At 57.9% G+C, this 139,366-nt stretch overlaps 3 protein-coding genes and 1 long non-coding RNA gene across 5 annotated transcripts; 1 reads left to right on the top strand and 3 right to left on the bottom strand.

Annotated features, from left to right (window-relative positions):
- Positions 1-22,025: 22,025 nt before the first annotated feature.
- Positions 22,026-47,393, bottom strand: LIMK1 (LIM domain kinase 1). 2 transcript variants are annotated; one of them, XM_067537733.1, is made up of 16 exons: positions 47,177-47,393; positions 43,949-44,045; positions 34,481-34,619; positions 31,553-31,662; positions 30,651-30,857; positions 29,811-29,916; positions 29,541-29,725; positions 29,226-29,409; positions 28,672-28,758; positions 26,145-26,276; positions 25,808-25,867; positions 25,165-25,230; positions 24,771-24,927; positions 24,513-24,568; positions 24,203-24,360; positions 22,026-23,822 (listed from the first exon to the last, which is right to left on the bottom strand). In XM_067537733.1, exons 1-16 carry the CDS (start codon positions 47,232-47,234, stop codon positions 23,660-23,662), a joined length of 1,965 nt encoding a protein of 654 aa, XP_067393834.1. In that variant the 5' UTR covers positions 47,235-47,393; the 3' UTR covers positions 22,026-23,659. The 2 variants fall into 2 exon arrangements, with proteins under 2 accessions (XP_067393834.1, XP_067393835.1); XM_067537734.1 differs by lacking the exons at positions 43,949-44,045; positions 47,177-47,393 and adding an exon at positions 41,880-41,951.
- On the top strand, positions 40,651-42,456 carry LOC137146470 (uncharacterized). The gene is made up of 2 exons (XR_010917955.1): positions 40,651-40,977; positions 42,099-42,456. It is a non-coding gene; the product is annotated as an uncharacterized lncRNA (long non-coding RNA).
- Positions 47,394-57,340: 9,947 nt separating the features above from the next.
- Positions 57,341-68,132, bottom strand: LOC137146654 (elastin-like). Its single transcript, XM_067538151.1, has 11 exons — positions 68,045-68,132; positions 67,558-67,650; positions 67,241-67,291; positions 64,292-64,387; positions 62,633-62,680; positions 62,088-62,237; positions 61,713-61,760; positions 60,479-60,520; positions 60,060-60,089; positions 58,891-58,941; positions 57,341-58,455 (listed from the first exon to the last, which is right to left on the bottom strand). Exons 1-11 carry the CDS (start codon positions 68,130-68,132, stop codon positions 58,406-58,408), a joined length of 747 nt encoding a protein of 248 aa, XP_067394252.1. The 3' UTR covers positions 57,341-58,405.
- Positions 68,133-71,501: 3,369 nt separating this feature from the next.
- LOC137146653 (elastin-like) lies at positions 71,502-123,724 on the bottom strand. The gene is made up of 27 exons (XM_067538149.1): positions 123,604-123,724; positions 110,015-110,062; positions 107,928-107,993; positions 107,458-107,490; positions 103,949-103,984; positions 102,537-102,638; positions 101,594-101,653; positions 101,453-101,500; positions 99,091-99,162; positions 98,728-98,757; positions 98,371-98,442; positions 88,890-88,931; positions 86,973-87,017; positions 85,868-85,972; positions 85,718-85,777; positions 82,883-83,008; positions 82,744-82,794; positions 81,143-81,268; positions 81,004-81,051; positions 77,633-77,758; positions 77,494-77,541; positions 74,881-75,006; positions 74,742-74,792; positions 73,401-73,526; positions 73,259-73,309; positions 71,721-71,846; positions 71,502-71,629 (listed from the first exon to the last, which is right to left on the bottom strand). Exons 1-27 carry the CDS (start codon positions 123,680-123,682, stop codon positions 71,502-71,504), a joined length of 2,031 nt encoding a protein of 676 aa, XP_067394250.1. The 5' UTR covers positions 123,683-123,724.
- Between the last annotated feature and the right edge of the window lie 15,642 nt (positions 123,725-139,366).

Raw genomic sequence — 139,366 nt, 5'->3', positions numbered from 1 at the left:
TCATAGAATATTAGAGTTGGAAGGGACCTCAGAAGGTATCTAGTCCAACCCCCTGCTCAAAGCAGGACTAACCTCAGCTAAATCATCCCAGCCAGGGCTTTGTCAAGCCACAGCTTAAAAACCCCTAAGGATGGAGATTCCACCACTTCCCTAGATAACCTATCCCAGTGCTTCAACACCCTCCTAATGAAAAACCTTTTCCTAATATCCAACCTAGACTTCCCCCCCTGCAACTTGAGACCATTTCTCCTTGTTCTGTCATCTACTACCATTGAGAACAGCCTAGCTCCATCCTCCCTGGAGCCCCCTTTCCGGTAGTTAAAGGCTGCTATCAAATCCGCCCTCATTCTCCTCTTTTGCAGACTAAACAAGCCCAGTTCCCTCAGCCTCTCCTCATAAGTCATGTGCTCCAGCCCCCTAATCATTTTTGTTGCCCTCCGCTGGACTCTCTACAACTTGTCCACATCCTTTTTGTAGTGCGGGGCCCAGGACTGGACACAATATTCTAAATGCGGCCTCACCAATGCCGAATAGAGGGGAATAATCACTTCCCGTGATCTGCTGGCAGTGCTCCTACTAATGCAGCCCAATATGCTATTAGTCTTCTTGGCAACCAGGGCACACTGCTGACTCATATCCAGCTTCTTATCCATTGTAACCTTCAGGTCCTTTTCTGCAGAACTGCTGCCTAGCCTGTCGGTCCCCAGTCTAGGGTCGTGGCAATCCCTAGTGTGCAGAGGATGCCATTTTGTTCTGCTCACTGACCCTGCATGTACGGTGTGTGTGAGGTCACAGATGCATGGAGGACACCATTTTGCTTTACAAAATGGCATCCATCATGTGGCCTGAGCCCACATGCACCATACGTACGAGGTCATGTAGTGTGGAGGAGGTCGTTTTCATCTTCAAAATGGCATCCTCCAGGTTGTCTGGGGTCCGGGGAGGAAACAATTAATTCAAATAAGGTCGTGGTGCTGGCAAAATGTTTGGACACCACTGCCCTAGATTTTGCAGAATGCAGCAAAATGGATTGTCTCTGTGCTTCCAACTCCTATTGCCCTTACACGTGCTCTGGTGCAGGTGCTGCTCCCGGGATTGTCTGCTTGACATGGAACAGGAAGTTCCAAACCTGTCTCCTTTGCTTTCCTGAACACTCAATGTCCCCTTTCACTTGACTTTCCCTCCAATACTGGTGGGTCCCTCTCTAAAAGCCTCTGTGCACCAAAGTGACCTTTACTGATAAGCTTCTTCCATGGGAGCGCTCCTCTCCGATGTCTGGATGTGTAGGTCTCCCCCACATGCACTAGCGAGTCTGCAAAAGCCCTGGAGAACTTTTCAGGGACTCTGTATGCCCTCTCCTTCATCCTGGGGAAGCCTCTTTCAGGATCACATTCTGGGGGATGATGGAGACCCTGCCCCCAGTATGAGGCCCATCCTAAGGCTGTTTCTTACACTGACGTAACCATCTCAGATGGGGACAGCAAGTCAAGAGCTTGCCACTCAATCCCATCGTGACTCAGCGGGAAGCAGACACCGTGACAGCTTCTAGTATAGAAGCAGGACTGGGTACAGCCCTGGGATGGAGGGGTGGGCACAATGGAGTGACAGGACACTAGTCCCAGCCTGCAATGTATACTCTGAGAGGCCTCAGTAAATTCCTGGTCTAAGACTGTCTATACATACCCACAAAAAAAGCACTAAACCTGGGAACTGTTCTTTCCCTGGCTGGCTTGATCATGTCTGCTGCTTCATAGCTGGGCCCAGCACACTCCGGCTTATCCTTATGCGATGGGACATCACTGAGCTGCTTGTCTGGTAACACTGGCATGGCCAGATCTTTGCTTGAGATACCTATGTCTTCACACACACGATCTGAGACCACGTCTGTCTCCATAGGCAAAGTTCCAGCAGGAGGAGGCTCACCCACTGGCATTGACAACGCTGGGCATGTGGGGGCCTGGCTGTCTGGCTGTCTGGTGTCTGGCTGGAGTAAAGGCCACCACGTTGATTCAGGGCCAAACTTGGCTAAGGCCCTGGGAGGGAAATCCCTGGGGGTTAATGCAGGCTGTGGCCGGGGTGCGCTCCTGTGGGTGGCTGCACTCTCAGGATGAGGTGAGCCCCTGCGCGTTGATTCAGTCCCTGAGTGCAGTGACACCCTCAGGAAAGGTTTAGTTTGGGTTGATGCATCCTTTGGGACAGATAAAGCGCTGCTAGTGTATCTGGTCTCCGGGTGCAATGAGGCCCTGGGACTCACTTTGGACTCTGGATGGAGTGAGCCCCTGCAGATTGATTCAGTCTCTTGATGGAGTGTGCACCTGTAGCTTGACTCACTCTCTGGATGGAGAGAGCCCCTGCGGGTCCCGTCGGTCTCTGGGTGGAGGGAGCCCGTGGGTCCCGTCGGTCTCTGGGTGGAGGGAGCCCTTGCGGGTTCTGTCGGTCTCTGGGTGGAGAGAGCCCTTGTGGGTCCCGTCGGTCTCTGGGTGGAGGGAGCCCTTGCGGGTTCTGTCGGTCTCTGGGTGGAGAGAGCCCTTGTGGGTCCCGTTGGTCTCTGGGTGGAGGGAGTCCCTGAGGGTCCCGTCGGTCTCTGGGTGGAGGGAGCTCCTGCAGATTGATTCAGTCTCTTGATGGAGTGTGCACCTGTAGCTTGACTCACTCTCTGGGTGGAGAGCGCCCTTGCGGGTCCCGTCGGTCTCTGGGTGGAGGGAGCCCTTGTGGGTCCCGGTCTCTGGGTGGAGGGAGCCCTTGTGGGTCCCGGTCTCTGGGTGGAGGGAGTCCCTGAGGGTCCTGTCGGTCCTTGGGGGAAATGAGACCACAAAGATGGGTTCAGTCTGGGTTGATTCATCCTTTGGGTTGAGTACCGTTCTGCGAGCACGTTTGGTCTTCGGCTGAGGTGAGTCACAGCTGGCTGAATCAGCCACTGGCCGAGGTGAGCTCCCAGAGCTTGATCCTGTCTGCAAGGATTCGCTCTTTGGGAGGGCGGAAGGCCTGTGAACACGTCTGCCATCTGGTGTTTTCAGTTCGGTCTCTGGCACGTGGCTAGCTCTGCTGGGTGGCTCCATCCTCTGGGCATTCAGGCCCTGTACGGTTACCAGCAAGTGGCTAGCTGTCATTGACAACTTCCCTGGCTGGACTGAACATTTCCCACTTCTCACTTCCATCACTGTCTGGGGAATGGCGCTTTGGGGGAGCTCGCTCCCTCGCAGGGGGGCGGTGGTTCGGGGGGGAGCACTCTCTCGTCGCAGCAGGATGCCTTGGGGAAGTTCGTTCCCTCGTTGAGGTGAAGCACTTTGGGGAGGCTCACTCCCTCGTCGGAGCAGGATGCCTTGGGAGAGCTCTCCCCATTGTCGGGGTGAGGCACTTCGGGGGATCTCTCCCCCTCGCTGGGGTGAGGCACTTCGGGGGATCTCGCTCCCTCGCAGGGGTGAGGCGCTTCGGGGGATCTCGCTCCCTCGCATGGGTGAGGCGCTTCGGGGGATCTCGCTCCCTCGCATGGGTGAGGCGCTTTGGGGGATCTCGCTCCCTTGTTGGGGTGATGTGTTTCGGGGGGGCACACTTGCTTGTTGGAGCAAGATGCCTTGGGAGAATTCTCCCCTTCGCTGGGGTGAGACACTTCGGGGGATCTCGCTCCCTCGCTGGGGTGATGCGCCTTGAATGATCTCTCCCACACGCTGGGGTGAGGCGCCTCGGAGGATCTCTCCCCCTCGCTGGGATGAGGTGTTTCGGGGGACCTCTCCCACACGCTGGGGTGAGGCGCTTTGGGGGATCTCTCCCCTTCGCTGGGGTGAGGCACTTCGGGGGAGCTCACCCACATGCTGGGGTGAGGCGCTCTGGGGGAACTTTGCTGCTGGCTGACCTAAATTATAACCTTTCTGAGCTGAACCCATAATCCGTTGCCTTGAAGGCTGGCTGTCCTGCAAGCTGAATAAGCACCATAAATTAAGAAATTAGGATTTTTGTCTTCCATAAAAAACTTGTTTTGCTGGAAGCTTCTCAGTCATCAGTTCCCTTAACTATGAGCCAGCCTAGTAACGTCATAAAGAAATGATGTCATCAATTTCTCTATGAGATCACTCCAGTTGAATATCCCATTGGCAGCCACCTTTTTTCCCTAATAACTTTTTATTAATTTTTTAAACATATATATAGAAAAGACTAACATAAAATATACATAGATTTCTCATAATGCATCAACTTCTTATAATATATTAACCATCTGCTACCTATTCTTAGCTATACTTTAAACATTTAATTATATAGAATAGGAAAGGTTAAAATATAAATCCATTTTTTTAATTTTAAATTAAAACGTTGTTTGTAAAACTCCAACTAGTTAAAGAAAAAGTATTTAAAAAGATAAATAATAGAAGCAAAATTCAGAAAAGGGGGATGCAGATGGAAAGGGAAGGAAGAAGATAGAGAAGAGGGTGAGGTGGGGCGGGGGCACATATTTAATAGGTTCATTCACGTATTTCTAGGAAAGCATCACAGATCTTTGAGAATTTTTCTTAGGTATTTCTGTTACAGTATACAATTCTTTCCATGGTGGCCAAGCTTACGATGTCTGACCCAATATGGCCATTCCTATGGTCTGGCTCTCAGCAGTCTTGGTTATATTTCAGGGTGACGCCAACACACTCCCAGTCTCAGATTTTCCCCCAGAAATGTATGTCCTGCAATGCCCAACCCTCTCCTGAACAATACAAGTTATATAAAGTCCGTTATTTCTTTAATAGAAATAGCATGCACACAACTTGCCACCCCACATGGAATTTCCCAGATATTTCAATTTAAACACACTGGATTAGATTAAAAACAAAAAAAACAAGTTTACTGACTACAAAGAGAGAGATTTTAAGTGATGAGGCATAAAAGTCAGAAATGGTTACAAGAAAAATAAAGATAAAACACAACTGGTGCCTAACTTAACAAACTATGTTAAATTCAAAGCAAAGTTTTCTCACCACATTTTTTCAGCAGTCTTACTGACCAAACTTCTTAGATCAGGACCCCTACTCCCAACTTGCTTTGTGCAGAGAATGTGACAGGCAGAGAGAGAGAGAGTGGAGGTCCTGTGGGGTGTTTGTCCCTTCTTTTAATAGTTTCAGTTGCTCTCCTGAAAAAGATTTCCAGCTGGGTACTAGGAGACAAGACATCTATGGGGAAGGATGTTCCCTGCTGCTTTCTCCTCATCTGTTTGAGTTTCCTTTGTTTCCCTTCCCACTTGGTGACTCTGTTGACTGTTTAAATGCAAATTAAGCAGAGCACACATTCCTTTGTTCGCGACAGACCTGTTTGCCAACCTCAGTTTGGAACGTGCGTTAATAACACCATACAGTGGAATCTTATAACTTCACTTTAACAACGTTGCCACACATATTTTATCTGGATGATACTGATCAGCAAATTATGAGTTTTCAAATGATGCCTCACAAGGCTTCCCTTGTACAAAGATTATTACAATAGCAGGCAGGGTATGAACACAAGATGTATTCTGTCACAGAGGCAAATACCATTTTCTTTTCTTTTTTTTCAGATGTGATCGCTGGGGCGCAGGGATTCTAATGGTCTCACCGGAAATTGATGTAAGAGAAAAGCACAAAGCTTTGTGTTTTAAGGTAGGGGAGTTCTCCCAAAGAGCCTCTTAGAAATAAAATGCACCAGATCTATGTGCTTGTCTGTGCCCAACTTGAGATCCTGTGGGCCTGGTTTCCAGAGGTGCCGAACCCCTGTGGCTCCCATCATCTGCGGCTCACACCGACTGCCGCTACAACTGTGCACATCTGAAAATCAGACCCAGTGTGCAAAGCTCCAGTTTTGTACAGCTCTGTGTGCGACATGTGCAAAGGAAGACATAGATATGTCACGTTGTCTGGAGTGACTCTCAACCGTGAGTGCCCACCTCAGGGCAAGCTGTCAAAAAGCAGGGCAAGAATCCCAAACAAGTTGTATGCTCTATAACTAGATTTCACAAACCCAGTAAAAAGCGTGAACTCCTAAAGCACGGTAACAGTCTTACTAAGGAGACACAGACAGTCCCCTTGGGCACGCCAGTCTATCTTGCCACCTAGACAAGCTTGACTTTGTGATAGATGGTTGCTTTACACCAAAAATCACAATATTCAGGATGCTCCCAGTCCCAAAGAAGCAGTCATTTATCCATGGTCAATTGTACTCAGATCTCAAACCAAATACAACACTTGTAGCCAATACTGTAACAAACTAATAAAAGATTTATTAACTGGGAAAAAGGAATGAGAGTTATTTACAAGGTTAAAACAGGTAAGCATACGCACACACGCAAATGAGTTACAGTCAAGTTTCAAAAGATAAAAGAAATTTCCACAGTAAGCAGACTCTGTATAGCCTTTAGGGCTAACCCAGTCAAAACAGATGGGGACTCCTTGTTTATGTTTAGAAATTACTGTCCCTCGGAGTTCAAGAAGCATAGGAATAATAAATTCTCCTTAACAGGCATTTGTATTCCCTTCCCCCAGCGTTCAAGCTGTGATGGGACAAGAACTTTTCAGGGCTCTGGGTGAAGCAATTAGCAAAGTCTTTTGTCCACAAAAGCTTGTCTGATGTTTGCAGACCTTTTGCTGGGGGTGGGGGGGAGAGACGACACCTCCTTTGGTGACTAGCATTTCACACTTGGTAATGCTTTTTTTCACATCCCTGAGCGACAAAAGTTTTGCTGGCCTAAATGCTAGTGTAGACAAGGCCCTAGCAAACATGTTATAGTTACAGAGCAAACATTTAAACCTGGCCTTACAACAAGGGACACAGACATTATATGCAGAACTAATACATGCAGCATCCCACAAACATTCCAACACTTGGTTACAAGTCTTATTCCTGTTTTAGCAATACTAATCCACTGGAAGTCAGACTACTTTCCAGCTCTGCAGTTGAGTGTTCACTTGCGGCCTAGGGCCCTTGGCATGAGCTAGCACCTGGTCTATCAGCATCACAAGAGTCACCATTTGTCCCTCCACAACCCCACCCCACCATCCTGAGGAGTGGCAGGGTTGGGTCAAGGATGCACGTCCCCCCCAGAACAGGGAGCAAGTGGAAATGGGAGGCAGAAGTCTATTCACTCCTCCCTTGTAGTGGTAGGAAAACGTGCAAATGCACACCGGTACAAACAGAGTTTCCATAGCTAGAAACCAGTCTTGCTTACCTGTGTGTTAGCAATGTCAAAATAAATATTAGATGTTAAGTTGATAAGACTGTTTACTTTTGTAAAATGCGTGTAGGATGCGGCCTGTATTGTTCTCACTCAATTATATACCATGTTATAAAGTGATAGCAAGCATTTGTATTGTAAACCTCTGTGACTGTGTAATTCACCAAACAGGGACAAGGCCTTGTGTAATGCAAATGATGGTATCCTGCAAGGAGATGTTAAATCCTGTTCATTAGATGCAAATAAGCCACTGTTCGAGAACAAGAATCACAGACTTTGTTAACTGCATTCCTCTCCCCTCACTCATGAAGAAGGGACATGCTTGGGAACCGTTGCTGTCAGCTTGGTTTCTGCGAGAAGAAGCTATAAATATGGACAAAGGAAAAATTCTTCATCTCTGGACTGTTTGGATTCTAACAGGTATGAATAACTGAATGAGAAGATGGTGATCCCCAGTTTCTCTGGGTAGCCCTAGAAGACTTTTGAGAAACTGGCAGATTACTACAGCTTTGATATATTTTGAAATTATAGACTGTGACTCACCTATACATATATTTTACCTGCTTTAACCTCTCAATAACTTTCATTTCTTTTTCTTAGCTAACAAACCATTAGTTAGTTTACTATAGAATTGGCTACCAGCGTTGTCTTTGGTGTGAGATCCAGGATGCAAAGTGACCTGGGTAAGTGACTGGTCTCTAGGGAGAAGTAACACCAAAAATCACAAGACATTCAGGTAAGTGACTATTTATCACATAGTCCAGTTTACCTGGGTGCAAACAGACTGGAGTGTCTAAGGTGACTGTCTGTGACTCCATTATAAGACTACTGTCACGCGGGCTGGCTTGACTGGGGCGGGGGGAGGGGGACATTTAGTATATTGTGTGACATCAGTATGGCAGAATCATAATAATTTGTGAGAGATATATCATGTCAGGTACTGTTAGAAGGGATATATCGTGCTGAGTAAGATAAATATACTCGTGCATGTATTATATGTGAAATGGAAGTTATGAATGTATTTGATATTTCTGTATGTCAATTTGGGCTGGCTGGGACACACCCAGACAGAGAGGCGGCAGACCAATAGCCTGCTTGATGGCCCATTAAGACACTCACGGATGCAAGGGGCCCAGGAAGAAACTAAAGGCGTACCTGAAGAGTTACCAGGATTGGCCAATGTGACTCCGGACTCCATTTTAGTTCTTGTAACTTTCCACAGGCCGCATGGCCAGGGACAGAGGGTATACAAGATCAAACCCCAGAAACCATTTTGCCTTCTATCCTGAGCTTCAGCCACCTACCTACCTCTGGATCAAGTCATCTGCAACTGAAGCTGTGTAACAAAGGACTGAAGCCCATCCAGGTACTGGATGTATACCAGAGGAGACTATACAAGCCTGCAACTCCACATTTCTTCTAGAAACCTTATGTATATGGACTTTCAGTCATTTGTATCTATCTGATTTGCTTTGACCCTTTAACATTTCTCTTATGGTTTATTTCTCTTTACAATGAACCTTTAGTTTTAGTTACTAAAGGATTGGCTGGCAGCGTGGTATTTTAGGTAAGATCCAAACTTATATTGAACTGGCACTTGGGATCCCCTTGGGGTCAGAGGGAACCTTTGTAGTAAAGAGCAGAGAGTTTAAATAACTGGTCTCTTTACTGGACCTAGTGCTGATTTGGGAGCCAGGAACTGGGATGCAATAAAGGGGGCTGTGGGCATTTGTGGACTGGCTTCTTGATAACCAGTGTGGGGGAATCAGAAGCAGCTTGTGGCTGGTTGGGAAGATGGGCTTCAGTGTCACCCACCAGTGCGGGGAGAATCTGCTTTCCTTTTGCAGCCTGCCCTGATCTTGGCATTCTCAGGTGGCTACCCTGGGCATGGATGGGTCACAACTACTGTAGTACTTTGAGAGTTCACATTGGGTACTGGGTTGGTGAAATCTAATTACAGAACATATCACCGGTTGGGGTGTCTGCCCTGAGGTTGACACTCATGGTCGTGAGCCACTTCAGCCAGAGTGACACTCACCTGTTCGATTCCCCATTTACAATTATATTTTTAATCTATTTAATGTTATGCTCATTTTAATCTATTTAATGTTAAATGCCATGCACATTTTATATTTTTCTAGTTTTTTAATCAAAATGTCATGGAGTACCAAGTCAAACACCTCAAAAGGCTAAGTATATTACATCAACATTATTAGTTAGCTTAACGGGATCTATTTTGCACAAACCCATATTAATTGGCATCAATATCAGCCTTCTTTTATTCTTTATTATTCAAGTCCGATATCAGCCGTTCCACTATTGTGCCTAGAATTGATGTCCGACTGACAGGCCTATAATTACCCAGATCATCCTCTTAAACATTTGTATATATTGGCTCAGCATTAGCTTTCTGCCAGTCTTCTGGAACTTCCCCAGTGTTCCAAGACCGATTGGAAAATCAACATTAATGGTCCAGTGAGCTCCCCAGGCAGCTATTTTAAAATTCTTGGATGCAAGTTATCCAGACCTGGTTATTTTAAAATGTCTAAATTTAGTAGCTGCTGTTTAACATCCTCCTGCAATACTGGTGGAATGGAAAGAGTTATGTTATATAACTACATCACCTGATCTTGACCCAATTACTTAATAGAAAAATTTATTGAGCACTTCTGCCTTTTCTGCATTATTGATAATTCTACCATTTCCACCAATACTATTGTTAAGTATACATTTTATTCCTATTATACTTAAACTTCTTCTTATTGCCCTTAACTTTACTGGCCATAAATTTCTCATTGTGTCCTTTCGCTTCATTTATCAATTTTCTACATTTCCTAACTTCTGATTTATATGTATTAAATGTTTTTTTTACAGCTTCCTTCACTTCCCCTCTAAACCAAGTGGATTTTTAAACCAGTTCAGCTTTCTTCCTCAACTGTGGGATTGTGGCTATTTGGTTATCTAATAGTGTTCTTAAACAATTACCAATTATCATTAATATTTTTCTGATTAAATTCTTCCTACCTGCTATTTGGTTTCCTGCTCTCTGGTTTTCAGCTTTGTGAAATTGGCCCTTTTAAAGTATGAATTGTATATGTATCACTGGTATGGACTTTATTCAGCTTGCACGTTATAAATGTGATCAAGTCATGATCACTTGTATCTAAGTTACCATTAATTTTTAGTTCTAAGATTAGTTCCTCTTTATCTGTCAAGATGAGGTCTAATATAGATTTCCCTCATGTTGGATGCAACACCTTTTGTGTTAGGAAGTTATCATCTATAATATTTAGAAATTACAAGGATGTTTTAGTACTGGCAGCAGGAGTCCTCCAACATACACCACGCAAATAGAAGTCCCCTATGATCATGCAGTTTTTCCCCTACACATTATAGTTAGGTGTATAAGGAGCTGATCCTATCATTGCCTAGTGTGATTTGGTGGTCTGTGGTAGACACTCCATCTTGTGCTTTATCTGTGCGGACATTGATCCATAAGCATTCCACATCCTTTTCTGCTGAGATATCAGTGACTCAAAAACAGATAATGCCATTTTTGACAAAGTGCCCTTCCCCTTCTTCCCCACGTGATCCTTCCTAGATAGGTTATAACCACTGATTTTTACCATTCGAATTTTGCAAATCATTGCATCAGGTTTCAGTAATCCCAAATTTTTCTCCTAAATGAGCAATTCCAACTCGTCTTCTTTGTTATCCAGGCTCCTAACATTAGTGTAGAAGCAAGTAAAGAATTTCTTGTCTTCATGTCCTTTGTTTCCTTGGTTAAATTTTGTTCCCAACAGCTTGATAGTGTGCTGTGTGTTCTTATCTTGCCGGTTTTTACCCTCCCCTTTTACTATCAGTTCAATGCCCTCCTGCCAGCCTGTCCCTGGGATTGGTCCCCTTCGGCTGAGGTGGAGGCCGTCCAAACTATACATCCCCCTCTCCAGGCAGAAGGTAGATGAATGGTCAACAAAACCCAAACCGTCCACTTCATGCCACTCGCTAGGTCAGTGGCTCGTTTCCGGATTCTGCTGTCTTCCTGGGCTCAGGGGACAGGAAAGATCTCGGAGGATCGCACGACCTTCTTCTTCTTCAACCCACTTCTAACCTCCTGCAGTCCTGTACTCTGTGTGTGAGATCCCGCTCCACAGCCTCCTTGGTGCCGGTTTGCACCGTCCCCGGGGGTCCCTGCCCACCAACCTCCATAGCCCGCGGTGAGCTCGCTGGGCCCAGCCCCGCTCTCAGTGACCGGCTGCCTCAGCCGGCTGAGGGGGGCCGGGGTGGGCGTCCCGCACCCGGCTCGGAGGGGGCCCCTGCGCCGTGCTGCCCTGCTGCTTGCGGCGGCCGGGCCTCAGCTCCCGGCGGCTCCGGCCAGGTTGTAGCAGAGAGGGGCGGAGCGCCGCCCGCGGCAGCTCTGACTGGCGGCTCAGCCCCACGAGGCGGGCTCGCGGAGCGGGCAGCCAATCAGAGGGCTCAACTGCAGGAGTGGGCGGCAGTGGCTCCTTCCCTGGCCAATCCCCGCAGCAGGGCTCGCGGCCCGGGGGGGAGGAGTCACGCGGGCCGGGCCCCGCCAAAATGCATTGCGAGGGGCCCGCCCCGCCAGCCACGCGCCGGCCCCGGGACCTGAGGGGCACAGCCGTGGGGTAGCGGGCCACTTCTGATTGGCTGCCTTCCCCACTGCCCCGCCCACAAGGGAGGAGCAGCCACTCAGGGCTGCGCGGGAATAGGGCACCGCCCTCGCGGGGGAAGGGGGAGGAGCGCCCCGTCCAGAGCGGCTCCGCCCCCTCCTGAGCAACAGGGCCGGGCGGAGGGTGCCTATGCCCCGCCCCAGGGCATGGAGGAGGGGGTGAGGAGCTGCAGTGCAGGGGGGAGGATGTGGGGGGCGGGGAGTGAGTCGTGTTGGTTGTGGGGGGCGGGACAGAAGCGATGGGGGGTGTTGGTTGTGGGGGCGGGATCGAAGGGGTGAGGATGGGGGGTGTTGGTTGTGGGGGGGGTGAGTGGTGTTCAAGGGCAGGCAGCTGTGATGTATTTTCCTCTCAGTAGAAATGAGTGTCGTCCCCCCCCCCCCACACACACACACACACACTGCACTTACCCTGTGGGTGAAGGAGGCTGGGTTCTGCAGTGTTGCTGGCAGGTCTGAGAGAGGCAGGGCCAGTGAGACAATTGTTTCCCTTTTCTTTCCCCACCAGCTGCACCCCAAGGAGTCCCCACCGCCCACGAACAGAGGCTGGGCCCCCCTGTATTCCTCGCGCCTTCGCTCACCTGGTGCAGGAACAGTGCCCCTCTCCAGGGCCCTCAGCCCGTGAGCTGTGCTGAGTTAACCCAGCAATGCTCCGAACACTGGATGTTCCAGGCGTCGTGTGTGTGCAGGGTCCCTTTGCCCTCAGCCTCTCCCCAAGCATGTAGGAAGTGGGCAGCTGTCAGGCGCTGCTTCTTCTCAGGTCTGAGGCACACAGTACAGTCCCTGCCCGGGGCAACTCTCACCTGACTCCTTGCTGGCTGGTCACGGGCCCTATGCACTGTCCCAGCCCTGTGCAGGTCACTGGAGTAGGGGGTACAATACCCTCCACCCGCATTTACAGAGGATCTGCATCTTGGCAGGGGGTTAGACTAGATGACCCTTGTGGTCCCTTCTAACACTGTGGTTCTGTGATTTCCTAGCACTTCACAAACCTCCCCACACAGCTAGGCCACAGCGAGTGTACCGGTGTGCCCATTTTTGGGGGTGCAGGGGGAACTGAGGTGCAGGGATTTGATTTACCCAAGGACATATGGGGAATCAGGAAGTGAATCTCATTGCCTGCTCTGGGATTGTGTGTGCCCCTACAATGCTCCATCCCTTACAGGTCCAGATGGTTTTCAGTTAAGTTCACTGGTGGGAATGGGACCAGGGAGGAGGCTCTGCAGGTGACATCCTGAGCAGTGGTTGATGATGGCAGGATGGGGAGGGGGATTCAGCTGCTCGTTCTCACTTACCCCGTTTTCCCTTCCATGAGTTTGAGCTATCAGGCTTAGAGGGCTCCTGTCATAGGGAGGTAGGTGGTCTCCCCTCCCCCAGCATTACACCACGGAGCCGCTTCCAGAGCAGCCATATCCCCAAACTGTACAGAAAGTGAATGAAGAGAACTTGCTGGAAAGCGCCAGTCCTGGTGTTAGGGCCAGTCTCTGTTACGCAGCCAGAGGGCACTGGAATGGTTCCTTCTCACCCACACCTCCTGTTCAGCTGCATGGGGATGAGATTTAACGTATAAAGCAGTTGCCAGGTAAACATTGCATGGGAGAACAGGGGAGTTTTGGAAGGAATCTGAAGGAGTGTAGTTCCATGCAGAGGACATGGCCAACAAGGGAGCAACTGCTGTGATTTCCCCTTCAACCCAGCTAGAAGTGTCGAGTCATTATCAGACACTCAGCAAGTGAATTACAGAGGAACCTGTCTTGGGAGCAATGCAACAGAAAGCTCAGGGGTCATAGCTGATGAGTATCCTTGCAATATGAAGCAAGCAGCCATCAAGAAAGCATCTTCAGTCTTCCTCAGATGGCAAGCAATCAGTGAATCCATATTAAGTAGAGTGGACAAAGAATTCAGCACAGGATACAAGGATAGCAGGAGGGTGTGCTGACTTGCTGAAGGAAAGCTGCAAGATGTAACTGCACGATTGGGTGGGATTCTGAAATTGGCTGGCAAGTGTCCACTAGTGAGGACACACATTGGAATCAGTGACTCCGCATTGCATGAAACTACACAGATTATAGAAGACTTTGGGGATCTTGAAAGAGCAACAGAAGAAGAAAGTCCAAGTGACTGTCTCAGATCCTTCTGGTCCCACAGGCAAGAGAAGACAGAAACTGCTGGAAGTGAACCATTGGCTCTGTGATGAGTGAATTTGAAGGTCTCCATTTTGTGGAACATTGGGCAATGTTCCAGCAGGAGAGCAGGCTGTACAAGTGAGTTGCAAGCAGACCCATAGGTTGGGGGGGCTAATCTCTGTTGGAGACAAACTGGAGTAGCCAGGAAGCCATTAAACTAGCAATGCAAGAGGAAGGTGGTGAGGGGGCAAATATGGTTCAAACTCGGCATGTCATGAGCAAATTGAACCAATGTGGCCAAGAATGTGAAGAGAAGAAATTTTCAGTTGCTTCTGTACCAATGTGAGGAGTCTGGGTAAAAAACCAGAGGAACTGGAAATTCTCTGGTGAAAATAAAATTGTCATTATTACTGAAACCTGGTAGGCTGATTGGCATGACTGGTTCCAACCTGTTAGGAAGGACTGAGGGGGTGAAAGATGTGTTTGGTGGTGGGATAGACCCTCTACGTTAAAGGCACCATTAGCTGTTTTAGAGTTATTGATAACTCAGAACTGCAGGCTCTTGAATGCATATGGATGAATGTGCTAGCTAACAATACCCAAGAGGTGGGGATCTGTTACAGATCACCGAATCAAACCAGAGAACATGTCTGTGATATGTGGAAAGAAAAAGTGTGTTGTTGTGATGGACTTGGGAGACACATGGTGAAGATCTCATGCATCATTGGAGTTTCTAAACCCAGCAGATGATAATTTTCTAAAATAAAAGGTATTGCATCCAACACAAAGTAACTCTATATTGGATCTTATTATGGTGCACAAAGATGAACTAATCATTGGCTTGGAAGTTGTGGCTGTCTAGGAACCACTGATCATGATCTGATTAGATTCATTATGGACAAAGAGAGGACAGCTCCAACCAGCAATATATATACGTGGTGCTTCAAAATGCCTAAATTCTGAAATTGAGTGAAAATTGAGTAAAAATCACTGGGAGAAAAAATTTAGACAGAAAAAGGGGAATGAAAATTGGGAGTTTTAAAGAAGAGTTTATTAGATGGCCAAACAGTCACGATTCCCCAATTAAGCATCAGGACAACTTTGACTAAAAGCCCATTCTGGTTCTGTGATGATGTGAAGGCAGCAATTAGTAATAAAAAGGCAACATTAATAAACAGACAAAAGGAGAAATGGATATCAATCAATGTAAATTAGAAGTTGTGAAGTGTAGAAAATTGATAACAGATGCTAAAGATACCAGGGGAAAAATTCATGGCTGACAGGGCTATCGACAATAAGGTCTTTTTATGATATTTATTACTTATTATATAAGTGTATTAGGAACAAAGGAAATCCTAGCAATGGTACAGGCCCATTAGTAGATAGAGATGATATATCTGTTAATAATTATGCAGAAAAGGCAGATTCAATAAAGACAGGTCCAATAAATATTTGTTCTGTATTTTGAAAGAAGCAGGATGATATGCTTGTATCATATGAGGATGATGAAGTACTTTTCAGTCCATTAGTAACCAAGGAGGATGTCAAACAACATCTACTAGGGATAAATATTTTTAAATCAGCACCTAAGAATTCTAAAAGAGCTGGCTGAGGAGATCTCTGGCTCACTGATAATTTTTTTATAAATCTTGGAATGACAGGGAAATTCCAGAATACTGAGAGTGCTAATGTTGTGCAAATAATCAGAAAGGTCTTGCCAAATAAATCTGATTTTATACTTTGAAGAAATTACAAATTTGGTAGATAACGGTAACTGCGCAGCTGTAATATACTTAGACTTTTGTAAGGTATTTGACTTAGTACCGTATGACATTCCAATTTAAAAATCAGCACTGTTTATCAATAAAGCACACATGAAATGGATTACAAATTGGCTCACTGCCTGATCTCAAAAAACAATCTTCAATTGGGAGTCATCAAGAGGGGGTGTGTCTCTAGTGCGGTCTGCAGGGTTTGGTAGCAGGCCTCATGTGATTCAGCATTTTACTCAGTGATCTGGAAGTAAACATAAAATCACTGCTGGTAAAATTTGCAGATGACACAAAGGTTGGCAGAGTGGTAAAAAATGATGATTAGCCAGTCATCCAGAGCAATCTGGATTGCTTGGTAAACAGGGCCTGTGCAAACAAAATGTGCTTTAATATGCCAAATGCAAACAAGGAATGCAGGCCGTATCTGCAGCCTGGGAGCCTGTACCCTGTAAAGCAGCATCTCTGAAATGGATTTAGGGGTCATAATGGAGAAGCAATTCAACGTGAGCTCCCAATGTGATGCTTTGGGGAAAAGGACTAATGGGACCCTTGGGTGTATAAACGGATGCAGCAAGTAAGAGTAGGGAGGTGATTTTACCTTTGATTACGGTATTGTATGAGACTGATATTGGAATTCATAGATTCCAAAGCCAGAAGGGACCATTGTGCTCATCTGATCTTACCACCTGTATTACACAGGCCAGAGAACCTTCCCCCAAATAATTCCTAGAGCAAACTAGAGAATCCTAGAGAAGGCTATATCCAGTTCGGTCCACATTTGAAGAAGGATATTGAAAAATTGCAAAGAGCCACTAATTGATTCACAAGCTAGAGAAAATGCCTTACGGTGAGAGATGTATAGACCTCCATCTGTTTAGTTTATCAAAAAGGAGACAGTGGTGAGTTGATTATAATGCGTAAGTACCTTTATGGGGAGAAAATTGCAAGTATGGAAGAGTTCTTTATTGGAGAAAGGCAGAACAAGAATCAATAGCTGGAAGCTGAAACCAGACAAACTAAAATTAGAAATGAGGCACAAATTTTTAACTCTGAGCGTGATTAGCTATTAGAACAAACTGCCAAGGGAAATGGTGGATTCTCCATTTCTTGATGTCTTCAACTCCAAGCCGGACGCCTTTCTGGAAGATGTACATCAGCCACACACGTTTAGAGCTCAATATAGGGCAACTGGCTGAAGTGTAATGGCTGTGAGATACAGGAGGCCAGACTGGATGGCCCCTTCTAGCCTGGCACTCGATGGATCTCTGAATCAATCTCTCACTGGAATGGTGAGGGGAAAGGCTGGCTCAGTGCCATCATCAGTTGACCGGATTAGAAGTCGATTCAGTGACACTGTTCAGTCCCACTAGAGTGGCACAGAGGCTCCATTTATTGCTGGTGGTGGAGGTAGTGTTTGCAGGGCTGGGAGTTAGAAAGCAGCACCATGCCACACTCAGCCACTTTAATGTGGCATCAGAGGTGATAAACATGGGCCACGTGGTGCCATTGAGCAGAGCTGAGCTGTGTAGACGGCTGGATTCAGCCACCTATGGCTTGCTCCCCTTCTTGGGGCTATCCACTAGACAGAGTCTTTTCCCGGTCAGTTCTGAAGCTCTTCTGTCCTGTCTCGTGTCTTGTGCAGGAAGAGCCACTCTCCCCAGATGCCCCCTCTGACCTCACCTGACTCACAAGGCGCAGACTTGCCCTGCTCCCTGTGGCATCAGTCATCCAGCAGCATCAGTGGAAAAGCCCATCAGGCCAACCCTGACTGGGCTGGTCGGAGCTCCCTTCCCAGGGCTCTGCGCAGCAAGGATTAAGGCCGACATTTCCAAGGGGGCATGAGGGCTAAATCAGGCCTCTCAGTCCATCGTCGGGCCCTGATATGGAGCAGGGGCACCGCCTGCTCGCCGGTGAATGCCAGCTCAGTTTGCCCTTGCCTGGGGAACATTAGAAAGTGGCTGCTGGCATGACAGAAACAGCCTGTGCAGGATGTCGGGAAACCTCTGGCTGTGTCTGGCTTGTTTCTGCTGAAGCGCTGCACCCGCTGCCAGCACCTCCCTATGCAGCCTGCTGTTGCAAAGGTGCTGAGTGCTGACAGCTCCTGTTGGGGCAAGGAGTTGTGGATGCTCGGCAGCGCCCAGAGACAGTTGGGTGCCCACGTTGCATGACAAGAGCCGTTTGCTGTGTTTGCGTCGCTTGTGCTCACAAGCCGAGTGAGAATCACCGCCTGCCCTTTCCCCCCACCCACTCTGAGTGGGGCACCAGGGGCTGGCACCCCATTTCCCCTGCAGTGGGGAAGGCTGCTGGACTCTGCCCTTAGCACATTGTGGGGCTGCCTGCTAACTGCAGGCCTGGCCTCTCATTGGCTATCAGCTCCCTCTGATCTCTGCTGGCTCTAGATACACCTAAACGTCCCAGTACTGGCTGACTCTGAAGCGGCAGTGTCCTGTGGCTTGGGCTCTGGCCTAGGCATCAGCAGGCATCAGTTTTATTCCTGGATCTGTCTTGTGCAAGTCACTTTCCCTCTGGAGCTGTTTCCCCTTCTGCCTTTTGTCGGGCCCCTCTGTTTTGGCAACGTCTACACTGTGATGCGGTGTGTGAGTGCAGTCAGGCAGACCTACCTGCGCTAGCAACTACACATGGCAGGGACACCGTCACAGCCTGGGCGTGAGTGGGGGCTAGCAAAGCGAGGACATGCCTAGGGTCCCCGGTGGGCTTGTACAACCTGCACTGACACCTCTATGCTCTTTTTAGCCATGCCAGTGCTGAAATGTCTACCTGAGCTAAAATCACACCTTGGACTGCAGTGTAGACAGACCCTTTGGGGTAGGGATTGTTTCTCGTTACGTATGTGTACAGCACCTGGCAGAGCGGAGCCCTGATCTTGGTGAGTTCTGTAGGTCCTATTGTAAATATAAATATTAATTTCATCCCAAAAGGCTGTAAACAAAGAATGTTAAGGTTGCAAAATCAAGCATTCAGAGGTTTGGAAATGATCGTATTAAGACTGCCCATGCAACCTTCATTTGGCCCCCATGTGTGCGTGTGCATTATGATACCATCTTTAATTATGTGATCACATGCTATTTTATCTGCAGGTCCCTGCCTCATTCAGTGACAGGGTGCTTATTCAGTATTGCTTTTTATGCCTGTGGAAAAGTGCACAGTCTGCTGGAGCGCCCCCTCAGAGCTGGGTGTGGCAAAGCCACTCTTCCCTGTCTAGCACCCCTGGTGATGGACCCTCCAGCCCTGTGATGGTCTGCCACTGCTCATCACTCAGCCCTCCAGCCAGATCACAGCTAGTCCCACCCCTTCCAGAGTAACAGAGTTCAACTAAAACAGCTGTCCAATCCCTCCACCAGGTCTGCCGCCCTCACCTCTGGGCCCAGTGGGCCCTACACTTTTCCCTCAGGGCAGCTTCCAGTCATCCATATCCCCTTCTTGGGGGCTTCATGACATCTTGCTGATGGCTGGTAGGGGACTCAGGCCCATCCTCTATGTTGGGTTCCAGCCCAGGGACAGGTAGTCCGGGGTCATTCTACCAGACTCCTTCCTGCCACCTTCCTGGCCTTTCTCAGGCCTTCTGCCCAAAACCTCTCAATGTTCCCCCTCCTTTCAGGGCTGGGCTCCCCTCCAACCCCCAACAAATCCCAAACCAAAAATGCAAACGTCAACTTACTTCTGTCTCCGCAGCTTCCCCTTTCATCCCTGCTCTGCTCCTCCTCTGAACCACACTCTCCTTGGGAGGCAAGAGTCTCCCCTTTCATGAGGGCTCCAGCCGGTGGCTGCTCTGTCTCTGCTGGCCGCTGCCAGACTTCCCTACTTGGAAGGGGATCCCAGGGCTAACTCTGCCCGGCTTCCTCATGGTTAAGGATAAGATGATTAAGGATAAAAATAACCTCATGGTTAAGGATAAGATTTTGTCATGGAGGTCACGGATTCTGTGACTCACAGAGACCTTCATGAAATTATCCTCTTCAGCTTCAGCTGGCTCTGCGGCACGGGGTGGAAGCTGTCAGCTTCGGGGGACTGCAGGGACCCTGGAGCTCTCAGCCACCACAGGCAGCGAGGGTCCCAGAGCTCTGGGGTGGGGGGGGCAGCTCTCAGCCGCTGTAGGGGGCCTGCAGCTGTGAGCTGGGGTGGTGGTGAGGGGACCCTAGAGCCTCACAACCGTGAGCTGTGGCGGTGGTGGTGGGATCTCGGGGCCCTGAACCGTGGTGGGTGGCAGGGACCCCGCGGCTCTGAGTCGCTGTCAGCAGCAGAGTCCATGCTGCTGTCTGCCGGCATGGGCAGGCGGCAGGGAACCCCCCAGCTCTGAACCATGGCAGGCAGCGGGAAGCCACAGCCATGAGCTGGGGCAGTGGTGAAGGGACCACGGCACACCAAGCTGCTGCAGGCGGTGGGGGGACCCCAGAGCCACAACTCCCAGCTGTCATGGGGCCACCCTCAGCTTCCAGCCTCCACTAGGGACCCTGCAGCCCAGACCCACCTGAGGGGTGGACCCCAGAGATGCTTGCCATGATTGCTGCACCCTCCCCTTCCCCCCGTGGAGCTAGGGCTTTCAGCCCCCATCCTTCCCCCAATTATTTTTAGTGGAAGTGACATCAGGTCATGGCTTCTGTGAGTTTTTGTGTATTGCCTGTGATCTGTCCCTGACTTTTACTAAAAATAACCATGACAAAATCTTAACCTTACTCTGGTCCCAGGGAGTGACAGCAGAGTTCCTCCCTCAGCCCCCTTCTAATCTGGGGTTACATTAACGCTTTCAATGCCTGTGTGTGGGTACACACCCCAGTCCCCATCTCCCCCATTATCGTGGGCTTTTGGCCTTATAGTGTTCCAGAGTTTAAGGCTAGAAGGAATCATCAGATCGTCTAGTCTGACCTCCCGTATCACTCAGGCCGTTACTTTCACCGAGGTACCCTGTATTGAGCAATGATCTGCCAGATCAAAGCATGTCAGTCCTCAGGAGACTAACCAGGTGTGTGCCACAGGCAGAGAACGGGAGAGGCTGAGATGCCACAGGTGCCGGAGGCCCCTGTAGGGGGAGGGAATTTACCAGGCTATCCAAACCCTGCGCTGTAGTTCATTCCCTCCTGGGTGTTTCTATAGGGCTGTCAGCACAATGTGTGAGTGCTTCCCAAATACGAGTGACTTTACCTTCCCCCCCATGTGCTAGTGGGTATTGTTACAATGAAGGATTGAGGCACTGAGAGTTTAAAGCAAAAATTGTCCAAGTGGCCACTAAGTTTCAGTGCCCAACTGGAGACGCTGCAGGCCTGATTTCCCAGAGTACTTGGCATTTTTATGGCACTTCATAGGCTCAAAGCGCTGCTCCAGTTGTCTTCAGTTGCAGTAGCGAGTGCTACTTCTACAAATCTTCTAGACTTCTACAAATCTGGCCCCGTGTGTCTCATGGCACCCACACACGAAGAATGCACAATTAATGATCTCCTGTGAACGTTTTGGTTTAAGTGACTTGCCCAGAATCACACAGCAATCTGGCAGAGACAGGAGTAGAATCCAATTCTCCAGGGCAGCATTCAACACCAGCTGATGTGAAGGAGACTCCCACACCTGAACCGTTCTTTTTAAGTGACAGATCTAAGGAGCTGTCCCAGACAGATGTGTCATTAGAGGAGGTTGTGGATCAAATCGATAAATTAAACAGGTATAAGTCAGCAGGACCAGCATGGCCCAAGAGAGCCAGCCCTCCTGCCTTCCCTGGGCTGCCTGCTGCTCTCACAGCTCAGGCAAAGAGCGGCAGGTCTATAGGAGCAGGTAGTCAGGCCTCTACCTCCACCATCCCCTGCCCGGCTCCTCTGAGAGAGAGGGAGAGAAACCTGGCAGAACCGAGCACAGGCAGCCGCGGTGGAGAGCGGGTTTAAGGCTTTGCTATTCAGCCCGGTCTCTCCCCCAGCCCTCCCCCACACTAAGGCTGTGGGGTCACCATGTACAAACAGTGACTCCTGGCCAATATCAGGCATAGGGGCTCTGCTGGGTACCGCCCCCCACCGCCTGGGACTGTCCAGTGAGCCCGGACTCCCTGCTGCTGACCCGTGTACTCAAACCGACACAGCCCAGAAGCTGATGCTGCTTGAGAGAGAGGAGCAGCCCCGACAGCCCTGGGACACATGCCCCATGGAGGGGGCTGTTGTGTCGTGGCCTGAACCACGCCCCCGAGGGGTGGCGGCAAAGCAGGGCAGGGCCCCGCTGTGCTGAGCAAGCGTTTCCCGAGCAGGCCACGGCAAACCGAGCAGGGAAGGACAGGATTTATTGAGTCATGACTTGTTACATCACAGTTTGAGACGTCTCCTTCCCGCCTCCGAGGACGTGGGTTTTCCTTCCAGGTAAAAGTGCGCAGAGACGCTTCACAGTTTGAATACTTCCCGTAAGCAGAACTGAGGCAGAGCGACAATGGCAAACTCCAAATCGCCATGGCGGCCATATGAAAAAATAATACAAACTCTTCTCTTTAAATATATTACAGAAAATGAACCTGAATAAACGTAGCATGAACAGCACCGCACTGCAAAAACCAGCGGGGGGGCATCCTCCGGACCAGAACCCCTCTGCCAGCGCTTTCCCACAGAGAGCCCGCACGGGGCTGGGTGGCTCCCGCAGCACACAAGGGGTCAGCGGTCCCCTCGCGGAGCCTTTGTAGTGGGTGGGAAAGGAAATGAAACCAGCCCCTCCCGGTTCAGAAAATGGAGACCCGAGCTTGTGACAGGTGCAGGGGGGCCGAGGCGCACACCCCCCGCAGAGGGACACACGTTAGCAGGCATGTGCAGGGAGCAGGAGTCACATGCACTGCAAGAGAGACATGCACATCGCTGCGCAGATACGCTGAGGGAGAGAGACACTCCAGCCGTGTGCAGGGAGAGGGGCACACATCCTGCGCTCACTCTCTCACACCCACCCCGGCATCCACACACCAGGCAAGACACCGCTACGCACACACAGAGGGTACACGCACGCCACAGGCACTGCGTCAGTCCGGTCCACTCCCTGCAGAGAACGCTCCCACTCGCCACAGTGCGACGTGGAATTATCCTACAGCCTGTTAGCCAGGAGGGCTCCCTGGTCCCTCCGGCTCGGACTCTGCATCGGTGACCTCAGGCAGACGCCTAGTGAGCACCGAAGCAGGGACTGCGCCGGCCCGGGCGATGCCCAACACATCCCAGAGAGGGGAGCACGCCAAAGGGAGGGGCTCTGTCTTCTGCACAGCCCAGCACACCAGGGGAGCAGAGCGGCGATGCCACTGAGCAGAGCTGGGAAAGACGTTTAACAAGAGATGTGCCAGGGGAGACCAGAGGTGGTGGCGTGCCCCAGCAGCCTGCCACAGGGCAGGAACGGGCCCAGGATCAGACCCCTCTGGGGCATGCTCCCCAGTACTGGAGGGCCCAGGTCCCCGTCTTGGACCCAGCTAGCGTCCACTGGGATGCAGAGGCAGCCCGCCGCGCCCCCAGTGTGCTGAGGGGACCCCTCCCCGGCTGCAGGCTCTGCAGGGCGAGGCGCTGTGTGCAGTCAGGGTGGCGCTCGCTGCAGACCAGAGAGCGGCAGGCGGCTCCCCGCCCGCGGGGACGTGGGCAGGGTGCTGGGGAAAGTGCAGTGGGCAGGGAGGGCTGGCTCCCCGGCGGGACTGAACGGCAGACACAGCAAGGGAAGCAACACAACTGGCCTGGCCTGCGGCTGATGCTGAGGCGCCCCAGAGATCCAGCCCTGGGGCAGGCGGGGGGCAGGCGGGGGGCAGTGTGTGCCCCGGGCTGTGCTCACCATGCGCTGTGAGTGTGAGGCCCCAGGAGACAAGGGAGGGGCACGTGGAGGGCTCTCACCCCCCCGCCGGGGGCTCGGTGCTGCCTATGTACATGGCGCGCTGGCCGGCCGGCGCTCAGTCGGGGACCTCGGGGTGCAGGGGCAGCCCGCCCTCGCCCCGCCGGTGCGACTCCCAGAAGGCCTGCTCCAGCCGCTCCAGCTGCGAGCTCAGCGGCAGGTGGATCTCCAGGTGCATGCGCAGCGCCTCCAGCCACTGCTCCAGCCTGGGGAAGGAGGGCCTGGGGGGGGGGAGAAGCCAGCTTAGACCCTGAGTGTGAGGGCAACCCCGCAGCCCCCTCAGCGCGGGGCTCAGACCCCCCCCAACTCACCCCCCGCAGCACCCTGGGTGCAAGAGTCAGACCCTGAGGTCAGCCCCCCTCCACTATCACCTGAGCGCAGGGGTCAGACCTCTCCTCACCCGGTCTGAGCTCAGCACAAGGGTCAGAGACCCCCCACAGCTGGCCCGGCCCAGCCCCAGGGGAGAGCCCGCTCTGCAGGGGGTAGGGGCATTGTTCCCTCAGCCCAGCGTCTCTGGTGCTGTCAGCCGGGAGCTCGCCCCTGCTGGGACCAGCCACCCCTTTACATTCCCCACACTCGCTCCCAGGGCCCCCCCGCTCACCTCTTCTCAGGGTCCAGGTCACAGCAGCACACGGCGACGGGGAAGAAGCTCGGGGGGCAGGCGGGGGGGCAGTACCGTTCCAGGAAGCCTCGCACGTTGAGGCCGAAGTCCATGGTCCTGGGCAGGTAGTCAGGGTCAGCGCTGACCCGACCGATGATCTGGGGTTGGGGGGAGCACAGGGGTTAGGAGCGGGGCCCAGCACGGCTACGTCCAGGCAGCCAGGGCCACAGGGACCCAGGAGCGGGTGGGGCTGGGCAGGGGGCGGAAGAGGGGCCGGGCACCAACTCCGAGTTCCTGGGAAGACACTTGCCTCGCACAGGACGATGCCAAATGAGAAGACGTCGACTTTCTCGTCGTAGCTCCTGCCTGCGGGGAGAGAGGAGCCGGGTCAGCCCCCACCTGGCCTTGCTTCCCCCTCCCTCTTACACGCCCTCTCGCAGCGTGAGGACAGGCAGACCCAGAACTGCCCCAGGCCACGGAAGTGCCCCCCGGCTGCATACCCCCGTGACACCCTGGCTGGGCCGGGCCTGGCGCTTCCCCCCACACCCCGCTGCCAGCCTCTGCTCACCGTTGATCATCTCCGGGGCCATCCAGTAGGGGTTCCCCACCACCGTGTAGCGCTTCTTGCGGTCTGGCTTCTTCAGGGTCTTCAGCTGATCCGGCTGGTTCTTTTCATCCACCATGAGCCGGGCCAGCCCGAAGTCGGCCACCACCACGCTCTTGTTCTGAGCGGGGCAGAGATGGGTACAGGTCACGCGGCGGTCGGGCAAAGGGGAAGGCGGCTGCTTGCAGCCATCTGTGCTAGAAGAGCCGGCAATGCCGAGGCTGGAATCAGCCCCCTCCGGTCACCAGCCTGGTCCGTCAGCCACGGCTGCCAGCCGGCTGTCCTGCTACCAGCCCAGGCCCAGGGCTCAGAGCAGAGACCGCGATGGGGTCCAGGCTCGACAGACGGCAGCACTTACCTCCCGCACCAGGCAGTTGTGAGAGTTGAGGTCGCGATGGATGATGTTCATGGAGTGCAGGTAGGCCTGGGGGAAACAAGGACTGGAGTCAGAACGGCACCAACTCACTGCACCCGCCTGCACATGGCACCACGCCTGTAGGCAGTGCAGGTAGGCCTGGGGGAAACAAGGACTGGGGTCAGAACGGCACCAACGCACTGCACCCGCCTGCATGGGGGCAGCACCCCGGCCCGCAATCCATGCGTATGGCACCAAGCCCGTACATGCACAGCAACACCCCACAAACACCCGCACAGCACCCCGCCTGTACATGCACAGCAACACCCCCACAAACACCCGCACAGCACCCCGCCTGTACATGCACAACACCCCACAAACACCCGCACAGCGCCCCGCCTGTACATGCAGAGCAACGCCCCACAAACACCCGCACAGCACCCCGCCCGTACATGCACAGCATCTATAGACTCGCACAGCACTAATACTGACAGCACCCTCGCATGCATCCACTCTTGTACCTTTGTATGGAGTGTCCCATCACCCGCCACCAGTAACCCAGGTGTGTACGTGCACAGCAAACCCTCCCACAGGAGTAGACTGCCCCGGCCCCCGGCCCCACCTCTGTTGAGACCCCTCCACTCACCATGCCCGATGCAATGTCCTTGGCAAAGCTCACGCGTTGGCTCCATGGGCACTGGCTGTCCTGTGCATGGAAGGTGAGAGGTGAGGAAAGGGCTGCTTGGCTGATGCCCTGTCCTGGAGAAGCTACAGGGCCACGGTTCGTGGCCTACCCAGGAGCACTCAGTGACAGCTCGCCCGGGCACGGCTCAGCCACCTCTGCCCTGGGAGTGACCCGTGGGCACGCCCCAGTCACCCAGTGACCCGTGTTCTACCAACAGCGTCATAACGTCCAAGTCTGCCCCCGTCCCACCCCCCCGTCACGCCCGAGCCCCTGAGGGAAGAACAGCTCCCCTGCTCACCATGCTCTTTATGATGCTTCGGAGGGTCCCCCCCTTGATGTATTCGGTGATGAAATTCAACCTCTTGTCTTTGTACAGCACCCCGATAAACTTCAGCACGTTGGGGTGCTCGAGGCACCTCATCACTTTCACCTGCGGGAACCAAAGCACCATGTGCATCGTTGCATGGATCCCAGGGCCAGAAGGGGCCATTGTGACCATCTAGTCTGACTCCCTGGATAATACAGGCCGGAGAACTGCCCCCAAATCATTCCCAGGGCAGAGCTTTCAGAAAAACATCCCATTTGATTTAAAACAGAACCCAGCACAATCCTTGGAAGTTGTTCCTATGGTTAATTATTCTCACTGTTAAAAAAACCACACCTTATTTCTAATCTAACCTGTCCAGCGGCAGCTTCCAGCCACTGGCTCGTTAGACCTTTGTCTGCTAGATTGAGGAACCTCTGTTATCAAATTTCTGTTCCCCATGTAGGTACTTGTAGACTGTGATCAAGTCACCCCTTCACCTTCTCTTTCTTAGGCTAAACAGATCAAGCTGCTGGAGTCAATCACGATAAAGCAGGTTTTCCCATCCTTTAATCATTCTCGTGGTTTCTCTCTGACCCCTCTCCAGTTTACCAACATCCTTCATGAATTATGGACACCAAAAGCGGACACAGGATTCCAGCAGCAGTCGCACCAGTGCCAAATACAGAGGTAAAGTAACCTCTCTGCTCCTACTTGAGATTCCCATTTATGCATCCCAGGATCGCATTAGCTCTTTTGGCCACAGGGTTGCACTGGGAGCTCAGGTTCAGCTGATTATCCACCACAACCCCCACATCATTTCAGAGTCCCTGCTTCCCAAGGCAGCGTGGCTAACATGCTTTGTTCCTAGACATATACGTTTACACTGAGCTGTATTAAAGCACACATTTGTTTGCTTTGCTGTGCCCAGTTTACCAAGCGATCCACATCTCGGTATCAGTGACTGGTCCTCTTCATTAATTACCACTCCCCCAATTTTTGTGTCCTCTGCAAACTTTATCAGTGATGGTTTCATGTTTTCTTCCAGGTCGCTAATAAATATGTCAAATAGCCGATGGCCAAGAACCGATCCCCGCACTGGAGAAACTCCCGCTCGATGACAATTCCCCGTTTACAGTTACATTTTGAGATGGGGTCACAAAGTGAGTAGCCGAAAACAGCCAAGGGAGGCCATAGGGGCAGGGTGGGAGTAGAGCAGCAGCATCTTTCTGAGAAAGAGCCCTTCCCTTGCTGCGTTCCCTGAGAACCATAGAAATGTCGGGCTGGAAGGAACCTCGAGAGGTCATCCAGTCCAGCCCCCTGCGCCCGGACAGCTGTTTGTCTAACCTGTTTGTCTGTTTGTCTAACCTGTTCTCAAAAGCTCCAACAACAGGGGTTCCACAACTGCCCCAGGTAGTTTCTGCTTGTCTACCCTGCAGTTAGGAAGCTTTTCCTGACGTCTTACCTAAGTCTCCCTTGCAGCAATTTAAGCCCATTGCTTCTTGTCTTATCCTCGGCGGTTAAAAAGAACAATTTATCTCCCTCCTCCTTATAACAACCTTTTAGGTACTTGGAGACTGTTCTCATGTCCCCCCGCAGACTTCTCTTCTCCAGACTAAACAAACCCCAATTTTTCAATCTTTCCTCAGAGGTCATGTTTTCTAGACCTTTAATCATTTTCGTTGCTCTCCTTTGGACTTTCTCCAAATTGTCCACATCTTTCCCGAAATGCAGTGCCCACAGCTGGACACAATTCTCCAGCTGAGGCCTAGTCAGTGCGGAACAGAGCAGAAGAATTACTTCTCATGTCTTGCTTCCAACACTCCTGCTAATGCAGCCCAGAATGATTTTTTGCAACAGTGTTACACTGTTGACTCATATTTCATTCCTGAGCCAAGGTAATCCCCAGATCCCTTTCTGCAGTTCTCCTTCCTAGGCAGTTTTCATTTTGTACCTGTGCAATTGATTATTCCTTCCTGAGCAGAGGACTTTGAATTTGTCCTTATTGAATTTAATCCTATTTATTTCAAACCAGTTCTCCAGTTTGTCAGGATCGTTTTCAATTCTAATCCTGTCCTCCAAAGTGTTGTCTGCAAACTTTGTACGTGTGCTCTCTCTGCCGTTATCCAAATCACGGATGAAGATATTAAACAGAACTGCACCCAGAACTGCCCCTGTGGGACCCCACTCGACATGCCCTTCCAGCATGACTGTGAGCCACAGATAACTACTCTCTGAGTACCGTTTTCCAGCCACCTGGGCACCCACCTCACAGCAGCTTTGTCTAGGCTATATATCCCTAGTTTGCTCATGAGAAGGTCTGTTGAGACATTATCAAAAGCCTTCCTGAAGCCTTGAGAAGTAGGAGAGGGCAGAGGCTGGGGTAGGTCAGGACAGATGAGGTTCAGGGTGTAGGGTGAGCTGGGATGGCTCAGGGTGTGGGGATGGGTCTGGGCAAGGCTGGAGTGAGATCAGGGCCCCATGTCCCTCCCCCCAGGGGCAGAAAGCAGGGTGGGCTTACCTCTTTGAGGAATGCCCTCTGGGTATCTTCATCAAAGCGGATCAGTTCCTTCATGACCATCACCTCACCTGTCTCCCGGTGCGTCACCTGGCAGAGAGGGGCAGGGCGTTGGGGGAGCAGCCACACCCGGCAGCTCGCTGCGGCAAGGAGCTCTTCTCAGGTGGGGGGCAAGGCCCAGGCCAGGGTCAAGCTGCAGTGGAAGGTGGAGTTGGGCAGAGCCCTCCCCTCTCTATGGCAGCGACTGGGAGACCCACCTCCCATGGGGAGAGGGGTGCAGGATAATGGGGCAACGAGGGAGCTGAGTCCATGGATGACACAGGGGTTTAACCAGTCCTGGGCTGGGGATGGGTTTGCCTGACCGTGGCCTGGGGGGCGTGGCCCTGCTCTCCTGGTTTCTCAGCTGAGTGGGTCCCCAGGGAGCAGAGCTCCTGGCCAATGTGGTAGGGGAGGGGGCTGGAATACCCATGGCTCCTGGGTGGATGAGACCCACCTAGCGCCAGAGGGCAGGCCTGGATGTGGGGGGCCAGCAGAGGCCCGAGCTGGGCGGGCGGTACCTTGATGGCCTGTCCAAAGCAGCCCTTTCCCAGCACCTCGCCGTGGATCAAGTCCGAGGGACGGAAGATGCGGTGCATGCGGGAGACGACGCGGAGCGACTCGGAGCGGCTGATGTCCTTGCGCTGGGAGGCCGGGGAGCCCATGGAGCTGGAGCCCGGGGACTTGTCGATGCTGCAGCTTCTCCTACAGAGCAGGGCAAAGCATGCAACCAGTCAGCTGGGCCCCGCTTCTATCCCACCAGGGGCTCTCATCCCCCGACCCGCCCTCCTCCCGCCCAGCAGCGTGATGGGGACGCTTGTGGGCGCCGTCCTTACGTGACTGTCCGCTGGCGCATGGCGCCGGCCTCGCCACAGGGCGTGCAGGCCGGGGAGCGCTGGGGGCTGTGCAGGTTGGACAGGGGGCTGCTCTCCAGCGCCGACTCCCGGGCCCCCACCTCGTGGGGGTCGTGTTCGATGGTCAGCTGGAGGAGGCGGCTGGTCTCCTGGATCAGCAGGTCAATCTGCAAGGCACAGAGGTGACACACTCAGGCTCCTGCGTAGCTGCTGCCCCGGGCCCCGGGCGGGAGAGGGTGAGGGGGTGCGTACCTCGTCCAGCGGAACGTGCCTGATGGGGGTGCCGTTGATCTCCAGGATACGGTCCCCAACGTGGATGGAGTTCTTCATGTCGGGGCTGATGCACTCAGGGTCCACTCTGGGGGCAGAGCACACACGGCACAGTGAACTCCCGCCACCCCTGTGCCGTGACAGGCTCATGGGGGCCCCACCCACAGCCCCCTGGCTCCAAGGCGTCCCCACCCACGCACAGCGAGGAGGCATCCGGGCCTCATCTGCAGGGAGAGAGCAGGCACCGGTGCCCCTCCCCGCACACAAAATGACACCGGGTCACCCCCCACCCAAGAGAGCCCCACGGGCTCATGGGCTCCCTTGCCTGCCCCTGCCGCCTGTGCACAGCACCACAGGCTCACGTCCCAGCCTCAGCCACCCCTTCAGGAGACGGGCCCATGCATCCCCAGCCCCAGCAGCTCCTGTGTCCTCCACCCCACCTGGGGGCAGGGGATTCTCCCGTTCTCAGTGGGGAGGGCAGGATTCTCCCCTGTTCTCAGCTGCTCGGTGGCCTTCAGGCACAGGGTTGGCGAGGGTTCAGTGCCCCACACGCAGCTCCCATTACAGGGGGCTCTGCTTGGGCCCCTGCTTGCCGGCTCTCGAGGGGACATGAACTCCCACCAGGTCCCGGCTGCAGGGTGGGGAGGGGGGTATTCAGTCTGCAGGGCTCTTGGGCCTCCTCCCCGTGCAGAGCCATGAGAATTGGCTCCCATTGCAACAGGGCAGAGCCGTGCCGACTAGCCCCAAGCCTACTACCTGTGCAGTACCCCGCCGCCCCCCGGCGCTAGAGCATGGCCCCCTCCTCCCGGGGCCGGTACGTACTCTCGGACCCGGACCGTGTGCGAATGCTCTGAGCCACAGCCCTGGGAGCTGCAGTGCTGGTCGATGGACACGGAGAAGCCTCGCTTCCCGTCGCTGCAGGCCGGGATGGACACCAGCGTGACGGTGTGCGGGATGCGGGAGCCCGGAGAGTCCGGCAGGATCTGCTCTATCACCGGGGTCACCACCATCTGGTAATAACAGTGCCCGCTGCGAGGGAAGCGCACAGGGGTGCAGCGTGGCAGAGACACAGCAGGGCGGGCGGGAGAGAAGCCATGAGGGTTTGTTCGCAGTTTTCCTGTGCGGCTGGGCTCACGGCAAGGGGGCCCCAGGCGCTGGCCCATGGAGGGGAACGGCCCGTCCAGGACAGGCAGTGAGCAGCGGGCTGGGGCCCATCTCCCATGTCCCGAGAGCGACGCCCAGCCTGGGGCTCTGGCACCCGCAGACCAGGGGGCCTGTCCCAGGCCGTGCTGGGGGCTGGCTGAGCCCCCATCCTGCAAAGGGCCAGGGCTGGGCTGTAGTGAGCACCGCTCTCCGCACTGCGGCCAGGGGGCTGCGCTGGGCCCGGGCCCAGGGACGGAGAGCAGAGTGGGGCCATAGCAATCCCCAGAGTTAGCCGAGCGACGACACAGGATGGCCCGAATCAGCCCCTTGAGGGCTGCCGGAATGGATCAGCCCATTGGCCACTACTCCAGTACTCCCCCACCCCCCACCAGAATGGATCAGCCCATTGGCCACTACTCTGGTAGCCCCTGGAATTGTTGCCACTGCTCTGTGTCTGGTGGCCCTGTGGGTGTAACTGCAGCCCTGCACGGGGCATGAGCCTGGCTGGGGAGGGAGGGGCAGGGACCGTGACCCTGGCCCCAGGGGGGAAAGGGGGGGAACGTGACCCCAGCCCCACGTACCAGTAGAGCTTGGAGCGCTCCACGAGCGCGTAGGTGTCGCCGTCTCCGATGAAGGCCCGGCAGCTGAGGCAGCTGAAGCACTCCGGGTGGTATTTCTGCTCCCCAGCCACCTGCCAGGAGATGGAGAGCCAGGGCTGAGCGTCCTGCCCAATCCTCCCCTCACCACCCGCCTCCCTCGCCCGGGACTGAGAGAGCCTTCCTCCGCTGGCCTGAGCATGCACGCTGGCCGGGCACCGGGCCGGGCTCCTGGGGAAAGGGGGCAGCTGCAGCCCCAGCTAGGCCAGCGATGGGGCGAGGCAGGAGTCGCCTCCTGCATCCCTGCTCTGACCCCAGCAGCCTGAGCTCGGGCCCCCCTCATGGGGCCACTGGCAAGATCCACTTCCCGGCTGCCCTGTGCTAGAACCTCTCCGGTCCTCTGCCTGCGCGCCCCATTCCCTGGGGCCATACGGCCCCATGGCACCAGCATAGAGCACAGCGGTAGGGTGTGGTAGGAGAGGAGCTAGCTCCGCCAGCTGACGCCTGGCAGGAGGCGGCTGGAGCAGGCCTGGCCCAGGCAGTGCTCTGCCCCACTACTCCTCATTCGCCTCTGGGGCACAAGTTGCAGCCCTGTGCCAGGCTCTGAACCCAGGCTTCCCCGAGTCCTTCCCTTCTCAGGGGTTGCACCAGGGTCCCTGCCCCCTGCAGGAGTCTCTGCCTCTCACTGGCACGTGCTGGGAGCTCAGCCCGCAGTCAGACAGCGAGGGGGAGGGAGGGGAGCCAGCCAGGCAGGAATCCGCATGTGAGGGGGCATGGAGGGGGACTCTGGGCTGCCCACACAATGGCCTCATGTCCTAGCAGGGAGGGGACCAGCCCTTCTCTGCTGCTTGGGGAGACGGAGCCAGGATCACTCAGCAGAGAGAAAAGCCAGACAGGATCCCCGGGCTGGAGGGAGCCCCACTGAAAGGAGATTCAGGGAGCTGGAGCCATCTGGCATGGCCAAGGGACAACTGGGGGACAGGGACAGCGCCGTCCAAGGTCCTTCCAAGCCTCCGCAGGGAGAGGAGCTACTTAGCCAGGGTCCATGAGGAATCACTGTATTCAATTTAGTCAAGAAAAATGTTCCTGCCCCCCAGGCCAAGGCTGCAGAGGGTGAGAGCTCTTGGCGCCCCGGGGAAGGGGGCCCAGGTGAACACTTAGAGGTGGGCTGGACAGAGCGGCCCTGGCTCTGCAGGCATGGCCTGGATGGGACCCAAGGAGGCTCTTCCATCCAGGAGCCAAGCTCCCAGAGCAGGGTGCTGATCATGGCTGGAGTGGTAAAGAGCCCCCCCCACTCCGCCCCGCCCCGCCCGCCCCGTGCTTGTAAACAAGAGGAAGCTGCCCTGCGCTCTGCACAGTCACATGGCTGGTTTGCCCAGCCTGGGCTTTCCCAGCTGTGGTAACCACAGCACTTGACTGCAGTACTGCAGGGGGGCGACGGAGGGGGAAGTGCAGAGGCAGGGCTGCCTGGAAGCTTGGCTGGCCGGACCGAACACGGCTTTTCGGGGTGAATTCCCGGGGACGGGCTCTCCTGGGACAGCCTGCTCCACCCGGGCTTGTAGGAGGCTCCCGGGCTTCCCCTCTCTGTGCTCAAGCTCCAGGGCTCGGAAAGAGACTCGAGCCCGGAGGCAAGTCTGCCATGGGGGGACCCCGGGCTCAGTGTCAGAGGCCCCATCCGCGTCTGCTGGGGAGGAGCTCTACAAACCCAGCATTCGACTGGGCAGGCTAAGATCCCCGGCAGCCCAGCACAGCGCTGACTCGCACAGCTGCTCACACGGGGAAGGTTGGGAGTGTGCCAGTAAAACCGGAACCAAATCGCTCCCCATGGAGCGCCCACCACGCAAAGAGACGCGAGAGGCCTCAGCCGCTCCACACTGCCGAGATGCAGAGTGAGTCCCGGATGGGGAGGTGAAGCAGCCGGCGCTGTCATCCTGGGGCTCCCCAGGACCAGAGAGGAGCTGTCAATCTGAAAATGTACGCTTCGAATGTGACCGTGTCCCGTTAGCTCCTGGAGCCGGATCTTCCCTCACTCCAGCAGTGACTCCACTGCATTCTCACTGGGTATCACTCCTGACCCCCGGTCTGCGATGGGGGTGCACCCAGCTCATCCCCCAGCTCCCCGGCTAAGCTCCACCTCTCTGCCTCAGGTAAGAAGTCTGAGGCTCCAAGTTTTCATCCAAAATCAAATGACATAAGCATGACCCGAAAAAGCCCTCAAATCTCGACTCTGACGGCCGAGGGGGCTCCAGCTTCACCCGCCGAGGGGGCCCCGACTGCGGGAAAGCAGTGTCCCTGCTGGCCCTCCCCTTCGCGGACTGCGGCTGCAGCTCCCGGCCTGGCCCTTACCTGGAGCACGATGCTGTACCGGTTCCCCTGCTGGTGCATGAGCCTGGCTTCTCCTACCATGGTGCTGGGCGAGTGTGACAGGCTCTGTGCTGTGTGTGCAACAGACTCGCCCACTGCTGGAAACTGTCCCCTTTCCAATGACCTCATCTCTAGATGACACCAGCTAGCACCGCCCACATCTAGGTTTGAGCCCCGGGTGATGTCCCACGCTGCCCAGCACACAGGCTGGGCTGGGGAAGTCCTGTCACTGCTACCCACAAGACCACCGGGTTTCTGGGAAACCCCAGCACCCAAGGAGCCCTGGGCCTGAGTCTCTGCTAGCCTGCCTATTGTGCCGGTCTGGCTGGGCAGCGCTCCCCCATCCTCAGCCCCCTTGGCCCTGGGGTAAATGACTGCACACGGTGCAGGGCAACGGCCAGGCGGGGCTCTGAGCATGCCCGGGTTGGGCTGGCCGCACGGCCCTCTGCCCCGCACTTTAAGCCGTTCCTTAGGTGCGCACATGTTCAGAACGAGAAGCTGCTGCTGCTCGCAGGGGCAAACACGCCTGTGCTGGCGAATGGTACTTACCATGACCAGCCCCTTGGTGATCTGCTCCGAGCAGCCGTGGCACAGCTCCCCGAACCGGGCCCAGTAGTCCTTCTTGCAGTAGAGGCGCCCATCCTTCTCGTAGTACTGGTGGGACAGCAAGGCCCCGCACTCACAGCACCTGCAGCAGCAAGAGATCGGCTCACAGACGGCACAGCCCTCGGGAGAGCCTGTGCATGGCCCAGCGAGATCCGAACGAGGGCACCACGCGGGCCTGGCCCCCGAGCCCCGCTCCCCCTGCACTGCCGCAGCAGGGCTGCAGCGCCGTGGGGCTGGGCGCTTCCAGACCCGTGGCCACTTCCCCAAAGGGCAGCGGGGCTGGGCTCTGGGCCCTTGCAGAGGAAACCTCGCACATCAGCGGCCGTCTCCAGCCCCAGCCCCTGGCTGTGAGCCCCACTGGAGAGGCCTGGCTACCGTGCTCCAAGCATGGGGGCTGCCCCCCGAGCTGAGATGCCCTGTCCCTCGTCCATGGCCCTGCTGGGGTCTGCTGCCACCCCGCACCCAGCGCAAGCGCCCCTCCTCACACACCTGCACTACCCACACTGCCACTGCAACCCGGCAGCTGCAGGCAAGTGCACAGCGACCCACAGCCCCTGGGACCCTACCCGCCTCACCCCCCACTGCCACCAGAACTGCACCCTCCACCAGCCCCAGCCCTTCCCACGGCCCTGCTGCCGGCCAAGGGAGTCCAGGGGAATTGCACCAGGCACGCACTGGGCTAGCCTGCTTCGCCTGCCCTCCAGCCCAGACTGCACCCACTGCCTGCTGGCCTCCCCACAGGCCTGCTTGTCCGCCTCCTTTCCCCTGGCCTGCCCTAGCAGGAGGCTCGCGCTGCCTCCCAGCACAGCAAGAGTTAAGTTGTCCCCCCTAATTAGCTGAGTCCAGCTCCAGTAGCTCCTCCCCTGAGGCTGCGGGGAAGGGCTTTCAGCGGCACATCCTGGTGCTCAAATAGTACAGCAAGGGTTAACGCTCAGCCCCTCCCCCATCCTGTAACTGCCCCAGCGATGCTCAGCCCCTCCCCCGTCCTGTAACTGCCCCAGCGACGCTCAGCCCCTCCCCCATCCTGTAACTGCCCCAGCAACGCTCAGACCCTCCCCCATCCTGTAACTGCCCCAGCAATGCTCAGCCCCTCCCCCATCCTGTAACTGCCCCTGTGATGCTCAGCCCCCCCCCATCCTGTAACTGCCCCTGTGATGCTCAGAATCCTGTAACTGCCCCTGTGATGCTCAGCCCCTCCCCCATCCTGTAACTGCCCCTGTGATGCTCAGCCCCTCCCCCATCCTGTAACTGCCCCTGTGATGCTCAGCCCCTCCCCCATCCTGTAACTGCCCCAGCAACGCTCAGCCCCTCCCCCATCCCGTAACTGCCCCTGTGATGCTCAGCCCCCCTTTGGAGAGTGAAGAACAGACAGCGTCCCAGTGCCAAGGGCTCCTGCTGCCCTCAAGACAGCTCCCACCCACGCTGCCCGCACAGCTGTGTGCCCCGTGCCCAGCGGGCTCCGTGCCCTTCTCGGTGGCAGCCCCAGGCTCCTGCCGGCCCAGGGCTGTTCTGCCCTGACTCTCACCCTGCTCTCTGCTGTGGGTGACCCGCAGCTGACGTGAGTCCAGGCTGGGGCCTGACAGCGTGTGCACAGCTGGGGAACTCTTGAACCCTGACCCCACCTGTGTGGGCCCCTCTGAGCTGCGCCCCCTAAGGTGCCCATTGAGAGAGCGTGGGACTGTCGCTCCCCGGGCAGAGGGACTGCCGTGGGCTGCTGGGAGAGGCGACGTTACAGCCCGCGGCGCAGACGTTCACACTCTGAGCACGTCTACACTGCAGTTAGTCACCGGCGGCTGGCCCCTGCCTGCTGATCCAGGCTGGCAGAGCTGTTTACTTGTGGTACAGGTGTCCGAGGTCAGGCTCGGAGATCCTCCCATCGCGCAGGGTCCTAGAGCCCGGATCCCAGCCCAAGTCCCACAAGCCCGAACCAGCAGGCACAGCAGCCGGCGGCTAACTGCAGTGTAGACATACCCAGAGCGATCAAAACCACTGCAGCTGGGTGACCTCTGTGTTACCGGCGCCTGCGCTGGGGGCAGGTCACCTGGCGTCTAACCCCTCTGGGTCTGTGGGCAGGCTCGTAATGCAGATGGAGCCAAAGGCTCCAGCACATGTCCAGGGGCAGCCCTGCTGCAGGACTCGGCTCCGCAGGGGGTGGCCCCAGCCGGCAGGCAGGGCTGCGATGGCCGGGTTATCAGCACTTACAGCACCACAGCCACCCGCTGCCGTTGGGGGGAGCGTCTGGGAGAAAGCCATCGCCCCCCTGCGCCGGCAAGGCCGTGGGAGAAGCTGCAGGAACCACCCAGGGCCATTTCCTGTCCCTGACCGTGCCTATGGCAGCAGGCCCGAGCGTGTGGCAATCCAGGTCCTCTGATCATGAGATGAGAGCCCCGCTCGCTGGGTGAGCGCGAGTCAGCCGGTACAGAGCTCGCCAGCCTCGGCACCGGCAGCGAGGTGACTCACAGCCGCTCGGTCCCACCCAGGCTGTTCACACCAGTGGTGCCGGGGCCACGCTGGCTTCCCGGCCAATGGGGCATGGATCACAAGACGGCTAGCCAGTTCCCGTCTGCTCAACCCAGCGGGCTTTTAGATCCCAGGCCCCAGTCCCAGGATTCCTCCCCACGTGCAGTCTCTATGTCCGTCCCACCCCATGACTCACACCCACACCCCCCCTCCAGTTCCATCCCACCCCCCATGACTCACACCGACACCCCCCCTCCAGTTCCATCCCACCCCCATGACTCACACCGACACCCCCCTCCAATTCCACCCCACCCATGACTCACCCAGACACCCTCATTTCTAATTCTGTCCTGCCTCTGCAGTTCACATAGCTTCCCCTGCTGTCTAATTGTGTCCTAGCTCCGTAGCTCACGGGACCGCTGTTAGTCTCGAATTGTGTCCTGTCCCCTCTAAGTCCAGCCTGGCCCACGGCTGATGGAGCCGTCCCTTGGAGGTCAGTTCCCAGCTGTGGGACCACTGCGTGGAGGGATACAGGCAGTGGGAAGGCACCGGCTGTGTTTGAGTCTCTAGTTGCTCTTGCCTGGGGAGAAAAGGAAGCAGTCTCGCAGAATCACTTCCTGTTTGCATGCAGGCCGCAATGCAGCAATTGATTTGCACACACCACATGCTGTCCAGCCACAGCCTGGGACCTGCCCCAGAGGGAAGTGGGACCACAGCAGGACAGCTGCAGCCCAGCCCAGCCACACTCGCATCCCTCGTGTGTTAGTTGTAGCATAGCTGGGAGCTCAGCCTGGGGCATGAGTGTGGCAGCCGGGCTGAGTAATCCCCATCTGTGCTGCCTCCATCATCCAATCAATGCAGATTAGCTGCAGAGTTAGGGTGGTGACTGGCTGAGTTATCTCGGATATCACGCGGTCTAGGACTCGTGGGCCCAGTCTATGCTAGGAATTTATGTTGGTTTAGCTACATATCTCAGGGGTGTGAAAAGTCCACGCTCCCAAGAGATGTAGCTGTACAATGGAAACCCTGGGGCAGACAGTGCGAGTTCGACAGCAGAATCCTTCTGTCAACCTAGCTACCGCCTCTCTGGGAGATGGAGAACCTACACCCACGGGAGAACTCCCCTCGGCACAGGTGGTATCTTCTCTGAAGCGCTACAGCTGTGCTGCTGCAGCATTTGAAGGGCTTGTCTACACTGCAGGTTAAGTCAGTAAAACTTGTGTCACTTGGGGGGGTGAATAAGCCGCCCCGCTGCACGACATAAGTTACACCGACCTAAGCACTGGTGTGCACAGCGCTATGTCAGCAGGAGAGCTTCCCCCGCCGACACAGCTACTGCCGCTTGCAGAGGTGGATTTATCGCGCCGACAGGAGATCTCTCTCCCGTCGGCATAAAGCGTCTTCGCCAGACGTGCGACAGTGGTGCAGCCGCACCGAGGTAGCGCTGTTAGTGTAGACCAGCCCTGAGGGTCGACGCACCCTCGGCATGCCTTCCTGCGGCTGGACACCACACGGAAGTAACTGGTAAAGTGGCAGTGGCTGAGAACTTAAAAACTGGATGGTAACAGACTGTGAATCCCCAGGGTGACCGAACTCGGTGACAGTCTAAACAAGAAGAGCCCTCAGTCATGGCTGTAGCTGTTTTCATTGCTTCACGCTGATTCCAGGCTTCAGAGTGACACACGGACAGGTGACAATCCTGGCATCTTAGGCCTGGTCTACACTAGGAATTGACATCGGGGTAGCTACGTCTCGCCGAGGTGTGGAAAATGCGCACCCTTGAAAGACACAGCTATACCCCCTCACCCCTGGACTAGACAGTGCTAGGTAGGGAGGAGAATGCTTCCAGGGATCTCACTGCCGCCGCCCGAGGAGGTGGATTGCCTATGCCAACGGCAGAATCCCTCCCGGCAACATAGGCAGTGTCGACACTGAAGCGCGACGGTGTAGCTGCACCGCTGTAGCGTCGGACGTGCAGACACACCTGTGCTCTGTAGATCATCTTCATTCACACTGCAGCACAGATCTGCCCGGTTCAGACCGTGCTCAGCAAGGGACACCCTCACACTGTACCAGCTGCGTTACAGGATGAGCTCACACTTGTCCTTCCCCCTGTCTGGGCTGCGCCCCCGCAGGCCTGGAACTTGGGAAGGCAGCAAACCAGCCGCTCGGCAGACGTGCAGCTCCCCGGCAATGCGTCCTTAGCCCTGGCACAGCCGCTCTCACTCACACGGCGCCCGTCACACCGCTTTCCAGCTGCTTGGGGGCAAGTGGAAAACCTCTGCTCCCCATGACCGCCCCTGTCCCGGGGGGAGGCCCCAGCTGCTGTGCTCGGTCGGCAGGTCTCCATTCTCCATAGGGGAGACGGGCAGCCACCTGCTAGCAGGCACTGGGCTCGCTGGAGAGTCAGCCCCAACAGCCACCAGGGGACTGCACCGCACACACAGACCCAGTGCAATTCACGACAGCCCCTGTGCTCTGGCAGGGCACTGCTGGGGGGAAGCTCACAGCTTTGGAGTCCCGGCTGGCACCGGCAGGGCACTGCTGGGGGGAAGCTCACTTTTTACATACCTGGTAGAAAAGATGCGTGCAGAGAAGTGGGGAGCGTGTGGCGGGCAGAATGCAGGGTGTTCATGAGAGGAGTGTGGGGTAGGGACCATGAGCTATGGAGAGAGTGGGGCTGGGATGTCCTTGTGCAGCTAGGAGTGGGGGCTGCAGTGTGAGCCTTGGAGCGTCAGTGTGGGGCTGGAGTGGGGGGTATGGAGAGACGGGGAGGGGGTGGGGGTGTCAGTGTGGGGCTGGAGTTCGGGGGGTGGGGTATGGAGAGTGAGGGGAGGGAGAGGGGTTGGGGTGTCAGTGTGGGGCTGGAGTGAGGGGAGGGAGAAGGGTGGGGGTGTTAGTGTGGGGCTGGAGTGAGGGGGTGGGGTATGGAGATGGGGGCAGGAAGGTGGGGCTGGAGAGTGAGGGGTGGGGCTGGAGAGTGAGGGGTGGGGTATGGAGAGTGGGGGAAGGGTGTCAGTGTGGGGCTGGAGTGAGGGGGTGGGGTATGGAGAGTGGGGGAAGGGTGTCAGTGTGGGGCTGGAGTGAGGGGGTGGGGTATGGAGAGGGGGGGGCAGGAAGGTGGGGCTGGAAGGGGGTGGAGGTGGGGCTGGAGAGTGGGGGAGGGGTGGGGGTGTCAGTGTGGGGCTGGAGGGGGGGCGGGGCGGAGATGGAGTGAGGGCATGGGTGGGGGTGGGGGTGAGCGCTCTGCAGCCCCCTCCTCCCCGCTCGGCTGCACGTGGGCGGCATGTCAATCAGCGATGATGTCATTCCCCGGCAGCCCCATTACGTCACCTTGGGAGGGAAGCCGATTGCTTCACTCAAACTCTCCCGGGAGGACGCCGGCCAATGACGCTGCGCGTCCGGGCACAGCCCGGCTGGGTTAACCCTCGCGGCGCTGGCGGGGGAGCGGCCTTGGTCCCGCTGCACCGGGCCGCTGGGCACAGCGCGAGCCAGGCCTGCAGCCCCCTGCGGGGCACGCGCTCGCCGCCCCTCCTGGCCCCGGGCTGGGGGCAGCCCTGCCGGGGCACCTGGTGTGGCAGCGTTCGGCCGCCCTGCCTTCCCCCCACCCCCCACCCCCCGGCTAGGAGCAGTGGATGTGGCAAGTTCCCAGCTAGGGCTGGTGCACACACAGGCACTCGTGCATGCACAGACACGGATGCACACGCGTGTGCACGCTGACACACACGCACCGTGCAGCTGTAAAGGGGAGGTTTGCCAGGCTGCAGGGATTTCCACGCTTAGAGCTGACTCATTCAAAGACCTTTGGGGATGAGCCCTGGTCCTGGGAGGGGTGCAGTGGCTGGGTCACTGAACGCAGCATCCTCTGCTCCTGCTGGCCAGGAGCCTGCAGCTTGGGTTCTCGCAGCCCTTGCAGGAGAGGGGGCCGTGAAGACCTTTGGTCTAGCTCCAGGGCAGCTCTGCCGGAGGGAGCAGTGATGGTAAGCAGCTTCTGGTGCGACCCTTAACCCTGCTCATAGCAGGCAGCCCCACCTGCCCTGGATCAACCCTGGCATTCCCACTGGCAAGGGTGCAGGGTGTCCACTTGGCCAAAGTCAGCAAGAGGAAGAAGATACCACCCCCACCCCCCCAGCTCACTTACCTGATTTCCCACCCTTGCTCAATCCAGTAGACCCCAGTGTCCCTCCCCCACCCAGATAAGTCACTTCCTCTACTGGTGTCTCAGGTTCCCCATATGCAAAAGGGTGATGACACACGCCCAGAATAGTCCTTCAGCTTAAAAAAGCTGCAAACTTTTGAGCTGACGGGTTTTTTTCAGTTCCTGAGCTACTGGGCGGGGGGTATTTCACACAAAAAGCAGCCGGACATTTTACCAAGCGATTAACAAGGCACCAAAGGCTGCAACAAGCGGAAGATTCGTCTAGTCACCGAGAGATCAAATTCCTGCTCCAGCCGCAGCCCCCAGCGGGTTATTTTCACTAGAATCTCACCATCAACCCCACCCTGAGCAGCTCCTCCACCTCCCCTGGCTGGTCTGGCCTCAGCTGCCTGCTCACAGGGCGGGTGTGGGAGAAGCAGAGAGCAGCTAAGGGAGCCGGCTGTGGGGAGAGACCTATGGGGACAGTGGCCCCTAGGCTAGAGGGCTGGTTGTGAGAGGAGGGAGCATTTCCTGCCTCAGTTTCTATTTCCTTGGCAGAATGGCTCCCGGCACACTCCTTTTCTTTGGAATTGCTGCCTTCCCTCCATCCGTGTCCTGGGCTGGGACCCCAGGGTGCTGTCCTGGCCTCCACCACAAATTGGCCCATGGTGAATGCGCTACCCCCAGCCACGACAGAGGCTCAGGTGTGAGCCAGAGCCGTCCCCACCGTGCACTCACACTTACTTGGCTCCGCCGCTCAGGAAGCAGCTTTTCTTGAGCACAGCAGTCAGCATCCTCCGAACCAGATCTGTGTCAGGGGCTGCAGAGCCCCTGCCTAGAGGGCAGCCCTCACTGCCCCTGCTGGGATGGTGGGGCCCCACGCTCAGCCGCGGGAGGGGGGCACCTTCCTCAGCTGGCCGGGGGGGACCCTGCACACACTCCTGTGGCTTCTAATTCCTACAGACGCTTCAAAGAGCCGGACGCCTAAGTGAGATGCAGAGGAGGGACCAGGAACCCATGACATCATCCCCTCCACCCCAGCCTGCTCCCCACAGCTCTGGCCTCAGCGAGAGACACTGGCTCACCCTTCTCCCCGCCCCCAGACTACAGCCAGCGGAGGAAAGGAAACCAGGAAACCGAGTTGTAATCACGCAGGGACAGCACTTCCTCAGTGACAGCCGGCAGCCTGCACCGCACGGGCCGTTGCTGCCCATCCCCTGGGCTCGCTCTCCCGGCCTGCCCTCCCCAGGGCTGTGCCATGGCACCGCTGGCACACTCCTGCAAACGTGAGGCCGGCCCACCCGCATGGCATTCCCACTGTTCCACGCTCAGCATCACCACCGCCGCATGCAGCTCCACTGTCCACATGGACGTGGGCCTCCTGCCGCTCATACACGCAATCCCGCATTCTCTGCCCCCGTTTGCAATGGCGCTGTGCACGCAACATGCCCTGCCTTCCAACACTGCCGCCCACAAACTCACGGCGTCCCTGCCAGCGCACTCAATCCCGTTTGCTGCATCCCTGCAGAGGCCTGCACACCCTCTGGGATGCAGATGCACAAGTGCGCACCTGCCAAGTGCAGAGAGGCAGGTACCGGCGCATGCACCCCTAGGGAACTGGGCTTTCCCAGCTCCAACAGCCTTGCTGGGTGCCAGACCCGGCCTTGGTATCTGGGAAGGGTTGCACTGGTGCTACCAGCGATTCGGTGGCTGGGAACGCTGAAGTCAACAAAGCTTCCATGCAGCTGCCGGCATTAACCTCTGGGCCGTCCAACCCAGCTCACTGGGGACAACACGAGGGGGGCACCCCCAACCACCTGCCCCCTCCCATGTCCCTCCTACCCTCCCCCCATCAGACTGCAGGAGAAACACCCGATGGCCCCCTAGTCTGGGCACAGGGGATTCGGCTCTGTCCTGGCCCCAGTAAGCCTGGCAGACCCCTCTCCCCCGCCCCGCTCTGGGGACTCCAATGTACAGGATGCACGGCTCACCCCTCCCCACTGGCTCCGGCGTAGCAGGCGCACAGGCTAATGAGGAGCAGATGGCCTGTTCACATGCTCTCCAGCTGCTGCTGCTATTAATGGCTGCCCAGTTGCAGTAGCGCAGGGGGCCGGGGAGCGCAGAGAGCAGCCCAACTTCCCACGGAATCTGGGTCACTCCCAGACGGGCTCCGTGCTGACATCACCAGGCCCCAGGCGTCTCCAGCAGCACCAACGGGGACGGACCAAGGGGACAGCTTTTTGTTGTGTGTGTATAGCACCGAGCGCAAAGGGGTCCCGGGCCACCTCGCGCTGCTGAGTGCTACGGTAACACAAATAGTCATCACCCGAACAACAATTAAGGGTGCCATGCTCTCCCTCCCACACAACACACACAGCTTGGAGCTCCCCCACAGCCAGCACTCCTGCCCCACTCCCTACAGCGCCCCTGCTGGGAGAGGCTGGAACTGCAGCAGAGTAGCAGGCAGGTCCCTAGCAGCAAGCATTGGCACACAGAGAGGCCCAACTGTCCCAGTAACATTTGGGTGGCCCCAGATCACCTTCCCCAGCATGGCTGTACTGGGCTGTGGGGAGAACTCTCGCCCACCCGGGGAATGCCTCACCCCAAGTCTAACGGCTGGCTGGGACCAGGGCCCTTAGCCCAGGGCGTTGTGTTAGTGTGTGCAGGACAATGCGTGTGTGTGTGTGTGTGTACTCACGCTGCCATCTTGCAGCCCTGAGCGGGAGGTGACACCAATGTCTGTCTCTAGACTTCCAGTCTTGGCCAGGCCTGGCAGGCCCGGCGCAGGGGGGTGCGGGCCACATGGCTCCTACCTGAAGCAGTCGGCATGCCAGTCGGCGTTCAGGGCCTGGAGGTATTGCCCATCGTAGATACTATGGCCACAGCTTGCACAGACAGGCAGGTCGCTTCCTGCAGGCACAGAAAAGGCACAGGCTGTCACACCCCGTGCGAGGGCGTAGCCAGCTCCGGCAGGGCCAGTCTGGCTTGAGGAGCCCCAAGGGCCCTTCTCCCGCAGGAGCCCAGCACCGCACCCGTGGCAACGGCATGCATGAGGGCAACTATGGAGAGAGAGATGAATGGCAGGGGAAGCTGGTGGTAAAGGGGCAGGGCAGGGCAAGGGACTCCTGACTCAAGGGGACTAGAACACACCCTCTGCCTGCTCTGTGCCTCAGTTTCCTCATCAGTGAAGGAGGAATGTGATGAGGCAACTGCCTGGCAGGCTGTGCCATGGCATGCAGCAAGCCGGGGGGGATGGCACCGGAACTGGGCGTACAGTTAGTCCCACAGGCCCCTGTGCGAGGAGGGCGGGAACCGCTACAGAGCAGGAACACCTCCCCTCACACCTAGAGCCCCAGCCAGCCTGCCACCATGACCATCCCCTCCCCCACAGGACCTGCACTCACCCGCCCCCACCCCCACCTGCCCATCACCAGGACCCACAGTAACGCTGAACCTCCTCCCCCCATCACAGGGACTCACAGTGACACGGCCCCCCTTCCCCCCCACACACACACACCCGCCAGCCTGTCACTGCAACACCTGACACCAGAACTGCACTGGCCCCGATCCCCCTCTCCACTGGGACCCTCGCTGACCCTGACCCTGCATCTCCGGACCCCGATGGAGCCTGGCCGCTGGCCTGGAGGAGGTGCACACAGTGCAGGGTGCGTGTAGCTCCCCTCTGCTGCTTTCTACAACAGGGGCAGGTCCCCCGCCCGCTGCTCACAGCCTGTGCTGGCAGGGCAGGGCTGATCGGGGCCCAGGCCCTGGCAGGGTGATAGGCACTGGGCCTTGGCCAGCTTGGGGCCGTGGTGGGGCTCCCTGGCAGTGCCAGCACTGCCCTACATGCCCACTGACGGCCGCTCTGTCCCCTCTGACCGGCAGGGGCAGGAGGGGGGCATGGGGCAGACTCAGCCCAGGGGCCCTGGGCCAGTGCCAGGGCTGAGGGGAGAGGGCAGCGGAGGCGGCGGCTGGCCTGGGGAAGGCGGTGGTGGGGAGCCCTGTTGGCCCTGAGCAGTGCAGGAGGGGGGCGGGAAGGTTGTGGGGAAGATGCTGTGGGGCAGGTGACTCGCCCTGGAGGGGAAGAGCAAAGTGCATGGGGGGGAAGGAAGGCGGAGGTGCGCAGGGGTGAGGAGTGTGGGGGCAAGGTAGGATGAGGTGTGAGGAGGTGGGGGAGGGGAGGACCAGATGTGTGGGGTGAAAAGTGGGAGGAGGGGAGGACAAGGTGTGGAGTGTGGGGGGAGGGGAGGGTGAGGTGTGGGGGTAGAGGCATGTGGGGGGAGGAGAGGGCAAGGTGTGCAGGGTGAGGAGTGGGGGGGAGGGTAAGATGAGGTGGGGGGGCGAGGATGGTGGGAAGAGAGCAGGGAGAGGTGTGGGGCGGTAAGGAGGTGGGGGGGGGACCAGATGTGTGGGGAGAGGAGGGGTGAGCGAGGTGTGGGGGGAGGGGAGGGCAAGGTGTGGGGGGGTGAGAAGCGGGGGCCGTCCAGGGACGTGGGGGGCCGAGGAGAAGTTTGCTCCCCGGAAGGTGAGGGGACCAAACCAGTCTGCCAGCGTGGCCCCTAAGCAGGCTGTGCGTGCAGGGGTGTCGGGGGTCCTGGGGTCCCGGCTCCCCAGCCGGCAGGTGAGAGGAGCCCTGAGAGCTGAGTCTGTGCAGGGGGCAGGGAGCTGGCTCCGCGGGGGGTGAAAGCAGAGCCGCTGGCGGCAGTAAGGTGATAGGCGGGCACGGAGGGGGCCATGGGCTGGCCTGGGAGACAGGGCAGCCAGGACGAGAGGGAGCCGTTCACCGTCTAGGCCAGGCCCCCCTCCTGCTTTATGGGGAGCCAGGCCCAGCTGTGTCAGGCCATGCCCTGAAATGATGAGCCCCAGCAGTCAGGGCCAGTCTGCAGGGACACCGAGGGGCTGACAAATGGCCTCGCAGGGGGCTGGGAGTGGGAAGAGTCGGGGGGGGCTGGGAGTGGGGGGCCTTGGGGAGTTGGGGACTTTTGATGGGACAGTTTCGGTGACCCCCCAGAGGGCCAGAGAAAGGCCACAGCTGCCCCTAAGAACAGAAGCAGGGACGTAGAAAGCTCCTGCCCCACATGCGTCTCCTGAAAGCCGTGGGCTCTGGTCACGGTTCCCCCCTGGCCGGTTTTTTGTGGATTATTTTTTCCATGGGTCTAAAGATTTGCATTAATACCTGGCTACCCGGGACCGCAAACCTGACACGTTTCTGCGACCAGGTCCCGATTCAGGGACCCCCCTTGTGTGATGTCAGGCAGGACCGGGTATTATCAGTCTTCTCCCTGGAGACACTAGAAGTGGGGGGGGGGGTTTACTGGGGGGGGGCAGGTTTTTGCATTTCAGCGGCCCCAGGTCCCTCTCCCTGTGCTGGGGAACATGGGAACCGCAGCCCAGGCAGGGATCAGGGGCATGGGGGCAGCTCCCCCCGCAGAAGGACCGATCCCGACGGAGCAGGACTGAGGGGCCCCTGGCAGCAGCCAGCCGGACCCGAACCCGGCCCCGGCGGTGGCTCCGCGGCCTGCGTGTGGGAGGAAGGGGCCGTGGGCTGCGGCTCTCCGGCCCAGGGCGAGGGGCTGGCGACCAGCCGCCCGCTGTGGGCTGCCTGCAGAGGGGCAGGGGCCGAGGCCTCCGTGGGGAGGGTGCCCGGCTGCTGCCGCACAAAGGGCCGGCCTGGCACGGAGCAGGCGGGATGGGGCGAGCCCGCTGCACCTGCCCGGCCAGGGTGACTCGGCCAGCGCCGGGCACGGGCTGCCTTGTCCGTCCGTCCGTCCGTCCGTCCCCTCGCACCCGGGGCCGGCCATCGGCTCAAGGTCACCCGGCGAGCCCCCGGCTGATCGGGGCAGGGAAGCCAGGAGCCCGGCTCCCAGCGCTGCCCGGGGGGCTCCCGTGGCCGGAGCGGGGCCAGGCCGGCGGCGAGGGGGCGCGGCCAGCCGCCCAGGGCCGGGGCGGAGAAGCGGCTCCCCGGGGCGGAGCCCCCCCGTCCCTGCCGAGCAGCCGGCATCTGCGGCGCGGCCCGGCCCCGGCCCGGCCCCGGCACCCACCTTCGTCCTCTCCCATAGGCTCGTCCCTCCAGGTGCAGCAGAGTAACATCAACCTCATCCGCGCCGCGCCCGGCTCCCTGCGCCCTGCCGGCCGGCCGCGAGCGGGGCAGGGCCGCGAGCGCTGCGGGCTGCGGGCGGGAGGAGCCGAGCCGAGCCGGGGGCTGGCCGACCGCACAGCGTCCCTGGGAAAGCGGCAGCCAGGCAGGGACTGACGGACGGACGGACGGACGAAGCAGCCGGGCCCGCTGCCCCCGCCCCCAGCGGAGGTGGGGCTGGGGCAGGAGCGAGGGGGCAGCAGAGGGGCAGGCTGCGGGCAGGGCAGGGGGCAGCAGACCTCCCACCCCCCCTCCCTGAGCAGTGACCCCCCAGGGCGGTTCTGGACCCTCTGTGCAGCTCCAGCGCCTCTCCCGCCCACAGACGCGGGTCCCATAACACCCCCCACACACACACCCCTTGTCCCTTGTCTCCCTGGGGCCCACCCGGCTGGGCATGGCATCCTGACCCCCCCTGGGCGGCTCGGCTCCTTTCCCTGCCATTGGCGGGAGTCGGGCCCGCTCTGCAGGTCTCCAGCCCAGGCCGCTGACGGTCCCAGCCAGAGCCTGACTCCGCAGCCGGGGTTGTGCCAGTCCCGCTGTCAGGAGAAAGGGGAGCAGGGGGTCCCCGTTTAGGCAGCCCTGCCCTTCTCCGTCCTGCCCTGCGGAGAGGCGGGAACGCTGGGCCTCGCAGGGAGTGTGCCCCTCAAGCGCAGAGCCGGCCCCGCATTCAGCACGGGTCACTCTGCCTCTCCTGGCCTGCAGCACTAGCGGGACCAAACCGGCTTCCCTGGCAGCTGGGGGCCAGCTGCAGCCAGAGGGGAGGTCGCCTCAGCTTCCCGTTCCAATCCCCCTTGCTCAGATGCTTCCAAGGGCTCCTGTGTCCTGCCCACAGCCCTCTGCTGAAAGGGTAACAGCGGCTGGCTCCTGGCCCCATTTCGCACATCCCTGGTTTGCCTGCTTACACTAGAGGGAAACAGCACGGTCGTCTTCTGAGCTGCCCCCCCGCCCGACTCTTCTTCTGAGCTCAGCCCCCTCCCCCCCAGGAGAATGAAGAGCTTGATGGAAACCCCCTTTTGTTAACTTGCTGCACGTCTGTGCCTGAGCAAAGTCTGACTCTCCATCACGTTTCCCCTTGGGCAGGACGGTTCTGCACCTGGACTCTGGCTGAGAAGGGGAAACGGTTCAGCGTGTGGGGTGGGAGGAGGAGAAACCAGGGCCCAGCCCCCTTTATCGAACAAGGGTCACGTTTTTAAACCACCCTCGGGCTGCCCTGGGTGGAGGCAGGAAGTTGCGTTTAGCAAGGGAGGAGTGAGGCTACCATGGATCCCAGTGAAAATCTGCCGTGGTTTGGCCAAGTCCTGAGGCGTTGGTACCGTGGGGCAGGCGAGATGATCTGATGGCCCCTTCTGCCCTTAAAATCTTGGGCCATGACTAGCGTTAGTCACTAACCTAGGTACTGACATGGCGCCTGTCGCCTTCATATCAGAGCACCCCACAATCTGCAATGTATTTATCCTTCCAACGGCCCGGGGTGGCGGGCAGCGCTGTTATCCCCGGAGCACAGATTCATAGGTTCTCAAGAAGGGACCATTGCAATCATGTAATCTGACCTCTTGTGAAACACGGGCCAGAGAACTGCCCCACATGATTCTAGGGCAGATCTTCTGGAAAAACATCCACTTCAAGGCCAGACAGGACTGTTGTGACCATCGAGTTCTCGTCTGACTTGTGTGATACAGGCCATGGAAATTCCCCAACATGATTCCTAGAGCAGATCTCTTAGACAAACAGCCAATCTTGATTAAAAATGGTCAGTGACAGAGAACCTACCATGACCCTTGGTAAGGTGTTCGAATGGTTAATTACTCTCTCTCTGTTAAAAATGTACACCTTATTTCCAGGGTGAATTTGTCTAGCTGCAACTTCCAGCCATTGGATCATGTTAGATCTTCCTCTACTGGATTGAAGAACCCATTGTTACACATTTGCTCCCCATGTAGGGGTTTGCAGACTATGATCGAGTCACTCCTTAACCTTCTCTTTCTTAGGCTAATTCACAGGTTCTCAGACTGGGGACTGGAACCCCTCCAGGAGTCACAAGGCTATTCTGGGAGGGTCGTGAGCTGTGCCGTGGTGACTGTCTGCCCCATGCATGGCTAACAGTCAGAGTCCTTCAAAGCTGGGTGGCCAGAGAGCCGCAGCTGCTGGCTGGTGCTCTGAAGGCAGTGCCGCCCTCAGCAGTAGTGCAGAAGTAAGGATGGCATGGCATGGCATGGGGGGGTGTCACAGCCTGAAATATTTTCAAAGGAGTCCCAGAAAAAATGTTTGAGAATGCAGATGGCCAGCGTTTTAGCAGCTCTCTCTCTCCATTTCTCATGCGCAGCTCAGGTAGGATCACGGTGAAACACACAGTAAGCCGCTAAGGGAATGTATAGGAACGTGGCTAGAATGTAACAACTCCTGTGAGGCGCAGCGGGAATGGGAACCTGCAGTACACCGGATCCCTGGCCAGTGTTTCCCTGACTTGCCTTTTATGGCCTCCATCTCAGTGCCCGTCACACATCCATAAATTTATCCTCACGGCACCCTGGGGAGGCTGGAAGGAGTATTATCTCCATTCTGCAAATGGGGAACTGAAGCACAGAGAGCTTAAGGACAATTTGGCCACAAATTTTCTAATGCAGCCATTAGTTTTTGGGTGTCTCAAATGTTAGATGCCCAACATCTTGTGTATCAAGCTGGGCACCCAAAATCAGTGCCCCTCTTGCAGCATCTGGCCTAGGTGACTTGTGAAAGGTCATCCAGGGAGGCTGTAGCAGAAACAGGAACTGACCCTGGCTCTCTGGGCCCCAGGCTAGTGCCTTATGCACCAGCTCCTGGGGTTTGGATGTAGAAATCTTCCAACCCAGTCCAGCTCAAAGTCTGACAGAAGGATTTCATTTCCTTCCAGAGCTGAGTTGCTTTCTTTAGGCTTTACCGCCTCTGTATTCTCCATAAATTTACAACTGTCCAAGGATTACAGATGCTTTTATCCTACTCTGATGGTGATGAAAAAAGCATTTTTAATTCCTCTGCAGGCTCCTACAGAAGCTGTTTCAGGAATAGATGGGTTGGCGTTATCACATACCATGCCCCCACTCTTCTGACTGACTGCGTATTATTTTACTGAGTGGAGGTTTAATTGTGCCACCAGATGTCATGCGGGAGGATTGGCCTTTAGACGGGATGTCATTTCTCCTGTGGTGAAAAGTTTGACCAATTCCCGCCTCACCGGGCTCAATGATTTACTCCTGGAGCAACGTATGTTTTCCAGTGGTGTGGATGAATTCTGTTAATCTTAGACCTGAACCGCTCTATTCTTTATTTGGCTGTTTGTTTTAACCCTGGTGAAGCACGAATCTCCCAGTCGCCTTTCACAGGGAAGTCGCCTGCCCAAATTCATTTGCCTTGTCTTTGGCTTTGCCGCCCCTGGAACTGGTCCAGCTGTGTGGGAGGCTCCTTGCTCCCGACTCTCCTCTCCCGCCCCCCCTTCTCCGGTAGCACCCAGGCCACACACACACTTGCTCACTGTTCTCTCTTTCCTGGTCCCTTCTCCTGCAGGCAAGCAAAGTCCTTCCCCGTGAGCACATGCAAGCTTCCCTAGGGGATGGACACGCCTGCCTGGCTTCTCCACCAAGCCCTGTGTGTGACGGGGGCATTCACAGTGGAAACGGGGTGTTACTCACCAGCCTCTCCCAGAGGTGGGGCTGTGTGAGTTTCCGGGGAGGTGAAGGCAGCATCAGGGTGCTGCATAGAAAGAACTGGACCTCCCCAGGTTTGGCCGTAGAGGAGCGTGCTGAGCCAGGCTGTGGGCCCAGCGCAAACCATGGGCTTGGAGACCTGGCCAGGAGAATCACCACTGTCACTCAAAAAGCAGAATCTATGTCTCTTGCGAAGTGCCTTGGAAATGTGCCCCATCCCTGGAGTACAGCCTCCCTCACTGTGTCCCCCCAGCGCCATAGGTCATTCGGGTCTCTTCCCTGCCCCAGCTCCCAGGGGCCTTTGGGATGCCTGGGAATCATGGGCCTAGCTGCCTCTACATCTGGGGGCTCACGGAGGAGCTGGCTCTCATGGAATGCTAAACTGTATTATGTTGGCCAGCCACTGAGCGGCACAGAGTGTGACATACCTTTTCTAAGCTGACCTCAGCCACAGGTGGCAGAGCATTAAAGGATCTTACGAGGAATACACCTAGTGTGTGTATAAGCAAACTGTGTGTCCAGTTGATATATGGTACAGCAACAGGACATGGTATCAGGAGCAAACTAAGAACAGAAACAGAAGGCAAACAGTAACCAAGTTGCTGACGGAAGAGCAACAAAGGTTGCAGGATCTCATCAACATGCCACTCTTCAGTGGCCCAAAGAACTTTAGCTTTGACAAAACTTCAGAATGGACAGATGGAAACACTATTTGGCAAGATTGTACATTGCTACCAAGCTCCACAAAGAAATTGGAGATGTACAGGTATCTTCTTGAATTTATTCTGTGAGGAACAGGCAGAGCATATCTTTAAATCCTTTGACTTTACTGAAGATAGTGTGGCAGCCGTCAGCTCCCCTCTAGTGGGTCCCACGCTTGTACTGTCTCTAGTGGGCCAGGGCGTGTCCAGTCACCCCGGCTTCCCTAAGGAGGGGGGTAGGGACCCGGGCCCACCCGCTCCTCCAGGTCCCAGCCCAGGGGCCCTATGAGAGGCAGCTATGTGCTGCTGGCACCGTGTTCCCAGCTGCACGGTCTTCCCCTGGGCTAATTTTCCCCCTCCTTCTGGCTCCTTGAGCCGGATACCTTCGTTTGTCCACAGGCTTCTGCACTCTGTTCTGCTCCTCCACTTTAAACCAGCACTCACTCAGCACTCCAACTCATGCCCTGACTGTTTGGGGCGGAGGGCTTTTATGAAGCTCCTGGCTGGTCCTTCATTGGCCCCAGCTGCCCCTAATTGCCCCCTAATGGCACTTATTTAATCTGCAGGGAACAGAGCCCTGAGCATTCTTGGGCTCACGCCCGCCCACCCACCCTAGTTTGCAAATTGAAGCACTCTCCTACTGTCCTCTGCCCTCGCTACCTCACAATAGTTATAAAGATGAGTGTGAATGGATTTTGGCTATGTTTGATGCATACTTTATACCTTAGAGAAATGCAGTTTATGAAACGTGGCTTACGAAGGAGCATGTTTCCACCAGAGAATTCAAGAACAAGGGGGAAATGTTGAATGTTCTATAAGAGCTCTGCGTACATTGGCTGAAAACATGAAAAAGATCAGAGACAGGCTAGTGGTTGGGTTAAAAACCTTTCACAGCAGCTACCATTGAAGAGAGATTTAACCTTAGCCACAGCTATACAGAGAGCAGAGCATTCCATTTCTAAGCTGGTGCAACAGCAAAACCTAGAGCAACTTGACAAACTTAAACAACTTGAAACTAGCTTAGAAATTGTAAACTGACACTTGAGCTTTAAAAGTCATTAATAGAAAACCCCTGAGGCAAGGAGAGAGAACTCCAGGCTAAGAGGGACAACTTGCAGCCTACGTACACAAGATATGGAAAAAGTCATATCCCAAGGGACGATGCATGTCTAGCTAGAGGTGCACAGTGTTGTAAATGCATGAAATATGGACATTTTGCAGCTGTTTGCCTCATCAAAGCACCTGGGAGTTGACTCATTTTACAGATGATCAAGACCCATTGTGTCTTGGATCTATCACTGGTGATGACACAGAACCTGCCTGGAGAGTGAAACTGAATATTCATGGCAAGATTAAAGACTTTAAAATTGGCTCAGGAGCTGATGTCAGAGGCATCTCAGAAGGACTTAGAATAACCTTCAAGCCCTCCCAGAGCTGAAGTTACCCGACACAACTCTAACTAGCCCAGGGGGTATTCTCGACTGCATGGGCCAATTCACCAAAGAAACAAATTACAAAGAAAAAAGTTGTGCATTGAGATTGCATGTGATCAAAGGATCACAGACCCACAACATTCTCAGTCTCAGCGTGGCAGCCATGATGGGCCTAGTGAGAAAGGTGGAAGAACTCAACAGAGAATTTGATGATATTGGACTTTTGAAAGTAGATCCAATATAAAAAACTTAAGAGATCATTCTGGATCATGCAGTGTACAAACACCTCTACCAGAGAGACCTTGGAAGAGACTAGCTGCAGATTTATGTGAATTCAGAGGACATCATTACATGGTCATTGAGGATTATTTTTCCAGGTACATAGAAATAAGGTACTTGAAAGACATAACATGTCACCGTGTTATTGAGAAACTGAAGTGCACTTTTGCTCACTTCGGTATTCCAGAATAACTAATGATGGACAACAGACCACAATTCCCTGAAACAGAATTTAAATAATTCTGAATAAAATGTGACTTTGATCATGAAAGAATGGAGAGGCTGAGAGAGCTGTACAGACAGCCAAGAAAATCCTACAGCAGGAAAATCCATTCCTTGCTCTTCTGACCAGTAACAGCTACTGGATATAGTCCAGCTCAGCTCACAATGGGAAGATAACTCAGAACTATGGTTCCAACTTTGGAAAATAATCAATTTCCAAAGTAGCCAGACATGAAGAGAACAGCCAAATAAGATAACAGCTAAAAGAGCTTCTGAACACTTTAACAACAGACATCACTCAGTGAGAGAGCTGCGAGGTCTAGTACCTGGTGACTGTGTTTGTGTGGAATTGGATGGAGAAAAAGGATGCACAGCTCCTCAGCTGTTGTAAAGAAAACAAATTAAGCCCCCAGATCATACATGATCAAGACCGACAGTGAAGAGTTCAATAGAAACCATCAACATCTTCAGTGTGTTCTGGAGAAAGAACAATCAACAGAGCAAACCTACAGATGGTGGGTGCAGAACAAGAAGACGATTCAAGGATGCTAAACTGACCACAGCCGGTCGTTTCAACCAGTGGACAGCCAGTTGACCAAGTTGTTGTGTTCATGTTGCGCATTTAGCGAACCAGTGCGATGCAGAGATGTTTAACAGACTGATCCGACAGCGCGCTAGTGTAAATGGCAGGAATGTGGAGCGTGGAGGGGGAGATGTAGTATAATGCTCAATTGTACTGTACGGTTCAGCCACTAGGAGGCACTGTGTGTAAAAGCCCCTGTTTAAGCTAACCTCAGCTGTACCTGGTGGAGCATTAACGGTTTTCGTGCTTCGGGTGCCCAGCTGTCTGGATTTTATAGGGACAGCCCTGGTATTCGGGGCTTTGTCTTACACAGCGCCTCTTACCCCCACCCGCTGTCCCGATTTCTCACACTTGTGAGCTGGGCACCCGATTTGTGGTGCCCGCGGCTGGTGCGTCTAAGCAAGGTCTGTGACCGGTCTGTGTCTGGCACAGAAGAACTAGGGGGGAGGCGGGGCTGCAGACAGCTGAACCAGCTCCTCTGCTAAGCTGGCAGCCGGGCAGGGCAGTGGGTGAGGGAGGGCCTGTGCTCTGGGCATTTCCTTTGTTCTACTCCCGGCTTGGCCAGCAGCTCCCCCAGGCCCCATGCACATCGCCAGACAAAGCGGGGGGGGGAGGGGGGAGTGAGACGAGGCAGGAGCAGCTGCACCGGAAGTGCAGGCACCTGCTCTGGAGCCTGCCCCCTCTGGCTGATTTGGGCAGTGGTCCCTGGGAAACGCTGCCAGGAGCGGTGCCTGGCTCTCAGCATAAGCAGCTGGGCTCCGAGCCCCACCCATCCCCTGGCCGTGCTGGATGAGTCAGAAAAAGACGGGCTGCCCCACAGAATAATCCTGCTGAGCCCCCAGAAGGCAGAGGCCAGCTGTGTCGGGGGTCTGAGCACCAGGCCCAGGCGTGGGTTATGTTTGGGGGGTGAGGGACGGCCCCCTGCTCCAAATGCTTCGGCTGGCGCTGGGAAGCAGGAGCTGCCCTGGTCACCGTTTATGAAGGTGGCGAGGCAGCAGCTCCTGTCGTGAGGGGTCTGGGCTCAGCATGGGCAGCCTCTGCAAGCCTGGCACCGGCCTCAAAGGCAACAGGCTGGTGGGGGGCTGTGGTGGGAGCACTGGGGATCCACTCGCTGGGAGAGCTGGGGATCTGTTCATTGGGAGAGCTGGGGATCCACTAGCTGGCCTCCTGCCTACACCACCCCCTCTCCCAGTGAGAGTTGTGGGAGCTGCTCTGGCGCGCTGTGTGGGACGCACTGGGCCAGGCCAGCTCACTGAGGGAGCCTGCTGAATTCAGGCTGCAGAGAGAGGAGATTTCCGCCTTAGCTAGGGCTGGTGACTGCAGTGATTGGCCTTCCTGAGCGAGCCAGTGCTCAGCACAGCACAGCACAGGGCTCTCCGGGCTCAGCCTCCCCCCACCCCGAGGGGTCAGTGGGGGCTGTGGGACTGCGCTGGGTCAGGCAGCACAAAAGGGGCTCTTCTAATTCCTCAGCTCTGGGTCACAGGCACCTCAGTCCCAGCCCCTGACTTAGCAACTCCAACACATTGCCACGTTGTTTGCGCCTGTGAGACACACACAACGGGGCCGGCGGCCTGGGATTTACACCCCCTTGTCCTGCCCGTCCGGCCCAGCAACCACAGGAGAGGGAGCTGGGGTCTGTCCCCATTAACCTTGCCCGGCCAGCCCAGGGACGGGAGAGAGCCCCAGGGCCTGTTCCTTTCTGGGTATCGGTTAAAGAATTGCTTCCTGAACCCTGCCCGTGGGAGGCCCGTGGAGCCAGACGGGCTTGTGCCATGGTGACCGAGGGCCTACGCCGCCCATGGCACCTTTGTTCCTGGGGTGCTAGGTGGACAGGATCCAGGGGCGCGTGTGTGGCTCTGTGAGCCCAGGGGGGCTTGAGTGGCCGGGCGTTTGAAAAGCCGTCCGTACACGGACGAAACGAGCGGGTCAGACCCAGCGATAACGAGCACGCTGGCCGCTGGTGCTATCCGGAGGGTCACCCAGCCAACAGCTCCTCCTGGTCACCTGCCCAGTCAGCCTTTGCCCATACAACAGCACAAGGTCCCTGGCCTTTTTCTATCAGGGAGAATAGCTCCTGTCACACACCCTTGATGGCTTTGTGTGATGAGATGCAAGTTCGGTGCGCGAGGTAAGAGTGGGGATGTCATGTACTTAGCCTTCTGTACACATCTCACTGGGCACAACATGGCAGGTTGAGTAAAAAAATTGGAAGGATGTAAAATTAACCCGGGACACAGTCAATGGATTAAAATCATCCTTGATGAAATTTGCAGATGGCACGAAACTTGGGTGGGGCGAGACCAGGTCGCTGATACAGCGCCACCTGGATCACATGGTAAGCTGGGTGCTAGCAAACACAACGTTGATGAGTGCACACTGGTAACACAATCCCAACGACACATACGGAATGATGGGATGGAAATGAGCGGCTAACACTCGAGGCAGAGATCTTGGCGTCTGACAACATCCATGCACCGTGCCGCGGCAGTCAAAAAAGCTAAGAGAATGTTAGGGACCATTAGGAAAGGGCTCGATAATCAGACAGAAAATATCACATTGCCGCTGTATAAAGCCGTGGTGCGTCCACAGCCTGAACACTGCGTGCAGATCTGGTCGCCCCATCTCAAAAAGCTAAATTAGAATTGGAAAAGGCAGAGAGAATGGCAACAAACGTGCTGAAGGGTATGGAACATCTTCTGTATGAGCGGTTAAAAAGATTGGGACTTTTCAGCTTGGAAAAGAGACGGCTACAGGGGGTATGACAGAGGTCTGTAAAATCAGGACCGGTTGGAGAAAGTAAACAAGCAAGGGTTATTACTAACACAAGAACTAGGGTCACCAAATGAAAAGAATAGGCAGCAGGTTTAAAACAAACAAAAGCGGGAGGCAGGGCAGATCCCCAGGTGTTGGGGGGCAGTGAGGGTCATGGGGGGGATCAGTGAGGATCCCCGTGGAGGGCAGTGAAGCTCCTGGGGGAGGGAGCAAAGCAGATCCCTGTGGGGTGTCGGTGCGGATTCCCGGGGGAGGCAGACCGGATCCTCGTGGAGGGCGGTGAGGGTCTCAGGGGGTTGGTGAGGATCCCGGGGGGCAGATCCTGGGCGTGGATCCCCAGTGGCGGGTGCGGGTGCGGAGAGGCAGCATGGAAGAAGCAGGAGCCGCAGTGGTTTCGGGTCATTGTTTATTAGTCGTTTGGAAGCAGTTACTTTCCCTCTTTACAACATGTCCCACCCGAGCTTATATCCAAGTGAGACACATGGCGAGGCGCGAGTCCTTCCGGCCACGGCTCCCGGGAACACGCGGGCACCCAGGGCGAGAGGATGCCAGGGCCCAGCGGGGCCTCGGAGAGGCAGCAGGGCTGGGGGTGGCGCTGGCACCGGCGGAGCCGACAGTACTGCTCAGTGGAGGTGAGGGTGTGCGGGGCGGGCGCAGGGCTAAGCCCATCAGTGTCGGTGACTTGGCTCTGCTGGCAGCGCCAACCCCACCCCATGCGCCGGGGGCGGGTTAGCCAATCAGCTGGCACCGCCGCGGAGAACTCTGGGAGAGGCACCCACAGGCCCCGACAGGACCCGCTGTTGTGAATGTCTGGGCGGGAGGAATTCCCCGGCCTGCCCGCGTGGCGCCCCCCGTGTCTGACCACGGGACACCCCTGCCGTGTGGCGCCCGGGCATGGGGAGGGGCTGACAGACGCGAGGGGTGGGGGATGGAGGCTGGCTAGTGACTAAGCAGTCCCTGGCACGTGGCACCGATGCCGGCTGGACGGACGGAGACTTGGGACGAGCTGGGGCCAGGCGCTGCTGGCGGGTCAGTCACCCAGGCGCTGGCAGCAGAGGGAGCCTGGCCCCTTGCGGTCCTCTTGGAAACCAGCCCCACTTCAGCCAGCCTCCTCCTCCTCCCCCAGGCTCCACGGGCCCCCGTCCCCCGGGGAGGGTCTTGTCCCGCCCTGCCCGGAGAAGCACCCGCCCCACGGAGGGAGGGCCTGCCCGACTCTCCCTGCAGGGAGCTATAGCACCAGTGGGAACGGCGTTCCCCTCAGTTTGTTCTGTGCTTCCCGCAGGGGAGCGCCGGGCCGGCGGCGAAGGGTGACTCCCCTGTGGCGTCAGGGGGTGGAATTCCCTTCCGGGGGGCCCGGTGGGGAGGAGCGGGGGGGACAGGATCGCTGCTTTATTCAGGGTTTACATTCTAGACCATGCAGTAGCACCAAAGTTCATGAGGTGAATGGTAGGCGGCCCAGCTGGGTTACTTCCGCTTCCTGCCACAGTACTTCCCTTGTGCACAGCCGATGCCACCTGGCGGGGGACAAAGGACAGCGTCAGCCCCAGTTCTCCGAGCCCCACGGCCGGGGCCCGGCTCCAGGGCTCCCCCTGCAGGGCTGCCCCATAGTGGCGATGCCGTAGTCCAACCAGCACCCGCTGCCCGCTGGGGCGAGCAGTGTGATGTGATGTGCCCCAGGCCATACGCGGGGAGTCAAAGGCTGCGCCCCCCAAGTGGGCCCTGGTAGCGGGGTGCAGCCACTGAGCCCCACATGGCCAGCGCAGCACAGCCAGGCTGCGTGCGAGCCAGGGGGCCGGGGGAGCCCCAAGCTGAGGAGCCCCAGGGATTCCTCCGGCCACTGCAAACCGCGAGTGGGGCTTTCCCCACCTGCTCCCCTGGCATGTTGCCATGGGCACGCCCCGGGCGCTGGCCTTGCCCTGTCCGGCACAGCCCCTCTGCGGGGCACCTACCTCGGTATCCCAGGGCTCCCAGGGCCCCTCCATAGGGCTTGAGAGCTTTTCCTGTGGAGAGGCAGAGAAAACAACGGGTCAGCACAGGGCCCGGAGCCCGAGGAGAAGCAGGGAGCCTGGGCCAGTGGCTCCCTGATCGGCCGGCCACCGTCAATGACAGCCTGAGCTTACGGCATGGGCAGATCAACGCCTGTGCCGCAGGGGACCCCTCCCCCAGCACCTCTCCCCAGGGGCCCTCATGGGACCCCCTGGCTGCCCCAGGGCCCACAGGCAGCAGAGAAACCCATGACCCCATCGCCCGGCAGAGCAGTGCCGCGGCCCAGCAATGCAATCACACCCCTTCGCCCCAGGGCCCGGCTGTGGCTCCAATGCACGGAGACGTGCGCGCCCCGCCGTGTGCACCAGGCCGGGGGCAGTGTCTGGGCCAGGCGTTCCAGCCAGGGGGGGCGGGGTACCTGCCTGTAGCAGGCATGGTGGGTAGAGCAAGGGAGCCAGCCCAGCAGAGTCCTGGCTCGCCCACTGGAAGTACTGGGCCAGCGGCTTCTCCTGGACACAGCTCTGGGACGTGCCAGTGTTGGTGCCACCTCCACGGAGCAGGGGAGTCTGGGGATGCTGGAGCCTCCCCCCCCAGCTGCTGGGGGGTGTTGCCAAGGGGGCAGGGTCTGGGCGCTAAGGCGCTGCCCTGGCACTCGGGAGAGGAGGGCTCCCTTCCCTGGCACTGCTGCCCAGGCAAGTCCCTCTGGGCCAGAGTTTCTGATGGGCACAGCCCTTGGGAACCTGGCCCTGTGCGGACGTGGGAAATCCAGGCCTGAGGAAGGTGCCCCAGGTTCCCCACGTCTCACGGGAGGAGAGGCCAGCCTGCCTCCGCTGGCGTGGGCTGCATGAGCCTGGGGCACGGCCGGGCTGGACCGGGCACGTCACTCCCCTGGCCAGGGACTGTTTAAAGGCGGCTGTGCCTCAGGCATCGGGGCCAAGCTGCTCTTTCTCCAGGGATTGGCAGGGGCCTCCTGTCCCCCCGTTACCCTGGGGCACCCCGGGGAAGGCCAGGCCAGAGTGAGTGCGCTGCAGTGAGCCCTAGGGGGGAGCTGAGGGCTGCATGCTTGTGCCAGGCACGGCACCACCCCTGGGCACCGTCCTCACGAGCTGGCTGCGCCCGGGCGCCCACTCACCGCCGTATCCCAGCTGCCCAGCGACACCACCTGGAAGAAAGCAGAGTCCTCAATGCCAGCCGCCCCCCTCTGCCAGCCGCCGCTGCGCAGACCTGGGCCCTGAGCCCCTCTCGGGGCCTGGCACCAGCCCCCCAGGGCTGCCCCGACCCCGCCAGCTCCACCAGTCTCCCAGGCAGACGGAGTTTACACGGAGACCAGCGTAGGCTGGGCCCCAGCCAGCGGGTGCCTCCCCCTGGGCACGGGCCCCACTCCTGGGCCCAGCCAGCGGGCGCCTCCCTTGGGCCCAGGCCCGGCCCCCCGAGGCTGGTCTGACTGCAGCACGGCACGGCTCGGCCGCGCTGGGACCCCGGGTGCGGCTGAGGCCCGTGCAGGGCGACGGACGCTAGGCCTGGCGAGCGGAACTGCGCTGCCCAACGTACCTGGGTAAATGGGAGACAAACCGAAGCCAGGAACTCCAGCCCCTAGAACAAAACAGCAGCGGGTGAAGCCTGGGAGAGCCGCAGCGCAGCCGGAGGAGGGGAGTGTCACGCACCCCCCGGCGCTGCAGATCTCAGCAGCACCCTGCCCTGCTGGGGGCTCCCTGGGAGCACCAGGGCTGTGCCGGAGGAGACCCGGGGGCCCAGTCCTCATCTGAGCAAGGCTCAGTCCCGCCTGCGCAGCAGTGGCTGCCAACGCCTGGCCCCATCCCCAGTGCTGGGCCACCGGGAACCCAGCCCACGGGCAGACAGCCAGGACATCGGGCCGCCACGGGGCCCTCGCCGGCGCCTTTGACCCAGAGGCGTTCGATTCCCTGGGGGCTCAGTGCTCGGAGGTCCTGGCAGCTTGTGGGGGGCGCTGGCCTGCCTGGGTTTGCTCCTCCTGCCAGCACCGCCTGGTCCAGCTTTCCCGGGGCCCTGCCTGGGGAGCAGATCACGGGCAGGGGCCCTGCCAAAGGCATCGCCAGTGCCAGCAGCCCAGCCCAGCGAGGCCGTGGCACTGTCTAGGCAAAAAGGCCGGCAGAGCGTGAGCTTCCCCCACAGCCCCGGGGTCAGGCCCACTATGGCCATTCGTACGTCTGTCCCTGCTTCCCCAGGGCTACGGCTGCGCTGCCGGCGGCACAGCCAGCGGGGCAGGATCCATTTTGCAGGTTCGACTGGAGGGGCAGTAAGGAATCGCTCAGTCGGACCTGGAAGTCGACTCCGTAAATCCAGCCCGGCCAGTAGCGCAGCGCTGCGGCGATGGGAGGCTTTTCCTGCCGGCGCAGCGCAGCGGAGACGTTAGGGAGTCGACCGGAGATACGCAAGGTACTGTACGTAGCCTGCGTATCTCCCGCCCACTGCTGCGGCCAATGTAGGCCAGGTTGCAGTGGGAGGGGGCATGGAATGGGGCAGGAGCGCTGGCTATGGGGAAGCTGCGCTGGCTGGAGCCTGCCTAGGGCTGCACAGTCAGGAGAGGGGCAGCGTTTCAAAGCCAAGGCCGGCGGGTGGAGACGAGGTCCCCAGGCTGGACGCCTGCCGGACGTCGCTGTCAGTCTGCACGGGAGCCCCTTGGCCAGCTCTGGCTGCCTGCGCTGAGTGGCAGGACCGATCCTCAGCCCCCAGAGCCCAGGACAGGCCGCGGCCGGTGGAGGGCAGAGAAGAGCCCCTGGCTGGCCCGTGGCGGGGAGCTGCCTACCGTACTTGGGAGGTTTGGCTCCGGGCTGCACGCCGAGCTGGGGAATCCCTGCAGGACAAGAAGAGCAGCAGTTGGGGTCAGGAGCCCGCGGGCGCCCTATGCCCGGCCACCCTTCCTCTCCTCCCCCACCTGCCTCGCTTGGCTTCAGGGCAGGACGGTGCGCGGGTGAGCGTGCCGCGCTTCACGCTCAGAGCCACCGGCTACGCTCACGGCAGGGCCAGCCCTCCATTTCCAGCCCCTGGGCCGGGGGCTCCCTCCCGGGCCACAGCTGCCCCGGCGGTGCCCCCCGCGGGGCCGCCCGCCATGCTTAGGAGGAGCCGAGGCGTGCGTGTGCCCCGAGACCCAGCCCCGCTGCGCGCCAGGACACGCACTTACCTACGCCAGGTATGAGGCCCGTGCCTGGCACTGTCCCCACGCCGGGCACTACCCCGGGCAGTACGCCGGCCCCTGGCGTTACCACGGGCACCCTGCCGGCCCCGGGCGTTGCGAATGGCACCCTGCCAGTCCCGGGCACGACGCCAGCACCTGCAGAGATGGACGGGTCAGGCCAGCAGCGCAGGCTGGGGTGGAAGGGGACACGGGTAATGGCCGTGCAGGCGCCGGGTCTCCACGCCTGACACGGGCCGGCTCGCTTTCAGCAAGGCCAACGGGCTCAGACAGCGCCCCCCGCCCGCGGCTCCACCGCCCTAGGGACAGAGGGAGCCCCAGGTGCTGGGACCGGATGGTGGAGCAGGCTGGGCTAGAGGGGAGGGGCCAGGCCTGGATACTGGAGGGAAAGTGCAGAGAGCCAGGGCTGGGGGGGTGGTTGGGCTGGGACAGGAGGCGGAGGGCAGTAGAGGAAAGGGGGAGGGCCGGGGCTAGAGGGGGAGGGCTGGCGGGGAAGTGGGGAGGGTCCCGGCCGGAGGGAAAGCCCAACTCACCATACTTGGCTGCTTTGGCAGCTGCTTTAGCTGCTGGGCTGATGGCTCCTGGGGAGAGAGCGGGAGGGAGGTATCAGAGCCCGCCTGGCGACGGCCTGGCCGATCCACACGCTCCCTCTGCCCCGCATGGCCCACGGGCACCGCTGGCCCTGCCCCAGCCCTGCTGCTGCTGAACCCCTCCCGTTCTCCCCCTCCCACCGTTGCAGCCCTGTCGGCACCGGCGCAGGGGACCCAGCCTGCTCCCGTGGGCACAGCAGTCTGCGTCTGTCTGTCCCGCTGGGCCCAGCGCCTGCCCCCTCTGCCCCAGCGCTCCCGGCACTGCTGCTGCCAGGGAGCTGGGCCATGGGAGCGATGGCTCTGAGCCTGGTAGGGCAGGGCGCTGACTCCGGGCTGCCTGCCTGCGACACAGCCAACTCCACCAGCTTTATGGGTTGGTCCCAATCCCCTGCCACGGGCCTGATCCTCCTCCTCAGGCTGCGACACTCCCACTGGAGGTATGGGAGTTAGCCGCCCCCTGCCGAGGGAGATCGGCCCCCTGAGCTGGACCCCACCTCCCTCCCTGCTTCACTAGTGCTGGGGCCTCGGCCCCTCGGCCTGGCCTGGCCACAGTTGCTGAGCGGTTCCTCGCTGGGTCCCCGCCAAGCGGCACTCCAGCCCCTCGCCCAGACGCAGCTCCGCCCTCCCGGGCCCATGCCCCGCAGCCTGCTCTGGCTCACTCCTCCCAGCCCAGGGTGGTGCCATTTGCCGGAGCTGTGACCCCACTGGGAGAGACGCGGGCTGCTCAGTGGTGAACGCTGAGCTGTACCCCGGGGGCTGCCTCCGTACAGGATTCCCACGGGGTGCTGCAATGCCGGGGGGGAGGGGAAGCAGTGTCAGCACCTGCCCCAGGCATGAGGCCAGCAATGACAAGTCACTCAGGCTAACGGGCCGAACAGCCAAACAATGGAGCAGCCATCACGGGGCGTCGTCAGAGAGGCCTGGCTGGGTGACTGCAGAAACCAGGCTGGGCAAAGGGACGGCGTCACACTAGGCCCTGTAACAGCAACCACAGAGCATAACGGGAACCGGGCTCAGACGCCCACTGGGCGGCAGGGCTTTGAAACAAGGGAGACAGACTATGCGGGGGGGGAGGGGGACGGGGGGGGGATGCTCTCTGGAAGGCAAACAGGGACCAAGCTAGGTTCTGAGAGCTCGTTAGAGGAACGTAAGCTGGGTCCGTCTGTCCCTGTAACCGGGCCTGTCTAACAGAAGCTCAGACGGGACGAGACCAGACCCGACCCGTCGGCTGTTTGTTGTTTGGAATCATTTTCTTGGATGCTTCGTTCTGTTGGCTAATAAACCTGCCTGCTTCGAGGAGGCTGCTGTCCCCAAAGAGAGGCTCAAGGCTAGGCCCGAACAGCAGGCACCAATGAGCAGTTGGCACAGAGCGGGTGTTGTGTTGTACCCAGATCCCCGTCTGGGAGTGGAAGAATCGCAGGACTCCACCCCAGACAGGTAGGGACAGGAGATCGGATATCGGAGGGGTCACTCAGGGACCAGCAAGGGGACAGAGGTGCACTCAGCCCTGTCACTGTGCCAACCTATCATACCATACCAGGGAGTCCAACACACTCATCCTCTAGTGGAATACAATGAGTTTATCTCCAACTCCGCCAGCACCTGGGACAACTCCAACGCCACCGGGCACCAGGCCTCCGACGCCACCGGGCATCAGGCCTCCGACGCCACCGGGCACCAGGCCTCCGACGCCAGCTCCTGCAGAGAGTAAGATATGTGAAAGGCAGCCCTGGTCGGGGAATGCAGGACCTATAAAGGTATGGAAGATGGCACTGAGTGAGGCAGGGAGAAAGTGTGGGGCTTTCAAATAGGACGCAGATGGATTGTGATGGAGAATGGTGTTCAGATAACAGAAAACGGGGTGCTGTATGAGAACTGATTATGAGAGAGAGGTCTGCGTGGAGATGGATGGCTAGAGGATGGGGCTGGCTGGGGAAGACTGGAGGGATAGTGGATGGGGCTTTTTATTACTGACCTTGGCACAAAAAGTGGGAGTGTGCTAATAAAGTTTGCGGATGACCCAAAGTGGGGAGGTATTGCCAGTACAGAGAAGGATCAGGATATCATACAAGAAGATCTGGATGACCTTGAAAACTGGAGTAATAGAAATAGGATGAAATGTAACAGTGCAAAGTGCAAGGGCATGCCCTTAGGGGCTAATAACAAGAATTTCTGCTATAAGCTGGGGATGCATCAGTTGGAAGTGACAGAGGAGGAGAAGGACCTGGGCGTGTTGGTTAATCACAGGATGACTCTGAGCCGCCAATGTGATGTGGCTGTGAAAAAAGCAAATGCGGTCCTAGGGTGCATCAGGCAAGGTATTTCCCGTAGAGACAGGGAGGTGTTAGTACCGTTATACAAGGAGCTGGTGAGACCTCATCTGGAATACTGTGTGCAGTTCTGGTCTCCCATGTTTAAGAAAGACGAATTCAGACTGGAACAGGTACAGAGAAGGGCTACTAGGATGATCCGAGGAATGGAAAACCTGCCTTATGAGAGGAGACTCAAAGAGCTTGGCTTGTTTAGCCTAACCAAAAGAAGGCTGAGGGGAGATATGATTGCTGTCTATAAATACATCAGAGGGATAAATACCAGGGAGGGAGAGGAGTTATTTAAGTTCAGCGCCAATGTGGACACAAGAACTAATGGATATAAACTGGCCAGCAGGAAATTTAGAGTTGAAATTAGATGAAGGTTTCCAACCATCAGAGGAGTGAAGTTCTGGAACAGCCTCCCAAGGAGAGCAGTGGGGGCAAAAACCTAGCTGGCTTCAAAACTGAGCTTGATCAGTTTGCGGAAGGGATGGTCTGATGGGGCAGCCTAATTTGGCAATTGACGGATCTTGGATTACTAGTGGGAAATTTGCCAGTGGCCTGTGAAGGGATGTTAGATGGGGGGATTCTGAATTATTACAGAGAATTCTTTCTGGGTGTCTGGCTGGTGAGTCTTGCCCACATGCTCAGGGTTTAGCTGATCACCATATTTGGGGTTGGGAAGGAATTTTCCCCCAGGCAGATCGGCAGAGGCCCTGAGGGTTTTTCGCCTTCCTCTGCAGCATGGGGCACGGCTCATTTGCTGGTGGATTCTCTGTACCATGAAGTCTTTAAACCATGATTTGAGGACTTCAATAGCTCAGTCATAGGTAAGGGGTCTATTACAAGAAAGCGTGGGTGAGGTGCTGTGGCCTGTGTTGTGCTGGAGGTCAGACTAGATGATTGATCATAATGGTCCCTTCTGACCTTAGAGTCTGTGAGTCTATGGTTGGGGAGGGCCGGAGGGTAAGTGGATGGGGCGGTTGGGGAGGGATGGAGGGTTAGTGGATGGGGCGGTTGGGGAGGGATGGAGGGTTAGTGGATGGGGCGGTTGGGGAGGGATGGAGGGTTAGTGGATGGGGCGGTTGGGGGGGGATGGAGGGTTAGAGGATGGGGCGGTTGGGGGGGGATGGAGGGTTAGTGGATGGGGCGGTTGGGGGGGGATGGAGGGTTAGTGGATGGGGCGGTTGGGGGGGGATGGAGGGTTAGTGGATGGGGCGGTTGGGGAGGGATGGAGGGTTAGTGGATGGGGCGGTTGGGGGGGATGGAGGGTTAGTGGATGGGGCGGTTGGGGGGGGATGGAGGGTTAGTGGATGGGGCGGTTGGGGGGGATGGAGGGTTAGTGGATGGGGCGGTTGGGGGGGATGGAGGGTTAGTGGATGGGGCGGTTGGGGGGGGATGGAGGGTTAGTGGATGGGGCGGTTGGGGGGGGATGGAGGGTTAGTGGATGGGGCGGTTGGGCGGGGATGGAGGGTTAGTGGATGGGGCGGTTGGGGAGGGCCGGAGGGTTAGTGGATGGGGCGGCTGGGGGGGGATGGAGGGTAAGTGGATGGGGCGGCTGGGGAGGGATGGAGGGTTAGTGGATGGGGCGGTTGGGGAGGGATGGAGGGTTAGTGGATGGGGCGGTTGGGGGGGATGGAGGGTTAGTGGATGGGGCGGTTGGGGGGGGATGGAGGGTTAGTGGATGGGGCGGTTGGGGAGGGATGGAGGGTTAGTGGACGGGGCTGGTTGGGGGGGGATGGAGGGTTAGTGGATGGGGCGGTTGGGGAGGGATGGAGGGTTAGTGGATGGGGCGGTTGGGGAGGCCGGCTGGAATAATCTGTACTGTTTCCTATGGGGGTCTCCAGACTGCACCCTCCCGTTCGGGTAAGTGGACTTTCCCAGCTCACTCCATGACGGGTCCTGGGCCAATAGAGAAGCCGGCTGAGGGGCTGGGGTGCCCGTTTCACATACACTGTGATCAGTACGTGCGCCACCAGGGCATCTCTTCCCCAGCCGGGTCGGGAAGGAGATCGCACTCAGCACGTGCCATCGCTCCTGGTCTGTTCACACCTGGCCCAGGCAGTGGCCTCACCCCTTCTCTGGAGGGACCAGGCTGCTGTGAGAGGGAGGGCACTTCATTCCACTTCCTGGAACCCCATGCGCCAGCTGCAGCCAGGACCGTCCCGCGTGCTGGGGTTGCCAGGAGCAAGGAGCCACAGGGCACGGTGGCTAGCCAGAGCGGGAACGGCCGACTCACCGTACTTGGCTGCTTTGGCCGCTGCTTTGGCTGCTGCGGGACTGACGACCCCTGGGGAGAGAAATGTGCAGCATCAGACCCGGGCGGGGAGATGCACTCGCAGTGGACAGAGTCCAACAGACCGTCACGGGACAACCATGTGCATGCAGCATGCTTTCCCACAGCCGGGCCAAGGGGCAGATCCTGCCCTCAGCACCACCTGGGGATGCTCCAGGCTGCCGCGGGGTATCATAGGACTCTGCCATTACAGGTCATTGCAGCAGTGAGGAGCCCAGAGCTGATGGCAAGTCCTACATCCCAATTAAAGCAAAAGTTACCTCCAACGCCGGGCACCAGGCCTCCTCCAACGCCGGGCACCAGGCCTCCACCAACGCCGGGCACCACACCCACACCTGGGACGCGTCCAGCCCCTGTTGAGAGGTTCAATGGTGAGGCCAGGGCAGGACGCCGCACATGCTGGGGCTGCCATGGGCCCCGTGGCAGTGGATTTAGAGAGCTATGAATGGGATCCTAGTTTGCCATCCTCTCCCCCATTATCCTCTCAACCCATGCCCAGGCAGGCACCTCACTGCCTGCTCTGCAGGGCTGGCACCAGTAGGGGACACAGGTCTTTTCAGGTCTGTCCATTCACCATGTGATGCCCAGGAAGCAGGGCCCAGTGAACGCTGTGAAGTGCCCAGCCCCACTCCTCTGAGAGAGGCAGGTGTCACACACTCCACGTACACGGTCGGGGTGTTCCTAGCAGGTCAGACTTTTGTGCCAGAAATGGACTGGCCACAGCACTTCCTTCCCAGAGAGACACACCAGGGATGTTTCTTCCATGAGACCCTTTAATGCACCATCTGGTTCTAGCGATGACCTGCTCAGAGAAGGCTGTTATAGACCGCGCCATCTAGCGACTGACCAGCATAATAGAGTTTAGCGTTCCATTACATCTCCCCCGGCCAGTTACAGATGCGCACTACCACGCTATCTTCAGAGGTCAGTACAGAGCAGAGTGTGCGGTGTCTCTCAGCTGGACAGGTTTTCTAATGACATGATATGAACATGTAACAACTTGGTCATTAGTTGCAATGACTGTCTCTGGTCAGGTTGGAAACTTTGCGTCTTCTTCTGCATTCGCCATCTGTAGTTTGCTCTGTTGATTGCTCTTTCTGAGGAACCGACTGTAGATGTCAGTGGTTTCTGCTGAACTCTCCGCCCTTGGTCTCGATCACATATGATCTGGGCACTGAATTCCTTTTCGTTATAACAGCTGGAACTATCCGTCCCTTTTCTTCACCCTGTTTGACGCAGACTGAGTGATGGCTGTTGTAAAAGCGTTCTCAAGCTCTTTTTGCCCTTTTAGCCAATTTGGCTACTCTCTTCATGTCTGGCCACTCTGGAGAGAGTTTCTTTTCCAACGTTGGAACAGCAGTTCTGAGTTGTCTTCCCATCAGGAGCTGTCCTGGACTATATCCAGTAGCTACTCTTGGGGTTGAGCTGTAGCTCAGAAGAGCAAGGAATGGCTCTTCCTGCTGTAGGATTTTCTTGGCTGTCTGTACAGCTCTCTCAGCCACTCCATACCCTTGTGGGTAATGTGAGCTGCTAGCAATATGATCAAAGTCATGTTTTGTCCGGAATTACTTAAGTTCTGCCGCAGTGAACTGTGCTCCATTGTCCATCACTAGTTGTTCTGGAATAGCAAAGTGAGCAAAAGTGCACTTCAGTTTCTCAATAACACTGCAACGCAAGTACATTATTGCTAGATACCTGAGAAAATAGTCCATTATGACCAAGTAACAATGGCCTCTGAATTGACAGACGTTTGCAGCTAGTCTCTTCCAAGATCTCTCTGGTAGAGATGTTTGTACACAGTATGATCTACCATTGGCTCAAGTGGATTTGTATTGGATCTCCCTTCGAAAGTCCAATATCTGTTGAGTTCTTCCACCCTTCTCAGTAGGCCCATCATGGCTGCCAGGTTGTGTCTGAGAAGGTTGCTGGTCTTTGATCACATACACTATGAATGCAGTTTTTGTCTTTGTGTTATTGTGGTGAACTGGCCCATGCAGTTCAGAATACCGCCAGGACTGCTGAGAGCTGTGTTAGACTGCTTCAGCTCTGGGAGGGGCTGAGGGGAATGTAAATCCCTTCTGAGATGACAGTCACATCTACTCCTCAGTCAATTTGAAAGTCAGTAGTCTTCCCATGAATATTCAGTTTCACTCTCCAGGCTGGTTCTGTGTCATCATCGAATGTGATAGATCATATTAACAATGACACTTGATTGTCTGTAATGTTAGTCAACTCACTAACTGCCTTGGTATGGCAAACAGCTGCAAAATGTCCATATTATTTACAGGTGCATTTATTACATCTTGCACCTTTGGTTAAACATACATCTGGTGGAATATGAATTTGTCCATATCTTGTACATCCAGTGTGAAAGGTTTTATAGTTTGCCAGGGACTCCCTCACAGCCTCAGGGTTTTGTGGTAGTACCTTTCTCAACTCATGCTATGTCTGTTTACAGCTTCTAAGCTAGTTTCAGATGTTTCAAGTTGCTCCTGCTTTTTGTGTTGCTATTTGACTAGTTCAGCCTGCTTTGCTCTTCGTGTAGCTGTGGGTAGGTTCAAATCTGTCTTTAATTGAAGTTACTGTAGCTGTGGTTTTCTGTTAACTCAATAACTAGCCTGTTTCTGGTATTTTCATGTTCTGCTTTCCTAAAATCAGTTGTCAGTCAATACCCGCAGAGCTCTTATAAAACATTCAACGTTTTCTCCGGGTTTTTGAATTCTCTGGTGGAAACATGCTCTTTCATAAGCCACATTTCTCTAAGGTACACAGTATGCCTCAAACATTGCCAGAACCCTTCCTAGTCATCATTGTGACCGTCTGCAGGAAAGGTGAAAGATTTAAAGATACGCTCTGCCAGCTTCCCAATGAACATTGATCCTGGTATTTCCCCAGGTTCCTTATTGAGTTTTGTAGCAATGCAAAATCTTACAAAATGTTGCTTTCAGTCTGTCCATTCGGAAGGCCATTGAAGAGCAGCACGTTGATAAGATCCTGCAACCTTTGTTGCCCTGTACCTTCTGTGGCTGTTCTACTCTGGTGCTAGTTTACTTCCGACACCTTGTCATGTACTTCTTGCAGATGGTAAGCTGCAAGGCTGCTACTAGCAGGTCAACGCTTGTATCAGATAGGGATTGGGTATGGAGCTTCCTTCCCAGAGAGAAACGTCAGAAATGTGTTCCCTATCAGACCTTTGAGTGCTCTCTGACTCTAGCGATGGCCTGCCCAGATAAGAGATGTTACACAGAGCACCACCTAGTAAAATATAGTTTAACGTTCTGTTACAGCGGGGGAAAAGCTGCAATGGCCTCGGCTGTGCCCGGTGACATCAGAGACCCGACAGGGGGATGCAGGCTGAGCTCTCCCCACCAAGCGTTCCCCTGTGTCATGGGACCCTCGTTGCCTGCTGCACAGCAGGCACTGGTCTCCGTCTGCACTCCGTGCTGACGAGCCGGCTGCATGATGGGCTGTCGGAACTAATAGCAGTGAGGACAGTAGGCCACAAGGGCAACCAAGAGAACATAATAAAAAGGAGGGCTGGATCCTTAGTGGTACCCGGTCAGAGCTCAGGCACAATGGGAGGCCAGGAGGGCCCAGATGTGGCTCCCAGCTCCTGAGCACCCGGCCCCAGGCTAAGTTAAGCAGCACCATTGCTGGTGGCAAGGCCCCAGGGACCTCGTGTTCGTGGGAAATCTTCTCTAGCAGAACCTAGCTCTGCCAGATGCCCTCCCCCGATGACCCTCCCCTCCCTCACCTGACACCCCTCCTTCACCGAAACATGCCCCCTCCTGCCACCTCACCTGCCACCCCCTTCTCTCTCCCCCAACACGCCCCTGCCTCGCCCAGCACCGGAAGGCAGATCCAGCATGGGGGCAGCGGAGCCAACTCAACCAGCCTCGCAGCGCACGGACTCCGCAGCGCACAGAATTCCCTGGGGCCCTAGGAGGACAGGGGAGCGCGCCAGTCCAAGGCTTCCCCATGCCCTCTGCTGGCTACAGGGAGCCTGGCTTCTAGCCGCAGCTGGACTCCGCACACGCTCGGTAGCCTCCGGCGGACGAAAGGCAGGAGCTCTCTGTGCTGTGTGCTGCAGGACGGGGCGAAGCTCCCTTGGGGACGGGGGGATATTTGGGTACATCCCAGATGGGCCAGTGGCTCCTGCTCGCTCGCAAAGGGACAGACCATCTCTGGGCTCAGCACCCGTGAGTTACGTGGCTCCGAGAGTGACAGGCGGGCAGCCCATCTCTCCGGGGTGCACTGAGGGAGAGGAGGAGGCGGCCAGCTTACCGTACTTGGCTGCTTTCGCTGCTGCCGCTGCTGCTGCCGGGCTTACAGCTGCTGGGACACAGTAGAGAGAGAGTCAGGGGCTGAGACGGGGAGACCACAACCCACGAGCCCATCGGCTGGTCCAACCATGCAACCTCACCTCCGACTCCTGGGACAACTCCAACGCCGGGCACCACACCAGGGATTCCGCCAATGCCGGGAGCCACACCAGGGATACCGCCAACACCAGGCACCAAACCAGGGACCCCTCCAACACCAGCACCTCCTGCGGCGTTAGAGGAGAGAAACTCATTCCCAGTCAATGCAAACGCTAAGCGCTCAGGGGAGCCGGGCCTGTGCAGTTCTGCTGCTGTGCGCTCCCATCATGTCAGACACACCAAACGAAGGGACAATGTAAACATCCTGCACCATCCTGACAGTTCTCTCAGCCCCAAACTAGCCAGTCGATGTGGTGGGATAGGAGTTAATGCTCCAGGGGGACGAAACATCTGCTCCAGGAGTAACTAGGGAGGCTGTTAAATAGCAACTGCGAAAGTTACACAAATATGCAGAGCTCGATGACTTACATCCAAGAGTTTTAAAAGAGCTGGCCGAGGCGGTCCCAGAGCCACTGATGTTGCTATGTAATAAATCTTGGAAACCCGGGAAAGCCCCAGAAGCCTAGAAAAATGCCAGTGTTGTGCCAGTATTCAGAAGGGCAAGCGGGATGACCCAGGTAACTATAGGCCAGGAGGGGTTAAAATCAATCCATGGAAGGACGGATTTGGAATGCAATCAGTAATAAAGGATGGCAGCATAGTTAAGGCCATTTTGCATGGTTTCACAGACAACAGGTCTTGTCAAACAAACTGACATTGTTTGTGATGAGAACACAAGCCTGGGTGAAAAAGGCAACTACGTGGCCATAACAAAGGGAGGCTGGATCCTTCATGGTGCTCGGTCACAGCTCAGGCACAGCGGGAGGCCAGGAGGGCCCAGCTGTGGCTCCCAGCTCCTGAGCACCCGGCCACCGGGTTAAGTTAAATTAAAGTTTCCATCGCTGACGGCAGGGCCCCCAGGAGCCTCATGCTAGTGGGAAAACTTCTGTAGCAGAAGCTAGCTCTGGCAGATGCCCTGACCTCCCTTCCCCGCCAGTCCTCCTCCACCCCAACATGCCTCTCCCGCCGTCTCCGATCACCCACCCCCTCCCTCACCTGACACCCCCTTCCCTCTCCCCCAACACGCCCCTGCCTCGCCCAGCACCGGAAGGCAGAGACGGCATGGGGGCAGCGGAGCCAACTCAACCAGCCTCACAGCACACAGACTCCCCCTACACCAGAATTCCCCGGGGCCCTAGGAGGACAGGGGAATGCGCCAGTCCAAGGCTTCCCCGTGCCCTCTGCTGGCTACAGGGAGCCTGGCTTCCAGCCGGAGCTGGGCTCTGCACACGCTCGGTAGCTTCCGGTGTAAGAAAGGCAGGAGCTCTCTGTGCTGTGTGCTGCAGGACAGGGCGAAGCTCCCTTGGGGACGGGGGGATATTTGGGTACATCCCAGATGGGCCAGTGGCTCCTGCTCGCTCACAAAGGGACAGACCATCTCTGGGCTCAACACCCGTGAGTTACGTGGCTCCGAGAGTGACAGGCGGGCAGCCCATCTCTCCAGGGTGCACTGAGGGAGAGGAGGAGGCGGCCAGCTTACCGTACTTGGCTGCTTTCGCTGCTGCCGCTGCTGCTGCTGCCGGGCTTACAGCTGCTGGGACACAGTAGAGAGAGAGTCAGGGGCTGAGACGGGGAGACCACAACCCACGAGCCCATCGGCTGGCCCAACCATGCAACCTCACCCCCGACTCCTGGGACAACTCCAACGCCGGGCGCCACACCAGGGATTACGCCAACACCGGGAGCCACACCAGGGATACCGCCAACACCGGGCACCAAACCAGGGACCCCTCCAACACCAGCACCTCCTGCGCCGTTAGAGGAGAGAAACAGAGTCCCAGTCAATGCAAACTCTAAGCGCTCAGGGGAGCCGGGACTGTGCAGTTCTGCTGCTGTGCGCTCCCATCATGTGAGACACACCAAACGAAGGGACAATGTAAACATCCTGCACCATCCTGACAGTTATCTCAGCCCCAAACTAGACTGGACAGGAATTCAGTCTCCAGGGGGATGAAACACCTTCCAATCCAGCGGTAACGAGGGTTAGTATCAAATAGCAACTGCGAAGCTTATACAAATCTGCAGGACTGGAGTCCTTACACCCAAGAGTTTTAGAAGAGCTGGCCGAGGAGGTCCCAGAGCCACTGATGCTGATATGTGATAAATCTTGGCAATCTGGGCAAGTCCCAGAAGACTAGAACTATGTGGACATGACAAAGGGAGGCCTGGAGCCTTCATGGTGCCTGGTCCGAGCGCAGACAAAGTGGGAGGCCAACAGGGGCCAGTCACACCCCCCAGTTCCTCAGCATTTGACCCCAGCCTAAATTAAGCTTCAGGGGGAAACTTTAATGCCTTTAAAGTTGCCGGCAGCAGGGCCCTCAGGTCTGTGTGCCAGTGGGAAATCTTCTGTAGCGGAACCTAGCTCTAGTAGATGCCCTCCCCACCCCCTCACCACTCTTCCCCCCCCCCCACCAGACACCTTCCTCCTCCCCCTACACACCCCTCCCCTCCAACCCAACCGCTCCTCCCTCCCTCACCTGACACCCTCTTCCCTCTCCCCCAACACGTCCCTGCCTCGCCCAGCACCGGAAGGCAGAGCCAGCATGGGGGCAGCGGAGCCAACTCAACCAGCCTCGCAGCGCACGGACTCCCCCACACCAGAATTCCCCGTGGCCCTAGGAGGAGAGGGGAACGCGCCTGTCCAAGGCTTCCCCGTGCCCTCTGCTGGCTACAGGGAGCCTGGCTTCTAGCCGCAGCTGGGCTCTGCACACGCTCGGTAGCCTCCGGCGGACGAAAGGCAGGAGCTCTCTGTGCTGTGTGCTGCAGGACAGGGCGAAGCTCCCTTGGGGACGAGGACGGGGGATGTGGGTACAGCCCAGACGGGCCAGTGGCTCCTGCTCGCTCACAAAGGGACAGACCATCTCTGGGCTCAGCACCCGTGAGCTACGTGGCTCCGAGAGTGACAGGCGGGCAGCCCATCTCTCCGGGGTGCACTGAGGGAGAGGAGCAGGCGGCCAGCTTACCGTACTTGGCTGCTTTCGCTGCTGCGGCTGCTGCTGCCGGGCTTACAGCTGCTGGGACACAGTAGAGAGAGAGTCAGGGGCTGAGACGAGGAGACCACAACTCACGAGCCCATCGGCTGGTCCAACCATGCAAACTCACCTCCGACTCCTGGGACAACTCCAACGCCGGGCACCACACCAGGGATTCCGCCAACGCCGGGCACCAAACCAGGGATTCCGCCAATGCCAGGCACCAAACCAGGGACCCCTCCAACACCAGCACCTCCTGCGGCGTTAGAGGAGGGAAACCCAGTCCCAGTCAATGCAAACTCTAAGCGCTCAGGGGAGCCGGGTCTGTGCAGTTCTGCTGCTGTGCGCTCCCATCATGTCAGACACACCAAACGAAGGGACAATGTAAACGTCCTGCACCATCCTGACAGTTATCTCAGCCCCAAACTAGAGGGACAGTCCAATGGGATAGAAATTCTATGTCCAGGGGGATGAAACACCTGCTCCAGCAGTAACTAGGGAGGCTGTTAAATAGCAACTGCAAAAGTTACACAAATATGCAGAGCTCGATGACTTACACCCTAGAGTTTTAAAAGAGCTGGCCGAGTCGGTCCCAGAGCCACTGATGTTGCTATGTAATAAATCTTGGAAACCCGGGAAAGCCCCAGAAGCCTAGAAAAATGCCATTGTTGTGCCAGTATTCAGAAGGGCAAGCAGGATGACCCAGGTAACTATAGGCCAGGGGGGGTTAAAATCGATCCATGGAAGGATGGATTTGGAATGCAATCAGTAATAAAGGATGGCAGCATAGTTAAGGCCATTTTGCATGGTTTTACAGACAACAGGTGTCACGTGGGGGTGGCTTGAGCGGGGGGGGGAGGAGGGACATTTACGCTATTGTGTAACATTAATATGTCAAAATCATAACGATTCATGTAAGATATGCCATGTCCGGCACTGTTAGGAAGGATGTAATGCACTGAGAAAGATGGCAATGCGTATGTTCATGTGTTATATCTGTAATGGAAGTTATGGACATATTTGATGTACCTGTGTTTCAAACTATGCTGTATGAGACACACCCCAGATAGGATGGAGGCAGGACAATAGTCTGCTTAATGGCCCATCAAAACCTTTACAGAAGGAAAGGGCCCAGGTAGAAACTAAAGGCATACCTGAAGAGTTACTAGGATTGGCCCATGTGACTCTGGACTCCATTTTTGTTCTTGTAACATTCCACAAGACCGCATGGCCAAGACCAGAGGGTATATAAGGCCAAGCCACAGAAACCATTTTGTCTGTGTTCCTGTTCAGCTACAGACACATAACTGCCTCTGGATCAATTAATTTTGCAACTGAACAGCAGGACTAAGACCCATCCAGGTGTTGGATGTGTACCAGAGGAACCGTACAAGTCTGCAACTCCACAATTCTCCTAGAAACCTGATGTATATGGACTTTTAATCATTTGTATGTATCTGATTTGCTTTGACCCTTTATCATTTCTCTTATGGTTTCTTTCTTTCTTTTTACAATAAACCTTTAGTTTTAATTACTCAAGGATTGGCTGGCAGCGTGGTATTTTAGGTAAGATCTAAACTTATATTGATCTGGTGCTGTGGCTGACCCTTTGGGGTCAGGAGACACCTTTTTGGTAAAGAGCATAGAGTTTAAATAACTGGTCTCTTTACTGGACCTAGTGCTGATTGGGAGCCGGGAGCTGAAATGCAGTAAAGGGGGCTGTGTGTATTTGTGTACTGGCTTCTGTGGGGATTCAGAAGTGCTGTTTGTGGCTGGTTGGGAAGCCTGACTTCAGTGTCACCTACCAGAGCTGGGAGAATCTGCTCTCCGTTTACAGCCTGCCCTGACCTTGGCATTTTCAGATGGCTGCCCTGGGCACAGGACGGGTCACACCAGGTCTTGTCAAACAAACAGACATTGTTTGTGATGAGAACACAAGCCCAGGTGAGAAAGGCAACTATGTGGCCATAACAAAGGGAGGCTGGATCCTTCGTGGTGCCCGGTCAGAGCTCAGGCACAGCGGGAGGCCAGGAGGGCCCAGTTGTGGCTCCCAGCTCCTGAGCACCCGGCCACCGGATTAAGTTAAATTAAAGTTTCCATTGCTGGCGGCAGGGCCCCCAGGAGCCTCGTGCTAGTGGGAAATCTTCTGTAGCAGAACCTAGCTCTGGCAGATGCCCTGACCTCCCTTCCCCGCCAGTCCTCCTCCACCCCAACATGCCTCTCCCGCCGTCTCCGATCACCCATCCCCTCCCTCACCTGACACCCCCTTCCCTCTCCCCCAACACGCCCCCGCCTCGCCCAGCACCGGAAGGCAGAGCCAGCATGGGGGCAGCGGAGCCAACTCAACCAGCCTCGCAGCGCACGGACTCCCCCACACCTGAATTCCCCGGGGCCTTAGGAGGACAGGGAAACGCGCCAGTCCAAGGCTTCCCCGTGCCCTCTGCTGGCTACAGGGAACCTGGCTTCCAGCCGGAGCTGGGCTCTGCATGCACTCGGTAGCCTCCGGCGGACGAAAGGCAGGAGCTCTCTGTGCTGTGTGCTGCAGGACAGGGCGAAGCTCCCTTGGGGACGAGGACGGGGGGATGTGGGTACAGCCCAGACGGGCCAGTGACTCCTGCTCGCTCACAAAGGGACAGACCATCTCTGGGCTCAGCACCCGTGAGTTACGTGGCTCCGAGAGTGACAGGTGGGCAGCCCATCTCTCCGGGGTGCACTGAGGGAGAGGAGGAGGCGGCCAGCTTACCGTACTTGGCTGCTTTCGCTGCTGCCGCTGCTGCTGCCGGGCTTACAGCTGCTGGGACACAGTAGAGAGAGAGTCAGGGGCTGAGACGGGGAGACCACAACCCACAGCCCCATTGGTTGGTCCAACCATGCAACCTCACCTCCGACTCCTGGGACAACTCCAACGCCGGGCGCCACACCAGGGATTACGCCAACACCGGGAGCCACACCAGGGATACCGCCAACACCGGGCACCAAACCAGGGACCCCTCCAACACCAGCACCTCCTGCGCCGTTAGAGGAGAGAAACAGAGTCCCAGTCAATGCAAACGCTAAGCGCTCAGGGGAGCCGGGCCTGTGCAGTTCTGCTGCTGTGCGCTCCCATCATGTCAGACACACCAAACGAAGGGACAATGTAAACATCCTGCACCATCCTGACAGTTATCTCAGCCCCAAACTAGAGGGCCAGCCCCAGGCTAGACTGGACAGGAATTCAGTCTCCAGGGGATGAAACACCTTCCAATCCAGCGGTAACGAGGGTTAGTATCAAATAGCAACTGCGAAGCTTATACAAATCTGCAGGACTGGAGTCCTTACACCCAAGAGTTTTAGAAGAGCTGGCCGAGGAGGTCCCAGAGCCACTGATGTTGATATGTGATAAATCTTGGCAATCTGGGCAAGTCCCAGAAGACTAGAACTATGTGGACATGACAAAGGGAGGCCTGGAGCCTTCATGGTGCCTGGTCCGAGCGCAGACAAAGTGGGAGGCCAACAGGGGCCAGTCACAGCCCCCAGTTCCTCAGCACTTGACCCCAGCCTAAATTAAGCTTCAGGGGGAAACTTTAATGCCTTTAAAGTTGCCGGCAGCAGGGCCCTCAGGTCTGTGTGCCAGTGGGAAATCTTCTGTAGCGGAACCTAGCTCTAGTAGATGCCCTCCCCACCCCCTCACCACTCTTCCCCCCCCCCCGGACACCTTCCTCCTCCCCCCTACACACCCCTCCCCCGACACCCCCCTCTCTTCCACCCTGATACACCCCTCCCCTCCCACACCAACCGCTCCTCCCTCCCTCACCTGACACCCCCTTTCCTCTCCCCCAACACGCCCCCGCTTTGCCCAGCACTGGAAGGCAGAGCCGGCATGGGGGCAGCGGAGCCAACTCAACCAGCCTCGCAGCGCACAGACTCCCCCACACCTGAATTCCCCGTGGCCCTTCTCCCCCGGCTTGCACAGTGCAGTGTGCGCTGGATGTGCTGGGAGCTGAGGCCCTCAGGTATTAAATGGATTAAAGGAGGCTGACTGATAGAGCTGAAAAGATCGCGGTCTGGGCCTGGCGAGGGAACGCTCTGACCTGCACATCCCAGGCTGCTTCTCCCGCAGCCCTGCAAACCGAGCCCCGGGGAGCAGCCTGTCCTAGGAGGACAGGGGAACACGCTCTGCGCTGTCACCCTGTCCAAGGCTTCCCCGTGCCCTCTGCTGGCTACAGGGAGCCTGGCTTCCAGCCAGAGCTGGGCTCTGCACGCACTCGGTAGCCTCCCGTGTTAGAGAGGCAGGAACTCTCTGAGCCGCGTGGTGCAGGACAGGGCGAAGCTCCCTTGGGGACGAGGATGGGGGGATGTGGGTACAGCCCAGACGGGCCAGTGTCTCCTGCTCGCTCGCAAAGGGACAGACCATCTCTGGGCTCAGCACCCGTGAGTTACGTGGCTACGAGAGTGATAGGCGGGCAGCCCATCTCTCCGGGGTGCACTGAGGGAGAGGAGGAGGCGGCCAGCTTACCGTACTTGGCTGCTTTCGCTGCTGCCGCTGCTGCTGCTGCCGGGCTTACAGCTGCTGGGACACAGTAGAGAGAGAGTCAGGGGCTGAGACGGGGAGACCACAACCCACGAGCCCATCGGCTGGTCCAACCATGCAACCTCACCCCCGACTCCTGGGACAACTCCAACGCCGGGCGCCACACCAGGGATTACGCCAACACCGGGCGCTACACCAGGGATACCACCAATGCCGGGCACCAAACCAGGGATACCGCCAACACCAACACCTCCTGCGGCATTAGGGGAGAGAAACCCAGTCTCAGTCAATGCAAACGCTAAGCGCTCAGGGGAGCCGGGCCTGTGCAGTTCTGCTGCTGTGCGCTCCCATCATGTCAGACACACCAAACGAAGGGACAATGTAAACATCCTGCACCATCCTGACAGTTATCTCAGCCCCAAACTAGAGGGCCAGCCCCAGGCTAGACTGGACAGGAATTCAGTCTCCAGGGGGATGAAACACCTTCCAATCCAGCGGTAACGAGGGTTAGTATCAAATAGCAACTGCGAAGCTTATACAAATCTGCAGGACTGGAGTCCTTACACCCAAGAGTTTTAGAAGAGCTGGCCGAGGAGGTCCCAGAGCCACTGATGTTGATATGTGATAAATCTTGGCAATCTGGGCAAGTCCCAGAAGACTAGAACTATGTGGACATGACAAAGGGAGGCCTGGAGCCTTCATGGTGCCTGGTCCGAGCGCAGACAAAGTGGGAGGCCAACAGGGGCCAGTCACAGCCCCCAGTTCCTCAGCACTTGACCCCAGCCTAAATTAAGCTTCAGGGGGAAACTTTAATGCCTTTAAAGTTGCCGGCAGCAGGGCCCTCAGGTCTGTGTGCCAGTGGGAAATCTTCTGTAGCGGAACCTAGCTCTAGTAGATGCCCTCCCCACCCCCTCACCACTCTTCCCCCCCCCCCCCGGACACCTTCCTCCTCCCCCCTACACACCCCTCCCCCGACACCCCCCTCTCTTCCACCCTGATACACCCCTCCCCTCCCACACCAACCGCTCCTCCCTCCCTCACCTGACACCCCCTTTCCTCTCCCCCAACACGCCCCCGCTTTGCCCAGCACTGGAAGGCAGAGCCGGCATGGGGGCAGCGGAGCCAACTCAACCAGCCTCGCAGCGCACAGACTCCCCCACACCTGAATTCCCCGTGGCCCTTCTGCCCCGGCTTGCACGGTGCAGTGTGCGCTGGATGGGCTGGGAGCTGAGGCCCTCAGGTATTAAATGGATTAAAGGAGGCTGACTGATAGAGCTGAAAAGATCGCGGTCTGGGCCTGGCGAGGGAACGCTCTGACCTGCACATCCCAGGCTGCTTCTCCCGCAGCCCTGCAAACCGAGCCCCGGGGAGCAGCCTGTCCTAGGAGGACAGGGGAACACGCTCTGCGCTGTCACCCTGTCCAAGGCTTCCCCGTGCCCTCTGTTGGCTACAGGGAGCCTGGCTTCCAGCCAGAGCTGGGCTCTGCACGCACTCGGTAGCCTCCCGTGTTAGAGAGGCAGGAACTCTCTGAGCCGCGTGGTGCAGGACAGGGCGAAGCTCCCTTGGGGACGAGGATGGGGGGATGTGGGTACAGCCCAGACGGGCCAGTGTCTCCTGCTCGCTCGCAAAGGGACAGACCATCTCTGGGCTCAGCACCCGTGAGTTACGTGGCTACGAGAGTGACAGGCGGGCAGCCCATCTCTCCGGGGTGCACTGAGGGAGAGGAGGAGGCGGCCAGCTTACCGTACTTGGCTGCTTTCGCTGCTGCCGCTGCTGCTGCCGGGCTTACAGCTGCTGGGACACAGTAGAGAGAGAGTCAGGGGCTGAGACGGGGAGACCACAACCCACGAGCCCATCGGCTGGTCCAACCATGCAACCTCACCTCCGACTCCTGGGACAACTCCAACGCCGGGCGCCACACCAGGGATTACGCCAACACCGGGCGCTACACCAGGGATACCGCCAATGCCGGGCACCAAACCAGGGATACCGCCAACACCAACACCTCCTGCGGCGTTAGAAGAGAGAAACCTAGTCTCAGTCAATGCAAACGCTAAGCGCTCAGGGGAGCCGGGCCTGTGCAGTTCTGCTGCTGTGCGCTCCCATCATGTCAGACACACCAAACGAAGGGACAATGTAAACATCCTGCACCATCCTGACAGTTATCTCAGCCCCAAACTAGAGGGCCAGCCCCAGGCTAGACTGGACAGGAATTCAGTCTCCAGGGGGATGAAACACCTTCCAATCCAGCGGTAACGAGGGTTAGTATCAAACAGCAACTGCGAAGCTTATACAAATCTGCAGGACTGGAGTCCTTACACCCAAGAGTTTTAGAAGAGCTGGCCGAGGAGGTCCCAGAGCCACTGATGTTGATATGTGATAAATCTTGGCAATCTGGGCAAGTCCCAGAAGACTAGAACTATGTGGACATGACAAAGGGAGGCCTGGAGCCTTCATGGTGCCTGGTCCGAGCGCAGACAAAGTGGGAGGCCAACAGGGGCCAGTCACAGCCCCCAGTTCCTCAGCACTTGACCCCAGCCTAAATTAAGCTTCAGGGGGAAACTTTAATGCCTTTAAAGTTGCCGGCAGCAGGGCCCTCAGGTCTGTGTGCCAGTGGGAAATCTTCTGTAGCGGAACCTAGCTCTAGTAGATGCCCTCCCCACCCCCTCACCACTCTTCCCCCCCCCCACCGGACACCTTCCTCCTCCCCCCTACACACCCCTCCCCCGACACCCCCCCTCTCTTCCACCCTGATACACCCCTCCCCTCCGCTCCTCCCTCCCTCACCTGACACCCCCTTTCCTCTCCCCCAACACGCCCCCGCTTTGCCCAGCACTGGAAGGCAGAGCCGGCATGGGGGCAGCGGAGCCAACTCAACCAGCCTTGCAGCGCACAGACTCCCCCACACCTGAATTCCCCGTGGCCCTTCTGCCCCGGCTTGCACGGTGCAGTGTGCGCTGGATGGGCTGGGAGCTGAGGCCCTCAGGTATTAAATGGATTAAAGGAGGCTGACTGATAGAGCTGAAAAGATCGCGGTCTGGGCCTGGCGAGGGAACGCTCTGACCTGCACATCCCAGGCTGCTTCTCCCGCAGCCCTGCAAACCGAGCCCCGGGGAGCAGCCTGTCCTAGGAGGACAGGGGAACACGCTCTGCGCTGTCACCCTGTCCAAGGCTTCCCCGTGCCCTCTGCTGGCTACAGGGAGCCTGGCTTCCAGCCAGAGCTGGGCTCTGCACGCACTCGGTAGCCTCCCGTGTTAGAGAGGCAGGAGCTCTGTGAGCCGCGTGGTGCAGGACAGGGCGAAGCTCCCTTGGGGACGGGGGGATGTGGGTACAGCCCAGACGGGCCAGTGGCTCCTGCTCACTCGCAAAGGGACAGACCGTCTCTGGGCTCAGCACCCGTGAGTTACGTGGCTCCGAGAGTGACAGGCGGGCAGCCCATCTCTCCGGGGTGCACTGAGGGAGAGGAGGAGGCGGCCAGCTTACCGTACTTGGCTGCTTTCGCTGCTGCCGCTGCTGCTGCCGGGCTTACAGCTGCTGGGACACAGTAGAGAGAGAGTCAGGGGCTGAGACGGGGAGACCACAACCCACGAGCCCATCGGCTGGCCCAACCATGCAACCTCACCTCCGACTCCTGGGACAACTCCAACGCCGGGCGCCACACCAGGGATTACGCCAACGCCGGGAGCCACACCAGGGATACCGCCAACACCGGGCACCAAACCAGGGACCCCTCCAACACCAGCACCTCCTGCGGCATTAGAGGAGAGAAACCCAGTCCCAGTCAATGCAAACTCTAAGCGCTCAGGGGAGCCGGGCCTGTGCAGTTCTGCTGCTGTGCGCTTCCACCATGTCAGACACACCAAACGAAGGGGAATGTAAACATCCTGCACCATCCTGACAGTTCATCTCAGCCTCAAACTAGAGGGACAGTCTGATGGGACAGAAATTCAATCTCCAGGGGGATGAAACACCTGCTCCAGCAGTAACTAGGGAGGGTGTTAAATAGCAACTGCTAAAGTTATACCAATCTGTAGGATTGGATAATTTACACCTAAGAGTTTTAGAAGAGCTGGCCGAGGAGGTCCCAGAGACATTGATGTTGATATGTAATAACTCTTGGAAAGCCGGGCAAGCCCCAGAAGACTAGAAAAATGCCAGTGTTGTGCCAGTATTCAGAAGGGCAAGCGGGATGACCCAGGTAGCTACAGGCTAGGTAGGCTGACATCGACCCTCGGCAATATCCTGGAGGGGCTGATTTGGAATGTAATCAGTAATGAAGGATGGCTGCACAGTTGATGCCATTCTGCCTGGTTTCACAGAGAAGAGATGCTGTCAAACAAATCTGAAATGGTTTGTGATGCGAATATAAATCGAAGTGCATTCACTGCCACGAGGATCAAGGGGAGAGTTTTGCCTCCCCGGACACCCTCGAGTGAAAGGGGCTGCTGAAACAGGGTGCCCTGAAAGCTGGGAGCAGCTGTCCAAGCTCCAACCTCCCCACTGCTCCCAGTGCAGCGCTCCCCCCCCCCCCCCGGCTCCGTGGGGCCAGCCTAGGACGGCAGCGCCCTGTGCGAACGGGCTGGGAGCCAGGTGAACGCTGGAGACAAGTCGTGAGCTGTCCCGCCACGCACGGTGCACGCAAGCGCCTGACTGTCCTGTTTGCACCATCGCACATCGGGGTCGCTCCAGTAGGGCGGCACTGGCGGGGAACCTGCCCTCGCCTTTGCTTTGATAAGGAGAGACAGTGATGTCGGGCTTTGCTGCTCAGGTGCCCAGGCTTCACGTCCACTCTGCAGGCGCAGACACACCGGCTACCTGGCGAGGCGTCCTCATGCTGCGGTGCAACCGGCATTGCACTCAGAGGTGCGGTACCCAGAGCTGCCAGGAGAGGGCACTCACACCCTCCTGTGCTTGACTCTGCTCTGGCAGACGTGCTGTGAAGCCGGGGAGCTGGCTGCAGAGCGAGGAGAAGTGCACACTAGTGCGTTGCACTGACGCCGCGGCTGGCAGGTCCACCGTGCGCAGGGCCCCACCGGCCCCAGACGCACGCCCGCGCCCAGTGTTGATGAGGAAATGAAGCCGACGGGCAAACCCCGCTGAAACCAGGGGCTGCCTCTGAGCTGAGCGGTGGAGGGCAGAGAGAGCCGTGGCGCACGCACATTCACCATCGCTCGCACGTTCACCATCGCTCGCACACTCAGACATGACACTGCCTGGAAACAGGACTCTCCAAAAGCAAAGATCGTCCCCCCCCACGAGCGCTCCTGGGGAAACTAGTGTGAATGCACAGACCCCACCAGTGACCGGGGAGGCGCTCTGGATTGACAGTGGTGTAACAGGCCCAGTACGTAACGCCTCCCCTTCCTCGTTCACCAGCTCACCCGCACGTGTGTGGTGCACCCAGGTGTGCGAGGGGCTCGGAGAGCACAGGTATGGCTTGCACACATTCCCATGGCAAGGCAGCTGCGTGGCTCTCGGGGGGTTGTACTATCCCCCCCCCCCATGCAGGATTTTACTCGGCTGGTTCATTCGCTGTAACTCCCACCTGTTGCTGGGATTTCGATGCCAGTCCAGGAGGGGGAGGGGGAGGAGCTGCTATTTGCTATTGGCATTTTCTCCGGTTTAAAACGTTTCTTCCACTGTAAATGTCCAGCCACATCCCCCCAGTAATGACTAGCAAAGGCTGGAGACACAGTCCTGGCCGCTGGTTCTCATCAGCCCCTCAGTCAATGGCTGTTCTGAACCTCCCAGGGACTCCATCCCGGCGTGACCAGATCACCGGGTGCGCACTCGGCCCTTCACACCCCACCCCGCTCCACCACGGAGTCCGTATGGGCCACATCTGTTAGTTACACAAACACCACCCGGGAGCGTCTGACAGTTTTAAAACTGTACTGGGGCTATTTTAGTGTCCCTCTGCCTGTAACACCGGGAGCTCAGCTGTGCTGGGCTGAGAGGAAGCGATAAAACCCTCTGGAAAGGATGAAGAAAGCAGCTTTGCGAGCTGTGAAACGTCCCAGCTTTAAAGTCTGGTCTCTCAGGCCCTTCCAGAGCAGGAAGTGAGGACAGAATATCCCAGCAGGCAGCTGAAATCCCCCATTGCAGGCAGGGGGATAACGTTTCCTCTCTCACCCGGCAGGGCTGGGTAACATCTGGCTTTAAATCAGGACATAGAACAGCTGCCCCTGGCAGGGCTGAGTCCTGCCTGCAATGGGCCTTGGTACGCTCTGAAACTGCTCCGGGGCCGGGGAGACGGGCTGTGGGCTCAGGCCAGGTGAAGAGGTCAAAGGGGCGCAATAAATCCCTTTATCTCATGGCTCGGCTGTTTGTCCGAGGGCGCCAGCCCAGCCCGTAGACTCCCATCCGCACATGGTGCCAGGCCTGCCACAGGGGAGAACCAGCGACTCCAGGCCAGCGCCTGCCCCACCAGGCGTTAGGAGCTGCTCGTCCTACTCACCATACGCTGCTGCTTTCGCTGCTGCTGCTGCTGCCGCTGCCGCCGCTGGGCTCCCGACTCCTGGGTCACAAGGGAAGAGGGTCAGGGCTCCGAGAGGGGGAACGCAAGCAACCCCCCGGCCCATCGGCTGGGCTAGTCAAGCCTCTTTACCTGCAACCCCTGGGACCCCTCCAACTCCTGGGAGACCCCCGGCGCCTGGCACTAGGCCTCCGAGCCCTCCGACTCCTGGGATGCCAGCAGCACCCGGCACGACACCTGCAGAGAGCACGGGCAAGACGAGCATTGGCGCTGTGGCGCAGAGCGGCCCACGCCTCGGGAGACACAAAGGCAGGGCCCACGCCGGCGCGACTGACGCAGCGAGCTCCCCGCAGCGTCACCAGGCGTCTCCGCCAGCGCCCCCGCCGGCTGTGGAAGGGCACAGCGATGCCAGGCCCCGAGCCACGGCAGGGCTCTCAGGGACCATGGTTTTCTGTGGCTGGGCCGTGCCACGGGGACGCCTGCCTCCCCACGCCCCTGTCGTTACGTCCTCCGCGCGGCGCTGGGCCCCGGCTCGTTTTCCCAGCCAGCCGCGAGGCCGGGCCGAGGCAGCGCAGGGCAGGGGGAGCGTGTCCATGCCAAGGCGCTGGCTGCGTTAGTCCCCGTCGCCCTGGGTCGTTGCTGATTCGAACCCCACGGAAGCGCATTGCTGCCACAGAGACCTGGGACAGAGCGGCCCGCACGCCTCCCGGCCGCCGGGGCTCGCACGCACGGAGCCGCCTCTCCTGGGGGCATGGGACGTCGCTGCCCACGCCCTGCTCCTGGGCATCCCCCAACAGGACGCCAGTGTCTGGCCTGCAGGGGACCCCTCTCCTGGGTCTCCAGCTGGGTCCCCCAGGGAGCTCAACCCTGGTCTGGGGGCACCCTAGGCTTTTCCCCACTGCCCCACGCTGCAGGCCCCACCTGCTGTGCGGGGCCATGGCTCACAAGAAGGGCTCCCCAGGCTGTACTGGGCGGCGCGACCCTGTGGTGCTATCGTGGGCTGGAGTCACAGGCCGAACAGAAACGGGTGCCTGGCGCTGCTGCCCAGGGCTGGCGCTGGGGCCTGCCAGGAGCTTTATGTCCCGTCCCCTTCCCGAGGGAGCCCGTTTCCCGCCTGGCTCCCACCACACACCCCGCTCGCTTCCCTTTCCTGGTGCAGGCCGCATGGCGCCACTCGTGGGTCTCGGCCCACGCCCATCACCCTGGCATCCAGGCTCTGCCGACACGGGCAACTCACCGTATTTCGCTGCTGCTTTAGCTGCTGCTACCTGAGCTCCAACGCCTGGAGACACAAACGAGGAAATGTTTACATGCCAGCAGAACAGCCCCCCCCCGGCCCCCGCGCCCCCCCCCCCCGAGCCAGAGAGCCCCTCCCGTGGGGCAGCGACAGGGCGAGGGGCCGCACTCTCACGCCAGGGGAAGTCGGTCGCCCTTGGAGCCTCTGCAGTGACCCAGCCCCTCCTCCACCCAGAGGCACAGAGTCGAGTCCTGGCCACCGCCGGGACGCCTGGCCCCAGGCCATTCTCCTCCACGGGACAGGAGTCCCCGCCACGCCCCTCCTCGCCCCCAGAGCCAGCCCCACACCCCAGAACCAGCCCCTCTCCCACTGTGCCTGGAGCCAGCCCCATGCCCTCCCTCTCCCCCTCCTCCCAGAGCCAGCCCCCCCCGCCAGCCCCATGCCCGTCCCCGCAGAGCGGCCGGCAGTCGGGGTGGACTGGGAGAAGGCTAGCTGGAAGGAGGCTCCGGCAGCAGCCCCTCGGCTCGGCGAGCTGCCCCCCCCGGGGAAGAGGCCAAGCACCGCACCTGTCCCTGTGGGGTATCCTGCCTTTCCCGCAGCACCGACGCCCAGCCCGCCTGGTCCGTACCCTGCAAGCACAGAGAGTGGGGGCTCCGTTAGTCCCTGCCACCAACGCGGGCAGCTGGGTGGGGAGCGGGGCAGCCCGGCAGGCAGGGGCTGCGGTAGAGCGCTGTGGGCAGCCAGTTTGCCAGAGGTGCCAATCCAAACATCTCCGGGGGAGGCTGGCTGCAGGGAGGGGCAGACGCTCAGCGCCTTACAGGGCCGAGGCCGGGGCCCCTCGGCACGTCTGCCGATTGGTGGCTTACGGCCCTGCACGGCCGGGACGCCAGGGATCCAGGGAGCCGGCTCCAGTCCGGGCCAGCCTCCGTTCACAGCTGTCGGCATTCTTCCTGCCCGGCCAGGTGGCCTCCTTCCCCTCGGCGCCCGGGGAGGCCACGTGGGCCTCCAGGCCAGGGGCTCCTGCACTCGGATCTCAGGCGACAGGCAAAACACGGCAATAAACAAACCCTTCCCTCTTCGTGGAGCCTCTGGCCTGGCTGCGGCCTGGGGGGGGTCAGAGACCCCACGGCAGGGGTGCAGGCATGGCTAGGGCACGGCGGAGGGGACACGGCCCCTTGCCCCAAGCCAGCTGCTCTGCTGCAGCCCCGGGAGGCAGTGCGGACAACGGACACAAGGCCACGGAAGCAGGCGCCGGCGCTCTCTGCCGGACCACAGCAGGGCAGAGTAAAGGGGGCTCTGAGCCACCTTCGCCCCTCCAATCCTGAGCCACCAGCGCTTCCCTGGTCATCCTTGGGGTCACTCAGGCAGCCGGGGATCACGGGGACGCCCCCCTTTGTAAGAGGGCAGGTGAAAGTGGGTGCTCTTGGGTTAAAATCTGCCGTGTGTGGGGGGTAGTGCTCAGCCCCCCCGCACCAGCCCTGATCTCCAGGTTCAGGAGGCTTGTCAGCGAGATGGTGAGCCTGCCCCAGCATCCCCTGCTCGGCGTGTGTGGTGCTGCGTGTCCCGGAGCCGTGGGATGGGCAGGGCGCACACAGGCTGTCGGAGCAGCCCCAGAACTGCCCACAGCCCTGTGCAAACCTCCCCAGCAGTTCACCCGGCCTCACCGGACACCAGCTGCCCGGGGCTTTGATACCAGGCCAGCCACAGTCCTAGCTCCTAGGAAACGCCTCTCATCAGTCGCCCTGGGCGGGTGGCGACAGAGAGCGCTGGGGACTGGAACAGCTATGAACCCCTTGAAGGCAGCCTCTCCTCACTGCCGGGAAGCCACGTTCGGGAGGGAGGGGGAAGTCACCGAACCCCCGTGACTGGATGGCCCTGACTCCATCCCGGGAGGGCTAAGAACGAAAGCGCACTCACCATAAGGCAGCTTTCCAGTGCTGTAAGGCAGCCCATAGCCACCTAGCGAGAGAAAACACATGGGAAGTGAGTGCAGCCCTGGGTGTGAGCTCCTGCCGGCCCCGGGGCGTCGCTTCCTGGCCGCGGCCGGGCGAGAACGGCACACAGGCCATGCCATTCTGGTTCATAAGTGCCCCGTTTGCCAGCCATCCAGGGAACATGAGTTGTCTGAGCTTAACACCAAGACGGGCTGTCTCAGAGCCATACCTTCCTGCCGGCAAGCCCCCCGCAGACGGCACTTCCGGCCAGGGCGGTGCCAGGCAGTGAAAGCCCCCGGCCAGCAGCACGTCTCCCAGCACGGGCTCAGCAAGAGGCCCCCAGAGTGGCGCCCATCCAGCTCCACGCTGGCGACAGCCAAAGGAAAGGTGTGGCAGGAATCGGTCTTTGGGAGCCTCCTGCTGCAGCCACCCCGCCGGGAGGTCCGCCCGGGGCTGGGGCGGCGTGACGGGAGGAATGGTGCCGCTGCGGAGCAGGGCAACGGGCTGGCAGTGGAAGCGTCTCCCGAAGAAGAGCTGGGAGCTCCATCACTTGGCCCGTCTCACAAGGCTCAGGGCACCGCGCGGCAATTCAGCACCGCAGGGGACCGGCTGCAAGGGGATGGGCGGCTCTGATTAGTGAGCCAGGCCGGGCGTGGGGAACCCAGGGGCTGGGGCTGGGCACCGGGCTGCCCACTCAGGCTGAGGCAGGAGCAGATGGAGAAAAAGGAAGGTTTAGGCCCAAAGGCTGAAGAGAAGCTGCTGGTTTCAGGCACCTCCGGTTTTGGTGCCTGGCCCAAAACAACTTGAGCTGAGCATCAAAAGACGGAGGCCACGTTAGAAGCTGTGGGCCTGAGCGTCCCCCCAGCACTCGGGGGGGGGGTCTCCTGCCCCAACGACGGAGCCGTCTCCAGCCAGGGGAGCAGGGCGGTGCAGGGACTGGAGTGCGTCAGAGCACCTCGGCTCGTGTCTCTGCGGGTGAAGAGTGCTCCTGCCCCTCCCGCAGGCCGACATGTGGAGACCAGATTTCCCTGCACCCGTGCCAGCCTTTCGCACATCAGCACCGCCCTGACAGAAAGCAGAGCGCTCCGGCCAGATGCAGCGGGGAGTGCTGTGCTGGGGAGACTGCATTGCACAGGGCTCTAGCAACCCGCTCGTCCCTAGAACTGAGCTGTCCCCACATGCCCCACGATACCTCCGGGCCCTTCCTGCGCTGTGAGCTTAGCGCCTACCCGTGTGCTGCAGACGGAGACATTAAGGCACAGCCGTTAGGGACGCTCCGAGAGCACAGAGCAGCGCCGGGCCTAGACCCCAGCTCTCCCACGCCCAGGCCTGCACGTGTTGGCCACGGGAGCTTTCTGCTAATTGGCTCTGCGGCGTCAACAGTGATTTTGTTCCCCCAGCAATCTACAGAGAAACAAAAGGCACGGCTGGCTGCGTGACGGCAGCAGACACAGCCTGGAGCACAAACAGTCTGGGCACAGAGGCTGCTCATCCCACATACCCAGCTCTGTGGGGGGTGCACAGCCTGTCCTCGCCAGGAGCATGTCCCCAGGCAATGCTTGTGCCATGGCTGTGGGGCACCATTCCAGCCCCTTAGCCCCGAGGGCTGCATCTGCAGGCTGTGCTGACTCATCTCAGAGCATGAGGCTAGCACGAGCCTCAGCCCACACAGCCCTGGTCATCCTTGCAGGTCGGCGCCCAGTGTGCAGCAGGCTGGAGCTGCTGCGCCTGGACAGCGCGTGTGTAACTGGAAACGCAACTCCGGCCGCCAATGGCCACAGCCTGCAAAGGGGATTCACTCAGACAGACAAGGCGAAGTCTGCTCTGTGTGCCGGGCTGCAGGGAACCTTCTCCTTCCAAAAGGGCTGCTGGCCGCCGACTCCAGCCAGGCCAGGATTTCACCCACAGGTCCATAGATATGCAGGTTAGAAGGGAGCACTGTGACCATCTAGTCTGACCTCCTGCATAGCACAGGCCAGAGACCTGCCCCCAGTAATTCCTGTTTGAACCAGAGCAGATCATTTAAAAAAAAATCCAATGTTGATTTAAAAATTGGCAGGGCCGGAGAACGCACCATGACCCTTGGTAGCTGTTCCACTGATTAATTCCCCTCGCTCTTAAAATTTATCGCCTTATTTCCCGTCTGAATTTGACTAGCTTCAGCTTCCAGGCCCTGGATCATATTCGACTTTCCTCGGCTAGGCGGAAGAGATTGATCGGTTCTGAGAACTCTTTAAACGTCCAAATCTGCAAGAGCCTGTCAACGTTAAAGAGACGAAGCCTACAGAGTTCTACAGAACCGTAATGGGGTCCTTAAAACCCATAGAATGTAACAGGAAAGTGCACTTCCTCTGTGCAGTATGTCTTCAACCCCCTGTAGAATTCCTCAGCGGGGACAGAATCTCCCCCTCAAATGTATGAGGCAGAGCAAAAAACTGGAGCTGGTTGGAATATTTCTCTGAAAATGTTTCTCACCAAAAAATGGGATGCAGCTGGAAACGAATGGGTTTTGGTATCGAATGATTTTCAGTGATGTTTTTCCATTTTTAAGTGGGAAATTTAGAAACAAAGCAAAATGCTTTTATTGGGTTTAGTTTCTGCTTTCAAAAAACGAATGCCTTGGGGATTTTTTTTTATAAATCTCTCCCCCTCAGTATTCCTTTCTTTTTTTTTTTTTTTTTCCATTTTCCTTTTCTCACAGTGTAACTTATCAAAATGTCGAGAAAGTTATAGTGAAAAGGGCGGGGGTGGCGGGAGAAAGAAGAAAGTAGGAAAAAAAATATTGCATTGAGTGGCAAAGATGAAAATTCAAAATGTCGAAGAAATATTTGGTGAACAAAATGTTAACGCTTCTCCCCAGTTTGAAACCCCGTCAACAGGGAACAACTTCGCAATTGGAAAAACTGCAAGAACTTGCTGAACGCTGCCTATTGAAATAACCCACCGCCAGGGTGACCACATCTGTTACAACCTGGGGTGTCCTGCCCGTGGGGTTAGGTAGCTGTCACCCCCACCACGCTTTACCCTCAGCTCCCTCATTCCAGTGGCCCCGTCCGCAAGAGCTGGGTGCTCCCTGGTACGGACAGTAGGTGTTCTTTGAAGGCCACTGCAGGAAAACCCAGTCACCACAGCTCCACTACGGACTTAACAGACTCAGTGTGATAATTACAAGGAAGCCTAGGAATGAGCTAATGTACAGTCCCTTCCTGTCACCAGCCTGAAACTCAACTCTCTGCCGATGCTCCGCTCCTGACTGCTGGAATTCAAACCCACACTCGGTGGGGGCTGCTATTTAAAAACGCCGTAGAAAGGGCAACAGCCCTCTGGAAAGCGAGATTGCTGCTATTCCTCCAAGAGCTACATGCTGCCTTGTCGAGCAGCCTATAGAAAGGGTGACGATAGCGCCTTCGTCAAATAACTCACAGAAGGGGTGAGCCCTGCCTACTCTAATAACATTAAATGGGTGTCGCTTCCTATTCTAGTAACCAGTAAAAGGCAGCGTCTGCCCAGTGCAATGACCCATGGACAAAGCGATCACTGCCTATGAAAATAATCCACACAAAGCGCTTTCGCTGCCTAGTCAAACAACCCCTAGGAAGGGTGGTTTCTACCTATGTAAATAACCCACAGACAGGGCTAGCGTTGCCTTGCCAAATACCCCTAGGAAGGCTGAACGCCCCTTGGCAAACCACTCACAGGAAGGGGCCATCACTGCCTATTCAAATAGCCCATAGCAGGAGTCATGGCTGCCTACTCTAATAAACAAGAGAAAAGGGGATCGCTGCTACCTAGTCAAATAACCCATCTGAAGGATGATTGCTGATTACTGACATAACTCACAGAGGGGATCATCAAGCCTGATCAAATAAAGATAGAAAGGGTGACCCCTGCCAGTTCAAACGACTGAGAGAAAGTGTGACTGCTGCCTGTTCAAATTACCGTAGAAAGGCTAACGCTGCCTAACTAAATAACCCACAGAAAGGGCTGAAGGCGGCCTGGTCAGAGAGCACATGGCAAGGACCATCTCTTTCTATTCTAACTAACAAGAGAAAAGGCAACCGCTGGCCCGAGAAATAAGCCACACAAAGGGAGATCCACTGCTTAATCACATAATCCACAGATAGTGCGATGGGCATCTAGTCAACCAATCCGTACCAATGGGGATAGCAGCCTATTCTAATAATCCACAGAAAGGGCCATCTGGGTGAGCACTGTCTAGGCAAATAGCCCCCAGGCCGGGTGATATCTGCTGAATCAAATTACCCACAGAAAGGGCAAGCACTACCTGGCCAAATAAGCAATCGAAAGGACAAGCACAGCTCAGCGAAATGCCTGACAGAGAGGGTGATCCTTGCTTAGTTTCATAACCTATGGAAAAGGCAAGAGCTGCCTAGTTAGATAATCCCCGGAGGGGCGATCACTGCCCAGTCCAACCACTTACAAGGCACATCTACACAGCAGTGGGGAGCCTCGGCTGGGAAGCTCGCTGCCAGCTGCTCTGCAGAGCCACCCCTAGCGAAGGCAAGCACTCCTTGTTCAAACAGGCGATGGAAAGTGTGGACACCGCCTATTCAAATAGCCAACAGCAGGGACGATCGCTGCTTCAGCAAATAACTGGTGAAAAGGGCAACCGCCTGCCTATTCAAATAATCCATGGGTGGGGCAACTGCTGTCCGGGCAAATAGCCTTAGAAAGGGCAAACAACGCCTAGTGAAATACAGGAAGGGAGATCGCTGCCTCGCCCAGGAACCTACAGAAAGGGAGATCCACACCTACTGAAATAACCAACAGACGGGGCGATTGCATCCTATTCAAATAGCCCATAGACGGGGCTATCACGGCCTAGTTGAATAACTGGTAGAAAGGACAATCTCTGCCGTGTTACACAACTCAGAGAAACGGCAATCGTCCATCGCTGCTTACTCACATAACCCATGGATAGAGTGGCAGCACCTAATCAAATAACCACCAAAAGGGTGACACTTCCTGTTCTAGTCACGATAGAAACGACAATCTCTGCCTCGGCAACCGAGCCGCAGAAAGGGCTATTGACCAAGAGTTAAATAACGCGTGGAAACGGGGATAATCCAATTGACGGTAGACATCGCCATTGCTATCTAGTGATGTAACCAGTAGAAAGGACAAGTGCCGCCTATTTAGATAACCCTAAGAAAGGGGGATCTCTGCCTAGTCAAATAACCCATAGAAAGGGCTAGTGAGGCAGAGGCAAATAACCCATGGAAAGAGTGACCTCTCCTTAGTCAAACAGCCAAGAGAACGGCCAACAATGGCTCATCAAAACTAACAGAGTCATCGCTGCCCACTCCAATGATGGGGAGAAAGGGACATCAAAGCCCAGTTAAATAATCCACAGAAAGGGCAATAGCAACATATTTGAATAGCCCACAGAGAGGGACATAGCAGCCTAGTCAAATGACCAAGCGAGCAGAGCCCTGCGCGGATACAAATTTGTATTTGCATCCAATCAGCGACCCGCAAACATGGTCCACGGATAACTGGCAATCCGCAAACATGGGCCGCCGATATAAAGTGGAGAGCCGCAGATTTGCAGGGCTCTACCAACGGGCTATTGACACCTAGTCAAATAACCCAGAGAAAGGCTGAACACATCACATTCAAATAACCCAGAGAAAGAAGGATTGCTGCCTGTGGAATTTACCCATAAAAAGAAGAGCACTGGGTATTAAGATACCCGATACAAATAGTGCTTGCTGCCTATTCAAATGCCTGACTCAAACGGCAATCACTGCTTATTCAAATAACCCACAGAAAGGGGGATCACTGCCTAGTCCACTAAACCACAGGGAGGCAAATCGCTGCCTATTTAAACAGCCCTAAAAAGGGCAATCACCGCTTATTGAAATTAATAGTTGAAAGGGCAATCATGGCCTATCAAATAATCAGCAGGAGAGTCAATAGCTGCCTAGTCAAATCAGCTATAAAAAGAACAAGCGATGCCTAGGGAAATAATGCAAAAAAGGTGATCGCTGCCCAGTCAAGTAATTGATAGAAAAGGCAATCACGACCCATTCAAATAACCCGTAAACTGGGGATTGCGGATTATTGAAATAACCCACAGGCAGGACGATCAAAGCCTGGTTAAATAACCAACAGAAAGGGGGATCCCCGCCAATTCAAACAACTGACAGAAACCCCGATCGCTGCCTGTTCCAATAAGCACAGAAAGAGCAATCACCACCTAGCCAAACGCCCAACACAAGGAGCTCTCAGCACCTAGCCGAATGATTATGGAAATACTTTACAAAAAGGCAATCGCATGCTATTCAAGTAGCTTTACACGGACGACTGCTGACTAGTCAGCTAACATAGGAAGGGCGATCACGTTTTTATTCAGATAACCGATAGGAGGAGCAATCACAGCCTAGTCAAATAACCATAGAAAAGGTGATTGTGGCCTACTGAAATATCGGAGAGGACGGGTAACTGGTGCCGAACTCACAGAAAGGGCAGGCGCTGCTTATTCTAACCAGTGATAGGAAAGGCAGTCGAGACCTAGTCTAATAATGAATAGAAAGCGCTAGCGACACCTGGTCAAATAACCCGGAGAAAGGGTGAAGCTGCCCAGTCAAATAACCCAAGGGAGGGTGATTGTCAAATAACTAACACAGAGAGTGATGGCTACTTATTCAAACAACTCCTGGAAAGGGTGATCCCTGCTCAGACTCTGGCTACACTGCAGAGCCGACAGAGCCACTGTAGCGCTGCTAGTGCTGACGCTCTGAGCTGACGGGAGCGATTTCTCCCGTCAACTGAATTACTCTAGCTCCTGCGAGCGAGTGAGTGGCAGAAGCTACCATAAGCGATGGTGTGTACACAGCCTTCGGCAAACAACTGGCAGAAAGGGCGATCTGGACCTACTCAACTAACCATAAAAAGGGCGATCTGGGCCTACTCAACTAACCATAAAAAGGGCGATCTCGGCCTACTCAACTAACCATAAAAAGGGCGATCTCGGCCTAGTCAACTAACCATAAAAAGGGCCATCTCGGCCTTACTGGTCAACTGGCCAGCAACATCAAGAAGTCCTTAGGTTACAATAAAGAAGCAAAGGTTAAGGCACAGTCCATGCTGGCCATATAGCCCTGGCGCTCAGAGGTGGAGGCACAGAAACCTCAGATTCAGGGATGTGACCCTTTATGCCTGGGACATTATATATTCCGGCCTATGTTAGCCAGGAGGTCAGACTAGATTCTCACAATGATCCTTCTGACCTTTATAAGTGATGCAATCCATGAACACCCACCACAACACAGGATGGCACCTCTTTCCACAAGAAAGCCGGCAATTTAGAAAATATAAGCAGGTGTTAAAAATGCTCTGAGGAGCTGCTAGCTCCACCCAGCCCCACTCTGAGCCCTCAACCCCCACCCAGAGGAACTCAGCACCTCGGCCTCTATGTAGGTACCCAGAGAAGTGGGTCTGATTGAGTCTGGCCAAGTGCAAGCATTCAAAAACAACAAGTCGGGCCCCAGACCCCATAAAAATCAGGAGACTGGCTTAAAAATAAGCAATGCGGAGGGTTCACAAGCAAGGGAAAGTTGGCAAGGCTGCACCCAGAGCCTGTGAGATCATGGGACACTTTAAACAACACCCAGGGGTGTGAGACTCATGAAAAAAATTGCAGGAGTTTACAGGACCTGGGACAAACAGGCCTTCTCTCTGCCTGGCCCCAGGTGGCTGGGTGTCGGCCGTCTCGCTGGAAGAGGCTGGGAGAGACCCCAGCAGTCAGAGAAGTGGTCGGGAATTGGGTGTTTCTGTGGGGGGCTGAAAAGCAGAGAGGCAGAGTGACCCAGGCTGGGCGCACTGAACCCCGCAGCAGAGGGGATGGGGAGGGGCGGGGGAGTGCAGCCTGCAGCACTGGGACACGGCGCACGGCTCCCCCACGGGGCGATCTCCTGTGATTTATTAATGGTGCCTCCCCAGTAAGTGGGTGTCGGCGCGTCTGGGCTCCAGGCCACTGGTGGGGCCGTGCTGCAGAAGGAGCCAGGCGCTGCTGGAGCCATACGTTGACGGTTTGTTCGTTAGCACCAGGCACCCCATCAAAGGGAGTCTGGGGCAGCGGCGGGGCGGTGGAAGCCATGCTGCGGGGGAGCGATCTCCCTGACCGGCTGTTTGGCTTCCCGAGAATCGGCTGCTCAGGAAAAGAATGGCCCTAATGAGTGTAACTCAGCCTCTGCGGGAGGAAGTCGGCCTGGTTCAAGTATTTCTGCCTCGCGCTGAGATGGGCCCCAGCGGGGGGAACTGGCTGATCTGGGCGAGGAGTTTCACAGCGCGCTGCCCCGTCTGTCTGGGACCCTGCCCAGCGCCAGGGGCTCAGACGCCGGGGTCGAGTCTCCACCAGAGCAGCCGTTTGTAGCCATGGGAACCAGTTATCCTGAGAGATAGGGCTTAAAAGCGATCCCTCGCTAACACCCCATGTGGGAGCAGCTCCTCTGGCCTGGCTCTGACCCCCGTCCGCCCAGCCGAGGCGTCTGCTGCAGAGCCCTGGATCAGCACGTTGGACAATGAGCCTCCGCACCAGCCAGCTTCCCGCAATGCAGCGCTCCCAGATCCTACGGGGCTGGGTCCCAGGCTACCTGCAGCAGCTCCCAGCCCTCGTCCTGCACACGTCTCCGGACAGCCCAGCCTGGCCACATGCCCAAATCCCTGGCCCTGCACCCACGCACCTCCAGCGGAGTGGGGGGAAACTAACCTGCCCCTATCTCCACACTGCCCCGCTGAGGAGTGGGTGAACGCTGGTTAGCTGTGTGACTGCACTACTGCTCCCCTCCGTGCCCAGCGCAGCGAGCAGCCAGCCCTGCCCTCCACAGGGAGCCAGAGAGGGGCAGCGTCTGGGAGGCGAAAGCTGGGCCCAGCAGCTCTCATGGACATCCAGGCAGGCCACTTTCTCGGTGCCTAGTACAGATTCAGGGCCTCATGTTGGAAATGTCGCCCGCCTTTGTGCCAGCAGCAGCCCTGGATACGAGCTGGGCCGCTCGGCGGAACCGCACCGAATGTGAATATGTCTGTACAGCACCGAGCACAGAGGGCCCCTGGGCCAGGCCTGGGGTTGCCAGGTTCGTGGTAATACAAATAGTAAAGAACTAGCAGATAGGATCCAAAGGAAAGCAAGAGCCGGTAAAATGTGCTGCCAGCCTCTCTGTGCCTCCCCTGCCCCTGCCCCTGCCCCTCCCCGGCTCTGCTGCTCCGGCAGAGAGCTCAGCGCTGTCCAGTCCACCCTGGGCTCATCCTGGGACAGATCTGTCCTGCTCCCACGTGCCGGGGCTCATGGCCAGGGCTGGGGGGGGATGGCAGGAAGGGCTGGGGCTCGGGTTCGGGTCTAAGTGCAGCGGGAAAGGCAGGGCTCATGTCGAGGAAACCCCCCAGCACAGCAGCAGCCACTCCAGCTGCCCCCCGGGGCAAGACGAGGGAAGGCTGCTTACCTGGGAGCTTGGGTGCTTTGATTGGGTATCCCAGAGGGACGCCGGGCTGCTGGCCCGCAAAGCCTCCGAATCCTGAAAGACAACAGCAGAAACTCTCAGGCTACGGCGAATGTCCAGTGCCCAGGGACCCTGCCAGCACCTGCTCCGCGAGCCCGCCCACCAGCTGAGTGTCCGTGGCGTGTCCAGAATCCCCCAGCAGCAGCAGAGCAGGACGCTCCACGTGGCCATCGCTGGGAGCGCTGGGGGCTCTGAGACCCTGACTGCAGCAGGCAGGCCTGGGGGCTGTGGAGGCATCACTTGGGTATATGGACCGGGCAAACGAAAGCATGCAGCAGGCGGGGAAGCCGGGTGACTCACCGGGAATTCCTCCAAGGGCTCCTACTCCACCTGTTAAAGAGAGAAACGGATCCTTACAGCCAGTCAATAGGGGGCTGAGCTAGTCCATACAGGCCTGAGCTGGCACATGTGGGCCCACGCCAGTCCATATGGGCCTGAGCCAATCAATGTAGGCCTCCACCTCACCCAAGTCCTTCTTACACCCTGTAACTGACCCCGGGAACATATGTCCTCTCCCACCCCGTGCACGCTTGGCGTGATGAAGGATGCAGCATCCTGTCATCTCTGCATAGCCCTGGCTGCCCACCCACCCCAGCACGCAGAGGAGCCATGCCAGCCCCTGCCCCGTGGGTACCTGGTACTCTCCGGGGAAGGGTAACGTACCTGGAGCTTTTGCCTTGACGCCAGTCCCAGTGGGCACACCAGGCAGAACACCTATGCCAGGGTAACGGACCCCTACAACACAGTGCAGAGCGAGCCAAGTGAACGCAGGGCAGGGACAACCCGGGACAGCCCCACCATCCCCCCGCACCACATTGTGGGGCCGACCGCAGGGTGCCAGGCACGCGCCCCCGTCCCAATGCATGCTGCATTACTGACTGTGGGGCTGAGAGACAGGCCCCTGTCTGTGCCCACATCCCTGCTCTGTCCCAGCTCCCGCTGAGCAGCTGCTGCTGGGTGACCCGGGAGGATGCCTGTCTCAGACCCCGTCACTTCCTGTTTCCTGCAGTCTTGCGCCCCCTCCCCAGTCCCGTGCTTCTGTCTCCGTGTGACTCTGTGACCCCCAGTGCCCATAGGGGTCACTGTCTGGAACGACAGCTGTTTCCAGGCCTGGCAAACTCACTACACAGAACACACTGTTGTCATAACCTTTATCCAACAAGTCTCTTGTAAGAGATATATGAAAACTGGTGACACTCTGGTCATTAATATTCTTGCACGATGCACATATGGTTAGCGGGCCAAGGTGCTGGGAATACATTACTAAATTATGGTCAGACCAGGCAATCCAAGCAGAGTTGATAACATGTTTGTCCTGGCCAAAGGAATGTTGTTTTGCCTGTTTGCCTGTGTCTCCAGTGTAACCCAGCGAGGCAATGCCAGAGACAAGGGACGTTACGCTTGCATCTGAGTCAACAGCTGGGAAGCTGGGTAGGCAAAGACTGCAGCGTGCTGGAGTTAAGTTTTGGTCACTAGAAAGCAGGTTATTTTTGTTTGGTTTGCAGCCAGGCCTGTCCCTTTCTCTGTTGCTCAGTATCACTTAAATCTCTGTTCCTCATTACTAGACCTATGCTTAGCCCATCTCCGCGCTGTCCTCGTGAAGGGAGGTGGGTGTGTGCACAGGCTGGCGCGTGCCCTGCCAGATTGGGTAAATCTGACAGGAGCTGGCCTCCCCAGACATCGCTGGGGATCTCGGGAACTGGGGTTCACTCAGCATCACCTGCAAGGCACAGCTGCGGCTGGCAGAGTTTGCTGGGGAGGTGGGCAGACTCTCCCTGGCTGTGGCAGGGGGGTAACACAGAGGTGTACGGTTCTGGGCGCCCTGAGGAAAGCATCACACCCGTCCATCCCTCCCCTTCCCCGCCCTCTCGTTTCATCCTCTCTCCCCCTGCACAGGTGCTCCTGGGATGGCAGGAATGGGGCCCAGCACACGATCTGCCTCCCCCCAGTGCCAGGCAGGGATACATGCACTCAGAGATGCCCCTATCCACTGGGACTTGCCTTCTCACAAGCCGCCCCAAGCCAGGCCATTTTAGGACCCTCCAAAGCAGATACGTACCTCGGTGCCCGGTGCCCTTGGCATCAAGCCATGTCTACAACCGATGGGCAGGAGGGGACTGGGAGACAGGGCCCCTTCAAGGGCTTTTGTTCTGGTCCCACCGAGGCTGGGGGCACCGGCTGGCTCCGGGGACGGGGACTCGGAGATGGGGCTTTTCTCCTCAAAAGGGCTGTTGAAATCTAACCCCAGAGATCGTTCATGTCTCCCAGGACTTGGGGAGGGGACGGAGTCGGGCTCCTGGTGCACGGCTACACACGTCCCAGAGGCTAGGGACTGAGCTGCCAAAGCCGCCATGCCCAGAGGTGGCGCTCTCGAGTCAGGGCTAAGTGGGCGTAGGGGCAGCGCGCAGCTTTCTGGGGGCTGGCGCGGGGCCAGCTCTGTGGCCGACGCCTCTCTCAGGGCAGGGGGCTGTAAGTATTGGCGCACGGTTCTCCCCGCAGGTGGGCAGGCCCAGGCGTCCGGGGGGGGGGGAGGAGCCCAGGGCACCCCCCCAGTGAAAACAGCACAGCAGCCCCCGTTCCAACGCCCGCAGGCTTGTGCCGGGCACAGGGGTGGTGCATTGTCTCTCCACCCCCCACCCCAGCGCTTTACCTCTCCTTCCCCCTCGCCCCCGCCACTGCTTGGTTTCCACAGCAACCGCCTGGGGGAGCCTGGGCCGTCTCCCCACAGAACAGCGGCACCAATTCAAACAACCGCTTTCAAACCCACACGTGGCCTCTGTGAATTCGGGAGGCGCTAAACACAAAGCCACGCCGGGGCTGGCACCCACGTCCTAAGGGGGCAGTTTCTGCTCTGGGGGAGGTCTGGACAGGGCGAGGTCCTTCCCAGAGCGAGTGGGGGGCAGGCAGGCTGGCTGGGCGATGCCCTGCGCTCCCACCCTGACGGGCTGGGAGTCTGAAGGCGCTGCCTCTGCAGAGGTTGTTTGGCTACAGACCACATCAGCAGGGCCCGGTACCAGGGACTCACCTGTTCCTGGGAGCACGCCGCCGGGGTACACCCCTGGGATGCCGACACCTGCCAGCCAAGAGAGGAAGAGCAGTAACTGTCTGCCCCGCTGCACCGTGCCCCCCTTCCCAGCCCTGCGCGAACGCCTTGCCCGCCACCTACCTGGCACCTTGGCAGGTTTCCCTCCGGCGCCTACTCCTGGCGACACCCCAGGCTGGGGCACTACAGGGGAGCAAGAGAGCCAGAGGCCATGAACACTAGCCCAGCAGTCAGCACAGCAGGCCCCTGCCCCTCTCCGGGTAGCGCAGGGGGCAGTCAGAGCTGCGCCCCGGCTCGGGCGAGGTCGGGACGGCGACACATTTTACCTGGGGAGGAGGGACGAACACCGCCGGGTCCACCCACACCTCCAACTCCTGCGATACCAGCACCTGGTACCAAAGGGGAGCGCTCAGCCACACTGCACGGCGGGCCCCGAGCGGTCAGGCGGAAACGGAGCCCGGGGGACCTTCCTGCCTGCTAGAAATGCAGGCTCCGCCAGGCCTCGATGGACCACCTGCTCCGTGGGCATGCTGCTCCGGGCTTCCCCACACTGCCCGCAGGCCACGGGAGCGAGGGCCTCTCTCCAAGCCCGGGCAGCGGGTCCCAGCCTGTCTGGTGCCAGGCACTGCACAGCCAGCCCTGCGCTCCCCATGCAGCGATTCCTATCGCCCGGCAGTGCACGCCCGCTCCTGTCCCTTCGCTCCCAGCTCCCTACCCCTGCCCACCACGCCGATCCTAACCCAGAGCAACGCCTCGCGTCCACCGCTTCACCCCTGGCTGGACACCAAGACCTGCCCCAGGGACGCACAGGAACCCCAGGGCGAGGAGAGGGGAGCAGAGGGGAACACCTCTTCCAGCCCAGGCCATCCCAGCTCCCTCGGGAGGCCTGAGCTCCTGCTCTGGCTTCGGTGCCAGTGCGGTTGGCCGTGCCTGTCCCAGTCCCTGTCCTAAGCCAGCTTGCAGATGAGTGCAGCTGGTACATGGCGGGGATGGCGGGCACAAGGGAGGGGCCGGTACATGCCGCACTCTGGGTCAGCCCCTCCAGGAGAGAGCCACGTGCACTCACCAGCTTTGGCAGCAGCTTTATAGGCAGCTCCCAGCCCAGCCCCTGGGTAGACACCGCCCGGGTAGACGCCTCCTGGGAAGATGCCTGGCTGTACTACGCCACCTGCCAGAGAGAAGGAGAGTGACTCTGGGACCAGGGGAGACTCCAGCTCCAGGGGCTGGGGAATTCCCCCTGCCCCGTGCCCCCCACTGCCCCGGGGCTGGGGGTGAAGGGGGAGGCCAGGCTCATGGCAGGGGAGGGCGATCAGTCCTCAGGGCTGCCCCCGCCTGCCCCAGGGACCGGACTGGACGCTGGCAGCTCCGCCGAGCAGGGGCACAAGCTGCCCCCCCCCAGTCCCCACGTGGGTGACTTGCCCACGTCTCTGCCAGGTGCCCTGCTGCCCGGGTCAGAGAGGGGCACTCGGCCATGTGCTGGCAGTCCCGGCAGGTTGCAGGTGGGGCACTCCATGGTTGCCAGGGCTCACAAGGGCCCAACTCCTTCCCCAGCAGGTCTCTAGGGCCCCTACGCTGCCCGTCACATCAGGCTGAGGCTGTGCCAGCCTCAAGCGCCAGCCCCAGTGGCTGCGACGGTTCCCTAGTGAGTCCCTGCTCACCACAGACGGGGCGAAACCATGGGAGGGCCCAGACTTGCAGGCCCAGCTGACCTGCGTAGGGCCGCCCGGGGCTGGGCCTGCCGGGACTGAGGGGCAGGTTCTGGGTGGGCACCGGCAGCGCTGTGGGGGAGCCCTGGGCTGGGCTGCTGGAGTAAGCAGCACTCCCTGCTGTTTTAGGATCATCTTCCCTCAGCTTCTGCCCGCTTGGATGTCTGCCTGGGCCCTTTATCTCCCACTGCTTCCCATGACCAACTCTGCCCCCTCTGCCTGTCTGCCCGTGCCAGCGATGCCAGCCGTGAGCCCCTGCCCCACAAACAGCGCTGCGCTCTGCTCCCCGCCTGACCCCACAGCACCATCACCCTCAGCTCCCTCCCGCCCGCCCCTGGCAGGGACCCGGCTGGCCAACCGCGGCCAGGCTGGGCCGCAGACAGAGATGGCCCCTTTCAGATAAAAGACCCCGAGATGGCGTGGAGCACCCAGCTGTCCCGGAAGAGGGGTCCCATCCCCCCTGCTCCCTGCCCCTTGTGCTCCATCCGTGGGGCGGGAGCCAGGCCTTGCCATGGGACTGCACAGTGCCTGGCACAAGGGAGCCATGGCCCCGGTGGGGGGCTGCGGCTGAATCCCCATTGCTCAGGGCTGGGAGCACCCCACGCTTCCTGGGCCCCACAGCTGCGAGGGAGCCGGCCCCCCAACCTTCCCTCCCTGCAAGGTTGTCCAGCCCCCTTGGGCAAGGGACGCTAAGGAGAGGTGCACAAGGATCTGCGCCGTGTGCTGTACACAAGGACGTGTCCCGGGAGCCGCTAAGAATCCGTGCACTCACCTGGCTGCAGGCCAAGTGTGCCGAGTCCCCCGAGGCCTGGAAAGAGAAGACGGTGAGAAGGGAAAGCGCCAGGGGGAACGGACATGGGGGGGACGGACTGCCCAGCCTGGAGGGAGGACAGGAGGCAGACGCAGGCGGGGGGGAAGGGTGCTGATCTCGGCCCACTTATTTCAGCCAGGCTCCGCGTAAACGCAATGCCGGCGTTCAGCGCACCCGTGTGCCGCCTCCGGGGCTTGGTCCTTCCCCGCAAGCAGCAAGGGAAGAACTGGAAAGGCTTTATCGCCGCCGCTGCCCCGGCCCAGTCCTGCCAGGCTCCGGCGCTCAGCCTGAACTCTGCGCCCCTTGTTCAGGGCAGGCCCGCTCGCTGTGGTTGCCGCCTGGCCGCTCTCTCTGCTGCCTCGCTGGGGGAAGGATTTAACGGGCCGGGTTTGTTGCACCTGGCCAGGCTGGAGTGCGCCACCATCCAGCCGCCAGCGTCGTGTCGGGGTAAGGAAGGAAAAACGCTCCCCTAAGCCAGCAATTGCCAGGCGACGGCGTTTGTGTGGGTGTGAATGGTCCTGAGCCATCCAGCAACGTCCAGCTAGAGCCAGTCGGCAGCAGGGTCCCGTGGCCAGAGGCCAGTTCTGCATCTCAGAAGGGGCAGCCTGAACGCTGGCCCGTTTCTTGCAGCCTTGGGGGCTAGTGCCATGGTGACTGCAGGGGCCTGGCGGCTCCCTTGTGCCCCACGATTTCTCTGCCTCCTAGTCTGGGGAGCAGGAGTGACCGGGGCCAGCTCACCAGTCTCTCCTGGAGGCTGCCGTCCTGGGTCCCTGAAATCCAGCTTTCATTTAGAAAACAAAGAAGTCTCTCACGCGCCTGGCTGCCCGGCTAACCTTAAACGCAGGGCCCGAGTGTACCCAGCGCAGGGACTCTCAGATCCCACGACCAGCAGGCACCACTGGGACCATCTCGTCTGACCTCCTGCATGACACACACTGGAGAACTGCCCCCAAATCATTCCTCGGGCAGATCTTTTGGGAAAACATCCCCTCCTGAGTTACAAATTGCCACTGATGGAGACTTCCCCACGCCCCGTGGCAACTTGCTCCAGGGGCTAGTCACTCTAGCTGTTAAACATTTATGCCTGATCGCCAGCTTGGAATTGTCTAGCTCCAACTCCCAGCCACGGGAGCATCTCAGCCCTTCCTCTGCTAGCCTGGAAAACCATCGCTAAGCGTTTACTCCCCATGAAGATACTTCTAGACGGTGATGAAGCCACCCCTGAGCCGTCTCTGTGTTCAGACCCTGCCTGAGTGTGCTGAGAGCCTGGGCAGGAGTACTCTGCAGAACACCTGCCTCCCTCCTCTCCAGACACCGCTGACCTCGGAGCCCATGGCTAGCTAGTTCCTTGCTGACCACAGCATGCAGGAATGGAGAGTGGCTTTGCTGTGGCCGGCCCCTTGCTTTTGGCTTCTCGAGTGGGTGGAGCTTGCTGTGTGGGCGGAGCTTTGGAGAGTCCTAGCCACTCCCCTCCCCATGTGAGCCCTGCAGTGAGGAGATGGTGTAAGGAGATGGGAGCAGGGCAGGGATGACGAGAGCAGCTGCCCGCTTCCTCCCCTGCCCCGCTGTCCCCATCTGTCTCCCCTCCATCCTTCTGTGTCCCGTCCCTGCCTCCCTGGCCGCTGGATCTGAAATGTTTCTGAGCGTGGAGCTAGTCTCTCTGGCGTAGGACGTTTGCTGCCTTCCAACATCTGCGCCTAATCATCCGCTCGCTCCCTTCCAAGCACAAATTCCACGGCCCTTGGCTGCTGGAGCCTGCCAGCGCTCAGGCTGGGCCGGCACAGCTCTGCGCCGTTTGGGTTTCATTACCCACAGACGCAGGGCCTTGTTTTTCTTTCCACACGCTGAAATCGGAGAAAAAGCAGCTTCCAGAGACCCGCCTTGCCCTGGGGCGCCCGCAGAGACGCAGACAGACAGGCCCAGGGGCCAATCGCATTGCTGCTCGCCTAGGCTCTGAGCACGGCGAAGGGCTGACAGGCAGACTGACCTGGGAGTTTCCCAAAGCTGCCTGGCCCCGCTCAGCTTGGAGTCCGGCAGCAGGGGTGATCTCCAGCCCTCTGGCCTGGCTTGGCATCTCTATCCTGCCTCCCAATGTGCCTGGTGGTCTGGCCCCTTCTCCTAGCACCCAGGTGAGCTAGGGACCAGCTGCCTGGGTCTGATCTAGGCACTGATCCCTCCTACCGCAACCAGGCAATTCCTCAGCAGCTCCATGCACAGCTGGAAAGTCCTGCTGGCCTCCAGGAACCTGTGCTGCAATGGGGCAGCCCCCTCACCCCACAGGGACCCGGACGTCTAGCCATGTCAGAGAGGCTTCTGGGAAGCCTCCTGCCAGGCTGACCCCACTGCGGGCACTGCAGGGAAAGACTCACTACCGCCAGCCTGGGCTGTGTGCTACCACCGGAGGGGCGTGGGCAGGAGAAGCTGATTTCCCCGTGCGGAGCAGGGCTCTGAGAAGCCTCCAGCGGGACGCACAGCTCTGTAAATGGCATCCTCCGCCCCACCGGTGCTCCTGCTCCAGTGCGGGGTTGGGCCCGAGCAAAGGCGTGTGGCTGGCCTGCCACTGAATCCTGCGAGGCGGACAGAGGCTTTGCCAGCTTTCCCAGGGCACAGCCTCCGGCCAGCAGCCCGGTCTGGCACGGGGCTCGCCTTACATCTGCCCTGAGATGGGCACGAGGAGACTCGGAGCTCCCGGGCGCCGACCCCAGCACCAGCGGGATGCTGCCAGCAGAGCTGATTTGCAGACAGGCCGGGGGAGCCAGAATCCTCTCCCTGCCCTGGGCTCTGCACGCCGCAGGCCCCCGGTGGTTCCAGCACCGGGGAGTGCTGGGCTCTGGCTCAGTCCCCTGGAGTTGGCATTTAACTGCAGGCTGGTTCGGGCCCAACGTGCCGTTGCCAGGCCTCCCTGGCAGCAGGAGGGGCTGCCTGGAGCCAGTGCCCTGTGGCTGCCAGGCCCTGACCCAGGCCCTCTCTACCAGGCCCTGGCGGAGTGGGGACAGAGCTCACTGCGGCCCCAGCGTGACCCCTCGTGCCAGTGCTCCAAAGGGTCATGGGCTGCTGGCCCCAGAACCCGAAGGAGGCCCAGGGCGTCCAGCCTTTCCTTTCCCACGAGACAGCCCTGTAAGTTCCCGGCCCCCAGGGCACTAAAGCCAAGGTGCCTCTGGCGTGAGTCCCTGCGTGCGGGCTCCAGGCAGACAGGAGTGGTCCCAGCTGGGGCCGGGGGGAAAGCACCGTGACGGTGAGAGAGGCCTCATGGTCCCCAGGCACTGGAGGAGGAGGGCAGGGCAGGGGGCTCTGCCAGGCCGTGCGGGGGCAGCTGGCAAAGCAGGGAACTAGCAAGTGTGGGAGGGGTACGAGCTGGGGCAGCGTGGCTGGTACTGGCCCAGGCTGCCATCGGGATGCAGTGAGCAGGGTGGAGCTGGGCGAGTGCAAGGCAGCTGCAGAGGACAGCAGAGAGGGGAGACGTCCCTTACCTGGCTTGGGAGGTTTTGCTCCGACACCGAACCCTAGAAAAAAGCAGCAGTCCAAATGGTGAGGGAAGTCTGGGGCTTCGGAGGGACACATGCAAGGCGCTGCCCAGCCCCTCGGGAGGTTGTGTTGCGCAGGCGGCTGGCCTGGCGCCGGCGGGATGAACCGGGCACGCTGGCCATGCAGCTTAGGGCAGGGAATCGCCCGCGTATTACCCCTCCCGCCCCCCGAGAGACCAGACGAGGCGGGTCTCCTGGGCAGCATGGGTTGGAGAACTTCCTTGACTTGATCCTCGGGTGAACTGGAGACCGAAGAGCACACGGGGGAGGCACCTCCTCACTGGGGGGCGGCGCCATCCAGTGCCCCCATGTCTGGGAAAGGTGCTTCCTACCCCAGCGAGCCTGCTCGCCAGCCACCGGCACCGCAGGCCGTCTAGGTGGCGACCGTGGGTTGTGCATTTAGGGTCGGCACTCACCTGCACCCCCGAGTCCCGCTCCAGCCCCTAGTCCTCCTGCTCCCAGGCCTCCAACCCCAGCAGCTCCTGCAAACAGCAGCACATGCTCAGCGCCCTGCCCTCCAGCTCCTGCCCGGATCACTGCTCGGGAGTAATCCATACCCGCGGGCGGCGCCCTGAGAGCTGCCATCCCAGCGCCTCCACCCCGCCATGCTCCCAGCCACAGCCACGGGACTAGAGCCAGGAAGGCGCGGGCAGCCAGCTCGGGGTCGGCCTGCCCGAGCGAGACCCCTCTCTGCTTTGGGAAGGGTCGCGGGAAGCTCCCTGCTGAAGGTCTCAGCCTCTGGTGGCCTCCCGCCCCCGGCCAGCCAGGGCAGCGGCAGGGGAAGCCAAGCTGCGGCTAAAGCCACGCGGTTAGACAGGTCCCTGTCCTGCAGTGCGGCAATCCCTCACGCTCATCAGCTAGGGCTGCAGAGCCAGCGACCTGCCAGGGTCCCTGGGTCCCAGAAGGACGGGTGGGGCTGGCCCCATGCCCGGAATGTAGGCTCTGAACGCCAGCCCTGCTCCGTGCTCAGTGCCCAGGCCAGGGTTTAGGTGCCCAAGCCCCAGGTCTAGCCCCACCGCCATTCATCAAGCTCTCGCTCACGTCTGTAAGTGCCTGAGCTCGCTCGGCGCCTACATGTTCAGGGGAAAAGTTCCCCCAGTGCCTGAGTTTCTACATCTGGGCACGGGCCCTGCCGCCTCCCCTAGGTGCCCAGACGCCCACCTCCCAGCTAAGCCCCGGTGCGAGCCACAAAGGCGGGGAGAGAGGCATTCCTCCGCCTAAGTTGTGTGCTGAGCCCCAGCCAGGCGGCGGGCTCACAGGCCACCTGCCGTACCGGGTCCCATCCAAAATCCAGCTGCAGGTGTAGGAGTGCCCGCCAGAGAACCCTTAGCTCTGGGGCGGGCGCACTCGCCTGGGATGGGGGTGAACCAGGTTCAATGCCCATCCGCCACAGGGGGAGAAAGGATTCGAACGGGAGTTTTAGGGGGGCCTGTGCCCCCTGTGTGATGGGACGCTGAGTGGGGAGGCTCCCCCCGTCTCTCCTGCTGAAGCTGTTCCACCTGGATAACTAATCAGAGTGGTTGGAGGAGGGGGACAGGTCCCAGGGTCTCCCACCTCTGCCCTAACCACAGAGTCTCTCTGTCGGGCCCATTGAATCCCCAGTGGCACAGCCACTGGGGCAGAGAGGGACAAGAGCAGTAGGTTCGGGCCCCTCTGGGTGGTGGGGGACCCCTGGTTCCAGCCCCCTGCTCCACTGGCTCTTTAATGATGTATCCAAAGTGGAACAGCTTCACCCGGAGAGACGGAGGGGGCCCCACAGCAGAACAGCTCTGGAGTTAGAGCCCTCGCTGAGAGGTGGGAGACCCCTGCTCAAATCCTTTCTCCCCCTGGCGGAGGGGGGACTTGTCGCTGTGTCTCCCCTCTCTGTCCAGCGCTAACCCTGGGCTAACAGTCACAGAGCGGGCAGCTCCTCGCCCAGCTGTTGTGTGCGGAGCAAGGCACAGGCCCGTCTCACAGCTGCGGGAAAGGCTGGCATTAAAGACTTAACTTCCCAGGCTGCAGCTGCAGGCTTAGTTGTGTGTGTGCAGAAGGGGCTGGGGCCACAGGGCACCCACAGCTGCTGGGCCCCCGGCAATGGCATCAGGGAGATGCGGCGTGAGGGGATTGTGTCCTGTGTGACGGGGCCAGGCTACAGGGTGCCCAGCTGATAGGTGTCCTCCCACCACCCCTGTCACCCTGTCACCCCCACCCCAGCTGCCTGGATTGTCCCCCCGGCGCCGATCAGGGGCCGCCAGCACACGATGGCCAGGGCACGGCCGGGAGAGCAGAGAGAGCCTCACGGCTCCCCGGGTCCTTTGTCTCCCCATCCCCATGGCCAGGGCCCCTCTCCCCTGGGGCCAGCACCCCCTGCTGGGACAGGCTGATATTTCCATCCACCAGCCTGGGCCTGGGGGACCCCCTCTCACTGCGTTCTCGCACCCTTCCCATGCGGGGAGAGCGCACCCCACTGGCTGGGGAGAGGGCCCCGGTCGCCGTGTCCCACTGGGGGAGAGAGGGTGCTTACCTGGGTAATATCCTAGAGCCGGAATGCCCCCTCCAGCACCAGGGACCCCTGCAAAAGGAGCAGACAGGTCATACACAGCCAGCCAGGGGTGCCACCATGGAGCCCAGCCCTGCCCGAGACAACCAGGGACAGCAGGACTCCCCCGAGTGCAGGGCGCTGGTGGGGGGCGCACGAGGTCCGGAGCAGTGGCAGGGGCCCAGCTTTGCCGTGGGATCAAGAGCCAGTCCCTGCACCTCCCCGGGCCACAGTTTGCCCATCATTACCGGGGGGGGCTAAGGAGACAGACCCGCCGGGGGCAGTGCTTTGAGATCTACAATGTCAGTGCGGTCAGAGGCACCCAGAAAAGCAGCATGTGTCTGTCAGCAGAAGGGTGTGTGTGCCCCTGAGGGCCAAGGCTGTGCACCCCTGAGACTGGGGGTGGTGGAGGGCGGTACGCCCCTGAGGGCCGGGGGGATGGCTCAATGCCCCTGAGGCTGGGGAGTACCTGGCTCTCTTCCCCTGGGGCAGGAGGCTGGCCTGGCCCTACCTCCCATCCAGCTGCATCTGGCCCCAAGGGGCTGGCTCCTTGTGGTGGGGGGCAGTGGGCCCAGGCCCCGTCTGGGGCTGACAGGCCGGTTCCCAGTGCCCTGATCTTTGGGCGGCTGAGCTGCTGGGGGAAGGGCTGGACTCTGGGATGCCGGCTGTTCCCTGTAACACCTCACACAGCTGTGCTCCGGGACAGCCCCGGAAAGGGGGAGGCCGGCGGTTGTGTCCGGATCCGGGCCAGCCCAGTGTTGTCTGGGATTCGAGCCAGCGCCATTTCTCAGGCTGACCCTGAGCGCTACCATGGTGCTGGGAGAGGCACAGCTGACGCCTCAGGCAGGATCCTCGTCCTGCTCCCACCGACAGCCGCCCCCATGAGGAGCAGGGCAGGACACACCTTGGACACACCTAGGACACACGGAGGCGTTGCTCATTTCGGCGGGCGTCCCGGAGGCAGATAGACGCTGCAGACACAATGACTTCAGACGACTTGAAGGGTGGCAAGGCCAAAATCCCAGCAACGCCTGCTGTGCGAGCGCCCCAGACGTGTGGCCCCCACGTACACGCATCCCAGCACACTTTGATGGCCCACGTGTGGTTGGCTTGTCTCTGTTTCTCTCCCCACAGAGGCAGGCCTGGCAGCAGCTTTGTTACGTGTCTGAATGTGCGCTGGGCGCTCTTTTCACGAGTGCCGGCGGGTCAGCGTGCACGCCCTGCGTTTGAAGGGCACTGAAAGTGGCCAGGTCTAGTGGCGGCTCGGATACTGTGGGAGTTTGTTCCACAGCCTGGGGCTGGCTCCCGGGAAGGTTGTCTCGTGGCCGGAGTTCTGCCCTGGCCAGAGATTGCTTCTTTGGCCCATGTCCTCAGGCCTTGCCCTGGAGCGTCAGGTGGTGCCCCCGGCACAGATCATCAAGTGCCGCGAAGGCAGGACCAGGACTTCCTTGCAGGGAGCCAGCGTAGGGAGCGGAGGACGGGTTGGCAGTGCTAAGTGGTGAGACCTGCTGCGGCCAGGCTGGAAATGGAGCTCTGCCCCCAATGCTGCCCGGAGTGGCCTGTTCTGACCCCTGTGTAAACAGGGAAGGAGACTCATCTGCCTCCCCTGGGAGGGCCCGAGGCTCCGCTCCGTGATAAGGGCTGGGAGGGCACAGACGTCCTAACCGCTGCCCCCAGGAGCTGGCACTAGAGGCATGGCCCTGTGTGCACAGCTACCCCTCGTGCACAGGTGGCAGCCCTGCTCCTCCATCACTCCAGCCCACGGCTGTCTCTGCACAGCTAGTCCCTGGCCCCACACAGCCAGCTGACCCCAGCTCTGCACAGCTGCTAGCACGCCGGGGCTGGGCAGCTGGCTGCAGCCTCCAGGTACAGAAGCCGAGGGATTCACTAGCAGCTGCCCAAAGAAAGATGCCCAGCAGGGCGGCGAGGAGCGGAGACAGGAGCCCAGCCCAGTGCAGCCAGTTCTACTGCTGGGCCCCCACCGAGTGCTTCTTTCCTGCCCATGGTCGGCGCGGATGCCCCGCCTGGGCTCCCTGCAGCTGCCCTCTCCCTACTCCAGGCAGGGACCACATCAGCTGGGACAAGCCTCCCTAACGCTCCCTGCTGCAGTGGGCTCTGCCCCGAGGGAGGAGACAAAGTCCTGCCTGAGCCACAGCCCCACCCTAAGACACAGACAGGCCCTGGTGCCAAGACTGACACACCCCAGCCCCGAGGTAACAGTGCCAGGGCTCACACTCCCAGCCCAGCACACACAGGGCACTAGTGCCAGGGCTCACCTCCCAGCCCAGCACACACAGGGCACTAGTGCAGGGCTCATCTCCTAGCCCAGCACACAGGGCACTAGTGCCAGGGCTCACCGCCCAGCCCAGCACACACAGGGCACTAGTGCCAGGGCTCACCGCCCACCCCAGCACACACAGGGCACTAGTGCCAGGGCTCACCTCCTAGCACAGCACACACAGGGCACTAGTGCCAGGGCTCACCTCCTAGCACAGCACACACAGGGCACTAGTGCCAGGCTCACCGCCCAGCCCAGCACACACAGGGCACTAGTGCAGGGCTCACACGCCCAGCCCAGCACACACAGGGCACTAGTGCAGGGCTCACACGCCCAGCCCAGCACACACAGGGCACTAGTGCCAGGGCTCACACGCCCAGCCCAGCACACACAGGGCACTAGTGCCAGGGCTCACTGCCCAGCCCAGCACACAAAGGGCACTAGTGCCAGGGCTCACACGCCCAGCCCAGCACACACAGGGCACTAGTGCCAGGCTCACCGCCCAGCCCAGCACACACAGGGAACTAGTGCCAGGGCTCACACGCCCAACCCAGCACACACAGGGCACTAGTGCCAGGGCTCACACTCCCAGTTCCGGTTGGATGCCAGAGTACAAGTTATAAGTGCCACCCCCACCTCTGCCAATGATTTGCCGGGCAGCCTCGGGATTTCCCCTCCTGTCTCGGGCCCGTTTCCTCCCCTGTAACGTGAGGTGGGGCGAGGTGCCCCTGGTGAGGTGGGAAGGCCGCATGACACGGCAAAGTGCTGGGAGACTCTTGGATGTCAGGCCCTGGAGTGGGCAAAGCCCAGTGAATCTCTGCCATCCTGCCAGGCCCTTCCATGCCGAGGCCCGTGGCCTGCCCAGCTCGCCCAGAGCCTGCCGAACGTGCAGCACCTTACGCTGAGCCTCCGTGGGCTCTGGTATTGGTTCCAGACCAGCTGATCTCACTTGGCGTGGAAATCAGAGCTTGATAACACACTCCCCATGCCACAGGCATGCTTTCCGTCTCCCCGTCTGTCTGTCTGTCTCTCTTGCTTCCCCAGCCTGGCCCTGCCCCACTTTCCCTTCGGAGAGGCCACGTTATTGGCTGGGACGAATGGCAGGGCTCTGACCTTTTCAAACAGGGATTAGAGCCCAGGCTCCCGCCCCGCTCGCCTCCCACTGGCTCGGAAAAACTAATCCCAGATAATTCCTCGTTTAAAAACAAACGCAAAGTGTCCGAGGGCCCCGTCCCTGTGCTGCGCTGCAGCCCCCCGCCGGCCACCGCTGCGCCGAACATCCAGCACGCCAGCAGAAGGCGCTCTGCAGAGTGGGGCGCGGCCGGGACGCTGGCGCTGCGGGATTCCCCGCAGCAGTGCCCTGACCGGGCCGCAGCCTCACTCGGGAGAGCCAAGCGCACTGATGTTTGCACCAGGCTGCCGCTTGGCCCTGGGAGCCATGCACGGCCATGTGCAGCCCGGGACCCAAGCAGCCAGGCCACAGGAAGGGACGGCTCAGCGAGAGCTCCCCACACGGGGCAGAGGGAACTCGCCTCCCCCCCGGCCCCTGCCCTGGCTGCTGAGCCGAGTGGGGAAGCCGCGGTGGGAGCAGTTTGTGTCTGGCTGGGGGGAGCCATGTTTCCCAGCCTCCCCACCAGTAAGCGAGGCAGCCCTGGCCCTGGAGGACTGTCAGCTGGGAGTCCCAGTCTGCCTCCCCCTGCCTGCTGGGGCAGAGAGGGGAAGGGGGACCCTCCAGCCAGAATCCTGAGGATACCAACGGCCCCTCGGGCCCCCTCGCCTCCTGGCTCTCTCTTTGGGGTGAGGGGACACGGGGCTGGTCACCGACATGGCTCCACACCCTTCGTCTGCCGGCTGATGGCTCTGCTGGGGACACCGGCTCCTTTCGGGCCCATGGATTCCCTCCTCCCCAGGCTGTGTCACCGTAAGGCCTCAGCGCCATGACGACCAGCACGCTCCCTCTCCCCGGCCGGCGGGGCTCCGCAGCGCAGGCGGCGCTAACCGTCCCGTGCGGGCAGCGTGGGGACCCCGCGGGGCGCAGATGCTGGGGCTTGCTGCTGCCAGGCCGGTTCCGGGGTCGATGGTTTAGCCGCGCCTGGCGCGGTTGCCGGAGGGACGCGGCCCTGTGGGCGTGCGGCTGCCCTGAGAGCCCAGGGCACACGCTGCTGGGAGGGACATTCTCAACGGTGCCAGCTGGGCTACGGGGCCCAGCCAGGGGCTCAATTTGCCCCTCCAGAGAGGCTGGGGGGGGAGGCAGGGGCAGAAAAGTCTCAGCCTTTTGTTCCCCGTGAGCGCTTTGCTGCTGTCATCCCAGCTCGGCCTCCCGCAAAGGAATCCAGTTTGGCTTCCCAGGAAGAGCAGCCCGAGAAGGCCGGGGTGAGGACAGGCGCCACGGCAACCACCGCAGCGCGGGGACAGCCTGGAAGATGTCCATCGGGGGAGCTGGCCTGGCGCTGGTGCCGCTTGGGGAAGCACCTGGCACCATCACACACGGAAAAAGAGCCTTCCTAGAACCACCGCTGGCAACCCCTTCGATGGCATCCCTCCTCCCGGGTCTACTTCTCCTTTGCCGCCAGGGCCAGCTCCTAACTGGCAGTGTTGCCCAGCATGAAGGGAAGGTCCCGTTCACTCGGGATTTGTCACCTGGCCGGGATTCCTCTGTGGCATACGCCAGGCTTCTCAGGACACGGCCCGGGAAAGGGCTGCTGAGGATACTCAGGCTGGCACCTTCCATCAGGCTTACGTGTCTCCTGCAGGTTCCCGCTACCTTCGGCGTTATCTCCCACTCAGCCTTCCACCCAGGCTGTTCACTGACTGGCTGTCACGGAGCTTTCCATCCCTCCCAGGCGCCGAGCCCAACTTCTCCGGAGCTTGTGCTGCCCCGAAGGGGTCGGGAGCGGAGCTGTGCCGAGCCTGAGGGCTGCTCCCGGGAGGAGTGGGCCAGCCTCCCCCGGAGCCTGGCGGAGCTCGCCGCAGCCTTGTGCTGCTGGGCCAGGGGCCATTGCCTTGCTCGGCAGGAGGCGACGTCTGCTAATGCCAGACCCCACCGCTCCGATCTCTGCTAGCGTGGCCCTCGTCTGGACGCGCTGCCTCAGGCTGCTCAAGAGGCCTGGTGCTGCCAGCAGCTCTTCCCCGGGTCAGATCTCCAAGGCAGATGCGTGGCAGCTCGTTAACGGCCCAGCTTCACTGGCTCGGCAAGGCCATTGCCCTTCTGTTGGCGTGCCAGGGGTCGTCTACACTGCCAGACAAACGGGTCGGAGCTGGGGGGTGGCCGGCCTGCATCTCTGCTGTAGTTCATGGGCCAGGACCTCTTGCTAACGAGATGGCCGAGCCCCAGACTGCAGAGCCCGCCCAGCCGTGGAAGGCTGGCCCCATTGAGCTATGAACCCGGTGGCCAGACACCAGGCCCCGGTGGAAGCGATCGCATTGAAGCCAACTAGTGGCACCCACTTTACTTCCAGGTTTGTCCCAGAGACATCAGGAGCTGTGCTTGGCCTGCTGGCATCTCTGACCCGGGGGTTCGGCACGGCACGCTCCAGGGCTCCCCTCAGTGCTCGCCTCCCAGCCAGCGCACGGGGCTTTGTGCTCTCGCCCATTGGCCTGCGGCTGAGATCGCAGTGCCCTCCTTGGACCCACCATCCTGAGCCAGGACCATCTTATCGGAGCCTCTGATAAGATGGGTGGCATCAACTTTCTCCTGGCAGGAATCACAGAGGCTGGTCACCGGCTGCCGCGTGGCTAAGGCTCCATTCAGGGCCCTTGTTCGCTTCCAGGAGCCCTCTGCCATGCGGCTTACTGCTGACAGCTGTGGCACAGAGCTCCCCCGTGCTGGGCATCGCTGCTTGCCCTGAGAGCTGGCTGACTTGTGTACGTGACCCGAACACAGGTCCGGGGCCCAGCCCAGAGCTCTCAACCTGCCACGACCCAGCAGCGAATGGGGCTCATTTCTCGAATCTAGTTCATGCCCACACGCAGCCGTGTGTCCGGATGCAGGCATTTATTGCAACAGTGGCGGAACCAGGTGAATAAGCCCAGGATTTTCAAACCGTAGCCCTGTGCTTTTTCAGCCCTGTTTGCTCGGCTTGCGTTTACGCCTGCGCTGCCTTCCGGATAGCTGGCTTCTGACCCAGCAATTGTGGAACGGGTCGGTCCCATGAAGTGTTAATGGAAAGCGCGTCGGGAATTCACGACGGTGAGAATTCACACTAGAGACATGCCACCGGACCCACATTTCCAACTTGGCTGCCTCCATTTAATCACTAGGCAACTAATGGCATGGTCGCTCCAAACCACTGAGCACCTGCAGCTACCAGGGATGCTTCTCCGTAAGCAGGCCACTTTTTAGGTACCTAAATGCAGACTGCTGGAGGAGGAGGGTGGCGGAGTCTGTCGGCCCCAGATTTGAAGATACTGGCTCATGTGTCCTCTCCAAAGAGCTTGAACTTTGATTTCCAAACTCCGAAAACGCACCCTGGGCGGTCTGTGACTGAACTGCGGATGGCAAATTATTCACTGACACAACTGAGGGGAAATCACGCTCTTTGCGAACAATTCATGAGCAGGAACAGAAGCAAAATTCAGAGCATGAAAGCCGGGCCACCTCGGAGAACCTGCACGCCATCAGGAGGTGTGCAGCACAAGGCAGAGAGACGCCTGGACTGAAAACGGGGCCAGACCGGCTGCATTGGTACAGGTGACAGGTGTGCGCCCACACACAGCTGCTGTGTACGGTGCTGATCTGCTGCGCAAAAGGCAGAGCAGGGGTGAGCGCCCAGCAACACTGCGGCCACCGCCAGCAGGAGGCGCTGTAGGGAGTGGAAATGGTATAGGAGCAGCACTGGCTGTGAGACGCTCTTCACGCCTCCAGGCTGCAGGGAATGCAGGAGCAGCGGTTCCCTGGGAGTCCAGTCCCAGCCTGTCTCAGCAGGAAGAGCTGGAGAGACCAGTGCAGACGTGCTGGCTGCAGGGGAGCGCCCGGCTCTGGAGCGCCCATCATTTGGGCAGTGTGGACGCTGTTCCTGAAGGGTCCCGCGTGACGAGAGGGGCCCAGGCACTGCACAGAACAAAGGTCTCTCTGTCCGTCTCGCCGTGGGCTCAGGGGTGGCTCCGACACACAGAGCTGAGAGCACGGTGTCAGGAGCTGCAAGTCGCCTGGAAGCCCCACGCGGGCAGCCTTTGCTTTTCACGGGCTGACACTTGCCTCTGAGTCGCTTAGTGGGCATGTGACCCTCACATGCCGAGTCTGCTCACACAGCAGCCGGCGCGCTAATCGTCTTACTGCTGAGCTGTGCCGGGACGGGCGAAGGCACTGACTTCTTGGCACCTTTGGGCCTGACTCTAACCCTCTCGCATTCTCCCCGGTCGTGCAGCAGGCGCGGGCAGAGGGCCATAAAAGAGCTGCAGGCGTGAGGCCATGCATTCCCAGCCCGTGTTCCAGCCCTGGGTTGCACACCTGGCCCTGGCCTGTGCAGGGAATCACTCCCCATGGTCCCTGCTCCCTGGCCGGCAGGTACTGCCTTTGCAGCCACACTAGGCAGCCGGGGGAGGACAGCCCTTGCGGGCAGGATCTGCAGAGCAGGGGCAGAGCTGGGAGATTGAAGCTGGCACCCTGCCTGGCCTGGGAGCATGTGATGCTGTGACTAGCGCAGCCTGGGCTCATCCGTTTTGAGCCGGTGAGAGGTGCAGGGTACGGCCACACACGGGAGTGCGCTGAAACACACTGCGTCGGAGCGTGGCCCCACGGGGAGCTGAGGAGAGAGCCCTGGCCTCCTCCACGCCACCCAGCACAGCTTGCACCACTGGGGGACAGGCACACTCAGGGTCTGCCCAAGTCCATGGGGCCGGATGCAGTGCATCCGAGGGTGCTGAGGGAGTTGGCTGGTGTGATTGCAGAGCCATTGGCCATTATCTTTGAAAGCTTCTGACAATCGGGGGAGGTCCTGGATGATTAGAAAAAGGCAAATCTAGTGCCCATCTTCAAAACACGGAAGGAGGCGGATCTGGGGAACTACAGATCAGTCAGCCTCACCTCAGTCCCCAGAAAAATCAAGGAATCCATTTTAAGGCATTTGGAAGAGAGGAAGGTGATCGGGAACAGTTAGCATGGATTCACCAAGGGCAAGTCATGCCTGACCAACCTGATTGCCTTCTGAGAAGAAGTGACTGGCTCTGTGGATGTGGGGAAAGCGCTGAAAGTGATATATCTTGACTTTAGCAAAGCTTTGGATACGGTCTCCCACCATATTCTTGCTAGCAAGTTACAGAAGTATGGGTTGGATGAATGGACTATAACGTGGATAGAGAGCTGGCAAGATCATCGGGCTCAACGAGTAGTGATCAACGGCTCGATGTCTAGCTGGCAGCCGGAAACAAGCGGAGTGCCCCAGGGGTCAGTGCTGGGGCCGGTTTTGTTCAACATCTTAGTGATCTGGAGGATGGGGTGGATTGCACCCTCAGTAAGTTTGCAGATGACACTAAGCTGGGGGGAGTGGTAGATACGGTGGAGGGCAGGGATAGGATCCAGAGTGACCTAGACAAATTGGAGGATTGGGTCAAAAGAAATCTGATGAGGTTGAACAAGGACAAGTGCAGAGTCCTTAGGAGGGAAGAATCCCATGCACAGCTACAGACTGGGGACCGACAGGCTAGGCAGCAGTTCTGCAGAAAAGGACATGGGGGTTACAGTGGATAAGAAACTGGATACGAGTCAGCAGTGTGCCCTGGTTGCCAAGAAGGCTAATGGCATATTGGGCTGCATTAGTAGGAGCATTGCCAGCAGATGGAGGGAAGTGATTATTCCCCTCTATTCAGCACTGGTGAGGCCACATTTGGAGTATTGTGTCAAGTTTTGAGCATCCACTACAGGAAGGTTGTGGACAGATTGGAGAGAGTCCAGGGAAGGGCAGCAAAAATGATGAGGGGGCTGGAGCACAAGACGTATGAGGAGAGGCTGAGGGAAAGTAGGTTTGTTTAGTCAGCAGAAGAGAAGAATGAGGGGGGATTTGATAGCAGCCTTTAACTACTTGAAAGGGGGTTCCAGGGAGGATGGAGCTAGGCTGTTCTCAGTGGTGGCAGATGACAGAACAAGGAGCAATGGTCTCAAGTTGCAGGGCGGGAGGTCTAGGTTGGATATTAGGAAAACGTTTTTCCCTAGGAGGGTGGTGAAGCACTGGAATGGGTTACCTAGGGAGGTGGTGGAATCTCCGTCCTTAGAGGTTTTTAAGCTGCGGCTTGACAAATCCCTGGCTGGGATGATTAGCTGGAGTTGGTCCTGCTTTGAGCAGGGGGTTGGACTAGATCAGTGTTTCTCAATGACCAGTTCACAGACCGGGTCCCTGACACAGTATAGGAAGTAGGTCCCTGGTATGAAAAAGGCTGACAAACATCGCACTAGATGACCTCTTGAGGTCCCTTCCAACCCTCATCTTCTCTGAGTCTATCCAGGGGTGACTCTGGGGCCCAGCCCTGTAGTGCAGAGACCCTATGGGGGGGGTGAACAAACACCATTTCCCTGTGCGGCACTGAGCTCCCTTGCCTCATGCTGCAGGGGGATCTGCACACGCTCAGCACCTTGCAGAGTCAGGCCCACTGGAGCGCTAGGTTCACCCCCCATAGTCAGGCCAATCCCACCTGCCAAGCCGGCATGGGCACTACCTGCGGCTCTGCGAAGCAGGCAGGATCTGAGTGCCACGCAGCCAGCGGGACAACCACACAGCTGGGCAGAAAGCTCTGCCCCGCCTGGGAAAGTCAGACATGCTGCAAGCCCCAGGCCGGCCCAGGAGACGGGCCGTGTGCTGGCACCAGCCCCTCCATGCACAGGCAGCAAAGAACTTTCCACTTGCAACCAGCCCAGGCCGGCTGCCAAGTCTGGCCACACGAGCACGCTGCTCTCCTGCCCGCCTCCCCTCCGTGCCTGGGACCTGCCTCCCTGCTGCCCTCTCCCCCAGAGACCTTCCTGGGCATGCCAGCCTTGCCCGCCGGTGGGCACTGTGCCGCCGCAGTGCAGGACCCGCCAGAGCCTGGTGCAAAACAGACCCACGCCCCACCCTGCCAGCGGGGGGCCAGCCCCTCCCCCCTTGGCCTGTCCAGAGTGCATAGGCCGGGAACCCCCCTGCGTGGACGATCCTGGCAGATCTCGCTGTCCCCTGCACAGCAAGTCCTGGAAAGCACCAGGCCCACCAACAGGGCCGGGTAAAGAGTGTCACCCACCCCCACGGCCGTGCTCTCCCCGCCCGCACCCCACAGCCACTCCTGCACACCCCCAGAGCACAGCCGCACCCAGCCCAGCCCACTGCCCCTCGCACGGTGCCCGGCAGACTGGTGTGAGTGCTCCAGCTGGCTTTGCGGGCGTGCTGCAGCTCACGGTGGGTCGCCATGCCCCGGGCCTGCTCTCAGCCCACCTGTACCATGCTGCCAGCAGGAAAGCTGCATCCTCATTCTAATGAACTTGCAGGGGAAAACTCCCCTGCATGGTCCCCAGGGCCAGGGGCAGCGCTCAGGACAGCGGGCTGAGAGCTGGGGCTGGCTCAAAGCCCCCAGACGGCTGCACTGCAGAAACCCCCGGGGCAGCGCTCAGAGCCTGAGTGGGACCATCTCCATGGCTGGTTTCAGCCCCATGGCGCCAGCCCCGCTTGCCAGAGTCTATAGACCCAGCCCCTCAGATTCTCTGCCGTGGGGTGTTTTGCAGGGTAGCTGCTCCCTAGGATGGCCCTGGCTGCGGGAGGCTGTGAGTGACCCCAGCCAGCTCCGACCTAGCGATTGCCAGCTTTCCCCCCGAAAGGGAGTGGCTCTCCTCCGGCGAGGAAACACAAACGCCCGACGACCCGGGCACCAATCAAAACCGCAGCCCCCACCCGGGCTCCTGGTGGACAAGGGCAGAGAACCGTGGCCGTCTGCAGGCAGTTCTCTGGGCAAAGCTCACTGGAGGAACGACTGGCGCAGCTGCAATGGCGGCGCAGTGGGTTTGCCCCTGCACCCGTCCTCTCTACAAGGGGCACCACCCGGCTGGGCACTCCAGGGGTCGCGGACTCCCAAAAGTGGGTGGGAAGGGGCCAGCATTCAGCCAATGGCTACCCCTGCCACACACTGCCCTGCCAGGGCCCCCTTCACCCTCCCAGCGTTGCCAAAGCATCCATTCTGCACATCTGCTTTGTGAAGGACAGCCTGCATTTTCATCCCCCTTGCCTTCAGTCATTGCTCGATCCTGGGCACACAGTGTTCCCCACACGCTGTGTGTCACTCACACACACACACTCACACACACACACACACTGTGATCCATACAGGCTGTTTCACACATACATACACAGAGGGGTCCACGCAGACTGTGTCGCACACACACAGAGTGATCTACACGGGCTGTGTCACACATACACACTCACAGTGGTGCACACGGGCTGTGTCACACATACACACATACACTGTGACCCACACAGGTTGTTTCACACATACACAGAGTGATCAGCACAGGCTGTGTCACACGTACACACACACAGTATGATCCACAGGGGCTGTGCCAGATACACACACACAGAATGACACATATGGATTGTGTTACACATACACACACAGTGATACACATGGGCTGTGTCACACACACAGATTGATCCACACATACACATGCACACAGAGTAGTCAATATGGGCTGTGTCATGCATACACACACAGGATGATAAACACAGATTGTGTTACACATACACATTCACAAAATGATACACATGGACTGTGTCACACATACACACTCACAGAGTGATACACACAGGCTGTGTCATCCACACACACACATGCAGAGTGATCCACACATACACATGCACACAGAGTAGTCAATATGGGCTGTGTCATGCATACACACACAGGATGATAAACACAGATTGTGTCACACATACACACTCACAGAGTGATACACACAGGCTGTGTCACACGTAGAGTGATACAAGTTGTGTTACATAAACACCGACACCGGTCCCAAATCTTACTGATATAAATGGTTGTTGGGCATCTAAATAGGTTTGAGGACCTGACCCACAGTGGTACTTACAGGTTGTCACTGTCTGTCTGTCTGTCTCTCACACACGTTGTCTCACACACACACAAAGTGATACACAAAGGCTGTGTCACACACTGAGAATTATACACAAAGGCTTTGTTTCTCTTTCTCTCTTTCACACACACACACACACACACACACACACACACACACACACACACACACAGGGACACACACATGGGCTGTGCCAGACGCACACACGCCTATAAACACTCACCCACAGAGTGCTACAAACAGGTTGTGTCTCTCACATCCACACGTCTACGACCAGGTTTCATCACCCCCACCCTACAGTGAGTGATACACATGCCCCACATCACCCACACTCACTGGCAGTGTTACACAAAGGCTGTGTCTGTCTCACGCACAGCGATACACAGGCCACGTCTGACACTCGGAGGGACACACACACACACAGATGTGTCTCTCACAGCCATGCTGAGCAGGCGACACATGGGCGATTTCACACACGCTGAGGGTGATACGCACAGACGGTCTCTGTCTCACATGCCGAGTGACACATGTAGTGCATCAGTCCCTGAGAGCGTGGTAGAAATGGGTTGAGTCTCACCTACACACCCGCTCAGAGTGAACCCCATGGACGCTCTCTCTCTCACACACACACCCTGACAGTAGCTTGCTCTCTGTGTCCCAGTCTCCCATGCTGACAGCCGGGCAGGCCCTGGCAACCCCAGGGTGGGGCCGGGATCCTGCCTGGCTGGGATGTGCTAAGGAGGACGCTGCGTGACCTGGGGAGACGGGAGCCCCTCGACAAGTGCCTCGCCCCCCAGGGAAGCTGGCTGGACAGTGCCAGCCCCAGAAGCAGTGTCAGGGAGGGATCCCCTGGCAGTGGGGCAGGCGTGGCCCCCGGCTGTGAGAGCCGGGGGAGCATTGCACACTTGGGCACGGCTCGCTGGGAGCACGCCTGCCCCAGCTGGGGCGAGCAGAAGGGACGGGCCAGGCTCTGCCATGGGGCTGTGGCTGGGTCTGACGGACCCCCCGGGGCCACGCTCATCCATGGCGAAGTATCCGGTCGGGCTCAGGGGCGTCTTTGAGCCGCTCCGTTCCCAAAGGTGAGGGGTGCATGGCATCAGCGAGCTGCCTGCCGGGCGTTCCCCTTCCCCGGGGGACACGCGCCCCAGAACCAGCCGCAGGGCAGCCTCCTCCCAGCCAGCCAGCGCCTGAGGTCAGGTGCCTCCGGAGAGGTTAAGTGGCCCGTTCCGGCTGGGGAGAAGCAGCCGTTTCTTTCCTTACCTCCTTGCCGAGAAGCCGGGAGGATGGCGAGGAGGAGGACGACTCCAGCAAGGAGGGATGCAGCCAACTGCCTTGCCATCTCTTGAAGCAATGCCCCAGTCCTCTTGCCGCCAGTGTGTTTTATCCCAGAGCCGCTTAATTGTTGCTTCCAAGGATGTGAGGGGCCGCGGGGTGGGGGCTGGCCGGAGGGAGGGGAAGGGAGTGCGAGGGGAGAGAGGCACAGGACACGACGTCATTACGAAAGGGCAAACACACAAGCCTCTCCAGGCGATGGGTTGGTTTTTTTTTGTTTTTTTTTTTTCCCTTTTTAATTTCTCTCTCTTGCTGCTTTCTCCAATTCTGGCGCGTCTCTGCCAAAAAGAGCACGGCAGCTGCCAAGAGAGCCTTCAGCGAGAGGAAGGGGGGGGGGGGCCGTGCCTGCCAGAGCCTCCCTCCCACCCCCGCCAGAATGGCCGGGCCATACATCGCGCCTCCGGCGGCACGTGGGCAACGGCAGGCCCCGGGGCCAGCGCCTGGACCCGTTCCCGCCCGCTCGCCCCGGCCGGCCCCGTGCCCCGTCTCGCCGGCCTCGCCAGCCCTGGGTTGGAAGGAACCTGGGGGGGGTGCCAGGCTTGTCCGGCGTTCCTGGGGCACAGGTGACTCGTGGGGGGGGAGCGTGCGATGTGTTCCCCCCCCCCCCACCTGGAGGCTGGCTTTGGAAGGCGGGGGAAGCTGGGGCAGACAGGCCGCCGGCGGGGAAGATGCGGTGGCGGGAAGCGCCCGAGTTCGGCAGGGCCCACCGGGCAGCCGTGGGGAGGGCAGGGAGTCTGGAGATAAGCTGTCTGGGGTGGCTTTCAGCTCCCAGCGGCTGCGGCCGAGGCCGTGGGCTGCTACCAGCTGGGCCCTGCTTTCCTCTCTCCCCAGTGCTGTTTGGGCTACACACCCTACACCCGGGCGGGTGCTCTCCACTGCAGGGGGCTGGGACCCGGCCTCCCAGGGCCAGGGGGAGGGGGAGGACAGCGGCTCTCAGAGCCCAGTTTTAACCCTGGCACAGCCAGGGCCCCCCACTCCATGGGGCAGCTCGCCCCAGGGGCACCGTGGGGAGGGCGGACACGGCAGGTCTCTGGTGGGCAGAAGGGAATTCAGACCCAGGGGAGGGCAGGTGAAGTCCAGCCAGCCGCCGAGTCCTGGTGCCAGTCAGTGGGATCCCAGCAGTGCCATGTGGGAGGGGCTGGGTGGGGGGCAGGTTATGGGGCAGGGAGTGGGACTCCAGCAGCTCCGTGGTGGGTGGAGTTGAATGTGCATGACGGAGCTGTGAGAATACAGGGCTGGGGGGTGGCAGCAGGTCCATGGGGCCGGGGGGTGCAGGGGGGGAGGGTACAGGGCTGGGGGGTGCAGGGGGTGCAGGGGGGGAGGGTACAGGGCTGGGGTGGGGGGTGGGGGCAGCCCAGGCGCTCCTGGTTCCCTGGACGGAGCTCGGAGGAGCGACTGCGGCAGCCGAGCGGCCGCTGCGCGGCGGCCACTAGGGGGCAGGCGTGAGGCGCTGAGCGGGGGAAAGCGGCGTGTGCGGCTGAGCACGAGCCGTGGGGCGCGCTGCAGAGCCCCCCCCCCCGCCCCCCCCGCTGCGGGGAGCCGCCCAGCCCCGCTGCCAGGTGCGAGTCCGGCTCCGGCCGGTGGCGGGGCTCGAGACGCCCGGCCCCAGCGCCAGCCGGCAGCGGGGCGGCCCGGGGCGTTGCAGGGCGCGGGGTGCAGGGGGGTCCCCGGCCCACACGCCTCCTGCCCCGGGGTCGCTGCCCGGCGGGTGCCAGGGGTGCCAGCTGCAGACGCCAGCCGGGCCTGGCCGGAGCCGAGGAAGGGCCGGGGCGGGCGGGGCCGGTGGCGGCTCGGTGCCAGGGCCCCGGGCGCTGCCCTGCTGGGCTGGCGACACAGCCGGGCGCTGGGGGCCGGGCGCTCAGCAGCTTTGCCTCCTGCCGAAGCGGGCGAGAGCCGCCGGCCGCCTGGGAGCATCCAACCATTAGCGTCCCGCAGCGGCTGGGCACGCGGAGACGCCCCGTCCGCCTGCTGGCCTCGCTCGCCACCCTGGGCCAGGGCCATGTGTGCAGGCGTCGAGCCAGGGCCCAGCCCGCCCAGTTCACCCGCCCCGACTGCATGGAAAACAGCAGCTTCCTGCTCCTGCGGAACAGCAACAAGTCCACGAGCGCCTTCTTCTCCCGCCGAATATTAAACATTGCGGGGAGGGCCTCTGAGCCTCCGACACCTCCTTAAAGACGCGCCACTCAGACCCTGGCTTGAGAAAGTCTCTGGGCGCTGCCTGCCTGGCCGTGTCAAGGCTCCCCTGTCTTTTGGGGGAGCTGCTGGCATCTCTGGCCCCAGGAAATCCAGGGCACAGTTTCCAAAATCGGGCAGGAGTGTTTCTCTCTCGGCTGGGGAAATCGGTTGGGGCTCGTTAAGCGAATGAATGCAAAGGCCTTGCAAACACAAACAGGCGGGGCAGTATGGCGGCTGCATGTGGAAGGATTTTCAGTAAAACGGCCTTTTTACTTCACCCGCTGTTGCTTTCCACTGCTGCAGGTGTGTAAGGATGGGGGTGTGACCACAGAAAGAAAAGGGCATCATTAAGGTTGAGATTATGTCCAGGAGGTCACGGATTCCATGACTTCCAGAGACCTCCAGGACATTTTCCACTTCAGCTCCGAGGCGGCGTGGGGGCCCTGCAGCACTCACCTGCTGAGAGTGACAGGGGGACCCGGAGCTCCGAGCCAACCTGGGGCAGCAGGGGGAGCCTGGATCTCCGAGCCGGGACCCGTAGTTCCCAGCCACCACGGGCGGCAGGGGGACCCGGGAGCAATCAGACACAGCAGAGCTCAGGATCCCCCCGTCAGCCGCATTTTGTAGCGGTTGTTTTCAGTAAAAGTCAGGGACAAGTCCCGGGCTGCTGTGAGTTTTTGTTCATTGCCCTTAACCTGTACCTGATTTTTATTCAAAATAACCATGCCCAAATCTTAACCTTGGGCTTTGGCCGTTTGGAGGGCGGGGTTGGGGAGAGCAGGGCAAAGCAGAATGTGGCTGGCAGAAGCACGCGGCAGGCTGGCCTTGTGCTCTGGAATGTTTAAACAAAATGAACGTAGCTGTTAAATACAAGCTCTCCGGGCCTTCGCAAGAAGAACACCACGTGGTGCAAGGAGTGGATGGATTTGAGAGTAATGAAGACGAATTTTCCCAGCAGTTCCAGACGCCTGAGCTGCACGTACACAGCCAGCAAGGATGGATCGTCTGAAACCACCACGAGAATAAAGGTTTAAGAGCGATGGGGAAGAGGGTGTGGAAACATTTCAGACAGAGGTTCTCGGTGTTTATGTCTGCAATGTATACAGACATGCTGAATGTGCCAGGAAAGTGGCCGTACTCTTAAGCGTAGCTGGTACAGTTAGATATTTATAATAGCTTCCCGCTCACCTGTGGCCAGCAGTGATTTTGAAAGAGTTCTAGCACCGCTCAAAGCTTATTGTGTACTTAGAAAAAAATGAAACCCATGAAAGATTCCTGCCGCACAGGAGAGTACAAAAGGCACAAGAAACTCAGGAATGCAGTACAGGCGAGGCTAAGATGCCAGTCTTGCAGTTTTGGCTTTAAGAGCTTCCCTGCTCGGGGACAGCCTGATGGTGTGCTGCAGGAAGCCTTTGCTCAGAGCCTGTGAACTGCTGACTTTAGAAAAAGCTGTGCAAATCTGTGCAGCAGTGCAACAGGCAGAACTGCAGGGGCAGGCTGTGTGTAAGGAGGAGAGCTAGAAAACACCATGAGGGTATCACGCAGGAGAACGTGAGGGATGATGACCATGAGGGGAAAACACAGGAGCAAATCAGGCAGTGCAGAGAAAGATGCCAAAATGTGTCGCCAACAGACCGCCCAGACGACTGTGTGGGAGGTGTGGACATGGACATGTGTACAGAGATCGTCCAATATTGGGCAAAAGTGCCGAGTGGGCCTGAAGTACAAGCATTCTGCACAGCAAGGCAGACAAACAAGAACTGTCCGTGCAATGAAGGACTCCGGTGACAGCTCTGGTGATGCGGCATTGAGCATTGATTCAGCAGCGACTGACTAGCAGGCAAAAGTTGGCCCATTACACTCAGGCCTTGTCTACACTCGCACCGATGCTGGCAAAACTTTTGTCGCTCAGGTGTGTGCAAAAAAAAACCCATCCCTGAGTGACATAAATTTTGCAGGCATAAGACACTCTCCCTCTGACACAGCTACCACCGCTCGGCTAGGTGATTTTATTAGAGCTCTCTCCCGCCGACACAAGTGCTCTGAGGGCGGCACAGCTGCACTGATACAGCTGTGCTGCTGTACATTTTAAGTCCTCATGCACATTGCAATACAGGTTGGACACGGGCTGAACTCTGTTACGCCCACAATTGCGGTGCACTCTGCCAAACAGACTTTCACTGATGTAGCAAAACTGGGACAGGCAGTGGGGGGCAATAGGCGCCTATATAAGGAAAAGCCCCGAATATGAGGAGTGTCCCTATAAAATTGGGACATCTGGTCACTTTACCCTGGCTGCAGGGGACAAAGCCCCTATCTCAGGCTGCGAGTCAAGCGATCGATTGGGAGTGAGACGCAAGGTGTTTACGGTAAAACCGTTCTTGACTCAGACCATCACAACATCCGTGAGAAATATGAAGGTGTGGTTCCAAAGGTTTGGAGTGATTCCTGAATCACAAACAGTCACTTTAAGGGAAGATGCACCATGCCTGCCCAGCATGCAGCCCATGGCCATGAGAGACAGATTACAGAAAGGACGTCAATGCGTCATCTCAGTGGACACAACGGAAGAAGTGGAGGATGACCAAGGTGGGTGCTCTCCCTGGAGAGGGTGGAGAAGGAATGGGGAGCTCTGTGCTTGTGTCTAGATCGCAGAGAATTGAAAGCCAGCACGAGGAGGGAGCATTATCACACCCCACCAAGACATGAAGTCCTAGGGAAAATGGCAGGTGATGCAGTTTTCACTATTTTCAATGCACGCAGTAGGTTTTGGCAAAGTCTTCTGACTCCAGAGTGCATGCTTTTGCCCATTTAACACACGTTTGGGCAGGCACTGTTTCCAACATCTTCCCTTTGGAACATGCATTGCACCCAAAAGTATTCCAGAGAAGTATCCAGCAGCTCTGGGAGGGCGTTGATGGAGTCAGGGTGTCAAGAGATGAAATCTCATATGGGACACTACAGCACATGGACACAGTGACAGGCTTGTACAAGTCCTGCAGCTTGCTAGGGACAATGGCCTGAAACCGAATAAAGCAAAAGGCCAATTCCAGAAAACGGAATGCTTGTGTCTGGGCGAAATGCTACCAGACAGTGGTGTCAGGCCAGATCCTTCAAAGAATACAAGCCCGATGAATGCCAAGCTCCAGACTCTCCTGGGAAATTCATCAACCATCTGACTGCCAAAGCATGCGGGAAGCATACTGCTCCAGGGGGTGGAGTGGAAGTGGATTGAGGAACGTGAGTGTGAATGCAAAGAACTGAAAAGATTTCTCAGTGCACCTAGGGAGTGATACTTCAATGTGTCTTGTCCTACAAAAATTTCTACGATTGTCTCTAAAGTTGGACTAGGGGCTATGCCGTTGCAAAGAAAAGACTGCGACGGGAGACCAGGTGCATACTCATCCAGAGCCTTCCCAAACAACAGATATGTCAGTGTCATAAAAAGGGACGGATGAGAAGAGCAGCTGCTGTTGTTGTGTGAGGATGCTGATGTGACTGCAGAGGCCACAGGGCATCCTGCATTTAGGAAAGCAGCGTTTGGGGCAGCAGGGGCAGAGCAGACTTCCATGGCTGTGTTATGTAATATTTACGTAGGCTTGGAAGGATTGGATTGTTGTCGGTAAATGTCAATTTCTCTCCATACACACAAACTTATGAAAAGTATTTCCACCAATAATAACCAAAATGTACCGTAAGGCAAGGTCAGAAACATGCTGCTTCAGAACTAGAGTTTGACTGAAGGATATTTACTTTGTATACTTGACATGTGATGTTGACAATTTGTGTTTGAGCGGTTATTAAGCTTTCATGTTTTGAATCTCATTGTCCAAGTCATCAACTAATTACTGTCTAACCCCCTCTCTTGTCTGATGCCTCATCATTTCCTGCAACTGTGAAAATGTAAATAGATAAAAACTGAAAAAATGCTTAAACCTCATGTTTTTGCACAACTGTGAAAATGTAAATGAATAAAAATAGAAAAAAATGCTTAAAAATACATATTGATATTATCCATCAAAATGATAAAAAAAATCAAAATTGAATTCTGCCAAGTCTATATTTAAATACAGATAACGCTGCATTAAAAACAAACTATTTTCATAGCTTCATAGAATTTAAGGCCAGAAGGGATCATTACATCATCTAGTCTGATCTCCTCTTTAACACAGGCTGGAAAATTTCCTCCAGTTACTCCTATATTGAACCCCAAAACTTGTGTTTGGCTGAAGCCTCTTCCAGAAAGGTGTCCAGTCTGGGATTAGCAGACACGAAGAAACAGAGAATCCATGGCTTCCTTTGGTAGGTTTGCCAGGGGTTAATCATACTCACTCTTAAAATGTATGCCTTATTTCTTATTTGAATTTGTCTGGGTTTAACTTCCCGCCATTGGTTCTTGTTCTTCACTAGATGAGAACCCTTGAGTATCCACTGTTTTCTCCCTATGAAGAGGCTGATACACGGGGATCAGATCGCCTCTCTGTGTTCTTATTGATAAGATACACAGACTGAGCAGTTTACAGCAAACAAACACCTCCGCTTGGCCTGGGTCAGCTGACTCGGGCTTGCCAGGGTCGAGCCATGGGGCTGTGAAACTGCTGTGTAGATGTTTGGCTGGGGCTGGAAAGTGAACGCTGGGACCCCGTGAGGGGGAGTCCCAGAGCCTGGCTCCAGCCTGAGTGTCTACACAGCAATTTTTAGCCCACAGCCTGAGCCGGCCGCAGCCATGCCGCGGGGCTTTTATTCCAGTGTAGTCGGACCCTGAGCCCGTCAGTGTCAGGCATTTTCTCCAGCCCACGGATCATTCTTGTGGCTTTTTTCTGCACCCTCTCCAATTTTCTGACATCCTTTTCAAATGCAGACGTCAGAGCTGGCAGCATTTACACGGAAGTGGGGATGCTCGGTAAGAATTTACGAATGCTGGATTGTTGACCTGCTTACTGAGATGTTTTCTGTATGACTGTGTCTGAATGCTAACAGCATTAATAGGGTAGTTTAGTTTAATAACAGGCTGCTGGGAAACACACAGGAAGGCAACACACAGACTGGAGATAGCCACCTATCTGCCATCGCTTACAGGACAAGGCAAGAACCTGTCGACTGGATGGACAACCTGCTGCACCCCGGAGTTCAATAATTCTGGGCGGGACAGCAGGGTCCAAGGCTGGGAAACAGAGACAAAGGACTTTCGGGGGAATAAACAAACCCGGTGCCTCAAGCAGGGGAGAGACACGGTTATAGGGAGCAGACAGTCACCCAAGTTCTGGGGTCTGGGTGTCAAAGAGAGGAGGCCTGCTCAGGGTCTGTGCCAGGAGACAATGAACCTTTGGATCAGCCAGACAGGTGTATATACCTGCTGCTGTTGTTTGAAAATCCTCTTTTCTTAAACCATGCTTGGTTCTTACTGGTCAGACTGAACAACGCTTTGGTTTAAGAAGGCGGCCTGGTCACAGCTGCCCCCGGGAAGAACCGCAGGCACCAACCCCAGCTGGACCTGCACGGGAAGCGCGGTGGATACCCCGGGGGCTGCAGCCCAGGCCTACACTAGGAGTTGGAGAATGACATGATTCCGTCCCAGGAGCGGTCAAGTCCCCAGGCCTGAGAGCTGACGGCGCATTCAGAGAGACCATAGGGCGGTCAGAGATGCTAGCCCTGTAGCAGTGTTCCAGTGCTGGTCTCTCCAGTGCCGTGCACACACATCAAATCATCTCCCTACTCCCCTTTTATACACCCAAGGTGACCATTAGCCCCTTTGGCCACGGCCTCACACTGGGAGCGGATATTCAGTTGCTTGTCCACCTTGACCCCTAAATCCTTTTCAGAGTCCTTGCTTCCCAGGGGGCAGCCCTCACCTGTCACCTGCAGGCTTGTTCCTAGACGTATGACTCTGCATTTGGCTGTGTTAAAACACACGTTGGCATGGACCAAGCGATCCAGCTCACGCTGTGTGGCTGCCAGTCGGCATTATTTACGGCTCTGCCAATCTTCCTGCATTCTGCCAATTTCATGGGCCCTGGTTTTTTCTTTGTGCCTTAACAAGAAGCGTAACCTGGCTCCCTGCGTCTTTGCCTCCCCCTGCAGGACTTCTCCCAGGCACCATCCACTTCCCCAGCCAGCCCTTCTCTCCCCCTCGCCCCAGAGATGAGCAGGACAACCCTCGCACCCGGCTCCCTGCGATAGACTTTTCGATTACTTTCCCTTTTACAGCTCAACACTATCTCGTCTCTCTGCAGGATGTTCTCGCTTCACTGGCTAATCACCTCCCAGACCGTGGCACGTTCCCCGAGCCGGGGCTCTCTCACCCTGGGAATGAGTTCGAGACCCGTTTCTGCTAAGGTAAGCTGTTGGGTGCGTCTTGGGGAGGATCTCAGTGTTCTTACTGCTCCACCATCTATGCTGGTGCTTGGGCGTTTCTTAACCTGCATTGCCAGCATTGCAAGGGCTGTTCGGGCACCAGGCAGGCGTAGTCGGCCTATCCCTGCCAATCTCTTCAGTTGTCTGTGTACTTTTGTGTCTGTTTGGGTTTGATTGAGCAGCTGAGAAGGCTTGTGTGACCTGATCCAGACCCCACTCCATTTCCATTAGCTGTTCTCTCTCTGACCAGAGAGGGATTCCGCCAACGCAAGGTTCGACGTGGTAGATCTAGTTCGGTAGCTGAAGCAGTGTAACCGGAATCTCATTATCTCTGGTGGCAGAGCCTTTAGAGATTGCACCACCAGCAATGCTTGTCTTCACGCCACACCCATCAGGAAAGCACTCCAGGTTTGCAGGCCCAGTCACTGTCCAGGCATGGGGGGTGTACTAGATCACCTCTCCAGGTCCCTTCCTGCTCTACATTTTTGTTTGATTCTATGCCTATACCTTTGCACCAAACCATGGTCTCTTCTCTGCAAAGCAGTGTCCTGTTGGTACAGTTTCAAGCTCCTCTCTTTCTTTCCCCGTCAGGTATATTGTCGTTCTCCTTGGAGCTGACCAGACATATGGAGTCTTCAAGCTGTTATGCTCCCTCTGGCATTTATCTAGTTCCGTGGCAATCTCTAGGTGTGTATCTTTGAACTCATTCTAAGAAGCCTGAACTGTTTCAATCTGTCTCCATAAACTGAGGGCTCTGACTGCTGGCAGGCCATGCAGGGGATTTACTACCCAGGCACCGTACATCTTATTTTTGTTCTTCACAAGAAGAACTTAAACCTTCTCTTTCTGCGGGTACCTCTGTGGTGAGTTGTGGAGTTGCTTGTGGTGTTTCCTTTCTCTCTCTCCAAAGCACAGGTTGTCTGGGATATTATGTGAGATTCTTCAAGTTGCTCTTTTTTTACTGTTGCATGCTGGTCATGTGCTTTCCAAATGTTGATTAAAAGGTGCCGTCACTTAAAAACGCACTGTGCTTGCATGGAGTATAATTTTCACTAAGTCAAATACAATGTTTACTGGAACACTCAAAAATTCTTCTCAATCAGGACTGATTCTCTTCCAAGTTTTAGCTTTCTGCCCCCAGCAATTTCTCCAGGAGAGCTGCTAAAAAAAATGTGGGAAGTTGTTTTTTATTAGAAAAAAAGTGAATTTTTATTATGGGGCGGAGTAGACTGTTTTTCACTTTTCACACTCAGAAATGACTGAATTTTAATCGGACGGCCAAACAAATCGCTTTTGGGCAGACACTGAGCCTGGAAAGTGTCAACCCAAAGGTGAAAGTCTGGGAAAGTTGTAACGAGCCTGGTGGAGGGGTATTCAAAATCAGAGCACTAATGAGAGACAGAGGCAATCTAGAAGGGAATCTCGATCAGTTGGGGGTAAAGTGGAAATTAATGAAGTGTGGAATAATCAAAGTAAATCAGATAGTTGTTTTAGCAGGAACTACAGTTTAGGCTTACACAGTAAGCTCTGTAAACTAGTACTTTTCTCGACCGTATGTTACCTACTATTATCTTAATTCAACTCCCTTTATAGGTAACGGTTTACGTTTATGAAATAACAGAATTTTGAATACAAAATACAATACACTAGGGCAGTGTGTCTCAACCTTTTAAGTAGCAAGTACCCCCTAACTTCTGAACATTTTCATAAGTACCCAACACTCAATTTTCCAGGGGATTTTATATTTACAGACTAATGTGAGCCAAACGTTGGAAGAAGGCCATGATAGGACCGATGTCAGATCTAGTGTGGGTCGGGTTACCACCTTTACACCAGGAGTGCACAACTCAAGTATGCACCTGGGCTAGAGGTGATGTTGGCCGAAGCTAGGAGGCTTTGAGAGGCATGCCAATGCTGGGGAATGTAAAGCGCCACGCCAAATTGTATGCCATAGATTTGAGAGGAGGAAGGGGTGAGAGAGAGAGACAGGAAAAGAGGGTAACTGGTGAAATCTGGGGCTGTCATAGTTGTCAATTTCATGGTGAAATTGACCAGGTTTCTGGGCACTGGGCTTTGAGCCAGGGAGGGAGGCTGCCACCTGGGCAAGTTGCAGGCAGCTGCCGCCTGGCTGCCAGCCCGGGAGGTGGGCGACTGCCACCCAATCCGAGCTGGGGCAGAGGAGGTTTCCACGCCGGCTGGGACCCAGGGATGTGGGCAGGCGGCTGCTGCCCTTCTTCAAGCCGGGACACTGGAGGCTGTCCCTTTGCTCGGAGCCAGGGTGCGGGTAGCTGCCACCCAGCTGTGAGCCCAGCTTGCGAGAGGCAGAAGGCTGCCACCGGGCTCCCACCTGGGAGCTGGGGGCTGCTGCCTGCCTTCCCCAGAAGCTAGCAACTGCCGCCTGCCTCCCAGCTGGGAGCTGTGACTGGGCGGGAAGTGGGAGGCTGCTGCCTGGCTTCCCCAGAAGTCAGCAGCTGCCACCCGCCTCCCCTTCACTGGTTTTCCCCGGGTACCCCCTGTCTGTACGCGTACCACAGGTTGAGAAACTATGCACTAGAACAAACCCCAGCGTTCTGCAGTCTGTTGTCAGTTTCTCAGTTTTCAGCCTCTAAGCCCAGAGTTTGGGGGAAAAGTTCTTAGGATGTTTAGTTATATCTTGAGCAATCCTCTTGTGCAATCTTTGTTTACGGTTTTGAGTTCCAGCTTAAATAAAGACATGTATTCCTTGATGCAATGTGGTGGCTTCTTGATGGAACAATTATCCCTCTGCTCCTTCCTGGCTTTTCCCTCTGCTCTCTGACAATTTCTCCATTCCTGCATACCTTCAGATGCTGTCTGGATGTTTCATTTTGCAGTCCTTACTGTTTTCTTGCTTTCACTACTGCTCATTGCCTCCTTATTTCTTAAGTCTGTTTCTCTTTAATTACAATGTCTCTTTTATTACAGCTGATTTCCTTCACATTTCATTCTTCCTTACTTTTCCTCACTGGTTTCTAAGAACGTGTTTCTAATAATTTCTTAGAATACTTAAGAGAGGCTAGAGATTTTTTCTCTTGCTTGACTGTGTTGTTCTTCCTCTAATGTCTCCTCCTTTCCCCTTACAGCACTGTCTTTCCTCGTTCTAGGTACTGTGTCTTTTGTGGCTGTCCCTAGTGCTCCTCCTGAACTGGACTTTCTCCCTTTCAGCTCTGTTCCTGGCCACCCTTCTGACGATGCCGCTTGGCCTGTCCACTGGCTCCCCACTTACTGCATCCCGTCTTTTCCGGTGCCGGTTGCTGCCTGGCTTGCTACTAGCCTCTCTCCCCCATCCCTGCCCTGGGCAGCCTCCCTCCAGACCGCACCAGCCGTTTCCGGCACCGCCGGTGTGGCCTGCTCACAGTGCTACTCCCCGCTGTGCTTTTTTTGCTTTTCCACCTCCACCCTCTTAACAATCATCCCAGTCTCAAGCTCCCTCCGCTTCACCACCCCCAGAGCAGTGGTTTCAGGCTCCCCTTTTTTAAACAAATGAACCAACAAACACACCGCAGCAGCCAACTTGCCCTGCTCCAGTTGCTCTTTTGACCCAACAGCTTCCAGTACAGGTGGGGCATACTGAGTTATTCACAGTGTGAGGGGGATTAGATTGGAAATGCTCAGGCAACCTTGCCTCCAGGTGTTGCTCATGCTTCAGCTTATATCTGCAGCACATGGGCACTCTGCAGAAAAGGCACTAGCGCCTCTATTGCCTTTCCAGCGAATTCCTCGTGAGGTTGGGGAAAAAAGGCATATGCCACACTGGGTCCTGCTGTCACTCACTCCGCATGCATAGAACTCCCACCCTGACCGTGCTACTATGTGGACCCCAGGATACAGCTTTGGAGAATTCAAAAAATCATAAGTTTGGCATTAAAATGATGGGATTTTTTTGAGCTAACAGATGTTGGGTCTGTTCATCGGCCTGTTGGTTTCTGAGCTCTTTGGGGTTACATTTCCCAACTTTTCTGGGTAACCAGGCGGGTTAGAAACTCACTTTTAAAAAAATGAAATCTGAGGTTCTCCCACAATCCCAGGACTCCAGGAGCTGGGGCTTTAAGAAAAACTCCAAATTTCACAAAATTAGTGATAAAATCACTAGAACTGGCACCGCTATAGACTGGCATGGTGCCGTGGAGACTGCTTTCTTTGTGGAGGGGGGACGGAGGGAGAACGGGGTAAGGAGGATGACTATAGTCTGCTCCAGGGAGAAGAGCATATAAAGAGTTACAAGAGTCACAGCCGCTCAATTTGCAGCAGGCCATTATGGGGCCAAATTGTAACCCAGCCTGGAAAGGCGGCAGATTAGCAAAGATGCAGAGGCCCAGGGAGAGGCCTGCCCTGTGCTGAGGTGCCCCCGTGTCACAACCCTGGTCTTAATCCTTTTTCTGTCCGATAGTATCACCGGCCCTCTTAGATATGTGAGATATTGACGTAAAGCTAGATCCCAGGTGACCTTCCCAGTCCTTAGACCCGCCTCTCAAAGAAGTCACATGTTCCCAAAATATGCAAAATACGCTTTGCTGGCGAATTATGTGGCATATTCCAATTCATTCATAATTTGGGAGGGAGCTGCAGGGATTGGCTGATATTTGCTTATCGTGGACTACTCCCCTCCAGGCAGCTGATGTCACGTCATTCCATAGGGTCAGTTGACCTAGGTCAGCTCGCCCCAGATTCTCCATTGCACGCCTCCGCGTGTACACACCAGGCGAGCTGGCCCCAATCTCCCAGTCTCTGGGCAAAGGCCCGGGGCCGCTGATTCCCCGTCCGCTTCGCTGCCCGATGTTCCTGGTGGTATCGCTCCGTGGACAGCCAGACCTGGTCCAGGATGGCCGCCTTCACTGCCTTATAGTCATGGGCCTGACCCTCACTCAGGGCCATGTAGGCTGCCTGGGCCTCCCCTGCCAAAGTGGGCAGCAGTCGCAGGGCCCAGGTCACCTCGCCCCATCCGGCCCCATGGCTACCCGCTCAAAGGTGCCCAGGAACGCGTCTGGATCATCCACTGGGCCCATTTTACACAGCCCTAGTCCGGGCGCTCAGGCGCCATTTCCCACCGTGGGACTCACCAGTCTCTGCAGGAGCTGTCGCTGCACCTCAGCTTGTTCCTGTATAAAGTCTTGCAGGGTTTTCTGCTGGTCTGCCTGCCCGGTCAGCAAGGTCTGTCTTTCTACCCGGTGCGATTCCTGGAGGCTTTGGAGGGCCTTCCCCATCACCTCCTGCTGCGCCACCACCCACTGCAAAGTCTCCTCCATCTCCGGGCTCCCAGCTCTCAGTCAGGCTGGAACTCAGGCCCCAGACAAGCCCCCACATGTAGCACAGCGTCCCCTCACCGTCCCTCTGGACCACACAGGATTCAGAGACCCTCAAGTTTGCAGTCATCAGTGGCTTATTTACAATGTGCACAAGAATCTCCCACCATCATACAGGGCCTTGCCCAGGCCAGCCGTCGCTGGGGCTGCTCGGAGTCTAGGGAACCAGGCAACACTTGTGCATGGGTACATTTGTTTATTCACTCCCCCCACCTCCTTTCCCCTCTGGCCTCAAACCTTTGGGGCCTGGCTTATAAAACCTGCTGGGCCAGCAGGGCAGCTGCCGCTCATGGCCTAATCAACCCCCCACCCCCCAGGCTGTTCAGCCGGTGCCTATGCACAGCTGCCTCCCCTCATGCAATCAAGTCCCCGCCCAGCTACCCGCTCTGCTGCCCCTTGTGACCCTTCCACGCCCAGGGCAGCCCCCTGAGAATGCCAAGGGCAGGGCAGGCTGGTAAAGCAGAGCAGATTCTCCCAGCACTGGTGGGTGACACTGAAGTCAGACTTCCCAACCAGCCACAACCAGTCTAAATATTAGCTCCACTCCGGTCCAACACCCCTTTCTGCTGCTCGCTGCACGCCCTGCCACGGTTCGGTCTTTCACACTCCGTGACTCAGGGTGCTCTGTCTCCATGGCTGGGCCCTCTGGCCAGGTCACTGTTTATTTTCCCCCTTCTGGGGTATCAAAGTCCCAGCAGCGGCCCACTTGCTGTTCCAGTCAGCCTTCCAGTCCAAGGCCAGGTCCCAGCAGCTGGTAGGGGAACCCAGGCCTGCCCTTTACTCTGAGTTCCAGCTCAGGGACCCTCTCACCAGTGGCCAAGATCTGCACCATTGTAAACCTTGCTGCCATTTCCCGGAGTCGTTTCCTACACCCCCCTGTGTCGCCTCTTTAAGCAAGTTCTGGCTGTTGGGCCGAACCTTTCCCTTTATTGCAAAGTGTCTGTAATCCTTGCCTTTGCCCCTCTGCCCCTAGACTCACCATGGTATTTTCCTCCAGGTCGCTTCTCTTTAGGGCTCCTGGTCTCTATCTCGCTCTCTCCTGGGCTTGCTTCTTGCTCAGTGGTTACAGGCATGTCCAGGAACTGTGGTCCATTGAGGAGGCCTTTCGTGTCACCACACTGCAGAACAGGCTTCTCCTATGGCCTCAGTAGCTTCACTTCAAGGCAGGCCTCTCCCATGGGCTCCATGTGTCAGGACCTTCAGGTCTAGTGCCCTGGTCCACAGGGCTCGGAGGAGCTAGTAAGTTCCAGGCTGCCACCCAGTGACCTGCTAGCAGGTCTCAGAATAGAAGCTCACTTCTGATAGAGAATGCCGGTGCTGAGATCTGATTGGCAGAACGCTGGGGGTCCTGACTGGTTCTCAGCTTCTATTTAAACCAAGCACAGGAACACGAAGTTGTCCACGCAACTAGGTCCCCCATGGTTAGGACAGCTTCCCTTGCAATACCTGCTCCTACCGCCCGCTGCTGCTCTCCTGGTAACCTGACCCTGCCTGCCTGTTTCCTGACCCCTGTCTCTTTGTTTTGCCCTCTGGCTTGTCTCAGGCTCTGACCTGGGATCTGACTGGATCTGACGCCCGACTTGATGCCCAACCCCTGCTCTGACCATTAGGTCGGACTGCCCATGTCCCAGTCATGACAGTTTGCAGGGACCACTTAGGTCATAGGAGTGGGCCTGGTGCCAGCCGAATGGACCTGGTTAACTCTTTGGGACCATCAGACATGCTTGAGTGGGCCGCCTGCCTTCAGGCAGACAACCAAGCCCTGCAGGCCTGGGTCGTCCAGCTGACCTCGGAGAACCAGCTATTGTAGGAGCAAATCACACAGTTGTGTGGTGAGAATG

This window comes from Emydura macquarii, unplaced genomic scaffold, assembly GCF_026122565.2.
Source record: "Emydura macquarii macquarii isolate MOO-44397 ecotype Brisbane River unplaced genomic scaffold, CSIRO-AGI_Emac_v2 contig_450, whole genome shotgun sequence".
NCBI classification, from domain to species: domain Eukaryota; kingdom Metazoa; phylum Chordata; order Testudines; family Chelidae; genus Emydura; species Emydura macquarii.
The sequence above is the reverse complement of the archived record's forward strand: the minus strand, read 5'-3'. Positions and strand labels throughout refer to the sequence as shown.

Bases quoted from the DNA above. Each gene is read 5' to 3' on its own strand.
- LOC137146654 (XM_067538151.1), bottom strand. From the start codon at position 68,132: ATGGCGCGGTCTATAACAGCCTTCTCTGAGCAGGTCATCGCTAGAACC. The intron at 64,388-67,240 runs GTGAGTCGGCCG...TACTCTCTGCAG, and splicing joins GGCCAAAGCAGCCAAGTACG to GAGCTGGCGTCGGAGGCCTG. The intron at 58,456-58,890 runs GTAGGTGCCCCG...GTCCCCCGCCAG, and splicing joins GGGAGCCCTGGGATACCGAG to GTGGCATCGGCTGTGCACAA.
- LOC137146653 (XM_067538149.1), bottom strand. From the start codon at position 123,682: ATGGCAAGGCAGTTGGCTGCATCCCTCCTTGCTGGAGTCGTCCTCCTC. The intron at 87,018-88,889 runs GTGAGTGCGCTT...TTGTGTCTCCAG, and splicing joins CACTGGAAAGCTGCCTTATG to GCGTTGGAGCTCAGGTAGCA. The intron at 73,527-74,741 runs GTAAGCTGGCCG...CTAACGGCGCAG, and splicing joins AGCGAAAGCAGCCAAGTACG to GAGGTGCTGGTGTTGGAGGG.
- LIMK1 (XM_067537733.1), bottom strand. From the start codon at position 47,234: ATGAGGTTGATGTTACTCTGCTGCACCTGGAGGGACGAGCCTATGGGA. The intron at 44,046-47,176 runs GTGGGTGCCGGG...CTGTGCCTGCAG, and splicing joins GCCTATGGGAGAGGACGAAG to GAAGCGACCTGCCTGTCTGT. The intron at 26,277-28,671 runs GTAAGCCCACCC...TGGTTCCCGCAG, and splicing joins AGAGGGCATTCCTCAAAGAG to GTGAAAGTGATGAGGTGCCT.